The following is a 144,179-nucleotide window of genomic DNA, read 5'->3' as shown; positions in this document are numbered from 1 at the left end:
AAAAAAACACTAATAAGTATTAAATATCAAAAATAACCAATATTAGAAAATGCTGTTTGACCATATGCCAATAATTGTTTACACCCTGGTTCCAGCAATGGCCCTTCTGGGTATATAGCCAAAGGCTATTAGATCAGTATGCTGAAGAGAAGTCTGCACTCCCATGTTCATTGCAACATTATTCACAATAGCCAACACACTGAAACATCCTGTCTGTAACAGATAAATGAATATTTAAAATGTTTTATATCCAATGGAATAAAATTCAATCTTTAAAAAGAAATAAATCCTGTTATTTGTGACAAAGTGGATGAAACTGGAGGACATTATGCTAAATGATATAAGCCAGGCATAGGCAGTGCACATGTGTAACATGAAAAAGGCCAACTCGTGGAAGCAGAGAATAGAATGGTGGTCTCCAGAGCATAGAGGTGGAAGGTATGGGGAATTTCTAATTTCTGTTAGAATGAATGAGTCCCAGAGATATATGTATGTCATAATTATTAGAGTTAATGTATATTTAGAAATTTCTGAGAGTGGATGATAAATGTCCTGACAACAACAAAAATCCAGTGAATTGATGAAATTATTAATTTAATTGAACCATTTCACAATGTACACATATATCAAAACACCATTGTATACCATGTAATAACACATTATGAAATAAATATATAATTGAGTGCACAATTTTTGTGTGTCAACTATATATTAATATAAATAAAGATATAAGAAGAACTCTTTATATCCTCACTGGAAATGGAATCATCAATTCACATTATTATAATAGCTATGAACTACTAGTAGCTAACACTTATTTGAGCACTTTCCTAATATATGTATATATGTATATATATATGTATATATATGTATATATATATATTCAATTAAATTATATATATATGATCATGTGTATGTATAAAAGTACAAATTGCTCATTCATTAAACACCTTCTGAATACCTAGTAGGCACCAGACATTGGGAAGGAAGTTAGGAATCTATAGTAATGACAACATCGATACCGCAAAGGTAACAGCAGATTTTTCTCTGGAGCCTTCTATGAGGTAGGCATGGAACAGGAATCCTCCACCTGATTTAGTTCCCATTTTATAATTAAAGAATAATGATAGATGCTATCAGTGGAAAGAAAAAAAATGCATCTCCACGCTTAAGAATATCAGTGAAAAATAAATACATGGACTATAAATAACACCCGTAGACTGTAGTGCAGTACCTTAAATTTGGGGTCAGACAGACTTGAACTCTCAAACACTGACTTTGAATTGTGATCCCTAATAGCTACCCAGCATTCACACATCACTACAAGTTAAGGGATCATAATGGAGTAAATAAGATGGTGTAATGATCCCCTACCCATCCCTGTTTATCCATACCCTATGATCAATTGGTTGATTCGTCTGTTGGTGAATTTGCAATCCAGAGGTGGCTTCTATTAGCATTACTCTAGTTTACAGTTTAGACTGATACCACGTTTAACCCTTCTGACTTAAAAATACATGAACTTAGAAAGATGAGGGAAACGATGTGCCTGAGTGTGATAGCCCCATGTATGTTCATGGTTAGTTGTTCTGAAAATGGAAAATGCATTGCAAAGAACATAGAAGCAATTTAAGTCAAAGGTAGAGAAGCCAGGTCATGTCTCCATCACAAGAGGGTGGTCTGTTTCCATTTATGCTGCTCTTGTGGTGTGTGTAGGGGGCAGGGCAGTTGAGTTTCGCCAGGCTGCCATGCAGCCATCTCTACAACCTGGTGCAGCTCAGACTCACTCCTGTGCTGGAGCCAGGCCCAGGCTCTCATCCCTACTACTCCTGACACCTCCTGACATGCCTGTCTTCACACAGCTCTTCTGGCAGATGGAGCAGCTGCAGATACTGGCACTGAGTCCATCAGAAGGTGCAGGCTGCCAAAGCACAGTTACAGGGAGGCGAGAGGCAGGGCAACCTCTGACTGGGCTCTGACATTTTCTGTACTTAGCTCTATTCCAGAGCCAGTGACCTGACAGAGCAGCGGCCCAGGTGACCATCTTCTCCTCATGTGATCTCACAATCCAGAGATGCTTTTCCTCTACTCCCAAGCCCTTAAAAAAATCCTGACGTATTTCTGAGCTTAATTTGGCAAACATTTGTGTCTGGGGCTGCGGGGTTGGGGGGGGGGAGGCCCTGGACCCAGCACTTGCAGCTCTTCACCCAGGTACCTGTCCGTGTGCTGTCTAGTCAAGCTGCAGCTCTTGAAGGTTGTTTCCCATCCCCTGGATTATTCCTCCTCCATCCTAAGAAACTCAAATAAATCATCAGCCAGGAGGAGATGGGAAGTCCATAATAAGAGAGCACAAAAGAGTGAAAGGAAGTCTTTAAGTCTCATCCAGCTTCCAGAAAAGGAGGAGGAATTGGAAGATTTGAACTGCAAGTTATACTTAGAAACTCTTGCCCTTCAGTTTCTTTCCAAATAAAATGTGATAATCTCCAAAAGACCTTTTATTGAAGTCATAATAACTTGGCTTTCTATAACTATGTCATGAATTAAGGAAAGATTAAATGTTTAATTTGCTTTTAAATCATCATTATGTTTATTAATATTAAAATTACTCTGCTAATGAATACCTTTTAGATGGTTTGCTGTGACACTGTGAACTAAGGGGGACAATGTTATTTGCTAATTACTTTAGATGACAATTCAACAGATCCTCACTTTTGTTTAAAAACAGATAAAATAAAACCAAGAAGATGTTCATGGGACTACACCAGCATTTTGGAAACCTGAAGACAGAGGTGAGTGCAACTGGCCCGTGGAACAACTCATGAGAAGTCTGTGGGTTTCATAGTAACTATCAATCCTGCTCTCTAGAAAAGCTGTGCCACCAACAGACATGGCACAAGGAACCAGAGAACGAGAAGCAAATTTTCCTGAACAGTCCTCTGGGAGGAAACCCATAGATCACTCATTGCTTTTATTTAAAAAAAGTTTTGGGGGGGGAGTAAGGGTACCAGGGATTGAACTCAGGGTCACTGAACCACAGAGCCATATCCCAGCCCTTTTTTTGTATTTTATTTAGAGACAGGATCTCACTGAGTTGCTTAGCATCTCACTTTTGCTGAGGCTGGCTTTGAACTCAGGATCCTTTTGCCTCAACCTCCTGAGCAGATGGGATTACAGGAATATGTCACCATGCCCATAATCACTCATTGCTTTCAACCTTCTCTCAAGCCATCCAATGATTAACAAATATTTTTCTGCAGCAAAGAGTTCCCAGGCGCTGCAAAGCTGGCACATCAAAGGGCCAGGGGTTCCAATCTGCTCACCATCACTACTTCCTAATCACATCACATCACTACCTACCTAATCACCAACTTGAAATGCTGGGCCCCACCAGACACCCCTGAGCATCTTCCCCTCTTGGTCTCCACACTCTGCAGTCAGCACATTTGCTTCCAAATGCTTCACCTTTCTCCAAAGCCACCAAGAAGGGAGTCCAACTGCCTTGCGACTGCCAGCCGGTCCTCTTGCTCATCTGTCCTCTACCCTCTGCCCTGTACTCTTTGTACAAAGCAGATCTGGTTGTGCTCTTCACTTGCTTGAAACTAACTCTAAATCAGAGCTCAGACACCTGCAGCCTGAGAGCATCCTGTCCCGCAGGGAGTCCCAGACCTGCACTGAGCACCCCTTGGTGAGCCTGCAGATATGCCCTTTCCTAAACTCATTCTAAGGCCAGTAAATACATATACATATAAATAAATACATATAAATAAATACATATACATAAATACATATACATATACATATAAATACATACATATAAATAAATACATATACATATAAATACATATAAATACATATAAATGTATAACAGTTTAGTGATCCTTTAATTTAACAAAAATATTCTGTTGAATGTATCTGCATTCTGTGTAGTCTGGGAAGAGATAAGGAGAGAGAGAATGGGAGAGAGATTAGTTTTGATGTGTTGTTTCATATTATGGGAGCAGACCATCCATGGCACTTGTCAGCAGGCTGGAAATTTAGGAAAAAGTAGATGCTGCAATCTCGAATCAATTCCATAAGTTAGCAGGTTGAAAACTCAGGTGAGTCTTCTATGTTTCAGCCTTGAGAATAATCCTTTCTGCTTTAGGAAGCTCAGTTCTTGCTCTTCAGGCTGTCAACTGATTAGATGAGGTCCACCTACACTATAAAGTGTGGCCTGTGTTACTCAAAGTCAATGTTAATCACAGCTAAGAAGTATTTTTCCACATCTAGACTGATGCTTAACCAAACAACTGGGGACCATAACCTTGCCAGCTGGACACATAAAAATAGACATCAAAGAGTGGTGGTCCTTAAACTCATCCACTGTGCTCACTGGTTTTGACTGGAGTTAGCCTGTGGATGTACCTGGTTGCCTTGCTCACTCTCCTGCTTATGCACTTTTGAGAGTCTCCAGGTTTATGCTGCTCTGAACCTCATTGCCACGAGCTTCAGGCACAGGCCTCCCTTGTGTGGGACTGTCCCTAGTATATGTGCTGGGAATGTGGCTGCTGGTCACAGGGCATATGAGAGGTCAGCCCAGGGATCACACCCAGCTCTCTTCCTAGAAGCAGCATCAGTTGCTACAAGTGTCCATCACATGTGAGATGCCCTTGGTCTAGTCTCCTTGGAGGTGTCCAGGCACTTTCTCAAGGTCTCTTAGCTGTTGGCAATAAAACCTTCAGAAGCTATTTCATTATGAGGTCTATATTTATTGTTATTGATAATGTTACATCCCTTTTCTGTGTTTGATAGTCATTTGTATTCCTTTGTAAAATTTCTGTTCATATATTTTGGTCATTTTTAACTAGATTAATTATATTTTTCTTACCAATTTGTAGGTTATCTTTACATATTTTTAATTTTCAAGTGTGTTAATTATATTGAAACTCTATCAGTTATATTGACAATATATTCTTAGGCGGAGGAGGAGAAGGAGGAGGAGGAGGACGTTGGGCCTGCGCAGTGAGATGTTTGTCCGTCGCCGCCGCCATCGCGGAGGAGCGCGATAAAGGGAGCCGAGCCGGGCGTGAGGGGGACCCTGCGGAGCCGCCGCGCCAGCGCAGCCCCCAGCCGAGTCCGAGTCGCCGGAGCCGGAGCCGTCGCCGCCGCCGCCGCGGCCGCCCAGGGGCCGGCCGCTCTCCAGCCCAGCCCGGGGGCCGCGCCGCCGCCGCCCCCAGCGTCGCCCCTCGCCCGCCCGCCCGCCTTAAATGTGACACCGGCGCCTGGGAGTGCGACCCGAAGCCGCCGCCGGGTAGGGGACGAGCACCACGTCGAATCTGAGCAAAGGCACGGGCAGCCGGAAGGACACCAAGATGCGGATCCGGGCCTTTCCGGTGAGTCCCTCCTCGGCGCCCGGGACCCCGGGGCCGGGGCCCCGGCCGAGAGCCGCACGCGAGGCCCGGGCTGAACTCCCCCAACAGGCCGCAGGCCCGCCTCCCCTCCCCCACGCCGCCGGCCGCGGGGCGCGAGCCTTCCCGGCCACGGGGCTGCGCGGGGCCCGGCGCGGCCGCCCTCCCGGGCCGTTCCCCGCGCCCGGCCCCCGCCGCCCCGGGCGTCGCTGCGCGGGGCCCGCGCCGCCTGGCCCTCCCTGCATCTGTGGGGTGTAGGCCCGGGCCCCCGCGCTTCTCCTGCCCCCGGCTCAAGCACTCCAGCCCTCGGGGATGGAGACCGACCGGAGTCCTGGGTGTGGGGCGTGTGTGTAGCTTTTCACGTGTGGTCTAGCTGCGGCGTGAAACGTGACCCAGCCTCGCTTCACGGCCACCAAGGGGGCTGTGCCCGCCTTCTCCCCCCTCCTCGGCAAGGGTTGTGCCACCAACCTGTCCCCGACGCAGTGACAGTGGTTCCCCGAAAAGCTCAGTGGCAATATACTCATAACATGAAGCGTCTTTATAGCATCTTTCATCCCACAAGCCTCCGAAGCACTTCACAAACTCTGGTTCAGGAACTGTCTGGCCACTCGTAGGAGGGCCGGCGGGAAGGAGGCGAGACCCAACAAATTGGACAATTAGTGTTCCGTTTCTTAGCCTTGGAAGTCTGAAAGAAGGAGTCTGGTCACCACGCAGAGCTGCTGTACTTTTCTGCTGTCACTTTTAGCGACAACAAACGTATTCTGTTTAAAAACGTTCTCTTTTGTCATTACATGGAGTCATACACTCTTTAGTGTATAGGGTCTAACTCTGGATGTCACACTTGATTCAAACAGCCAGTGGCAAGCAATTAAAATATATTGTTGTAACAGAAACTGGACGTACTTGCTCACGTCGCTGCAGTAACAGGTGTAAGTCAAGATAGACAAACTAGCAATCAAACAAGTTTTTGGAAGTAGAACTAGAGAAATATTTTCATTTTGCCTTAGATTCATAAATACATTATATCAGGTGTGAAATGGCGGGTTTGTATTCACTTTTTAAAGCATACTTTTTCTGAAGTTTAGTTGTGATGAGGAGAGTGACCCACCTTTTAATGGAATTGTCCTAATTGAGTGAGTAGCTTGGTCCTAGAGAACTGAGGATCACTTTAAATTCATAAAATTTAAAACAAAAGAATATACTTGGAATTTTGAAATTGCCTGCACATAAGTACTAGTTAGTGTCAATGTGTGGAAACTTCCGGCTTTATGTAGATAAGTAGGATATGTATTTTTACGTTATATTAAGGAGGGTTGGATGCTTGAAATACTTTCTAAATATTTGTGAGAAACTACATCAGAAACTGAGAAGTATTGACAAAAGAGCATTAATAAGTTCACTAGCACATTTTTCTTTGTAATTGGGCAAAGAACTGGGTTTATGAATTTGCGACCTAAATCGTCCAGTTGACTATCAGATCCATTTTTTTTAGCAGAAGTGAGATTATTCACAATTTTGTGAAGTCACTAGTTTTATATAACAGGTTATGTTCATTGTCTTACACAGTTCATTCAGGTTTTTTTGCTAAAATATGGAACAATTCATATTTGACCTCAACACACTTAGGTTGTTATTATTCCCATTAATCAATTCTATCATTGTTTGTGATCAATTCTTTGATAGTTTTAGGTTTGTCTGCTCTTAACCTGTTCTCTACTCCCAGTCATTTGTTTGTTCAAGAAATACTGAGGACTAGTACCAGGCACTGATCTAGGAGTTTGGGATTTGTCAGTATACCTTAAAAGACCAAGATTACTGCTTTCTGGAACTAGAGAAGCAGCAGGAGAGAATTTCATTATTCTTTTAGCTTAAGAGTAAAATATTTTATGATAGGTAAATACACCATACTGGAACTAATTTTTTTTTCCCAAGTAGCATTATGGCTGTGAGCTAGTTTAGATCCTTTCTGACTATAACTTGTTGCTCAAAGCTTTTCCAGAATTCTTAGTAAAGTCTGTAAGTAATCTGATGTTTTCATATTCAATGTTTAATACCTGCTTGCTTTTAAATGCCCAATAATTTTTCATTACTATTTCATAACATCTTTGACAAGTAGTCAAGTTGCTTCAGTCTTCATTAAGGATAGGTGTATGCCTTAGTGATAACAACATTTCACTGACTTAGCCTTTGGTAAATGTATGAGTATTTACAGACCCTCAGAATCCTTTCCTTCAAGTTATCAGCCTTGTACATTACCATAGTCTGTGTGTCTTGCTAGTCAAAAGTCATAAATGTGTAGTATTCTATAAAGAAATAGATATTATTTCTGATTGTACATATATGTATATTTAGAACTGTTGTATTTTATGTATATCATTTGGATATATAGTCATAATTTGTGGGAAACTGTAGTTTAACCAAAAATTTCAAGTGTTTATTTCAGATTGCCTTTTACAAAAATTGGTATGTAAAAAAGCATGAAAATGTGTTTCGTGATTGTTTTGTTTTTATTGAAGAATAGTGGTAAGTGAACTTAAAGAATATTATGTAAGACTACTTCAGATATAGTCCCATCTAGTAAAATCAGATTCTTTTTTAGTGTTTTGAGTGCATATTTTAAGTATGCCTTTAATCATTGTTAAGCAAGAGTTATACCACACCATAGTTTAATGCACAATTTACGTTTTTTAAGTAGAACTTTTCAAAGAGATTCTTTTTAAGATGGAAAACAATAAGGAACTTTATGTACTTATAAATTGTTGCCAGAGGAAAGTTTATTCCAATTTTTAGGCTTTCCTGCATTGCACAAAATACCATCTCATATGTCACATCTTTTTGTCAATAATGTTTTACTTGTATTTTCTTTTTTTTTTTTTTTTTTTTGGTTCACAAAGTAGCAGGGTCTTTCTTTCTTTCTTTCTTTTTTTTTTTTTTTAATTTTTAAAGAAAGGAGGCTATCCTTAATGAAACTCTTGGACACATGGGTTTGGATCAAATAATTTCTCTCTTCCTTGCGTTTACCATGTGTCTTGTGTCTGTTTTTGTTGCACTATGTGGGATTAATTGCTGTCAGGTAAACTTTTGTCCTTATCTTTGAAAAGCCATTCCTCATCATCTCTAATGTCCAGGGTTTTGTCTGTGTAAGCTTGTTAAGCATGATTGAAATTGGAGGGGAAATAATTTGTAAATGCTGTCCTCTTCTTTGCCTTTCCTGGATTTTAGCCTTCAGAGTTTAGGAGACCTATTGTAAAAGTGACCTTCTCTAATATATGATCTGATCTCTACCTGAAATAACTAGTTATTGGTTTATGAAGCATACTACATCAAGGGAAGATAGATTTTCTGGATGTAGTGTTCACTCCATAATTCTAGATGAATTCTGCCTGTGTAGCATGGATCACAAGTGATGTACAGAGGTGAAACCCACATAGTTACTCACACTAGAGAATGAGATGAGTTTTAAGATCGTTTTTGATGTACTTAAGAGCACAGAGATAAGGACAAATAGGGAGTTGATGATTTTTCCCTTTCCTTTCCTCTCCCAGATTGGGGAAACAACTTTGATCTTCATAATAGTTTTCGCTTTCTTAAGGAAGATAATTATTGCATAGAAGTACTTGAAATGTATATGTGGCAATTGAGTAGTAGCTTTGCAAATCAAAGAGTTGGAATTTAGCCATAAATTTGTTTTTCATTCTTTGTATTTTTCTTACAGAAATTATGGAGTAAGGTGTAATTTGTGAAAGTGTTGCTTACACTTAGACTGATTCTCTTTCTGTTTAGTAAGTTTTGGGATAGTCATCTGTGTTATAGGCATTAGTTCCTTTTGGGAATCAGAAGTTAGAAAAATAAAAAGCATGAAGTTGTTATCAATAAAGTGTTTATTTTGGTAACATTTCAGAGGAATTTGGAAAATGGTTAGTACTGATGTTGAATTTCAAACTATTTTAGTAGTATTGGACATAATGTGAAAATATGATCTTTTGTACAGTAATTACAATATTGATTCATACAATATAAAGTGTTATTTGTTTGCATGTCATTTATTCATTAAATGTAGTTAAGTAGGAACAACATTGTCTAGTTAGGAAGATTATATGATTAAGACTTGAAGAAGTAGTATGCCTTCTCTTTGTGTTACAAATTGGGAGACCTTGGAGGTAATATTTTGTTATTTTCATTCCAGATTGTATGGATGATCTTCAGCAGTTTTGTTAGATTTATATATCAGTTACTGGATGATTTGTAGTTTTATATAATGCAACTTTTCAAAATAATTCATGTTCATCCATTGTAAAGTCATCCAAAAAGTAAAGGTGTTACCAGAGAAAACTATGAGATAAAATATGAATTGCAGTTATTATCAGCAATGGCGAAAACTCTTGAATCATAAGTCTGTCAAAGGAAAGAATTCACTTATAAGCTAAAAAAAAAAGGGAAAAAATTTGTAATCCTAACACTTGGAAATAAATTATATTAACATTAAAAAAAATATATTCTTAAATTTCTAAACATTTTTATTTTAAGACATAATTTTTCCCCTGGATAATCAAGCATTGATTACATTATTCTTGTATCCATTATTTACAAATGTAAATGACAGTGTGTCTCTTAGTTGCTTTGGGTATATGGGAAAAATTAATCCTTGTGAAAATATTATTAACAATCACACAAAATTGAGTACTACTTAAGTCAATGAACCATAAGTCAAACTTCAGCAATATGGTAAAAACTACTTATGTTTACATTCAAAGAAAACTGCATGAACTTCCTATAACAATATGGGCATATAATTTAAAAAACTCATACTCACTTTACATTATTCTGTAGCTAGTAACATCATGAGATGCTTTGAAAAGTCAGAAATATTGTACTATTTATAAATACTCTGAATAGGAAAGGAATTAGCTGTCAATTTTCTCAAAATTGATCAATAAGGAGGAACATACTAGTTAAGCAGACAAAAATGTATGAAAACCAGGGTATTACTCATATATACAGAAGATATGAACAGTATAGATTTATTTCTAGTTGATTCAATCCTATTTACACATTTAAAATACAAAATTAAATTTCAGTCTGTCAAGAAGCTGACCACATTTAGCACCAGAAAAGGAACCTGATTTGAGCTTCTGATCATGACCTCAATATCCTGGAATAGGAAAAGGAATTTCATGGAATCTAGATGCATTTATCAACACCAATTAATAACAATTAATTCTGAAAAGTAATTCCTGAATTTCCTCCATTCACAAATGAGTCAATGGCATTAGGACCTTAACACTTGGTACTACTTGATGTTGTGACCTACTCTCCTACAGTGGTTTGTTTTCATCCCCTCCAAGGATTGTTGCAGTTGTGAACTAAATGAAGTAGGGTGGCTGAGTCTGTCTGCAGAACTTTGGTGTTGTGGTCTGCATTCTGATTTAGGTGTAGTTTGATAGTCACTGCTGGCTGAATCTGTTGCCTGAGACTTCTGCTTGCAAGTTGAACATGTAGTCGCCACTCAAGGCTGTGGTAACTGGGAAGGCTGGGTGCCAATTCACCCAGAATAGTCCTGATCTCTTTTTTTTTTTTTTTTTACTTTTTTTTTTTTTTTTTTAGAGAGTGAGAGAGAGAGGGGGACAGAGAGAGAGAGAGAGAGAGAGAGAGAGAGAATTTTAACATTTATTTATTTTTTTCTTAGTTCTCGGTGGACACAACATCTTTGTTTGTATGTGGTGCTGAGGATCGAACCCGGGCCGCACACACGCAAGGCAAGCGAGCTACCGCTTGAGCCACATCCCCAGCCCCTAGTCCTGATCTCTTTTCTGTTGTCGAGGTAAAGCTGAAGCAATAATTTGCTCAGTTCTTGAGAGAATCCCAGAACAAAAACAGAGTCTTGGAAATCCACTTCAGAAATCATGAGCTTGGAGCTCTTGGTGAGCAGGTAGGTCAACCCTTCCACACCTTGCTGGACAGTGTTGCTGCTCACGTTGAGCTTCCTGGCGGCGCCCTCGTAGACCTTGGGGATGGTCCCTGGCCTCAGGAACTCCACCCCTATCCACTCAAACTCCACTACCACTTCTGCAGGAAGGCCAGGTGCTCCTTAGGCTCTTGCGACAAGTCCAGCAGCATCTTTGCTGGGCACTCTTTTTCACCCCGCAGCACCCCGGTCGTCCTGTTTAATACATCTTTGGACATACAGATATCTTTAATGTTTTTAAAAAATATTTTTTAGTTATAGTTGGAAACAATACTTTTATTTTATTTATTTATTTTTATGTGGTGCTGAGAATCAAACCCAGCACCTTGCACATGGTAGTCAAGCACTCCACCACCAAGCTCCAGCCCCAACCCCAGATGTTTTTAATTTTATGTGCTCAAATTAATAATCTTTTCTCATGTGATCCTGTGTTTTCATGTGTTTTAAAAACTATCTGCAATATTTTCCACTAATCATTTTAAAATTTCCTTTTAAAATATTAACATGGTTAATATATCTCGAGTTGACCATGCATATGGAATGATGTAAGAATGCAAGTGTGTATTTTATTTGTGGAATGCCAATTCTCCAGTCCCATTTGTTAAGTAATTATCTCTTTTCGTACTTCTCTATGATGCCATGTCCATCGTGAATCCAAGTTGTCTATTTGGACAGTTCTGTTTCTGGGAATCTTAAGAATGTGTTGATAAACTTGTGTTTTTATTCTGTTGATAAATGATTCTTGCTACATCGGTTGAGAATGTTTCCTTCCACTACAGAGTAAAAAGAAAAAATATGATCATAAGACATCCACTTTTATAGAAGGGTAATAGTATTAACCTGTGTGATAGAGCTTTCCTTGGGAAGAATATATGTTGGACATATTTTTTTTAATGTGTGAGTATCAGAACACTGATTATAGAACCCACTCAACACTAAGTAGCCATGAAGCAGAGACCTGTCCCCCACCGATGGACAGCTCTCTTTCTTTCATGTCATCTACTCTGACCCTATGAAAAGTCTAACCAAGTAAAATAATTACCACTTACTCAGTATTGTAAAGAGAGTTGTGAGAGACTCTGCGTCTAATAGAAGAAAAAAATAGGCCTTAATCTTCATCATGTGGGATTAGGCCCCAACTTCCTTAATAAGACTCTTACTGTACAAGAATTAAAACCAATAATCAATAAATGGGATGGAATCAAACTAAAAAGTTTCTTTTCAGTAAAAGAAACAATCTATGAGGTGAACAGAGAGCCTACATCCTGGGAGCAAATCTTTACATCTCACATATCAGATAGTGCACTAATATCTAGGGTACATAAAGAACTCAAACAGCTAAACACTGATAAACAAATAACCCAAACAAATGGGCTAAGGACCTGAACAGACACTTTTCAGAAGAGGATATACAATCAATCAATAAATATAAGAAAAAATGCTCATCATCTCTAGCAATCAGAAAAATGCAAATCAATACCACTCTAAGATATCATCTCATTCCAGTCAGAATGGCAGCTATTAAGAAGGCAAACAACAATAAGTGTTGGTGAGGATGTGGGGAAAAAGGTACATTCATACATTGCTGGTGGGACTGCAAATTGGTGCAGCCAATATAGAAAACAGTATGGAGGTATGGAACGACCATTTGACCCAGCTATTCCTCTCCTCGGACTATATCCAAAGGACTTAAAAACAGCATACTACAGGGACACAGCCACATCAATGTTTATAGCAGCACAATTCACAATAGCTAAAGGAGGGGAAGGCAGGAATGTGGGGATAGGAAAGCTAGTAGAATGAAATAGACATGAGCCAACCTAGATGTCCTTCAGTGGATGATTGGATAAAAAAATGTGGCATATATACACAATGGAATTTTACTCAGCATTAAAAAAGAACAAAACCATGGCATTTGCATGTAAATGGATGGCACTGGAGAAGATAATGCTAAGTGAAGTTAGTCAATCCCCTCCAAAAAACAAATACTGAATGTTTTCTCTGATATAAGAAGGTTGACTCATGGTGGGGTTGGGAGGCAGAGCATGGGAGAAATAGGGTAGAGGGGTGGGAGAGAAAGGGAGGGGGCAGGGGATTAGCAAGCATGGTGAAATGTGATGTATGAAGACTTGAATTGGGTGTCCACATACTTTATATACAAACAGAAATACAAAAATTGTGGTATATATGTGTATTAAGAATTGTAATGCAAAAAAAAAATAGTGTTACCTTAGGTAGAGGTAAGTGAAAGGAGGGGAAGGCAGGGGATATGGGGATAAGAAAGATAGTAGAATGAAACACACATTATTACTTTATATATATGTGACTGTATAACCAATGTGATTCTACAATATGTACACTCAGAAAAAGAGAAATTATATCCCATCTATGTATGATATATCAAAGTATATAAGTGCATTCTACTGTCATGTATAACTAATTGAAACACATTAAAAATTTTAAAAAGAGAGAATTGTGGCTTTGACCAATAGCGTTGCTCCTGCATCTCCCAAAAGAGCAAGAGTGCATGGCTCTGGGAAAACTCCCTCTGCTGAGAAGCCTTGCTTACCTTCAGTCTGGTCCTCACAACTGACCTCTTACACTGTTACTGAGAAAGCCTAATGTGTGCATGGGAGTGGGTATGCCATGAGGAATAGAACATTCAGACATTTAGATTGTATATTGCTTCCATTCTGCATTGTCTTGCACACTACCCTAGTGTGTAATTTTGCAATGAATTTCCTCTTGCATTTTACTGAACATTTTTAAATTCTTCAAAAACTCTGTGATTCTAGAATGCTGAGTTGTTTTGTGAGCCTCTGTGTTTCCATGCAATATGGAATGTCTACTTGATAGGAGATTGCTGTTACATCAAAGTAGTTTTGTACTTAATATAATTTCTACATTTTTTAATTAATGTAATTTCTACATATTTGTAGTTAACGTAATTTCTACCAGCATCATACTATTTTAATCAGAACAACTTTATAATGACAATAGCTTAATTTATAATAATAATAATAGCTAAATAGTTAGTTGATAGACTAGACCCACTCCAGGTTCCTCTTTAGATTTCATGGTGTTTTAGGTTCAAAATACTTTTTTTTTGAGGGGGAGGATGTACTGGGGATTGAATTTAGGGGCACTCTACCATGGAGCCACATCCCCAGCCCTATTTTGTATTTTGTTTCAGAGACACGGTCTCACTGAATTGTTTAGTGCCTGCTTTTGCTGAGGCTAGCTTTGAACTCATGATCCTCCTGTCTCTGCGTTCTGAGCTGCTGGCATTACATGTTTGCACCACCACACCTGGCTACCTTAAAAATACTTTTAAAAATGGCCTAGACTAAGTCTTATATTGACAAATGTAGTATATGCCTTCATGTATTTATGTTCTTTTGAACATCACCTAATAAAATTTTATAATCTGTCTACAGAAGTCTTAAGTTTATTTTTTGATTATTTAGGCAATTTCAGTCTCTGATACTATTGCAAATAGTATATCCTGTTCAATCACAATTTCTAATCATTTGCCACTGGAATATAATACTTTATTTTTACTTTTATACCTCAAACTTTTATCAGGAACCTTGACAATTTCTATAGGTATTTCCAATAATCTTTCTGGAGATTACATTTTTTTTTCGAAATATATATAGTTTGGCCTGGGGATGTGTCTCAAGAGGTAGTGCACTTGCCTGGCATGCGGGAGGCACTGGGTTCGATCCTCAGCACCACATTAAAAAAAATAAAATAAAGATATTGGGTCCATCTAAAAAAAAATAATAAAAAATATTAAAAAAATAGTCATCATTTGAAAATAATGGAAGTTTAAGCATTCTATATTTTAGTATTCCATTCTTCTACTTTCTTTTATTCTCATTATATTTTACTCAGAGGATCTCCAATACAAATTTGATTAAACATGGTGATACCGGGTACGATTATTCTGATTTGAAAGTAAACATTTCTAGGGAGGAGAGATGCTAGCAAGAAGTCTGACTAGAAGCCCTACCATCCTTCCTCCCACAAAGACAACTCCCAAAATAAGCAATGCATTTTGGTGAGGGTAAGTGAAGAGAGCCTCAGAGCACATCTAAAGATCAGCAGAAGCCAGATAGAGCATGGGAACCTGGGATGTTCACACAGAGTATAGGACACATTTAGTGTCTGACACTCCATCAACAGCCAGGAGCAGCTCAGAACAAGGGAGCCTCCTCCCTGGGTGGACTAATGAAGCAAGAGGACCCCAGCGGCTCCCACCCAAACCTTGGACATCTTCCATACTCACTACTAGGACTCTTGTATTCTTATGCCACTCAGCTCCCCTGAGGGGACTGCCTGGAGTCCACACATCTGAGCTCCAGAAGAGAAGGAGGTGACCGTGTCCCCCACTCCTGTGGCCAGCACAGCTATTAGACCATGGCACCTGGGGACTGGAAATACTGCTGGATTGTGTCTTGCTCAGGTGACAAACAGCCATGGCACCCCACCTTCCCTGAGACTTAGGCACTGCTAAACCACCCACACTTGGTGGCCTGCCACTCCTGAGCTCAGCCCCTGTCACAGCCTACCCCATGGGGCCAGGCTGCAGTGAAGCCACACATCAGTGCTCCCAGTCTCTGGTGCACCCTGCCCCTCAGGGCCTCGCCTGGGACTGTAGGCTGCCTCCTGGAAGAGGCATCTGAGTGCCCACAGCAGTCATAACCCATGTCTGACTGAAGGTTCACATCACTTCTTGGGACCTAGCTGAGCAGCCAGACTTGCAAGGGCTGAGATGAATGTAGTGCCATGGGTTCAGAAAACAGAGCATTGGCTGAGCTGCATCCTCACCCTACAGGTCAGAAAACCCTACAACCCTGGGTAAGACCCAGGACCCTGCAATGCTGGAACTGTGTGAGCTTCCTAGACCTTCCAGCCCTAGAACTGGATCCGCCTCTGTGGGGGGCTGTTGCATTTTCCTTCCCTGATTGGTTGCAGCTCTGTCAGTCACTTCCAGGGATCTGGCCACATTCAAAGTGGCCCTACATGGCTGCCCTGATCCTGGAAGTAGCAGAATGTGTCTTCATGCTTAGGTTTGCCTTCCTATAACCCCAGGGATCAAATTACCTTACCTGTCCTTGTAACCCTGCTCCTCTTGACCTTTTTTGGATGGAATTTTCTGAAGAATGAGGATCTCCCCAGTAAAAGTCCACTCTTGGACATGCTCACTCTCACCAGCCCCTCGTGACATTCCTTGCTCTCCCATTGGGGGAGCTTGAGGCAGAGGAGCTGTCCTGGGTGCTTTATTTGGCTACCTAGGAAATTCACTCAAGCAACCTTTAGTTTGACTGCCTGGGCTGCTGGGGGTGGCAGGTCTCCCAAGATTCTGCAGTCCTGGAACTGGATAAGAATCCTAGACCCTACAATGGAGTGATGTCCCAGAACCCTGCAGTTCTGGAACTAGGTGAGTTTTCTGGACCCCCCACCATTCCTGGAATGGGCCACCCCCAAACTGCTGAGCTGCTGAGCCACTCTGCTCCCTAGAGAGGAGTCATTATATATATTTTTTTCCCTTCCCTTTGAAGTGCAGCTCTGTGGGAGTCCATCCTTGAACTGACTGAGTTTACTCCTGGCTAGTTGTGAGGTGCTCAGACACTTTTAATGTAGCAGAGCTCTCCCCACCCTCTTTGGGTTTGAGAGCTTTTCCATGTGGAGGCGTGTCTCATCACTGCTCCAAAGATCCAATCATTGCACCTGACCTTGCCACATTGCCCCCCCTTGACCTTCATTGCATGAAATTTTCCCCAGAATTTTTTGTTCCCCAATAAAAGCCCTATCCCTAGCATTCTCTCTCTCTCTCTCTCTCTCTCTCTCTCTCTCTCTCTCTCTCTCTCTCTCTCTCTCTCTCTCTCCTTTTTAGTAAAACCTCACTGCCCCCATGGGGAGCTTGAGGCTGAGGGTTCAAGGAGCCATCCCAGAGCTGGTTTAAAGGTAAAATGGTGTCTGTGTCTTTAATTTAAACTCCCTGACGATTTTCCCATATGACCAAACTGTTCACACCATCTGCACTGGCCCTGGACTAAATAGCACCACAAACTCTTCTTGCAATCATAGAATGATCTTATGTAGATCAACTAGGAGTTCCTTTGAGTTCCTTGAGACGAAAAGTGCTTAGAACAGTAACTCACCTAATAAATTCTCAGTACACTTCACCATCACCTGGTTAAGATCAACATTTCTTATTGTGTACTCTATATCCTGAGATAGTGGAACTGTGTGCCTTTGCAGTGGTCTGATGGCTTTCCAATGGCCCTGTTCCTAGCCCATGGTCCTCATCCCTGCCACCTGGTCCTTCTCCCACATCCTTGGGCAGTGGTTTGCAGACAGGTGCACACCAGCATCATTTGCAGGTCATCATCTCATTTGACCTCCTTCTTCACCTGAGGCTGCTGGCCTCTCTTACCTGGTTCCCAGGCACTGCTCATGTGATTTTGTCTCCTGGGCCCTTTTCCACATTGATAGAAGGGAGCTGAGCCATTGTGGTTGGATGGTAAACACCAGAACATATTTACAGTCCTGCAGAACTTCTAGCACCATGAAGAGTGCAGGCTCTGCAGCCAGCTGCCTGGGTGCTGGCTCAGCTCCTGCTGCAGTTCTGCCCTGGGTAAGTGCACTGCCCTAGCCCGACCTGCCTTCCTCTGTTAAGACTGACTCCTATGTGGAGATATGTTGGCATGTGGTCTTAATGATCTACTAAGGAATAGGCTTAGAATTACTTGGTATGTATTAAGCAGTCAAAACTAAAAAATTTAACTTATCTTTTCTTAATATTCCTTATTAGGAGCTCTAGATCTTTCGATAGTAAAATTAATGGAAGCTAGCTGGGTTCAAATTCTGACTGAACGACTCATTTGGAGCACATTATTAAACTAAGATCAGCCTGTTAGACTATAGGATTAATGTGGATGTGGCTCTCTGGTACCCCCAAAAAGAAGCACTAATCAAAATTTCACAACCCTGTATTTGAGATTCAATTCTGCTTGCTGCATCTCTGAAAACTAAAAGCATGTCACTTAGCTAAGCCTCAGTTTCCTCATCTGTAACACAGGAATTATAAAATGCTTACTTACCCATTAGAGGTTGCTGTGAAATTTCAACTCGGTAAAGTGTAAATACACAAAGAAAGCTCAATAAATGTTAGATCTGATTTTATTTTTAAGTTTTCAAACCAATATGATTTTTGTCCTTTGTATAAGGAAGGCTAAAAAATGGCTTTAGCATTAAAAAGGCCATTTGTTCATTTCTCCTTAGTCCTTAATGTTATGGAGAACTATAAGACAACATGCCCTAAAACGCATTTCATATCATAGTCGAGTGATGAGCCCATGTGTTGACCACTGAGTCAATAGTTAATAATCTTAAAGTATCATACTCCAAGAGGCAACAATTTCAGAGAAGCCACAATAACTTATTGTACTTGAAATTATTTACATGTAATAATGTGTGTATAAACCTGTACATAATTTTTATCAAGTGTAATATGATCATACAAAAACATTGACTCACAATATAGTTCACAGATACCAAAGAAGGCTATTTTATTTTTGTCCCTTTTACATCATATTTTAGGCAAGATGATGAAACCCAGAAAATAACAGGAATGGACTAGTTTATAAAAACTGGGTATTTTATAAGTGAAACACATTCAGTCATCTACATCTCTCAAATTGCAAACAATGTGACTTACTGTACTCTCAAAATGAACTTAAATAAATTGTTGCTCAATTGTAATGACATATACGTTTTCACTGGTTGATAGTCCATGTAGAAAAAGTAGGTAACGTGATTTGTTAGTCAAAACATTTCATACAAAAGGAGTTTTTTTGGGTGGGTACTGGAAATTGAAGTAAGGGACACTCAACCATTGAGCCGCATCCCCGGTCTTATTCTGAATTTTATTTAAAGAAATGGTTGCTAAGAGTTTTGCCATTGCTAAGGCTGGCTTTCTACTTGAAATCCACCTGTCTCAGCCTCCCAAGCTATTGGGATTACAGGCATACATTCAAAGGAATGGTTTTAACCAAACCCTCATAATGTGAAGAGAAAATGCATTGAAATTAAAAATATCTGAAGCAAGCATTTTTAAAGACCATTATAAAAAATACTAAAAAGGTTAAAAATGTCATAAAATAAAAATTTATACAGATAAAGTTAAGAGGTTAAAAACTATCAAAAGTATTAAAATCATCTAAAGTCAAATAAGACATAATTTATCTATATAATTTAAATTATAATATTATATAAATATATTACATAAATATATAATACATATATAATATAAATTAAATACAATATAATCATATAATATTCTAATTTATATTATAATATATAATACATTTATGTTATCATATATAATAAAATAAAAATATATAAATTATACATATTTTATGTATCCTAATATATAAATATATTATATATTAATGATAATATATTATATATAATTTATATAATATATTTACATAACATACTTATATATTTATATATAAATTATATATATATTAATATATAAATAGATAAATATATATTATATAAATTATATATATTATATATCAAATGTTTATGATTCATATGTATTTCATATAAATTATATATAATATATGAAATACATATATATTATAAACACATGTAATAAAATAATATATAAACTAAATATATAAATATAATTTTATTATATATAACATGTTTATTATATATCATATAATATATTTAGATTTATATTAATTTATATTATATTGAATATCATTGTAATGTAATTATATAATAATATAATTTCTATTATTAATAAGATAATAATACAATTATTATATTAGTATAATATATATTAATATAATGTATAAAACATAGGATTATATTATAATTGTATATAAACAACTTATAATATATCATATAGATATATGTAAATCTATAATATGTAGTATATAATATATAATATATAAATATATTATAATTTAAATTATATAGTTTAGTTATTTGGCTTTAGATGGTTTTAATGCTTCTGATAGTGTTTTATCCTTTAGCTTTATCTGTACAAATTTTTATTTTATGACAGTTCCAAACTTTTAGTATTTTTTTTAAATAACAAACATTTATTGGTGTCATTTATGGTAGAAAAAAGTTCCTACACCAGATTTGCATGACCCAATCATTAAATACAACATTTATGAGGTGAACACACATCCTCACCCACATTTTTATATCCAGTTTTTTAAGATAGCCAATTCCTCCTCTCTCTCTCTTCCCCAAAACATGTGAGCAACTGCTGATGGAAAGCAGTAAAGAGCCACTTGGGCTATAACATTTTCAACTCCACTTTGAGGTGAAGATTCCAAGTACATTGGAGACTTAAGTTCTCTCAGTTTTCTCCTAAGGAAAGTTCTGAGTCTAATTTACAATATTACAGCACTCGCAGATCAGTGTCTTCAACTCCTCTCTTTCTGCTGTATCCTCTTCACCAGTTGGGGGAGGGCCTACACTTTCATTGAGTTTGCTGATAATTGGCTGAACAATTTCTTCTAGTTCCTTCTTTTTAGTTTTGAAGTCTTCAATGTCAGCTTCTTGGTGGTTTCCAGCCATTCAATCTTTTCCTCTACAGCTTTTTCCATGGTCTCCTTATCTTCAGAGGAAAGTTTGCTTCCCAACTTTTCTTTATCTATAATCTGATACTTTAGAGAGTAGGGATAGCTTTCCAACTCATTCCTACTATCAATGCACTCCTTGAGTCTTTTGAGATTTCTTCTGGAGCAAAGGTCTTAGTTTGCCCACCTCCAATATCAACCTGAATGTATGGTTTAGGTTTCTCTTCAAACACTTTGAAAGTCAAGAACTTGATGTCTGGCTGCACAGAAGGGTCATTCCCAGTGCTGCCAATGAGCTGCTGGGCATCAAGAACCATGTTCTCAGGAGTGGAGGTGAGCTGCTTCTTGACTGTATCGCGGATCAGACGTTCTTCTTCAGAGGTGAAGGCCACATAAGACGGCCTGATGCGGTTGCCCTGATCCTTGGAGATGATCTCCAGTGGCCATTCTTGAACACCCCGATGCAGGAGTAAGTGGTCCCCAGGTCGATGCCGACCACGGTACCCATGTCCTTTTCTTGTCATCCTCCTCATCCATGCTGCGCAGAGCAGCAGCAGAACTGTAGCCACCAGAGAGAGCTTCATCTTGTCCTAGCTGTTGGCCACTTGCTCTCCTCAGCAGAAAGCCAGAAGTCGCAGGCAATCCAGCAACAGGCCGCAGCTGAGAGCAGAGAGGTCACAGGTCTCTTAGGCTCGAGATGCCTCAACTCTGTCTGTCTGTGTTGTCTCTGCCAATGTCTGAAACTTTTTAGTATTGAAGTGCATTTTCTTTCTACAATTGTGTTAATTACCATATGTAAAAATTAACAAGTAGAATGCTAGTAAACACAGATTGGCAAGCTTTAAGGCCATTATGTAAATATTAAAAAAGTTATATGAATTGCCAATGCTTCCATACATGCTATAATAACACAAGTGGTCAAAGATGCACTAGAACATTATGTGGGAAAAATATATATTCATACCCAATCAAGATTTTTCAGGCACTTGCATTCAGAAGCATTTTATGAATCAGCACAAGGTTTGCTCCAAAATAAAGCTCACTTTTCCCTACTGCCCCTATTTGTTGAGAACAATATTATATATTAAAGATGCATTTACATGAAACATTTTATAGAGAAAATTATTTTAAATTTAAAATTATAATACTTATTTTATGCATAACTTCAAAAACACAGAATTTAAAGACAATATCAGTGAGCACTATCATTCTATATGACTAAAACACTACCATTCTATATGACTAGCAAAGACAATACAAGGCCAAAAGGCAAAATATACACTTTGGCAATTTTATGCATAACTTCAAAAACACAGAATTTAAAGACAATACCAGTGAGCACTATCATTCTATATGACTAAAACACTACCATTCTATATGACTAGCAAAGACAATACAAGGCCAAAAGGAAAAATATAAACTTTGGCAATTTTATGCACAACTTCAAAAACACAGAATTTAAAGACAATACCAGTGAGCACTATCATTCTATATGACTAAAACACTACCATTCTATATGACTAGCAAAGACAATACAAGGCCAAAAGGAAAAATACAAACTTTGGCAATTTTATGCACAACTTCAAAAACACAGAATTTAAAGACAATACCAGTGAGCACTATCATTCTATATGACTAAAACACTACCATTCTATATGACTAGCAAAGACAATACAAGGCCAATAGGCAAAATATAAACTTTGGCAATTTTATGCATAACTTCAAAAACACAGAATTTAAAGACAATACCAGTGAGCACTATCATTCTATATGACTAAAACACTGCCATTCTATATGACTAGCAAAGACAATACAAGCCCAAAAGGCAAAATATATACTTTGGCAATCCTAAACAAAAGGGGTTCTGTTACAATATTCTTTCATAAAATAAACAAAATGCATAAAAATGAAATAAGAAAAAGAAAAACTGAATTTTGACAACTACACAAACTGTGGCATTTCAAATTCAAGGTCTTGTAACTCTTCCATTAGTTTGAGCCCAAGTCCCTGGCAGATTGGATTCATGTCAGGTAGGCCGATCTCCTCAGATTTCTCTTTATGCTCAGCAGCTGGCTTCAAAGCATAAGCTGATGTGCTGTCTGCCTCTGGCACAGATTTCTCCACATGACTCAGGGGAGTAAGAGCTGTGCTAGGAGGCACTGCTGCTGAAGGTGAAGCTGGTCTCTCCTCAGTCCCCCTGACTTTGCTGGTTGGGGTAGGTGGTTTGTAAAATGTTGTCCCAAGATGGGGCTGCAGTATTCTGGGTGCTCTTGCAGGAGCAAGACGGTGAGAATGCGAGGACAGTCTCTCTGGTGCCTCTCTTGCTAAACTGGCTGGCGTGTTGGGCTCTGTGGCACCGTTGGAATGGTCACCACTCACCTGGATGCTCATTGTCACTTTTTCCTGGAGTACACTTGGCACAATCACTGCACTCGTGCCAGTTAAGTTCTTTGGTTCACTTTGTTGTCCCTGAGTTTTTTGTGGAATCTGCTGATCAAAACCATTAATTTGGGGGCCAAAACTAGTAGGGGTATCTTTTCTATTAAGTCCTTCAAAGGTAAGATTCTGGCCAAACTTGTCTGAATTGACAGTTCCCACATTTCTGCTGTTTTTCTCATTAGGGGAGCTTGCAAGATGGAACCTATCTACAGGCAAACAGAAACATCTCATCTTGGGGCTTGGCATAGGCCTCTGTATATCATTTGTTGTCACATCAGATTTCAGACTAAGTGGTTTCGTGGTTTTACACATATTGTCCATCTTTTGTGATGATGATTCAAGTTCTTTGTGATCTGAAAAAGAAGAGATTTTTTTTTTTAACTTCATGATACTTGGTTAATTAGGAAGTGTGGTTATTTATGAATGGGCATTCTCTCAAACAACAGAGTCTTACATATTTTTTCCAACATTAGTTTCTCAGTCATCTATGCAGAGGAATTAAAAATCCATACAATATTAAAGGCACATTTTTAATTAAAGCATTACTTTTTAAAATTCATCTTAATAAAACAAATAGTCACAAAGCAAATAAAATTAAAAAAACACTTCTTGTAGCAACTTCTTTTAATATACTACCCATGAATGAATATTTTCTGTGTTAAGACTTTCCTGATTTCACCAGGCAGACAATGGTAACTCTAGAGCAGTAACACTATTCTGTACACCAACAAACGCCATGTCCTGAATCCCAAGGACTTTGCCTGTCACTTAATCTGCTTTCCAGTTACATTCTGTCCATACTGAGGGCAACACACCAGAGAGGACTTGGATGCTCTCCCAGCTGATCCACTAATACATGGTAACATCCTCTGGACAAAGGAAGGTTGAAGAGCGGTCAAAATTGCCATTGTGCTACTGGTCCTGGAGACTCCAGATTTACCTCCTTCTCTTTCTCCTCTCATCTGGTCCCAAGGCCCCTATTTTCTCACCTAGAACCATAGCATCTCTCACTCTAACTTTGCTGCATGTACCCCAGAAGCTCCTGTTGCTAGAAAGGTGCAGCCATCTGGCCATGATCCTCGACTCCCTGCTGAGAAACATCAGACAACTCTGTGTCTTGCCACTGGTCTGATGGCTTTCCAACAGCCCTGTTCATAGCCCACAGTCTCATCCCTGCCACCTGGTCCTTCTCCCGTATCCTTAGGCAGTGGTTTGCAGACAGGTGCACAGCAGCATCACTTGATGATGATCGCAGGTCATCATCTCATCTGACCTCCTTCTTCACCTGAGGCTGCTGGCCTCTCTTCCCTGGTTCCCAGGCACTGCTCATGTGATTTGCTGTCCTGGACCCTTCTTCACATTGATAGAAGGGAGCTGAGCCATTGTGGTTGGATGGCAACCACCAGAACATATTTACAGTCCTGCAGAACTTCTAGCACCACTTCTAGCTGCCTGGGTGCTGGCTCAGCTCCAGCTCCATTTCTGCCCTGGGCAAGCCTAGTGCACTAGCCCTACTTGCCTTCTTCTGTCAAGACAAACTCCTATGTGGAGATATGTTGGCAAGTGGTGTTAATGATCTTCTAAAGAAAAGGCTCAGAATTACCTGGTATGTAATGAAAATGTCAAATATTTTAAAATTATTTATTGTTATTACTATACCTACCTGGGAATCCAATTTCATTGGACAGAAAAAACAAGGTTACTTTTATAAAGAGAGAGGATGAGATTCAAACCCTGAATCAACAATAATTTAGGGACATGACCCTTGGCATTATTTACCTTCCTCAGACTGTTAGCCGTGGCTTAAAGGAGCCCAAGGTTCATAGCACAGAAGTGCTAATAAGATCAAATCATATAAATGGAATCAGTGAGTCCAGTGCTTTTCTTGGCAGAGAGGTAATGGACTGTCTTTGTTTTCAGACTTTCTCAGGCTACACTCATTGATATTTCATTAATTTTATATATCAAATTTAACATTTATGGCTATATATTGAAAAATTCAGATTTAGCTCTACTAAAGCAGTAACGAATGAAAGGTTTTCAACCCCCTTACCAGAAACCATTCACTGAAATAAAGTGATCAAAAAACAGTGAACAAAAAGACTGGAGCCAAGAAAATGGAAGACATGTGTGCTTAATGTGCTAAAGTTAGGCCACAGGTAAAGGGACATCAAAAAACTTTAGGAGTCTATTTTTTTGAGTTTCAGGAGTCCAGCTTTTTTCTGTTTTGACTTTAATTGATGACAAGGAAGTAAAGGTGAAAACAAATCTCAGAAAGAGAACAAAAATAATTTATGAATTTCAAGATATCTTTTTACAAGAAAGAAACAAAGGAAGATATTCATTTAAATCACATTCATTAAACTTTCTCAGTGGCTAGAAAAGTTAACTAATAAAACCTTGAAGTTTGAACTTACCTCAAATTAATATACCTTGTTTTTTTTTAAAGGATGAGTATTGTAGATGGACACAATATTTTATCTTTATTTATTTGTTTTATATGGTACTGAGGATCCAACTCATGGCCTCACACATGCCAAGGCAAGCGTTTTACCACTGAGCTACAAGTCCAACTCTCACCTTGGTTTTTAATCACGAGTTCTTGGCAAGGCTTGAAATATGCAAAGATATATGGTACATGACCACTCACCAATGACACATGCATCCCATTTTTCCAATGCATTTTGCTTGCATTCTGATTCCTCAAATGATGTAGCCAATTCATAATTTTTAATTTCAATATCTGTAGTGTGGATATCCTATTGATACAAGAAAAGTTGTAAACTAAAAGCGAAACACATCTCAAAAACAAACAGTTCAAAGACTATTAATTTGTTAACATATACATACACATCACATATTTAATCCAATTCTGTAATGGTCAAAACTCACTTGCTTTGTAGAAAAATATTGTGACTTTGTGGAATTTTCTGTTGATATTAGGTGTTTGGAAGGAGGGCTTTTATCCATCCAAGGTGCAACAACATCAGTACTGGATGAAACATTTTGTGGCTCTAGGGACCCATCGAAGATCATCTGTGCATTGGTAATTAGGAACTCTACTAACAGGGCCTGGTTGGCATATGCAACAAGAGAGGAGGAGATGGTACCAGGAGTGGTTGTAGGCCTGGGCCTCATCAGACAGGGTCCAAATACCACCCCTAAGTTTTTTGAGTTCATCAGGTTGTCTTCGGAATGGTCTACAACCCTGAAAAGAAGAACACATAAAGTGTATGAGATTTGCCTAATAGATGTCCTTAATGGTAGTTTACTATGACTTGAGAAGGGTGGAGAAAACTCGGGCTATAGAAGACTACAAAACATTTGTCAAGGGTCAAGGTTGGTGGGTCTAGGGAAAGAATCCTTTGTTTCATTATGATACTTACCACACACCAAACTGAGTTTCAGAGTACTATTTTAGGATAAAATGCATGTAAGTAGAAGGAACTACTGAACTCAGTAGCAGAAGGAAGAAAAACACCTCTAAAAATTGCTCCATCTTTGTATGTGGGATATATTCCCCGTTTCTTATACTGGAATCAGAAACATCACTGTCAATTTCTCTCTCACTGCCCAGTTAGTTTTCTTTTTTTTAAAAAATAATTTTTACGTAGAGATGGACACAATATTTTATTTATTTATTTTTATGCAGTGCTGAGTATCAAACCTAGTGTCTCCCATGTGCTAGGCAAGTGTTCTATCACCAGCCACACTCCCAGCTGCCCACAGCTAGTTTTCTAGCCCAAATGATTCTCTCTCCTGAACATCTCTCTGTTCTATTGCCACTATCAATGTTCTGGTTTTACTTCAAACACTCTCAGCTTGTTATTTCTATGACTATCTAAGGAAATCTGTCTCTGCCTGGTTTAGCTATCAGGATGATACTAGATTCATCTGTGGGTAAAAAAGCTGTGATATATATATGTGTATATATATATATATATATATATCTCACAGCTTTATATATATATATATGTATGTATATATATATATATATATATATATATATATATATATATATATATATATATATATATATATATATAGTGAAAGGGGTAGTTTTCCTATTTGTTTTTCAGAGGATTCATCACTGATGTATAGAAATGCATTTGATTTATGGGTATTAATTTTGTATCCTGCTACTTTGCCAAATTCATTGATTATTTTAGAAGTTTTCTGGTGGAGTTTTTTGGATTCTCCAAGTGTAAAATTATGTAGTTGGCAAAGAATGATAATTTGAGTTCTTCTTTTCCTATTTGTATTCCCTTGAATTTCTTTCATCTAATTGCTCTGGCTAGAGTGGCAAGGATTATGTTGAACAATTTTTAGATGGAATGCTTCCATTTTTCTTCATTTAGAATGATGTTAGCCTTAGGTTTAGCAGAGAGAGCTTTTACTATGTTGAGGTATATTCCTACTACCCCTAGTTTTTCTAATGTTTTGAACATGAAAAGGTACTGTATTTTGTCAAATGCTTTCTCTGCATCAATTGATGTAATCATAGGATTCTTCTCTTTAAGTTTATTGATGTGATGAATTACATTTATTGATTTCTGTATGTCGAACCCATCTTTCATCCCTGAAGTACACAACTTGATCATGGAGCATTGCTTTTTTTCATATGTTTTCGTATGTGATTTGCCAGAATTTTATTGAGAATTTTTGCATCTATGTTCATCGGGGATATGGGTCTCAAATTTTCTTTCCTTGATGTGTCTCTGGCTGGTTTGGTTATCAGGGTGATACTAGCTTCACAGAATGAGTTTGGAAGGGTTTCCTCCTTTTCTATTTCATGGAATAATTTGAAGCCCTTCAAGATATGAATAGTTTAAAAAACTGTGGTATATATACACAATGGACTATTAGCATTACAAGAGAATAAAATAATGGCATTTACAGGTAAATGGATGGGGTTCATGAATATCATGAAGTAAGCCAATCCCCCAAAATCAAAGGCCAAAATTCTCTCTGATAAATAAATGTTGATACATAATTGGGTCTCTGGGGATGGAGGAACATTGATTGGGCTCAAGAGAGGGAAGGAAGAGGAGGGGTATGGGGTACGAATGATGGTGGAATGAGACGAACATCATTACCCTAAGTTCATGTATGACGGCACATGGGGTATGACTCTACATCATGTACAGAGAAATGAAAATTTGTGCTCCATTTGTGTACAATGGATTGAAAAGCATTCTGCTGTCATTTATAACTGATTTGAACTAATAAATTTTTTAAATTTTTAATTTGATTTATTTATTTGTATGTGGGGCTGCGGTTCGAACCTAGGACCTTGCACATGCTCTACTGCTGAGCCACAGTTCCAGCCACAAAAATAAATTTAAAAAAAAATTAAAAAAGGAGATCTTAATTGCTGTCAGAAAGGTCTAGCTGGCAAATCTGAATATGTGAAATTCCTGATTCCAAGTTCTTTAGTGGGTATAGAAACAACATGGTCAACTCATCTGCCAGGTTCATAAGATTTTTTATCAAGTCTCTGGGAAGAGTAGCACAGTTCCTGCTACTGCTTGCTATATTGTAGCTTAATGAAATCAGATTTTCCAAATGCAAAATGCTTTCTTGTGTCTCCATGTCTGTTTCTCTCTGCCTCGTATGCTCTTCTGCACATTCTCTACCAAATCATCACGCAGTTCTTAAAGTTGAACTCAAGGGCATTTGCCTCTTCTGCTCTATCTCTACCCCCAAAACTTCCTCTGCATGCCTACAAGCTGTGCACAGCTACTAGAAAAAGGAGGATGGTGAACTGTGGGTTATATACAGATCTGTAACCCAAGAGGATAAGCCCACAAATAGCAGAAAACCTATGTTTCCATCCTAGTTTCACCAGCCAGAGCCTGGCACACAGGAAGCATCTGAGGGCACCATGTTTGCTGCATGAACATATATTCAATGTATCCCTCTCTCAACACATAATAAGAAGATCCTAAAAATCATTTTGAAAATCATAACACAACAATATAAATGTACTGAATACTATTGCCCTGTTCAATTAAAAATGGCTAAGATGGTATAAAAATTCTTACCTCTTAAGATGGATGATAAGGTAACGTAGAGTGTTAAAATTGGACGGTGGCAATTTTCTTAGAAGGTCCTTGGTTTTGAGAAGAATTTGGTTGATTTCCATACCCATATTTGGAGATGTGTTGTCTTCAGAGTTGTCCCTTTTGGTGTCCTGTTCTTGGTTAATATGTTGGATGATATTTGCAAGCTCCATAAATTCCTGGTACCATTGGAATAAAACCAATGGTTCTGGTAGCTAAAGAAACAAAATTATATTAAAAATACCTTTGGGCTGAGGTTGTGGCTCAGAGGTAGAGTGTTTGCCTAGCACATGCGGGGACCTGGGTTTGATCCTCAGCACCACATAAAAATTAATAAATAAAATAAAGGTATTGCATCCCGCTACAACCAAAAAATAAATATTTTGAAAAAATCTTCTGCCTGTTTTCTTTGTTAAAGTCAACTATAAGTGAGAGTTACTCAATTAATTTAGCATGTCCCTTTAGATTAACAAAATCTAAAGTCAATCTGTATTTATTGATATCTCTTTCAGTACTGAAGATTGAACCTAGGACCTCAAGCATGCTATGCAAGCACTCTAGTACTGAGCTTCATCCCTGCCCATAAAATAAAAAATATATGTTTGGCAGAGAAGTGACTTAGAAAGCAAATCAAAATCTTGACTATAAATTATATTTATGTTAATAACAAATTAATAGATAATGAGTGAAATTCTAAACTTTAAATGAAGTTTAAGCTTTAAGCTTCATTATGGGATTTTAAAACTCTTCATCTCTATCCTAAACACATTATAATCACATCTGCCCCCCAAATAGCATAATCTTCAGCTTTTTTACTGGAAGAAACATAGAATAGTGAACAAAATCTATAAAATGAATCAGAAACCCATGGATTTTATGAGTAAGGGGTAAAAATATCAAAGTGCTAAAGAGCATAGATTTTACTTGGGCAAGAATGAAGATTAGCACAAGATAATATGACCTACAAAAACATACTGTCAACATCTCATGAAACTTTAAAACAGGCTGATTTGCCATGAATAGATCAAAAAAAGAAGTTCTTACAACAAATATCCACTGCCATAATGAATTTCAATGTTTCTACTGATCTACAATAGAAAATTCAGTGAACTGTTAGCTACCTGATGTCCTATAATATCTGTGGGAAGTGAAGGTGTTGCCCTGTGATCAGTTTCTATCTTCACCTCTTGGAGCTTTAGGTCCATGAGTCAGATAAAGGCTACTCTCTAACACTATTGCAAGAATTGAGCACACTTTCCCAAATGAAAGTCTTAGACATACAAAATTCCTCAACAGAATGCAAGTTTATTGTATTGGACCCAATTCATCTCCTCTCCCTAACTGACTAAACAAGATTAAGGATGACACATTATGAGACTTCCAGTCATTCAAAGGTATCCACCTCCATTTCTCAGTTGAGGGGTCTGTAGAATGTGATTAAAGGGTTATCAATGTTTTCCTGGGCTAACTTTGTAGATCAAGCAATGTATACTTAATTTCTTTCCCTCCTGCAATTCCACTAAAATACAGTAGGGTCATAAGGACTAGGAAAATAGAGAAAACAAAAAGCAACAATTCACAAGTAGAAGAGCAGATGAATAAGTCCTGATGCAGCATTTCCAAGAGAACTGACCCTTTGTCACTCAACATGTTTTTCAGAATCCTAAAGGGACATGGAAAATCATTACCAGGTCCTCTGATCTTGGGTTAGGTTGCAGGTGGGCCAGCTGAGAAAGCTTAGCTCTCTATAGAATCCTATCTCCACTCCATGTACTAGGGCAATCTCCTTCCTAAAGCTCTGGGAATTTTTTCTCTGGGCAATGGGATACAGAGGCTCTCTGAATCGAGGCATTGCCAAACATAAGGAACAGAGAGGTAACTGTCTTCCAATGGGGATATGATTGCTATATGCACACTGAAAGCACAGATCCTACAGTCTTAGTAACCCTGGCTCCCACGGTATTGGTACTGTATCTCTAGGCAAGGAAAAAAACCTTTCCTAGGGGACTGGGGCTGTGGCTCATGGTAGTGCACTCATCTGGCATGTGTGAGGCACTAGGGTTGATCCTCAGCCCCACATAAAAATAAATAAATTAAAAGTATTGTGTCCATCTACAATTAAAAAAATGCCTTCCCAAGAAGATCACACCAGTCCCAGAACAGGGAACTAGACATGCAATTAGGCACATACCAAACAGTCCATCTAGACCACTTTATAGTAAAGTTCAAAGTTTTTAAAAAGCCTTGATGTGTTCAAGTGCTTCCAAAGTGATTTCAAGTCCAAACTCTAATATATCTAGGCACCATGAAAGACAAAAATCAAAATGGGTAGAAAAAGAACAAATTGAAGGTGTAAAATGATGCTATCGATATGCTGTCAACTAGTCAGATATGGAGAAAGAGCACTGGAAATGCAGCTGATCTAAATTGAGATGTGCACTAAATGAAAAATAGACTCCAGATTTCAAAGAAGAAGAGCTGCAATACAAATAAATAAATAAACAAAATACCTCATAATTTGAAAAACTAGATATTCAAATTGTTCAATGATATATTAAAAATCACTTCACTTCATTTTTAATTTTTATGTTGCTATAGAAAATTTAATGTTATATATGAGGGTCACATTGTATTTCTACAGAGGTTAGAGTCCAAATAGAGAAAAGAACCCTTAATGAGAAAAATCTATGAATATCCACAATAAAAGAGCATCATATAATCATTTAAAAAACGTTATCAAAAGAATAGAAAATCAGACTTCTTGAATATTAAAACATGATCTCAGAAATGGAATACTTTACTTATTCAAGAAGAAAAAGACAAGGAACTGTCTTAGAAATTTTTTGAAGAAAAAAAGAACAATAAAGAAAAGGTAAGGGAATTGGAGTACATGTATGCTTGCCAAGCAAGTGCAAGAACCTGAATTTTTAATCCCCATGAGTACAAATAACAAATTTATAAATATTTATATATGTGTTTGTGTATGTTCACACACACACATCTCCAAACAAGAGCTTCAAGTGCAAATTACAAAGACAGTTGGTGGGTGGGAGAATGGCAATAAAAATCAAGAAAAGTTCCAAGAACTAAAGTGCTCACAACTGACGGAGCTCATGGAGTGGCCAGAATACTGGATGGAAATATATCCACATCAAAATACATCATTATAAAATCTTAGAATAATGAGGGGGGTGATGACATAGTCTATACCAATGAAAAATATGAAATATAAAATATTTTTGCTCTTTGCATTTGATGGTAGGTTTAGAATAAAACTTTAACCTGTTGAAGGTAGTATTTTAACACGTCACATATGTCATGTGAAGAAAATTGGGACAGATCTACTAAATGCCTTCCGTTTTCCAGGGCTTGACACAGCATTGCCATTTTTGCCTTGTTGCCACTGACTCGATAAATTCCCTTGAAGAGAAAAGAAAAACAGAATGCAATATTTTACTTTAGTACAAAGGGCTAAATGCAGACATGTAGACAGAGTGGATGTATCTCCTTCAATTTTTATTAGTATTTAGAAAATACTAGTTGAAGTTAAATAAATTAACCTTTTCCAAATAAATGTGAATAAATTTAGTTATTACAAATGGAGAGTGCTGATTTTCTGAAAGTCTCTTTTTCATTAAAACAAATCACAAAGGCATTTATGTTTTTAGAGTTTTAAGAGTGAACAACATACCTGTAAACACAAGGCAGTCTTTTCAATTTCTAAAGTACACATTTTGATTATGAAAGGAATGCCATCTGGCTCCTTTTTGGCAACACAGGACAATTCTTCTCCAAATAAGTGCATTTTCCCCGGAAGTTTCCGATGTCCGCAAACGATGGTTAAGTTTGCCATGCATTTTTTATGGCAGACAAGAAGACACTATAAGAAAATGATATTTGAAAACTGATTGACTCACCTTAAATTTATTCACAACTAAGAAAATTACAGGCAGACTAATAACGACAAAAATAAGTTAAAAAGTACTACTTGTGGTTTGTGAATTGCATTTAACAGCAAAACAAAGTAGAAAACTATAGAAATAAACTGTGGGACTTTATTAAAAATGTATTGGCAAGCCAGGTGTGATGGCATATGCCCATGATTCCAGCTACTTGAGAGTTGAAACAGGAATTTCACAAGTTGAAGGCCAGACCAATCTAGCAAGAACCCATTTCAAAACACAATTTTAAGAAAGGGTGGATGCTCGCCTGGCATGCGTGCGGCCCGGGTTCGATCCTCAGCACCGCATACCAACAAAGATGTTGTGTCCGCCGAGAACTAAAAAATAAATATTAAAAAAAAAATAATAAAAAAATAATAAATCTTAAAAAAAAAAAAAAAGAAAGGGTGGATGGCTGGGGATATGGCTTAAGCGGTAATGCGCTCGCCTGGTGTGCGCAGGTCACTGGGTTCCATCCTCAGCACTACATAAAAATAAAATAAAAAAAAAGATATTGTGTCCATCGAAAAATGAAAAATAAATATTAAAAAAACTCTCTCTCTCTCTCTCTCTTCTTTCTGTCTCTCTAAAAATATGGCATGTGAAAGACCCTGAATTTAGTTCCCAGGTGTACAGACAACATATTTATATGTGTGTTTGTGTGTGGACACACACATCTCCAAATAAGTAAAATCATAAAAAAAAGTATATAGCAAAAGAAAAAAATTGTGATTCCAAAATGATCTTACCTCTTCGCATTTAAAACCTCGAAATATGACAATGCGTTCACAGTATATACATCTTGCAGGAAATCTCCATTTTCTGAACTTATGGGTGGTAGCTGCTTTTGCCATTAATGATTGCTGAAATGTTCCAAGGGAGCAGGGTCCTAACAACAGAAATGTTCCTATGTAAGAAGGGTAAAATGACAAAAACATATACCACATCTTATAGTACTTGGAATAATTTTTAGACTTTGAAATTATTTATATATTACAAAAAGCAATTATTTTGCATTTCTAACATAAAAAAGCATCTCATTTATTGGTCTCTTATAAAAGACACATTTTTTTTCTTTTTTAATTTACTTATGACAGTGGAATGCATTACAATTCATATTACACATATGGAGCACAATAGTTCACATCTCTGGTCATATACAAAGTATATTCATACCAATTCGTGTCTTCATACATGTATTTGGCATAATGATGATCTTCTCATTCCACCATCATTTCTAACCCCATGTTCTCTCCCTTCCCCTCCCACCCCTCTGCTCCAGAGGCCTCCCTTGTTCCCCCTCCCTACCCCACTATGAATCAGCCTCCTTATATCAGAGAGAACATTTGGCATTTGTTTCTTTGGGCTTGCCTAGCTTCACTGAGCATTATCTTCTCCAACACCATCCATTTATCTGCAAATGCCATGATTTTATTTTCTTTTATTGCCAAGTATATAGGATTTTGGAAGAACCCTGCACGTTTTTATGCAGAAATTAATAAGTTGATTCTAAAGTTTATATGGGTCATTTCCTTATCACGTAATAATAAAGACAATTAATAAAACACATACCACTTTCCACAGAAAAGACCAAAATGTGCTCCCAACCTTTATCAATGCCCTGGATTCTTTACACACATGAATTATCTTTATGTGTGTGCTCATCACCATGATGAAAGTGAATGGGAAATTATAAAGAAACAGCAAAACAAATACTCTTCAAAACTTCAAAGCAGAGCTATTGTCTGTGACTTGTTGTCCCAAATCAAGTGGTTCTGGCTTGATTTGAGACACCTGCACATTCTGGCCACCTACAGAGCTCTCTTTTAGATTCCTCAGTGACTCTGAGCACATGGCTGCACTGTCAAAGTAGTGAGATCCTGGTAGACATTAGAGATAACCAGAAATTCTGTGCAGAAAGCCTCCCCACTTCTGTGCTTATTAAAGTTACCCTTTACTTTCAAGCTCACACAAAAATATCACTTCATTCCCTCCATTGAAAATGATCATTCCTTTGTCTCTAGTTTTTGGTTATTGTATTCTGCCACTCATTAAATGGAAAGGTTCTACAGGGACTCTGTCTAGCATAAAGTGAGATCCTGCTAAATTTTCAGAGTGAATGCTGAATCAATTATGATAGAAAGGAATCAAAATCCTTCCAGAATCCCTTCTAAGAATCATCTTTGTTCACTGGTAGTACTAACCCCCTGGGACCAAGAGCAGTTGTAAATGCCCACATTCCTAGGTCAAGGGCTTTTACAGGTGGGAGGTGAAGGCGATGGTAATTTAGAGGTTGTTCTATTTTCTGGAGGGTGGAGTGGGCTGGTGTTACCCTACATTCACTGAACAGTGATTTTTCAACTCAGCCAAACTTGAATATCGTGCCAACTTGGGGGGGGGGTGAAACTTTTCTACCTGGGCCCATTGGGCTTTCTTCCAATTCAGTCTGTGAGGTTTTGTCAAAATCATGAGACCAGAGCTATAGGTATTGTCAACCTAATGAGGCTTAAGTGTCACTGTTCCTCCCTTGCACAGTTCTTACAATAAGGTAGCATTTCTAAGTAGGCATTTCTGGCAAACTGCTTAAAAAACACACTGGGGCAGGGGGAGGATCTCAATTTCAAAGACACACATGTATACATGTATAATGTGCTGTGATTTATTTACTCATCCTAAATACTCACCTTCACATCTAATTTTGAATTCTTTTTCATGAAGAGGGAGACCCCTACACCCAAACTCAATAAGGAGGTGAAGTGAACCAAAGAGGAAAAGAACAAAACTGATATAGAACAAAAAGCTGCCTGCTGTTTAGAAATGGTCTTGGAATATTCACAAAACACCTTACACTCCTCCCTTTCCCCCAAAGATCCAAAGAACTCAGTGGATGTCAAAGATCCAAATGACTCAGTGTGGAACCTTCTCCTTGGTCTCTAAGGCAGGGACAGTAGTGAAAAAGTGAAATAAACCAGCACCTGTCTGACTCAAAGAAAAGGACAGTCCTGGTCCACTTGGTTTCCACAGAAGGGGGGCGACCTTTGGAACACCAGATTTTTGTCACCCACAGGGTCTTGGGGCATCCTGGCCACATACTCACAGGGACATACTCTCCTTGTAGCAGTTGGGATCTCCCAGCTTATCAATTCCAATTTACACCCTAACTCTGTGTGCTAAGGTCATGGGTGAAAAATGGTGATTGGAAACAGAAGGGACAGTAATAAGGGAAGGACAGAGAAGAGGTAGGATAGAGATCCAACAGAGGAGGCCCTCAGAAAGAAAGGCAAGGAGGCTGTCCCTGCACCTTTAGGCCCTCCCCTCCCCAAAGTGGTCATCAACCAAGGCCTAGATGAGAAGAAGTGGGTAAAGAAAAGTAAAAAGGGAACAGCACTTGTTAGTTTCTCTACCTAGGTACTCATCAGAGTGAAATTTCAGGAAATGTCAGGACACTTACAAAAAGATCCCAGTGGGAAAGAGGATTGTGAAGACCCGAAAACCAAGAAGGAAAAGTCAAGTTAACCCGTGAGTATCCTGAGTATCACGGGTATCGCTGTGGTCCGCAGCTGCCTCAGCGCCGTCGTCCTGCTCCAACTGCTCTCTGATCACCAAGGACCACAGTGTTGCGGTTCCCATAGTGCCCGCTGCTGACGTCTACCGCTCCTGGGCGCCCATCTCAAGGTTCCATCCTCCGGGGAGACCCCGCCCCTCCCGCAGCCGCCTCCCAACCGGGACCCCCATGTGACCCTGTGGCCGCCCTGACCCTGGATGGCAATTGGTCAGCAGCCATCTCTGCAGTTCCCAGCCCAATGCAGCGCCAGAGCGATCACCTCCATCCCACACTCATCCCTGTGCTTTCTCCAGCGTCCAGGACTCAGACTCCCGCCTAATGCATGGGGAGAGAGGCCGGAGCTCGCTGCCTCCATCCCCACGCATGGCCCTTGGATGCCCTATCAAGCCACATACGCCCCTCCCTGCCATGCACTGCCAAGTCCCCCAGAGACCAGCCACTGGCCAGCGCTCCTGGGGGTGGAACCAGGGCCAGTGGCTAATGAGGGAGGTGGTGGATCACAGGCTATTAGCTGTGAAGCGCACTGATCTAGCCCCCAGAGGCAGGTGGATGCCCTAGAGCTAGTTGGTTTTTTTTTTTTTTTTTTTTTTTTTTTGCAGTCCCAATGTCTAACTCTGCAGAGGTTGAATGTACTCCTGGACATGTGGATAATCATATTGCTCATAACTCAACTCTTCAGACCTTAAGTTGAGCCATGATTGACTTTGGAGAAAATGTCCTCTCATATTAAATAGCCTTTTGTCTTGGCATCTAGGAACCAGAACTGTGCACTGGGCACTGTGAGTAGAGGCCAGGAGCAAGCAGTCAAGGCCCTGTGCTCCATGGTTCTGGCTGGGGTGGATAGCAGTGGTCAGAGAAGATCCAGAAGTACAGCTCTCAGACAGGTGAGTGTGCTGCCACCATGGGGCAGGATGGCACCCAAGGGTGATGAGGCACAGTGACCCTTAGGGATCCCTGGTGACCAGAGGGGCCCAGGCTGTGCTCTGTGCAGAAGACCCAGCATCAGGCTGCAGATACTGCTTTCCTCTCTGATGTGAAGTGACCGGATGATAGCAGGGTACATATCCATGAGATGCCCATGCACACTCAGGAGGCATAAGCGAAACTGTAAACCTATTACTGGGGACCATCCTCTCTGTGCTCTGCCTAATTGAGGGAAAACTGAGGTTCAGTGGCTCCCCTTTCTGGGGCTCCATTTCTCCAAGTAGAAAATGAGTGACTGCATCTGCTGATGGCTGAGCATTCCTCAGACACCTCTCTGCTCTGTCAGAATGACATGTCACTACAGCATCAGGCAACACAGTGCAGTGGTGAGTCTCAGACATGCTTTTTAAAGGGAAATTTTGTTTCTTAATTGTTTGCCTAAAGAATCTGTTGTACTTCCAAAAAAATAAAAATACAGAAAAACTCAATAAATGTTAAAACAAAATACCTTTCATTTATTTAGTGAATCTGAAAAAATTTTACTGTGCAATAGTCCCAGCCAGTCCTTTTTTACAAAAGCATTCCCATTACCTCAATTTTATTGACAAGAAATGAAAAAAGGAGAAAATTGTAGATGCATAAGAAAAATCCACTTTTAATAATGCCAAGTCATGTTCCTATATGATATGTAAGAATTTATAATCAGATAGTACAATCAGAGTGCCAGATATAATTTTTATAGGCCCAAATATTGCTAATTCCTATTTCAAACACTATGAATATTTTGGGGAATTATTTCCACCACCTTGAAGGACTTTTAAGCCATTAGCTCATGTAGCATTCAAGTACCTGCCAAGCATTTTACTAGTCTCTCCAAGCACTCAAAGTAAACCTCAAGATTCCTGTTGAATAAATTCCAGGTTCTGAATGATGGAAAATAGTCTTAAGTTGCTTTAAGAGAACTTTCAAGGTAAAGCTGTAGGAAGACTGACCAAGCCTTGGAGAAAGAAAACAAGAAAAAAAGGAAGAAACAAAATGTCCCCCAGATTCAGGGGGAGGGGGAATTTTAAAGTAAGTGAATACTCAGTGCATCCTGGAGCTAGGTAGTGACCAGTGTCCATTTGTCCTATAAGACCACAAAGGCTGGAGGGAATAAGTGAGCTGGGCAGAGACACAAAACTGGTGAGTAAAGGACCTGGCTTCAGCCTTCCAGGTCTTGCTCCAATGCCCCCACCCACATTCTGTCTGAGACCTGACCTGTCTTCCCTGGGGCCATGTCTACAGAGGCTGCTGCAACAAAGGCCTCAGCATTTGTAGAGCGCACTGCGAGGATTGCAATTCCGCCTTCTCTCTTTGGTCAGATACATGGCATTGGATGTTTCTGGCTGTTCCCATTATTCTGGACTAGACACTCTGAAATTAAGCCCTCCTCAATGGCAATATATCGAATATTGCTGACTGATTCAACTAAGAGAACTTGGCACATGGCAGCAGGCACTGAGAGATCAATTCTGTGACCTCTTCAGCTGCGTGGGCAAAGGGAGTCCTAAACTGACTGAATGCTGTTTTCTCAGAATCACTAGGCAATGCTGGGCTGAAGTGGACCTGGGGAGATCAGTTTGCACCCCTCAGAACCCACACCAAGCCCGGAACGGGTGAATTCAGGCTCTCCGTATGCAGTTTCTGGCTGATTGTCTGCATCTCGCTGACAAACCGTCATGACTCAGCCCTACAGATGCTCCTGTGGAATAGAGAAGCAACTCTTCGGTTCCTCCAGGAACCTTTTGAGATGATACCAACCAAGCCTTCATAGGCAGCAGGCCCAGAATTGAGACAGGACCTGGGAGAGCCTGACTGGACCCACCCTTTGTGTAAGACACCCAGCAAAGGGAACAAATGGCCTTCCTTTGCAATAGACACCACAATGGCAGAAAACTGACATCACCATAATTCGGCAGAGGGGATAGCTTCATTGAAACTGGCATCTGCAGGTGTGTGACCCCCGGGCCTTCCCTCCCCTTCTAATACCTTTCCTTAAAGCATTATGACACTGTTTATGTGTAATTTACTAAATGTGTATAGGTAAATGTTCTGTGGCATTGTATAGTGCTACCAATTCCCTAGCTACCCCCAAGTACTCCAGACCATTCTCCACTTAATATCCCTCATCAGTAGAGCAATCTTCCAAGGTTGCCAAGATATACCAACCTCTATACCATCACATTCAACCTCTGCAGAGTTAGACTTTGGGACTGCAAAAGAAACTAGGAAGGGCTGGTTCTCCTCAGCTCTCCAGGACTTTTCATCACTAGGTTGGTCCAGCAAAGGACACCAAATGCCACCAAGGCCAGTCATTCCTTTTTCTTGAAAAGGCAAACAATTGGCTCAAATTTATTGCATAACTATATTTCTTTTGCATGATCATGGCAAGATGGTCTTTCCACCCCTCAAAACACTAGGTGTATTTTGAGCTCTGTATTTAGAATGAGATGGAAGAAGTTTAATATCTGCCACGAAAGATCTCCTGTGGCTCTCCTTTCTCTTAGCCTTTTTGAGGATGCCTGATGACCAATGTTGCTTCCCACCTGCACTGAGCACATGAGCTCCTGTGTATGACAGCACAACATGGTGGGCTTCCCTTCGGTCTGCTTCCCCCTGGAAAATGCTGCACTGGCTTTGACTACATTGAGAAGGAGATTGGATTTCCCTGCTCTCTTTGAGTGGTAAAAGACATAGTTACTATCTTTGGTCTGATGTTAAATTCAACAGCAAGGGAACCCTTTTTAACATAGAGGTTGGGGTGCCTTGTCCTGGAAACACCTGCAGATGGGGTCGTGTGCGGCAACTGTCATTCAGCAGGGCCTGGGCAGGAGCTAACACAGACACATGTTGGAGTGACTCAGGGAAGGGCAACTCCCTTCCAGTTTAGAGGGCAGCACAATTAACATAAAAATTTTACTGATTTTCAAAGCCCAGTCAACACTGAATTTGGAGAGAAGTCATTAAAGTCTGACCTGACTTGGACATATGATTATATTTCCAATAAACATTGGGAACTTCCTATGTTACCAAATACATCTGTAAAATATATAAAACAAATTATCTCCCAGCAGAGCTCCAAGACTGGGGGAAAGGTGTGTGAGCGTGCTTGAGCCTCCCCTTTATAAGCCTTCCCTGACTGATAAATGGCTTCCCCAGGCCCGGGTCAGGACAGCTGGAAGGTCTCTCCAGTCACCCTTGCAGGGCCCATGCAGTGTCCTGACAAGGGTCTTCTCCCTCCCTGGCTTCTGTGGTTGGTCCCAGCTCAGTGAGAAGTGCCCACACCCCCAGGTGTGGCAGCAGGAGTGACCCCAGAGTACAGGGAGGGGCATCTACATAGAAAACCAAGTTGTGCACCTCAGAACTTGCTTGCAAGCTCCTGTGGTTTTCTTTCACCTTTTTAGTGCAACACAAATCTACCTTCTGTCTTCTTACCCAGGTGCCTCTCTTAGCACCTACAATGCCCTTCTTGCTCCCTCACATTCCCAGGTCCTCGTACCTGAGTTATGTGGGTCCTGCCACATGGAGCCCTTTGCTTAAGCCCCACCTTGACTGGTAGGAAGCTTTCTGATCACATGACCCAGCAGCATTCACCTCTGGCTTCACTTGTTTTCTGTACTCAGCCCTGCAGGTGCTGGGCCTTGGTCCTGGAGGGGTCTGTTCCCAGCCACGGCCTCTCCCAGGTAGAGGTGCTTCACTGGGTTGGAAGTCATCCTCTCGACGGGCCTCCATGCTCACAGGCAGCTTGGTTTCTAAACGTTCCTTTCATGCTTGCCTTGGATGCCTGCATTTGTTGGGACTTTTCTTTTTTTTTTTTAGTTCTCTCAATTGCTTTCCTCCCCCAGTTGGATCACACAGAGTTCCCCTGCACACATCTCCCCAAACCTGGGTTTATCTGAGTCTGGAGACCTTCTCTTCCCTGTGCCTGCCAGGCCTCTCAAGCTGCTGGTCCTTTAAAGCTTCACCTAATCCCAGTCTCCTTTCCTCCACGTCTTCTTTTCTGGGTTCCCTATTTCAAATATGAGACATGCTTCTGGCTACGAATGCTGGGAACAGGAGGCACCCATGACCTCTGTCTTTCTCCTCCAGAGTCCCCCACACGACTCTGCTGCTGCACCTCTTCTGCCCCTTCCTGGCACAGCCCTGGGTCCCCTTAAGGAAATTAGCTTCTAATAATCCCCTGCCTCAAGCCTCTCCCAATGGACTCTGCCTCGTAAACATCTGGGCACTTTATTTTCTTGTTTCTTGAAACACAAATATGACTATGTCCTATCTAGAATCAAGGTTGGCTGCTTGTTTATTTCCAAATAAATTGAAATCATGTTGCTCCATCTGGCATCCAAACCCAGAGAGCCACTTTGCCACTGAGCCTCTATTGCTGCCACTTGGATGCAGATCCACTTGCCTCAGGTCCCAGGGAGGCGGGGCTGCTGGGAGCCCTGCATCAGCCCAGCTCTGCCTCCTCCAGGTTCCTCCCAGGTGGGGCTTCCATTCAGTGGGTGCAGAGCATGGACGCTTGCTTTAGGGCCTCACATGCGGTGACATAGTGATGGCCTAATGGCCTGAAAGGCAGAGGGTTTGGTTCTAGATGAGGAACTTTTCTCATGGCAAATTTAATCTGTTTGCTTGAGAGTGAAAGAAGGCATTTACATGGAAGGAGGACTGAGTAGACTCGGAAGTCACAGATGGACCAGGTCTGATATGCAGCTGCCAAGTGGAGAAGAGAGATGGTGCCTGCTGCTCCAGTTCTCCCAGCCACTCCCACTGTCCTGGGCCCCAGGTGTCCTTGTTCAGGGTCAGCTATTGCATCCTATCACACCTCCTGCTGATTTCCCTCCTTCTCAGACTGGTCTGTGTAGTAGCTGAAACCTCTCCCCACCTTCTCTGTGCTCTCCCCCTGCCTTCCCTGTGCCTCCTGCTGATTCCTTCTGAGCCCTGGTCCCCATGTCCTCTTTGTCCTCCCTGTTAGCCATGACCTCATCTCCTAAGCCTCTAAGCATTCTGGTGATGGAAAGTCACTATGTCTGCTCATGCTGCTTCTCCAAGGGCCAGACTCAAGTCACAGGGATGTTCTGGCACAACTACAGAAATGCCAGATAGCCTGCCCACCTGGAGCGCTCTGCCTCCTGTACTCAGAATACAGATGAACACAACCACACCCACCTGTCCCCAGCATACACCTGTCAGCTGAACTTCTAACCTGAGTGCATTTCTAACAACTGCTTCAGTAGTCTGTCTGTAGGAGCCCCTGTGCATAGAATGCTTGGTGGCTTCAGTGCTGGCCCCCTGGGCCCCCCAGATCTTGCTAAGCTGCAAGGGCACTGCCTGTCCTCAGAAAGCCTCCACTCTCCTGGCTCATTCTCCTCCTTAGAAGAACTTCTGCTCGATGAGTCACAGTTGACACATTTGTCTCCAACACTGGAACATCGACTTGAAAGGAGTGTTGTCTGGTATATCTAAGGATTCTGGTTTCCTGAGTACTCAGCAGCCTGAAATCAAAAGGATGATCAATAAAAGCTGGTTGCACTACTTTTATTAATTGTAATAAATGCAGTAGCAAATGAAGTAAATGCAAATGCACTTAAAAAGATTTCCTTTCAGTCTTCTGATTAGTAAAGATGAATGCACGAATGTGATTATGAGGTGGTAATTAGAAAACTGTCTATGTCTATATATCAATGTCTATATCATCGATATATAGATATAGTATCTATATAGCTATATAATTTTATGTATCTAACATATATATGTGTAATATATAATATATATATATATATATATATGATGCAGATATATATATATGATGCAGATATTTAAAATTCAAGAAACTAGGTGGAAAAATATTCCAAAAATTAATTTTCTAGACTGATGAGCATATATTTAAAAAAATATTCTCAGCTTCAAATTATTATAAAACAATGGAAAGATTTCTTTTCTAGAATCAAACCACACTGCAGATTTAACATTTACAATAATTTGTCTTTTTAAAATTATAACAAAAGTAAAACAAAGTGGTTACACCTGAAGTCTAATTGCAAAATCGACAGTTCAATTATTTTCTTAAGAAGGTCCTCAAGGCTTGTCAGTGACTCAACCTAATTTGTTACAAGAAGAATGAATTTCAAATTTCAAAAGGCTCAGTGCAGTGGAAAAGCTCTCTATTTCACTGAAAATAAAGAAATTGGCAAGCAGTATTCATATGTATGCTTGTCAAAACCAAGTTAACTAAACAGTTAATGAAACCATCCCCTGGTGAGTGGAATGGTTGCTAGAGGCCTCCCCATGGGTAAGAGGAGATGCTGAACGGGAAGGAAGCCAGTGGATCTCCCAGAGCAATGAAATGCTACGTGTCTCAGAACCCACTTATGATGGAACAGACCATGTTCAGGTACACTCTGTTCACACAGTTTCATATATTTTATTATTGCTACTAAATTAGAATAAGATTTAAAAATGCGCTTAGTATGAAAAATAAGAAAGCTATCTTTGACAACTAAAAGAAAGTGAACATGGAGTTGGGTGAGGATGTACTTTTTCCTTCATGATGAGGGGCTTTTGAGAGGAGGGAAGAAGATATGTCTCACCTGCTCACGTCTGAAGGCTCAACACGCACAAAAGCCAGAAGTTGGATGGGGGAACTCCCAGTGTGTGCCTTTGGTCATTTATTCAGAAAGAATTTTTAAAGAACTACTAAGTGCCACAAGATAGATGTTATCAGTGTAAAGAAAAAAATACATCTCCACTCTTAAGAATATCAATGAAAAATAAATACAAGGACCATAAATAATACCTGTAGACTGTAGTGCAGTACCTTAAATTTGGGGTCAGACAGATTTGGACTCTCAAATACTGACTTTGAATTGTGATCCCTAATAGCTACCCAGCATTCACACATCACTACAAGTTAAGGGATCATAATGGAGTAAATAAGATGGTGTAATGATCCCCTGCCCATCCCTGTTTATCCATACCCTATGATCAATTGGTTGATTCCTCTGTTAGTGAATTTGCAATCCAGAGGTGGCTTCTATTAGCATTACTCTAGTTTACAGTTTAGACTGATACCACGTTTAACCCTTCTGACTTAAAAATACATGAACTTAGAACCATGACTGAAACGATGTGCCTGACTGGGATAGCCCCATGTATGTTCATGGTTAGTTGTTCTGAAAATGGAAAATGCATTGCAAAGAAAATAGAAGCAATTTAAGTCAAAGGTAGAGAAACCAGGTCATGTCTCAATCACAAGAGGGTGGTCTGTTACCATTTATGCTGCACTTGTGGTGTGTGTAGGGTGCAGGGCACCCACCTCTTACTGGGACCAAATCTCACCATAGCTCAGCTCCTTGCTTCACCTGCCTGAGTCCCAACAGCCTGAAGCTAAAGCAATGACATCAGCAGAGTTTCCTGTGATAAGGGGAGTGATCATCCTTGTGCTCTCTAGTGTGGTAACCCCTGACCACATGGGGCTACTGGGAAAATGAGGGGCTATGGTTCAAATTGGAGTAAAATATACACAATGTAGAATTTGCTATGTAAGCACTTTTAAATCTGTGACATTAAACACATTGACATTGTTGTGCCTCCATAACCAACATCCATTGCCAGAATTTCCCATCTTTAAGATATATATATATATATGTGTGTGTGTGTGTGTGTGTGTGTGTGTGTGTGGTGTGTATGTGTATATCTATATCTATATCTATATATATGTATATTTAGTAGTTGTTGGATACAATACCTTTATTTTATTTATCAATTTTTATGTGGTGCTGAGGATCAAACCCAGCACCTTGAATGTGCTAGGCTAGCACTCTACCACTGAGCTACAACCCCAGTCCCAGAATTTCCCATCTTGTAAATGTAAAACTTTGTTTGGACTAAACAATAATTCTGAGAACCTCATATAAGGAGAATCACATAATATTTGTCTTTGTGACTAGATTATTTTACTTAGTGTACTGTACTCAAGGTTCATCCACTTTGCAGAATGTACTAGAGTCAATGAAGTCCAAATAATATTCCACTGTGTATACATACATACCACATTTTGTTTATCCATTCATCCATCACTGAAAATGTGGGATTGTTTCATCTTTTGAATATGCAGATAACTGAACAGATATCTGTTTGTGTCCCAAGGAGTTTGTTTCTTAGTTCACTTACTTTTAATTACTTTAAATATAACTGGCAACATGTGTGGTGGCTACCATATTGGGCAGTGATATCAAGGGTTTGGCTGGTACACAGAGCCCTTCTGGTCACTGGAGTGACATCTCTCAGGGAGAGACAGGTAGGGATAGCTTAGGTGTTTTACGCTTGAGTCTTGTTGCTCACTAAATTGGTTGACTGTGTTTCTAGTTGTACTGAAATATTGAGAAAGAATGAAACCCACAGCCACTCTGAGAGGGGGAAAGTTGAACCTGGTGGTGTGTGGGGGGAGACAGAAAAATGCATCTTTGTTTCTACTGTCATTCCAACTATGTCCCCAGAAGCCACAGCTTCCAATCTGTCCTGTTGGTATTGAATGAAATACCTGCAACTGCTCTATGATTAGGATCAATATCCCAGCCATTATGCTTGCAAGAGAGGTAGCAAATCAATTTACGTGGATTGTCAGACTCATTATTATAAGCAGATGGCAGCCCATGCACTACAATGCAGGTCGGAAAAGACTGACATTATTTCAAATTAAAATCTGTAATGCTAATATGCATCAACAAGTGCTTGTGTAGGCTGAAGTGCATTAGTTTCCTGAATGATTTGCTGAGGTGCATGATGTTTGCACATAAGTAGGGCTAAAAGGAGGGCTTTAAACTGAGAATGGTTAACACTTATTCATACAGATTGATAGAAGCTAACATGCAATTTTCCTTACTAGTAGCTCCCTAATAGGAATTAATGGGACATTTAAAAAAGAAATTCCAAGTTCAGGGGACCCAGAAAGAAATATGCCAAAAGAAGAGAAGCAGGGGCTAGGGCTGTGGCTCAGTGGTAGTGCACTTGCCTGACATGTGTGAGGTACTGAGTTTGAGTCTCATCACCACATACAAATAAATTAAAAAAAAAGCCAACAGCTAAAAATAAATAAATAAATAAATAAATAAATAAATAAAAGAAGAGAAGCAATGTCATGCTTTTCTGCCTAACTTCATTAGATCTTTTTATTTATTTAAAATGCTGCAGCCAGTCTGCTTTCAGTCAGATGTGAATGGAAAAGACCATGAAGTGTAACTCTCAGAAGTACAGCCCTGGGTTGAAAGAAAGTTTTTCCATAAAACAATTCTGGGATTTTTGCTTCAAATTGAATAATAGTAAAGAAAAGGGTTTTTTTTTTCTTTTAAAATACAGAGATCAGACACTGTCTTGTAATTTCTCAATGAAAAGTGATATTTTATACTGTCAAAGCTTGTATTTTTTAATCATATGCACCTGAATTTTTACTCAGAAAGTGATATGTAAATTCTATTTGCAAGCCTTCAAAAAGAGAAAAGTTTAGTGATTGATTTATGGTTTGGATTTTCCAGTTATTTCCCCAAAATTTTTAAAGAATTATGATAAAGTACATGGAAATATCATGGTATATAGACTGCTCAGTTAAAGAACATTTTCCTTTTTTCTTTTTCTTTTTATTTTAAAGATGACTTAACTGGTGTAAAGCATATTTACTTGAATTCATGTATATGAAAATTAGGTATAATTCCTCGATAGATAAAAACTTATATTTTGGGGTACCAAGGTTTGAACTCAGGGGCATTCCACCACTGAGCCACATCCCCAGCCCTATTTTGTATTTTATTTAGAGACAGGATCTCACTGAGTTGCTTAGCACCTCCCTTTTGCTGAGGCTGGCTTTGAACTCCTGATCCTTCTGATTTAGCCTCCTGAGCTGCTGGGATTACAGGCATGTAGCACTGCGCCTGGCTAACCTCTATATATATATATATATATATATATATATATATATATATATATATATATATATATATATAAGAGTCTTCAAAAAATAAACATGAGATGTAATTTATTAACTGAGAAAACATGGAGATGGAGAGTTAGGGAACTAAAGTGATTTCTGCCCTGAAAAGACTGCATCTCTTCTCTTTCCACAATGACGGATCAGATCCAAAGTGTCCAAGTACTGGCAAAGTCTGTTGAGTGGTGCTTGTAAGATGGAATTTTTTCTACATCCTAATAGAAGGGCTAGTTATAAACACATTCATTACAAGGAAATAAGTTAATGTCTTATTTATACAACAATCCAAATTTCAGCTAGCCAGTTACCTAGAGCAGAGCCACAAACCCTCAAAGGAGTGATTCTGGCCTCAGAGCTACAAAAACAACTTTGATGAAGCTCAACCCTCTAATTTTTCAGGTGAGAAAATAGGAGCCGAGAAATGTCAGTATGATTGGACCACACCTTAAGTAGCTCCAGGTGGGCATTGCAAAGGCTTCTGGGGGCATCAGAAACCATCCCTGTAGTGATGGAAGCCTGGTGAGAGAGGAGAAGAGAACACAGCTACGGGATTCAGAGAACATCCTGGACAGAGCTCCAAGGTGACCCCATGATTCCCTCCTCCTGTGTGCTTACACTGTTCAGGCCTTGCCTTTGGGGTGCAATGTGGTGATCACAAAGGGGTGCCAGTTTTGCTGAATGATCATGTGCCACATCTGATGGACTTTGTGTATCACAATGATCTCAAAATCATATTTCTTACTGATGTTGTAAATACCTTAGTTTGGGTAAGCACAGTTTATTATGTTCACCTAACAATAAAATCACCTTACAGCGCATCTCTCAGAACATGCCCTACTGCTAAGGGATGACTGACTTGTATTTGGGAACAGCCCTGGGTCTGGGGTAAGGTAGCCTGGGAGCCATTGCTGACGTGGCCACTTGTGAAGTACATTGTCTGGACTGGGTTTCTGATTTCTTTTTATAAAAAATGTGGATGATAAGACCTATTTCTAAGGGTTGCTTTGATAGTAAATAAAGTGATGCATATAAAAATCTGTTGTGTACCCTGAGGTATTGTGAGATTTGCACAGTTAGGCCATTCAACATCTTCTTGACTATAAAGTTCTTTGTGCACAGTAAACATACAGTGAAAATCTTAAAAGTCCTTTGATAGAAAATACTTTCTATCAAAGGACAGAAACAAGCCACTAATTTTGATGTATATGGACTACATGAACATGAAGCCAGCATGGTCACAAGGCACATTGAAGGTCACCCCAAAAGCTTTCAGGCAGCACTAGACTTGTTTGTTTAGTTCTGCAAGGTTCAGGTTCTTTCAAGTCTTTTCACTTTTCTTACTTCGTGAAGCCCTGGGCTCACTCCCAATTGTATGTGGTTCTTATGTCGATTTGTATTTTTGCCTCTAGAAACTTGTCTGAAGGATTTCAGTGTCAGAGAAAGAAGGAGACCTGCTTACACAGCCTCAGACATGGGAACGAGGACCCAAACAAGCTCACACTGTGGATTCAAAGCTGCCAGGGCCTCAGACTCATGGGGATCTGTTGCTCCTCCTCTGGTGGCTCAGCTCCCCTCTTACGTCTCCCACCCATCTCCAAACAAGCTCAGCGGCTCAGCTCCCCAAGTGTCTTCTTCTACCTGTAGACTGTCTCTCTGAGCTCTATCTGGAATGCTCCTCAGTGAAGCTCTTGCCCTCATCTGTCATGTTAAATGAGTAGGAGTCCCTATCAGAGACTGGTCATGCTTTGAATTCCCGTATAACAAATAGCCACCCAATGTAGCTCAAAAACAATCTAAAAACTAAACTCAGTAGTATAAGGAAGCAGCCAAGTCTCAGGCAATCACACATAGCTGAGCTTCAGCCAATCACAAGCTGCCTAGCACCAGACCATGCGTGACCAGGCAAGGCAAACTCCTGGCTCTCAACAGGGGAGCCCTGTCTGTACTCAACTTCCCAGCTTGATCTGGAAATGCCCACCGTCTACAGAGCAGAGCTCTCTAGCCTTGTCCTGGTTCTGAGAAGTGCCTGCTTCAGGAATATTCAGGAATATTATTTGTTCAAACGGTTCAATTTAACTTCCACAAGTTTCCTCTTAACCTCTTAACACACCTCCCTTTCAAAGTGCCCTCTGACGTCAACAATGACCTCCACATTTCTGTGAAATCCATGGGAAATTCTTGGCCTCATGTGATCAAACCCATGAATGGCATTTATTGGATAGTGTTAAGACCACAGAGGAGGGGTCAAGCCCCTGACCCCCTCTTAGTGAGAAACTAATGTAACTCCATTTTTAAAAATAAATAAATAACAGCAGCTTCTACTTCAAGGCCTGTCCTAAGGAAGAGGGCATGACCCTTGTCCTTGGAAAAACCCAGAGAGCACTCCTAAGCACATACCTACCCTGCTGAGTTGTTTGTCTGTAAATAACAGGGGAGGTCTGTAGCACCAGGTGTCCCTGACTCAGTTAGGCTAGGTGAGGACCCATAGCAACCTCCTAGCAACCTCCAATCAGCATGAGACAAGGAAAATACCTGGAATGCCAGATGACACCCAAGTAATTTATGGTGGTTGATAACATGTTGGGAAACCATGTAGTTTTAGCACGTATACCCCTCGTGGCCTAAACCAATCAGTTCAAACAAATCCCCCTTTTGTACTAACCAATCACCCCTACCCAACTTGTTCCCACCATTGAATATGCTAATCAATGTTAAGAGTTGTTGTTTGACTTTCCCGTGGTATACAATGATTTGCTGTGTGATATTGTGATGCTTTCAGTAATTTTTCATATCTCTGGTTGTATATAAAGCAGGTTGACATCAGTTCATGTCTTCATAAATGTGCTTTGGATAATGATGTCCATCACATTCCACCATCCTTGCTAATCCCTTGCCCCTTCTCATTCCCTCCCACCCCTCTGCCCTTTCTAGAATTCATCTATTTCCAGGATGATCTTACTGCATTTTTCCAACAGATCCTAGGGTAGGTAGGGCAGGAATTGTGAGTTTTTCTGTCATTTCCATTCTAGGAGGTGTCTGAACCAGCTTGGTATTCCTCGACCCTCTCAGGAGCTGCGGGTATCTAAGGAGAGGCCCGGGCACTCTGCTTCCCTTGGAAGGCCTCACACTTCTCCATTTCTCATCGTGGTCCACCCCTCTGTCCTGTAAACCCTCACCAAAGACCCTCAGATCACCTCTTGTTTTGCATTCTCCATGCCAGCCCCAGGACAACCAGAACTTTGGAAGGTTCCATTCCAGCTCATGGGCAGATCTCTTCCTGAGAAGCTGCCTCCATCAACCTCTCTCACTCTGATATGTGTCCTCTCTGCCTCAAAGAAACAAAAGCTAACAGCAAACGATGCACACACTCACCCCTGACAGGCAGAGTTGGGGCTAGAAGATGGGTCGATTGAGAGTCCTTGGGGGCGTTTCCAGGAAGGAATCCTGGAGCACAGTCCCTGATCTGTGCCAATGGCAGATGTTGCTTTACCATGCAAGACATGGCTTGCAGCCTTCTTGCTTAGATAGTTGGATTATTATTCCATTTTTGTTTTTAGAACCAGAGTAGATATGATCAATGTAATATCAATGCTCTGATCATAAACCTCCATGTTAATATTTCCCCTTTAAATTGAGTATTTATGAGTCCTTTAAGAACCACCTGGATATTGTATCTTGAGGTCCCAAAGTCAATTAGCTATAAATTATCGAACATTCTCTTAGACCTTTTTCCTTGGTCTGGACTTGATTATTATTTCTAATGATCATAAATGCCCCTCTAACATTCCAGACATGCCCTGTTATAGTCACGCCATCAGCCAGACTTGATTCAGGGTACCGAGTCACCCATGTGTCCCCAGCCCAGTGCTGAGAGGTGTAATGACCTTCACACGTTTTATTGTACAGGAGAGAGGGTGAGGAGGATGCTGTGTGAGGGGGTGGATCTCATTGGGCATCTCTGTCTTACCTTCTGGAAACATGTGCTGGCCTCTCACCCAACTCCGTGAGCAGTGCCTGGTGATAACTCTGAAGCCAGTTCCTTATAAACATATTTAAAAGTGGTATGCAGCATGGTTCCAAAAGCAATGTGGGCTCATCCTTACCTTCAGAGGTCAGGGCAGTTGAGTTTCGCCAGGCTGCCATGCAGCCATCTCTACAACCTGGTGCGGCTCAGACTCGCTCCTGTGCTGGAGCCAGGCCCAGGCTCTCATCCTACTACTCCTGACACCTCCTTACATGCCTGTCTTCACACAGCTCTTCTGGCAGATGGAGCAGCTGCAGATACTGGCGCTGAGTCCATCAGAGGGTGCAGGCTGCGAAAGCACAGTTACAGGGAGGCGAGAGGCAGGGCAACCTCTGACTGGGCTCTGACCTTTTCTTGTACTTAGCTCTATTCCAGAGCCAGTGACCTGACAGAGCAGCGGCCCAGGTGACCATCTTCTCCTCATGTGATCTCACAATCCAGAGATGCTTTTCCTCTACTCCCAAGCCCTTAAAAAATCCTGACGTATTTCTAAGCTTAATTTGGCAAACATTTGTGTCTGGGGCTGCGGGGGGGCCCCTGGACCCAGCACTTGCAGCTTTTCACCCAGGTACCTGTCCGTGTGCTGTCTAGTCAAGCTGCAGCTCTTGAAGGTTGTTTCCCATCCCCTGGATTATTCCTCCTCCATCCTAAGAAACTCACATAAATCATCAGCCAGGAGGAGATGGGAAGTCCATAATAAGAGAGCACAAAAGAGTGAAAGGAAGTCTTTAAGCCTCACCCTGCCTCCAGAAAAGGACGGGGAATTGTAAGATTTGAAATGCAAGTTAGATTTAGAAAATTTTACCCTTCAGTTTCTTTCCAAATAAAATGTGATAATCTCCAAAAGACCTTTTATTGAAGTCATAATAACTAGGCTTTCTATAACTATGTCATGAATTAATGAAAGATTAAATGTTTAATTTGCTTTTAAATCATCATTAGGTTTATCAATATTAAAATTACTCTGCTAATGAATACCTTTTAGATGGTTTGCTGTGACACTGTGAACTAAGGGGGACAATGTTATTTGCTAATTACTTTAGATGACAATTCAATAGATCCTCACTTTTGTTTAAAAACAGATAAAATAAAACCAAGAAGATGTTTATGGGACTACACCAGCATTTTGGAAACCTGAAGACAGAGGTGAGTGCAACTGGCCCGTGGAACAACTCATGAGAAGTCTGTGGGTTTCATAGTAACTATCAATCCTGCTCTCTAGAAAAGCTGTGCCACCAACAGACATGGCACAAGGAACCAGAGAACGAGAAGCAAATTTTCCTGAACAGTCCTCTGGGAGGAAACCCATAGATCACTCATTGCTTTTATTTAAAAAAAGTTTTGGGGGGGGAGTAAGGGTACCAGGGATTGAACTCAGGGTCACTGAACCACAGAGCCATATCCCAGCCCTTTTTTTGTATTTTATTTAGAGACAGGATCTCACTGAGTTGCTTAGCATCTCACTTTTGCTGAGGCTGGCTTTGAACTCAGGATCCTTTTGCCTCAACCTCCTGAGCAGATGGGATTACAGGAATATGTCACCATGCCCATAATCACTCATTGCTTTCAACCTTCTCTCAAGCCATCCAATGATTAACAAATATTTTTCTGCAGCAAAGAGTTCCCAGGCGCTGCAAAGCTGGCACATCAAAGGGCCAGGGGTTCCAATCTGCTCACCATCACTACTTCCTAATCACATCACATCACTACCTACCTAATCACCAACTTGAAATGCTGGGCCCCACAAGACACCCCTGAGCATCTTCCCCTCTTGGTCTCCACACTCTGCAGTCAGCACATTTGCTTCCAAATGCTTCACCTTTCTCCAAAGCCACCAAGAAGGGAGTCCAACTGCCTTGCGACTGCCAGCCGGTCCTCTTGCTCATCTGTCCTCTACCCTCTGCCCTGTACTCTTTGTACAAAGCAGATCTGGTTGTGCTCTTCACTTGCTTGAAACTAACTTTAAATCAGAGCTCAGACACCTGCAGCCTGAGAGCATCCTGTCCTGTAGGGAATCCCAGACCTGCACTGAGCACCCCTTGGTGAGCCTTCAGATATGTCCTTTACTAAACTCAAGAAATGTGGATGTCGGGGGCGAGATCCAGGCACTAAGAACTTCCCAGGGGACTCCAGGGACAGCCAAGGTTCCACAGTTCTGTTCGCTGGTCAGATGACTGAAAAATGAGCACAAGTGTGGGAAAGTGTCTCTCCTCATCATGTGGCCTTTGTTTTCCTCTTCCACCCCCATCCACTGCCACCAGAAATCCATGCACATCATTGAAACATTGATTATTAATTTTCTCATGTTTCAAAAGATATCAGATGCCAAAGATTCAATTGCCCATAGCTCACATTGATAACACACTTCCATTGTCCATACTGGCCTGCTTTTATTAAGATTTTAGTTATTTCTCATAAACCTACCTTGAAAATTCAAGTGTAATAACTTTCATGGAAGTATATGCTTTCCCCTGCCTCCTTTCACCTTTAGGAGTTCTTATTCTCTCACTTTCTTTGAAGTTTTATTGAAGCTGTTAGTATTCCTAACATTATATGTGTATGTGTGTGTGTGTGTGTGTGTGTGTGTGTACACAAATACATATAAATGTATAACAGTTTAGTGATCCTTTAACAAAAATATTCTGTTGAATGTATCTGCATTCTGTGTAGTCTGGGAAGAGATAAGGAGAGAGAGAATGGGAGAGAGATTAGTTTTGATGTGTTGTTTCATATTATGGGAGCAGACCATCCATGGCACTTGTCAGCAGGCTGGAAATTTAGGAAAAAGTAGATGCTGCAATCTCGAATCAATTCCATAAGTTAGCAGGTTGAAAACTCAGGTGAGTCTTCTATGTTTCAGCCTTGAGAATAATCCTTTCTGCTTTAGGAAGCTCAGTTCTTGCTCTTCAGGCTGTCAACTGATTAGATGAGGTCCACCTACACTATAAAGTGTGGCCTGTGTTACTCAAAGTCAATGTTAATCACAGCTAAGAAGTATTTTTCCACATCTAGACTGATGCTTAACCAAACAACTGGGGACCATAACCTTGCCAGCTGGACACATAAAAATAGCCATCAAAGAGTGGTGGTCCTTAAACTCATCCACTGTGCTCACTGGTTTTGACTGGAGTTAGCCTGTGGATGTACCTGGTTGCCTTGCTCACTCTCCTGCTTATGCACTTTTGAGAGTCTCCAGGTTTATGCTGCTCTGAACCTCATTGCCAAGAGCTTCAGGCACAGGCCTCCCTTGTGTGGGACTGTCCCTAGTATATGTGCTGGGAATGTGGCTGCTGGTCACAGGGCATATGAGAGGTCAGCCCAGGGATCACACCCAGCTCTCTTCCTAGAAGCAGCATCAGTTGCTACAAGTGTCCATCACATGTGAGATGCCCTTGGTCTAGTCTCCTTGGAGGTGTCCAGGCACTTTCTCAAGGTCTCTTAGCTGTTGGCAATAAAACCTTCAGAAGCTATTTCATTATGAGGTCTATATTTATTGTTATTGATAATGTTACATCCCTTTTCTGTGTTTGATAGTCATTTGTATTCCTTTGTAAAATTTCTGGTCATATATTTTGGTCATTTTTAACTAGATTAATTATATTTTTCTTACCAATTTGCAGGTTATCTTTACATATTTTTAATTTTCAAGTGTGTTAATTATATTGAAACTCTATCAGTTATATTGACAATATATTCTTAGGCGGAGGAGGACAAGGAGGAGGAGGAGGACGTTGGGCCTGCGCAGTGAGATGTTTGTCCGTCGGCGTCGCCGCCGCCATCGCGGAGGAGCGCGATAAAGGGAGCCGAGCCGGGCGTGAGGGGGACCCTGCGGAGCCGCCGCGCCAGCGCAGCCCCCACCCGAGTCCGAGTCGCCGGAGCCGGAGCCGTCGCCGCCGCCGCCGCGGCCGCCCAGGGGCCGGCCGCTCTCCAGCGCAGCCCGGGGGCCGCGCCGCCGCCGCCCCCAGCGTCGCCCCTCGCCCGCCCGCCCGCCTTAAATGTGACACCGGCGCCTGGGAGTGCGACCCGAAGCCGCCGCCGGGTAGGGGACGAGCACCATGTCGAATCTGAGCAAAGGCACGGGCAGCCGGAAGGACACCAAGATGCGGATCCGGGCCTTTCCGGTGAGTCCCTCCTCGGCGCCCGGGACCCCGGGGCCGGGGCCCCGCCGAGAGCCGCACGCGAGGCCCGGGCTGAACTCCCCCAACAGGCCGCAGGCCCGCCTCCCCTCCCCCACGCCGCCGGCCGCGGGGCGCGAGCCTTCCCGGCCACGGGGCTGCGCGGGGCCCGGCGCGGCCGCCCTCCCGGGCCGTTCCCCGCGCCCGGCCCCCGCCGCCCCGGGCGTCGCTGCGCGGGGCCCGCGCCGCCTGGCCCTCCCTGCATCTGTGGGGTGTAGGCCCGGGCCCCCGCGCTTCTCCTGCCCCCGGCTCAAGCACTCCAGCCCTCGGGGATGGAGACCGACCGGAGTCCTGGGTGTGGGGCGTGTGTGTAGCTTTTCACGTGTGGTCTAGCTGCGGCGTGAAACATGACCCAGCCTCGCTTCACGGCCACCAAGGGGGCTGTGCCCGCCTCTCCCCCCTCCTCGGCAAGGGTTGTGCCACCAACCTGTCCCCGACGCAGTGACAGTGGTTCCCCGAAAAGCTCAGTGGCAATATACTCATAACATGAAGCGTCTTTATAGCATCTTTCATCCCACAAGCCTCCGAAGCACTTCACAAACTCTGGTTCAGGAACTGTCTGGCCACTCGTAGGAGGGCCGGCGGGAAGGAGGCGAGACCCAACAAATTGGACAATTAGTTTTCCGTTTCTTAGCCTTGGAAGTCTGAAAGAAGGAGTCTGGTCACCACGCAGAGCTGCTGTACTTTTCTGCTGTCACTTTTAGCGACAACAAACGTATTCTGTTTAAAAACTTTCTCTTTTGTCATTACATGGAGTCATACACTCTTTAGTGTATAGGGTCTAACTCTGGGTGTCACACTTGATTCAAACAGCCAGTGGCAAGCAATTAAAATATATTGTTGTAACAGAAACTGGACGTACTTGCTCACGTCGCTGCAGTAACAGGTGTAAGTCAAGATAGACAAACTAGCAATCAAACAAGTTTTTGGAAGTAGAACTAGAGAAATATTTTCATTTTGCCTTAGATTCATAAATACATTATATCAGGTGTGAAATGGCGGGTTTGTATTCACTTTTTAAAGCATACTTTTTCTGAAGTTTAGTTGTGATGAGGAGAGTGACCCACCTTTTAATGGAATTGTCCTAATTGAGTGAGTAGCTTGGTCCTAGAGAACTGAGGATCACTTTAAATTCATAAAATTTAAAACAAAAGAATATACTTGGAATTTTGAAATTGCCTGCACATAAGTACTAGTTAGTGTCAATGTGTGGAAACTTCCGGCTTTATGTAGATAAGTAGGATATGTATTTTTACGTTATATTAAGGAGGGTTGGATGCTTGAAATACTTTCTAAATATTTGTGAGAAACTACATCAGAAACTGAGAAGTATTGACAAAAGAGCATTAATAAGTTCACTAGCACATTTTTCTTTGTAATTGGGCAAAGAACTGGGTTTATGAATTTGCGACCTAAATCGTCCAGTTGACTATCAGATCCATTTTTTTTAGCAGAAGTGAGATTATTCACAATTTTGTGAAGTCACTAGTTTTATATAACAGGTTATGTTCATTGTCTTACACAGTTCATTCAGGTTTTTTTGCTAAAATATGGAACAATTCATATTTGACCTCAACACACTTAGGTTGTTATTATTCCCATTAATCAATTCTATCATTGTTTGTGATCAATTCTTTGATAGTTTTAGGTTTGTCTGCTCTTAACCTGTTCTCTACTCCCAGTCATTTGTTTGTTCAAGAAATACTGAGGACTAGTACCAGGCACTGATCTAGGAGTTTGGGATTTGTCAGTATACCTTAAAAGACCAAGATTACTGCTTTCTGGAACTAGAGAAGCAGCAGGAGAGAATTTCATTATTCTTTTAGCTTAAGAGTAAAATATTTTATGATAGGTAAATACACCATACTGGAACTAATTTTTTTTTTCCCAAGTAGCATTATGGCTGTGAGCTAGTTTAGATCCTTTCTGACTATAACTTGTTGCTCAAAGCTTTTCCAGAATTCTTAGTAAAGTCTGTAAGTAATCTGATGTTTTCATATTCAATGTTTAATACCTGCTTGCTTTTAAATGCCCAATAATTTTTCATTACTATTTCATAACATCTTTGACAAGTAGTCAAGTTGCTTCAGTCTTCATTAAGGATAGGTGTATGCCTTAGTGATAACAACATTTCACTGACTTAGCCTTTGGTAAATGTATGAGTATTTACAGACCTTCAGAATCCTTTCCTTCAAGTTATCAGCCTTGTACATTACCATAGTCTGTGTGTCTTGCTAGTCAAAAGTCATAAATGTGTAGTATTCTATAAAGAAATAGATATTATTTCTGATTGTACATATATGTATATTTAGAACTGTTGTATTTTATGTATATCATTTGGATATATAGTCATAATTTGTGGGAAACTGTAGTTTAACCAAAAATTTCAAGTGTTTATTTCAGATTGCCTTTTACAAAAATTGGTATGTAAAAAAGCATGAAAATGTGTTTCGTGATTGTTTTGTTTTTATTGAAGAATAGTGGTAAGTGAACTTAAAGAATATTATGTAAGACTACTTCAGATATAGTCCCATCTAGTAAAATCAGATTCTTTTTTAGTGTTTTGAGTGCATATTTTAAGTATGCCTTTAATCATTGTTAAGCAAGAGTTATACCACACCATAGTTTAATGCACAATTTACGTTTTTTAAGTAGAACTTTTCAAAGAGATTCTTTTTAAGATGGAAAACAATAAGGAACTTTATGTACTTATAAATTGTTGCCAGAGGAAAGTTTATTTCAATTTTTAGGCTTTCCTGCATTGCACAAAATACCATCTCATATGTCACATCTTTTTGTCAATAATGTTTTACTTGTATTTTCTTTTTTTTTTTTTTTTTTTGGTTCACAAAGTAGCAGGGTCTTTCTTTCTTTCTTTCTTTTTTTTTTTTTAATTTTTAAAGAAAGGAGGCTATCCTTAATGAAACTCTTGGACACATGGGTTTGGATCAAATAATTTCTCTCTTCCTTGCGTTTACCATGTGTCTTGTGTCTGTTTTTGTTGCACTATGTGGGATTAATTGCTGTCAGGTAAACTTTTGTCCTTATCTTTGAAAAGCCATTCCTCATCATCTCTAATGTCCAGGGTTTTGTCTGTGTAAGCTTGTTAAGCATGATTGAAATTGGAGGGGAAATAATTTGTAAATGCTGTCCTCTTCTTTGCCTTTCCTGGATTTTAGCCTTCAGAGTTTAGGAGACCTATTGGAAAAGTGACCTTCTCTAATATATGATCTGATCTCTACCTGAAATAACTAGTTATTGGTTTATGAAGCATACTACATCAAGGGAAGATAGATTTTCTGGATGTAGTGTTCACTCCATAATTCTAGATGAATTCTGCCTGTGTAGCATGGATCACAAGTGATGTACAGAGGTGAAACCCACATAGTTACTGACACTAGAGAATGAGATGAGTTTTAAGATCGTTTTTGATGTACTTAAGAGCACAGAGATAAGGACAAATAGGGAGTTGATGATTTTTCCCTTTCCTTTCCCCTCCCAGATTTTGGAAACAACTTTGATCTTCATAATAGTTTTCGCTTTCTTAAGGAAGATAATTATTGCATAGAAGTACTTGAAATGTATATGTGGCAATTGAGTAGTAGCTTTGCAAATCAAAGAGTTGGAATTTAGCCATAAATTTGTTTTTCATTCTTTGTATTTTTCTTACAGAAATTATGGAGTAAGGTGTAATTTGTGAAAGTGTTGCTTACACTTAGACTGATTCTCTTTCTGTTTAGTAAGTTTTGGGATAGTCATCTGTGTTATAGGCATTAGTTCCTTTTGGGAATCAGAAGTTAGAAAAATAAAAAGCATGAAGTTGTTATCAATAAAGTGTTTATTTTGGTAACATTTCAGAGGAATTTGGAAAATGGTTAGTACTGATGTTGAATTTCAAACTATTTTAGTAGTATTGGACATAATGTGAAAATATGATCTTTTGTACAGTAATTACAATATTGATTCATACAATATAAAGTGTTATTTGTTTGCATGTCATTTATTCATTAAATGTAGTTAAGTAGGAACAACATTGTCTAGTTAGGAAGATTATATGATTAAGACTTGAAGAAGTAGTATGCCTTCTCTTTGTGTTACAAATTGGGAGACCTTGGAGGTAATATTTTGTTATTTTCATTCCAGATTGTATGGATGATCTTCAGCAGTTTTGTTAGATTTATATATCAGTTACTGGATGATTTGTAGTTTTATATAATGCAACTTTTCAAAATAATTCATGTTCATCCATTGTAAAGTCATCCAAAAAGTAAAGGTGTTACCAGAGAAAACTATGAGATAAAATATGAATTGCAGTTATTATCAGCAATGGCGAAAACTCTTGAATCATAAGTCTGTCAAAGGAAAGACTTCACTTATAAGCTAAAAAAAAAAAGGGAAAAAAATTTGTAATCCTAACACTTGGAAATAAATTATATTAACATTAAAAAAAAATATATTCTTAAATTTCTAAACATTTTTATTTTAAGACATAATTTTTCCCCTGGATAATCAAGCATTGATTACATTATTCTTGTATCCATTATTTACAAATGTAAATGACAGTGTGTCTCTTAGTTGCTTTGGGTATATGGGAAAAATTAATCCTTGTGAAAATATTATTAACAATCACACAAAATTGAGTACTACTTAAGTCAATGAACCATAAGTCAAACTTCAGCAATATGGTAAAAACTACTTATGTTTACATTCAAAGAAAACTGCATGAACTTCCTATAACAATATGGGCATATAATTTAAAAAACTCATACTCACTTTACATTATTCTGTAGCTAGTAACATCATGAGATGCTTTGAAAAGTCAGAAATATTGTACTATTTATAAATACTCTGAATAGGAAAGGAATTAGCTGTCAATTTTCTCAAAATTGATCAATAAGGAGGAACATACTAGTTAAGCAGACAAAAATGTATGAAAACCAGGGTATTACTCATATATACAGAAGATATGAACAGTATAGATTTATTTCTAGTTGATTCAATCCTATTTACACATTTAAAATACAAAATTAAATTTCAGTCTGTCAAGAAGCTGACCACATTTAGCACCAGAAAAGGAACCTGATTTGAGCTTCTGATCATGACCTCAATATCCTGGAATAGGAAAAGGAATTTCATGGAATCTAGATGCATTTATCAACACCAATTAATAACAATTAATTCTGAAAAGTAATTCCTGAATTTCCTCCATTCACAAATGAGTCAATGGCATTAGGACCTTAACACTTGGTACTACTTGATGTTGTGACCTACTCTCCTACAGTGGTTTGTTTTCATCCCCTCCAAGGATTGTTGCAGTTGTGAACTAAATGAAGTAGGGTGGCTGAGTCTGCCTGCAGAACTTTGGTGTTGTGGTCTGCATTCTGATTTAGGTGTAGTTTGATAGTCACTGCTGGCTGAATCTGTTGCCTGAGACTTCTGCTTGCAAGTTGAACATGTAGTCGCCACTCAAGGCTGTGGTAACTGGGAAGGCTGGGTGCCAATTCACCCAGAATAGTCCTGATCTCTTTTTTTTTTTTTTTTTTTAGAGAGAGAGAGTGAGAGAGAGAGGGGGACAGAGAGAGAGAGAGAGAGAGAGAGAGAGAGAGAGAGAGAATTTTAACATTTATTTATTTTTTTCTTAGTTCTCGGTGGACACAACATCTTTGTTTGTATGTGGTGCTGAGGATCGAACCCGGGCCGCACACACGCAAGGCAAGCGAGCTACCGCTTGAGCCACATCCCCAGCCCCTAGTCCTGATCTCTTTTCTGTTGTCGAGGTAAAGCTGAAGCAATAATTTGCTCAGTTCTTGAGAGAATCCCAGAACAAAAACAGAGTCTTGGAAATCCACTTCAGAAATCATGAGCTTGGAGCTCTTGGTGAGCAGGTAGGTCAACCCTTCCACACCATGCTGGACAGTGTTGCTGCTCACGTTGAGCTTCCTGGCGGCGCCCTCGTAGACCTTGGGGATGGTCCCTGGCCTCAGGAACTCCACCCCGATCCACTCAAACTCCACTACCACTTCTGCAGGAAGGCCAGGTGCTCCTTAGGCTCTTGCGACAAGTCCAGCAGCATCTTTGCTGGGCACTCTTTTTCACCCCGCAGCACCCCGGTCGTCCTGTTTAATACATCTTTGGACATACAGATATCTTTAATGTTTTTAAAAAATATTTTTTAGTTATAGTTGGAAACAATACTTTTATTTTATTTATTTATTTTTATGTGGTGCTGAGAATCAAACCCAGCACCTTGCACATGGTAGTCAAGCACTCCACCACCAAGCTCCAGCCCCAACCCCAGATGTTTTTAATTTTATGTGCTCAAATTAATAATCTTTTCTCATGTGATCCTGTGTTTTCATGTGTTTTAAAAGCTATCTGCAATATTTTCCACTAATCATTTTAAAATTTCCTTTTAAAATATTAACATGGTTAATATATCTCGAGTTGACCATGCATATGGAATGATGTAGGAATGCAAGTGTGTATTTTATTTGTGGAATGCCAATTCTCCAGTCCCATTTGTTAAGTAATTATCTCTTTTCGTACTTCTCTATGATGCCATGTCCATCGTGAATCCAAGTTGTCTATTTGGACAGTTCTGTTTCTGGGAATCTTAAGAATGTGTTGATAAACTTGTGTTTTTATTCTGTTGATAAATGATTCTTGCTACATCGGTTGAGAATGTTTCCTTCCACTACAGAGTAAAAAGAAAAAATATGATCATAAGACATCCACTTTTATAGAAGGGTAATAGTATTAACCTGTGTGATAGAGCTTTCCTTGGGAAGAATATATGTTGGACATATTTTTTTTAATGTGGGAGTATCAGAACACTGATTATAGAACCCACTCAACACTAAGTAGCCATGAAGCAGAGACCTGTCCCCCACCGATGGACAGCTCTCTTTCTTTCATGTCATCTATTCTGACCCTATGAAAAGTCTAACCAAGTAAAATAATTACCACTTACTCAGTATTGTAAAGAGAGTTGTGAGAGACTCTGCGTCTAATAGAAGAAAAAAATAGGCCTTAATCTTCATCATGTGGGATTAGGCCCCAACTTCCTTAATAAGACTCTTACTGTACAAGAATTAAAACCAATAATCAATAAATGGGATGGAATCAAACTAAAAAGTTTCTTTTCAGTAAAAGAAACAATCTATGAGGTGAACAGAGAGCCTACATCCTGGGAGCAAATCTTTACATCTCACATATCAGATAGTGCACTAATCTCTAGGGTACATAAAGAACTCAAACAGCTAAACACTGATAAACAAATAACCCAAACAAATGGGCTAAGGACCTGAACAGACACTTTTCAGAAGAGGATATACAATCAATCAATAAATATAAGAAAAAATGCTCATCATCTCTAGCAATCAGAAAAATGCAAATCAATACCACTCTAAGATATCATCTCATTCCAGTCAGAATGGCAGCTATTATGAAGGCAAACAACAATAAGTGTTGGTGAGGATGTGGGGAAAAAGGTACATTCATACATTGCTGGTGGGACTGCAAATTGGTGCAGCCAATATAGAAAACAGTATGGAGGTATGGAACGACCATTTGACCCAGCTATTCCTCTCCTCGGACTATATCCAAAGGACTTAAAAACAGCATACTACAGGGACACAGCCACATCAATGTTTATAGCAGCACAATTCACAATAGCTAAAGGAGGGGAAGGCAGGAATGTGGGGATAGGAAAGCTAGTAGAATGAAATAGACATGAGCCAACCTAGATGTCCTTCAGTGGATGATTGGATAAAAAAATGTGGCATATATACACAATGGAATTTTACTCAGCATTAAAAAAGAACAAAACCATGGCATTTGCATGTAAATGGATGGCACTGGAGAAGATAATGCTAAGTGAAGTTAGTCAATCCCCTCCAAAAAACAAATACTGAATGTTTTCTCTGATATAAGAAGGTTGACTCATGGTGGGGTTGGGAGGCAGAGCATGGGAGAAATAGGGTAGAGGGGTGGGAGAGAAAGGGAGGGGGCAGGGGATTAGCAAGCATGGTGAAATGTGATGTATGAAGACTTGAATTGGGTGTCCACATACTTTATATACAAACAGAAATACAAAAATTGTGGTATATATGTGTATTAAGAATTGTAATGCAAAAAAAAAAATAGTGTTACCTTAGGTAGAGGTAAGTGAAAGGAGGGGAAGGCAGGGGATATGGGGATAAGAAAGATAGTAGAATGAAACACACATTATTACTTTATATATATGTGACTGTATAACCAATGTGATTCTACAATATGTACACTCAGAAAAAGAGAAATTATATCCCATCTATGTATGATATATCAAAGTATATAAGTGCATTCTACTGTCATGTATAACTAATTGAAACACATTAAAAATTTTAAAAAGAGAGAATTGTGGCTTTGACCAATAGCGTTGCTCCTGCATCTCCCAAAAGAGCAAGAGTGCATGGCTCTCGGAAAACTCCCTCTGCTGAGAAGCCTTGCTTACCTTCAGTCTGGTCCTCACAACTGACCTCTTACACTGTTACTGAGAAAGCCTAATGTGTGCATGGGAGTGGGTATGCCATGAGGAACAGAACATTCAGACATTTAGATTGTATATTGCTTCCATTCTGCATTGTCTTGCACACTACCCTAGTGTGTAATTTTGCAATGAATTTCCTCTTGCATTTTACTGAACATTTTTAAATTCTTCAAAAACTTTGTGATTCTAGAATGCTGAGTTGTTTTGTGAGCCTCTGTGTTTCCATGCAATATGGAATGTCTACTTGATAGGAGATTGCTGTTACATCAAAGTAGTTTTGTACTTAATATAATTTCTACATTTTTTAATTAATGTAATTTCTACATATTTGTAGTTAACGTAATTTCTACCAGCATCATACTATTTTAGTCAGAACAACTTTATAATGACAATAGCTTAATTTATAATAATAATAATAGCTAAATAGTTAGTTGATAGACTAGACCCACTCCAGGTTCCTCTTTAGATTTCATGGTGTTTTAGGTTCAAAATACTTTTTTTTTGAGGGGGAGGATGTACTGGGGATTGAATTTAGGGGCACTCTACCATGGAGCCACATCCCCAGCCCTATTTTGTATTTTGTTTCAGAGACACGGTCTCACTGAATTGTTTAGTGCCTGCTTTTGCTGAGGCTAGCTTTGAACTCATGATCCTCCTGTCTCTGCGTTCTGAGCTGCTGGCATTACATGTTTGCACCACCACACCTGGCTACCTTAAAAATACTTTTAAAAATGGCCTAGACTAAGTCTTATATTGACAAATGTAGTATATGCCTTCATGTATTTATGTTCTTTTGAACATCACCTAATAAAATTTTATAATCTGTCTACAGAAGTCTTAAGTTTATTTTTTGATTATTTAGGCAATTTCAGTCTCTGATACTATTGCAAATAGTATATCCTGTTCAATCACAATTTCTAATCATTTGCCACTGGAATATAATACTTTATTTTTACTTTTATACCTCAAACTTTTATCAGGAACCTTGACAATTTCTATAGGTATTTCCAATAATCTTTCTGGAGATTACATTTTTTTTTCGAAATATATATAGTTTGGCCTGGGGATGTGTCTCAAGAGGTAGTGCACTTGCCTGGCATGCGGGAGGCACTGGGTTCGATCCTCAGCACCACATTAAAAAAAAATAAAATAAAGATATTGGGTCCATCTAAAAAAAAATAATAAAAAATATTAAAAAAATAGTCATCATTTGAAAATAATGGAAGTTTAAGCATTCTATATTTTAGTATTCCATTCTTCTACTTTCTTTTATTCTCATTATATTTTACTCAGAGGATCTCCAATACAAATTTGATTAAACATGGTGATACCGGGTACGATTATTCTGATTTGAAAGTAAACATTTCTAGGGAGGAGAGATGCTAGCAAGAAGTCTGACTAGAAGCCCTACCATCCTTCCTCCCACAAAGACAACTCCCAAAATAAGCAATGCATTTTGGTGAGGGTAAGTGAAGAGAGCCTCAGAGCACATCTAAAGATCAGCAGAAGCCAGATAGAGCATGGGAACCTGGGATGTTCACACAGAGTATAGGACACACTTAGTGTCTGACACTCCATCAACAGCCAGGAGCAGCTCAGAACAAGGGAGCCTCCTCCCTGGGTGGACTAATGAAGCAAGAGGACCCCAGCGGCTCCCACCCAAACCTTGGACATCTTCCATACTCACTACTAGGACTCTTGTATTCTCATGCCACTCAGCTCCCCTGAGGGGACTGCCTGGAGTCCACACATCTGAGCTCCAGAAGAGAAGGAGGTGACCGTGTCCCCCACTCTTGTGGCCAGCACAGCTATTAGACCATGGCACCTGGGGACTGGAAATACTGCTGGATTGTGTCTTGCTCAGGTGACAAACAGCCATGGCACCCCACCTTCCCTGAGACTTAGGCACTGCTAAACCACCCACACTTGGTGGCCTGCCACTCCTGAGCTCAGCCCCTGTCACAGCCTACCCCATGGGGCCAGGCTGCAGTGAAGCCACACATCAGTGCTCCCAGTCTCTGGTGCACCCTGCCCCTCAGGGCCTCGCCTGGGACTGTAGGCTGCCTCCTGGAAGAGGCATCTGAGTGCCCACAGCAGTCATAACCCATGTCTGACTGAAGGTTCACATCACTTCTTGGGACCTAGCTGAGCAGCCAGACTTGCAAGGGCTGAGATGAATGTAGTGCCATGGGTTCAGAAAACAGAGCATTGGCTGAGCTGCATCCTCACCCTACAGGTCAGAAAACCCTACAACCCTGGGTAAGACCCAGGACCCTGCAATGCTGGAACTGTGTGAGCTTCCTAGACCTTCCAGCCCTAGAACTGGATCCGCCTCTGTGGGGGGCTGTTGCATTTTCCTTCCCTGATTGGTTGCAGCTCTGTCAGTCACTTCCAGGGATCTGGCCACATTCAAAGTGGCCCTACATGGCTGCCCTGATCCTGGAAGTAGCAGAATGTGTCTTCATGCTTAGGTTTGCCTTCCTATAACCCCAGGGATCAAATTACCTTACCTGTCCTTGTAACCCTGCTCCTCTTGACCTTTTTTGGATGGAATTTTCTGAAGAATGAGGATCTCCCCAGTAAAAGTCCACTCTTGGACATGCTCACTCTCACCAGCCCCTCGTGACATTCCTTGCTCTCCCATTGGGGGAGCTTGAGGCAGAGGAGCTGTCCTGGGTGCTTTATTTGGCTACCTAGGAAATTCACTCAAGCAACCTTTAGTTTGACTGCCTGGGCTGCTGGGGGTGGCAGGTCTCCCAAGATTCTGCAGTCCTGGAACTGGATAAGAATCCTAGACCCTACAATGGAGTGATGTCCCAGAACCCTGCAGTTCTGGAACTAGGTGAGTTTTCTGGACCCCCCACCATTCCTGGAATGGGCCACCCCCAAACTGCTGAGCTGCTGAGCCACTCTGCTCCCTAGAGAGGAGTCATTATATATATTTGTTTCCCTTCCCTTTGAAGTGCAGCTCTGTGGGAGTCCATCCTTGAACTGACTGAGTTTACTCCTGGCTAGTTGTGAGGTGCTCAGACACTTTTAATGTAGCAGAGCTCTCCCCACCCTCTTTGGGTTTGAGAGCTTTTCCATGTGGAGGCGTGTCTCATCACTGCTCCAAAGATCCAATCATTGCACCTGACCTTGCCACATTGCCCCCCCTTGACCTTCATTGCATGAAATTTTCCCCAGAATTTTTTGTTCCCCAATAAAAGCCCTATCCCTAGCATTCTCTCTCTCTCTCTCTCTCTCTCTCTCTCTCTCTCTCTCTCTCTCTCTCTCTCTCTCTCCTTTTTAGTAAAACCTCACTGCCCCCATGGGGAGCTTGAGGCTGAGGGTTCAAGGAGCCATCCCAGAGCTGGTTTAAAGGTAAAATGGTGTCTGTGTCTTTAATTTAAACTCCCTGACGATTTTCCCATATGACCAAACTGTTCACACCATCTGCACTGGCCCTGGACTAAATAGCACCACAAACTCTTCTTGCAATCATAGAATGATCTTATGTAGATCAACTAGGAGTTCCTTTGAGTTCCTTGAGACGAAAAGTGCTTAGAACAGTAACTCACCTAATAAATTCTCAGTACACTTCACCATCACCTGGTTAAGATCAACATTTCTTATTGTGTACTCTATATCCTGAGATAGTGGAACTGTGTGCCTTTGCAGTGGTCTGATGGCTTTCCAATGGCCCTGTTCCTAGCCCATGGTCCTCATCCCTGCCACCTGGTCCTTCTCCCACATCCTTGGGCAGTGGTTTGCAGACAGGTGCACACCAGCATCATTTGCAGGTCATCATCTCATTTGACCTCCTTCTTCACCTGAGGCTGCTGGCCTCTCTTACCTGGTTCCCAGGCACTGCTCATGTGATTTTGTCTCCTGGGCCCTTTTCCACATTGATAGAAGGGAGCTGAGCCATTGTGGTTGGATGGTAAACACCAGAACATATTTACAGTCCTGCAGAACTTCTAGCACCATGAAGAGTGCAGGCTCTGCAGCCAGCTGCCTGGGTGCTGGCTCAGCTCCTGCTGCAGTTCTGCCCTGGGTAAGTGCACTGCCCTAGCCCCACCTGCCTTCCTCTGTTAAGACTGACTCCTATGTGGAGATATGTTGGCATGTGGTCTTAATGATCTACTAAGGAATAGGCTTAGAATTACTTGGTATGTATTAAGCAGTCAAAACTAAAAAATTTAACTTATCTTTTCTTAATATTCCTTATTAGGAGCTCTAGATCTTTCGATAGTAAAATTAATGGAAGCTAGCTGGGTTCAAATTCTGACTGAACGACTCATTTGGAGCACATTATTAAACTAAGATCAGCCTGTTAGGCTATAGGATTAATGTGGATGTGGCTCTCTGGTACCCCAAAAAAGAAGCACTAATCAAAATTTCACAACCCTGTATTTGAGATTCAATTCTGCTTGCTGCATCTCTGAAAACTAAAAGCATGTCACTTAGCTAAGCCTCAGTTTCCTCATCTGTAACACAGGAATTATAAAATGCTTACTTACCCATTAGAGGTTGCTGTGAAATTTCAACTCGGTAAAGTGTAAATACACAAAGAAAGCTCAATAAATGTTAGATCTGATTTTATTTTTAAGTTTTCAAACCAATATGATTTTTGTCCTTTGTATAAGGAAGGCTAAAAAATGGCTTTAGCATTAAAAAGGCCATTTGTTCATTTCTCCTTAGTCCTTAATGTTATGGAGAACTATAAGACAACATGCCCTAAAACGCATTTCATATCATAGTCGAGTGATGAGCCCATGTGTTGACCACTGAGTCAATAGTTAATAATCTTAAAGTATCATACTCCAAGAGGCAACAATTTCAGAGAAGCCACAATAACTTATTGTACTTGAAATTATTTACATGTAATAATGTGTGTATAAACCTGTACATAATTTTTATCAAGTGTAATATGATCATACAAAAACATTGACTCACAATATAGTTCACAGATACCAAAGAAGGCTATTTTATTTTTGTCCCTTTTACATCATATTTTAGGCAAGATGATGAAACCCAGAAAATAACAGGAATGGACTAGTTTCTAAAAACTGGGTATTTTATAAGTGAAACACATTCAGTCATCTACATCTCTCAAATTGCAAACAATGTGACTTACTGTACTCTCAAAATGAACTTAAATAAATTGTTGCTCAATTGTAATGACATATACGTTTTCACTGGTTGATAGTCCATGTAGAAAAAGTAGGTAACGTGATTTGTTAGTCAAAACATTTCATACAAAAGGAGTTTTTTTGGGCGGGTACTGGAAATTGAAGTAAGGGACACTCAACCATTGAGCCGCATCCCCGGTCTTATTCTGAATTTTATTTAAAGAAATGGTTGCTAAGAGTTTTGCCATTGCTAAGGCTGGCTTTCTACTTGAAATCCACCTGTCTCAGCCTCCCAAGCTATTGGGATTACAGGCATACATTCAAAGGAATGGTTTTAACCAAACCCTCATAATGTGAAGAGAAAATGCATTGAAATTAAAAATATCTGAAGCAAGCATTTTTAAAGACCATTATAAAAAATACTAAAAAGGTTAAAAATGTCATAAAATAAAAATTTATACAGATAAAGTTAAGAGGTTAAAAACTATCAAAAGTATTAAAATCATCTAAAGTCAAATAAGACATAATTTATATAATTTAAATTATAATATTATATAAATATATTACATAAATATATAATACATATATAATATAAATTAAATACAATATAATCATATAAATTTCTAATTTATATTATAATATATAATACATTTATGTTATCATATATAATAAAATAAAAATATATAAATTATACATATTTTATGTATCCTAATATATAAATATATTATATATTAATGATAATATATTATATATAATTTATATAATATATTTACATAACATACTTATATATTTACATATAAATTATATATATATATTAATATATAAATAGATAAATATATATTATATAAATTATATATATTATATATCAAATGTTTATGATTCATATGTATTTCATATAAATTATATATAATATATGAAATACATATATATTATAAACACATGTAATAAAATAATATATAAACTAAATATATAAATATTATTTTATTATATATAACATGTTTATTATATATCATATAATATATTTAGATTTATATTAATTTATATTATATTGAATATCATTGTAATGTAATTATATAATAATATAATTTCTATTATTAATAAGATAATAATACAATTATTATATTAGTATAATATATATTAATATAATGTATAAAACATAGGATTATATTATAATTGTATATAAACAACTTATAATATATCATATAGATATATGTAAATCTATAATATGTAGTATATAATATATAATATATAAATATATTATAATTTAAATTATATAGTTTAGTTATTTGGCTTTAGATGGTTTTAATGCTTCTGATAGTGTTTTATCCTTTAGCTTTATCTGTACAAATTTTTATTTTATGACAGTTCCAAACTTTTAGTATTTTTTTTAAATAACAAACATTTATTGGTGTCATTTATGGTAGAAAAAAGTTCCTACACCAGATTTGCATGACCCAATCATTAAATAGAACATTTATGAGGTGAACACACATCCTCACCCACATTTTTATATCCAGTTTTTTAAGATAGCCAATTCCTCCTCTCTCTCTCTTCCCCAAAACATGTGAGCAACTGCTGATGGAAAGCAGTAAAGAGCCACTTGGGCTATAACATTTTCAACTCCACTTTGAGGTGAAGATTCCAAGTACATTGGAGACTTAAGTTCTCTCAGTTTTCTCCTAAGGAAAGTTCTGAGTCTAATTTACAATATTACAGCACTCGCAGATCAGTGTCTTCAACTCCTCTCTTTCTGCTGTATCCTCTTCACCAGTTGGGGGAGGGCCTACACTTTCATTGAGTTTGCTGATAATTGGCTGAACAATTTCTTCTAGTTCCTTCTTTTTAGTTTTGAAGTCTTCAATGTCAGCTTCTTGGTGGTTTCCAGCCATTCAATCTTTTCCTCTACAGCTTTTTCCATGGTCTCCTTATCTTCAGAGGAAAGTTTGCTTCCCAACTTTTCTTTATCTATAATCTGATACTTTAGAGAGTAGGGATAGCTTTCCAACTCATTCCTACTATCAATGCACTCCTTGAGTCTTTTGAGATTTCTTCTGGAGCAAAGGTCTTGGTTTGCCCACCTCCAATATCAACCTGAATGTATGGTTTAGGTTTCTCTTCAAACACTTTGAAAGTCAAGAACTTGATGTCTGGCTGCACAGAAGGGTCATTCCCAGTGCTGCCAATGAGCTGCTGGGCATCAAGAACCATGTTCTCAGGAGTGGAGGTGAGCTGCTTCTTGACTGTATCGCGGATCAGACGTTCTTCTTCAGAGGTGAAGGCCACATAAGACGGCCTGATGCGGTTGCCCTGATCCTTGGAGATGATCTCCAGTGGCCATTCTTGAACACCCCGATGCAGGAGTAAGTGGTCCCCAGGTCGATGCCGACCACGGTACCCATGTCCTTTTCTTGTCATCCTCCTCATCCATGCTGCGCAGAGCAGCAGCAGAACTGTAGCCACCAGAGAGAGCTTCATCTTGTCCTAGCTGTTGGCCACTTGCTCTCCTCAGCAGAAAGCCAGAAGTCGCAGGCAATCCAGCAACAGGCCGCAGCTGAGAGCAGAGAGGTCACAGGTCTCTTAGGCTCGAGATGCCTCAACTCTGTCTGTCTGTGTTGTCTCTGCCAATGTCTGAAACTTTTTAGTATTGAAGTGCATTTTCTTTCTACAATTGTGTTAATTACCATATGTAAAAATTAACAAGTAGAATGCTAGTAAACACAGATTGGCAAGCTTTAAGGCCATTATGTAAATATTAAAAAAGTTATATGAATTGCCAATGCTTCCATACATGCTATAATAACACAAGTGGTCAAAGATGCACTAGAACATTATGTGGGAAAAATATATATTCATACCCAATCAAGTTTTTCAGGCACTTGCATTCAGAAGCATTTTATGAATCAGCACAAGGTTTGCTCCAAAATAAAGCTCACTTTTCCCTACTGCCCCTATTTGTTGAGAACAATATTATATATTAAAGATGCATTTACATGAAACATTTTATAGAGAAAATTATTTTAAATTTAAAATTATAATACTTATTTTATGCATAACTTCAAAAACACAGAATTTAAAGACAATATCAGTGAGCACTATCATTCTATATGACTAAAACACTACCATTCTATATGACTAGCAAAGACAATACAAGGCCAAAAGGCAAAATATACACTTTGGCAATTTTATGCATAACTTCAAAAACACAGAATTTAAAGACAATACCAGTGAGCACTATCATTCTATATGACTAAAACACTACCATTCTATATGACTAGCAAAGACAATACAAGGCCAAAAGGAAAAATATAAACTTTGGCAATTTTATGCACAACTTCAAAAACACAGAATTTAAAGACAATACCAGTGAGCACTATCATTCTATATGACTAAAACACTACCATTCTATATGACTAGCAAAGACAATACAAGGCCAAAAGGAAAAATACAAACTTTGGCAATTTTATGCACAACTTCAAAAACACAGAATTTAAAGACAATACCAGTGAGCACTATCATTCTATATGACTAAAACACTACCATTCTATATGACTAGCAAAGACAATACAAGGCCAATAGGCAAAATATAAACTTTGGCAATTTTATGCATAACTTCAAAAACACAGAATTTAAAGACAATACCAGTGAGCACTATCATTCTATATGACTAAAACACTACCATTCTATATGACTAGCAAAGACAATACAAGCCCAAAAGGCAAAATATATACTTTGGCAATCCTAAACAAAAGGGGTTCTGTTACAATATTCTTTCATAAAATAAACAAAATGCATAAAAATGAAACAAGAAAAAGAAAAACTGAATTTTGACAACTACACAAACTGTGGCATTTCAAATTCAAGGTCTTGTAACTCTTCCATTAGTTTGAGCCCAAGTCCCTGGCAGATTGGATTCATGTCAGGTAGGCCGATCTCCTCAGATTTCTCTTTATGCTCAGCAGCTGGCTTCAAAGCATAAGCTGATGTGCTGTCTGCCTCTGGCACAGATTTCTCCACATGACTCAGGGGAGTAAGAGCTGTGCTAGGAGGCACTGCTGCTGAAGGTGAAGCTGGTCTCTCCTCAGTCCCCCTGACTTTGCTGGTCGGGGTAGGTGGTTTGTAAAATGTTGTCCCAAGATGGGGCTGCAGTATTCTGGGTGCTCTTGCAGGAGCAAGACGGTGAGAATGCGAGGACAGTCTCTCTGGTGCCTCTCTTGCTAAACTGGCTGGCGTGTTGGGCTCTGTGGCACCGTTGGAATGGTCACCACTCACCTGGATGCTCATTGTCACTTTTTCCTGGAGTACACTTGGCACAATCACTGCACTCGTGCCAGTTAAGTTCTTTGGTTCACTTTGTTGTCCCTGAGTTTTTTGTGGAATCTGCTGATCAAAACCATTAATTTGGGGGCCAAAACTAGTAGGGGTATCTTTTCTATTAAGTCCTTCAAAGGTAAGATTCTGGCCAAACTTGTCTGAATTGACAGTTCCCACATTTCTGCTGTTTTTCTCATTAGGGGAGCTTGCAAGATGGAACCTATCTACAGGCAAACAGAAACATCTCATCTTGGGGCTTGGCATAGGCCTCTGTATATCATTTGTTGTCACATCAGATTTCAGACTAAGTGGTTTCGTGGTTTTACACATATTGTCCATCTTTTGTGATGATGATTCAAGTTCTTTGTGATCTGAAAAAGAAGAGATTTTTTTTTTAACTTCATGAAGCTTGGTTAATTAGGAAGTGTGGTTATTTATGAATGGGCATTCTCTCAAACAACAGAGTCTTACATATTTTTTCCAACATTAGTTTCTCAGTCATCTATGCAGAGGAATTAAAAATCCATACAATATTAAAGGCACATTTTTAATTAAAGCATTACTTTTTAAAATTCATCTTAATAAAACAAATAGTCACAAAGCAAATAAAATTAAAAAAACACTTCTTGTAGCAACTTCTTTTAATATACTACCCATGAATGAATATTTTCTGTGTTAAGACTTTCCTGATTTCACCAGGCAGACAATGGTAACTCTAGAGCAGTAACACTATTCTGTACACCAACAAACGCCATGTCCTGAATCCCAAGGACTTTGCCTGTCACTTAATCTGCTTTCCAGTTACATTCTGTCCATACTGAGGGCAACACACCAGAGAGGACTTGGATGCTCTCCCAGCTGATCCACTAATACATGGTAACATCCTCTGGACAAAGGAAGGTTGAAGAGCGGTCAAAATTGCCATTGTGCTACTGGTCCTGGAGACTCCAGATTTACCTCCTTCTCTTTCTCCTCTCATCTGGTCCCAAGGCCCCTATTTTCTCACCTAGAACCATAGCATCTCTCACTCTAACTTTGCTGCATGTACCCCAGAAGCTCCTGTTGCTAGAAAGGTGCAGCCATCTGGCCATGATCCTCGACTCCCTGCTGAGAAACATCAGACAACTCTGTGTCTTGCCACTGGTCTGATGGCTTTCCAACAGCTCTGTTCATAGCCCACAGTCTCATCCCTGCCACCTGGTCCTTCTCCCGTATCCTTAGGCAGTGGTTTGCAGACAGGTGCACAGCAGCATCACTTGATGATGATCGCAGGTCATCATCTCATCTGACCTCCTTCTTCACCTGAGGCTGCTGGCCTCTCTTCCCTGGTTCCCAGGCACTGCTCATGTGATTTGCTGTCCTGGACCCTTCTTCACATTGATAGAAGGGAGCTGAGCCATTGTGGTTGGATGGCAACCACCAGAACATATTTACAGTCCTGCAGAACTTCTAGCACCACTTCTAGCTGCCTGGGTGCTGGCTCAGCTCCAGCTCCATTTCTGCCCTGGGCAAGCCTAGTGCACTAGCCCTACTTGCCTTCTTCTGTCAAGACAAACTCCTATGTGGAGATATGTTGGCAAGTGGTGTTAATGATCTTCTAAAGAAAAGGCTCAGAATTACCTGGTATGTAATGAAAATGTCAAATATTTTAAAATTATTTATTGTTATTACTATACCTACCTGGGAATCCAATTTCATTGGACAGAAAAAACAAGGTTACTTTTATAAAGAGAGAGGATGAGATTCAAACCCTGAATCAACAATAATTTAGGGACATGACCCTTGGCATTATTTACCTTCCTCAGACTGTTAGCCGTGGCTTAAAGGAGCCCAAGGTTCATAGCACAGAAGTGCTAATAAGATCAAATCATATAAATGGAATCAGTGAGTCCAGTGCTTTTCTTGGCAGAGAGGTAATGGACTGTCTTTGTTTTCAGACTTTCTCAGGCTACACTCATTGATATTTCATTAATTTTATATATCAAATTTAACATTTATGGCTATATATTGAAAAATTCAGATTTAGCTCTACTAAAGCAGTAACGAATGAAAGGTTTTCAACCCCCTTACCAGAAACCATTCACTGAAATAAAGTGATCAAAAAACAGTGAACAAAAAGACTGGAGCCAAGAAAATGGAAGACATGTGTGCTTAATGTGCTAAAGTTAGGCCACAGGTAAAGGGACATCAAAAAACTTTAGGAGTCTATTTTTTTGAGTTTCAGGAGTCCAGCTTTTTTCTGTTTTGACTTTAATTGATGACAAGGAAGTAAAGGTGAAAACAAATCTCAGAAAGAGAACAAAAATAATTTATGAATTTCAAGATATCTTTTTACAAGAAAGAAACAAAGGAAGATATTCATTTAAATCACATTCATTAAACTTTCTCAGTGGCTAGAAAAGTTAACTAATAAAACCTTGAAGTTTGAACTTACCTCAAATTAATATACCTTGTTTTTTTTTAAAGGATGAGTATTGTAGATGGACACAATATTTTATCTTTATTTATTTGTTTTATATGGTACTGAGGATCCAACTCATGGCCTCACACATGCCAAGGCAAGCGTTTTACCACTGAGCTACAAGTCCAACTCTCACCTTGGTTTTTAATCACGAGTTCTTGGCAAGGCTTGAAATATGCAAAGATATATGGTACATGACCACTCACCAATGACACATGCATCCCATTTTTCCAATGCATTTTGCTTGCATTCTGATTCCTCAAATGATGTAGCCAATTCATAATTTTTAATTTCAATATCTGCAGTGTGGATATCCTATTGATACAAGAAAAGTTGTAAACTAAAAGCGAAACACATCTCAAAAACAAACAGTTCAAAGACTATTAATTTGTTAACATATACATACACATCACATATTTAATCCAATTCTGTAATGGTCAAAACTCACTTGCTTTGTAGAAAAATATTGTGACTTTGTGGAATTTTCTGTTGATATTAGGTGTTTGGAAGGAGGGCTTTTATCCATCCAAGGTGCAACAACATCAGTACTGGATGAAACATTTTGTGGCTCTAGGGACCCATCGAAGATCATCTGTGCATTGGTAATTAGGAACTCTACTAACAGGGCCTGGTTGGCATATGCAACAAGAGAGGAGGAGATGGTACCAGGAGTGGTTGTAGGCCTGGGCCTCATCAGACAGGGTCCAAATACCACCCCTAAGTTTTTTGAGTTCATCAGGTTGTCTTCGGAATGGTCTACAACCCTGAAAAGAAGAACACATAAAGTGTATGAGATTTGCCTAATAGATGTCCTTAATGGTAGTTTACTATGACTTGAGAAGGGTGGAGAAAACTCGGGCTATAGAAGACTACAAAACATTTGTCAAGGGTCAAGGTTGGTGGGTCTAGGGAAAGAATCCTTTGTTTCATTATGATACTTACCACACACCAAACTGAGTTTCAGAGTACTATTTTAGGATAAAATGCATGTAAGTAGAAGGAACTACTGAACTCAGTAGCAGAAGGAAGAAAAACACCTCTAAAAATTGCTCCATCTTTGTATGTGGGATATATTCCCCGTTTCTTATACTGGAATCAGAAACATCACTGTCAATTTCTCTCTCACTGCCCAGTTAGTTTTCTTTTTTTTAAAAAATAATTTTTACGTAGAGATGGACACAATATTTTATTTATTTATTTTTATGCAGTGCTGAGTATCAAACCTAGTGTCTCCCATGTGCTAGGCAAGTGTTCTATCACCAGCCACACTCCCAGCTGCCCACAGCTAGTTTTCTAGCCCAAATGATTCTCTCTCCTGAACATCTCTCTGTTCTATTGCCACTATCAATGTTCTGGTTTTACTTCAAACACTCTCAGCTTGTTATTTCTATGACTATCTAAGGAAATCTGTCTCTGCCTGGTTTAGCTATCAGGATGATACTAGATTCATCTGTGGGTAAAAAAGCTGTGATATATATATGTGTATATATATATATATATATATATATATCTCACAGCTTTATATATATATATAGTGAAAGGGGTAGTTTTCCTATTTGTTTTTCAGAGGATTCATCACTGATGTATAGAAATGCATTTGATTTATGGGTATTAATTTTGTATCCTGCTACTTTGCCAAATTCATTGATTATTTTAGAAGTTTTCTGGTGGAGTTTTTTGGATTCTCCAAGTGTAAAATTATGTAGTTGGCAAAGAATGATAATTTGAGTTCTTCTTTTCCTATTTGTATTCCCTTGAATTTCTTTCATCTAATTGCTCTGGCTAGAGTGGCAAGGATTATGTTGAACAATTTTTAGATGGAATGCTTCCATTTTTCTTCATTTAGAATGATGTTAGCCTTAGGTTTAGCAGAGAGAGCTTTTACTATGTTGAGGTATATTCCTACTACCCCTAGTTTTTCTAATGTTTTGAACATGAAAAGGTACTGTATTTTGTCAAATGCTTTCTCTGCATCAATTGATGTAATCATAGGATTCTTCTCTTTAAGTTTATTGATGTGATGAATTACATTTATTGATTTCTGTATGTCGAACCCATCTTTCATCCCTGAAGTACACAACTTGATCATGGAGCATTGCTTTTTTTCATATGTTTTCGTATGTGATTTGCCAGAATTTTATTGAGAATTTTTGCATCTATGTTCATCGGGGATATGGGTCTCAAATTTTCTTTCCTTGATGTGTCTCTGGCTGGTTTGGTTATCAGGGTGATACTAGCTTCACAGAATGAGTTTGGAAGGGTTTCCTCCTTTTCTATTTCATGGAATAATTTGAAGCCCTTCAAGATATGAATAGTTTAAAAAACTGTGGTATATATACACAATGGACTATTAGCATTACAAGAGAATAAAATAATGGCATTTACAGGTAAATGGATGGGGTTCATGAATATCATGAAGTAAGCCAATCCCCCAAAATCAAAGGCCAAAATTCTCTCTGATAAATAAATGTTGATACATAATTGGGTCTCTGGGGATGGAGGAACATTGATTGGGCTCAAGAGAGGGAAGGAAGAGGAGGGGTATGGGGTACGAATGATGGTGGAATGAGACGAACATCATTACCCTAAGTTCATGTATGACGGCACATGTGGTATGACTCTACATCATGTACAGAGAAATGAAAATTTGTGCTCCATTTGTGTACAATGGATTGAAAAGCATTCTGCTGTCATTTATAACTGATTTGAACTAATAAATTTTTTAAATTTTTAATTTAATTTATTTATTTGTATGTGGGGCTGCGGTTTGAACCTAGGACCTTGCACATGCTCTACTGCTGAGCCACAGTTCCAGCCACAAAAATAAATTTAAAAAAAATTTAAAAAGGAGATCTTAATTGCTGTCAGAAAGGTCTAGCTGGCAAATCTGAATATGCGAAATTCCTGATTCCAAGTTCTTTAGTGGGTATAGAAACAACATGGTCAACTCATCTGCCAGGTTCGTAAGATTTTTTATCAAGTCTCTGGGAAGAGTAGCACAGTTCCTGCTACTGCTTGCTATATTGTAGCTTAATGAAATCAGATTTTCCAAATGCAAAATGCTTTCTTGTGTCTCCATGTCTGTTTCTCTCTGCCTCGTATGCTCTTCTGCACATTCTCTACCAAATCATCACGCAGTTCTTAAAGTTGAACTCAAGGGCATTTGCCTCTTCTGCTCTATCTCTACCCCCCAAACTTCCTCTGCATGCCTACAAGCTGTGCACAGCTACTAGAAAAAGGAGGATGGTGAACTGTGGGTTCTATACAGATCTGTACCCCAAGAGGATAAGCCCACAAATAGCTGAAAACCTATGTTTCCATCCTAGTTTCACCAGCCAGAGCCTGGCACACAGGAAGCATCTGAGGGCACCATGTTTGCTGCATGAACATATATTCAATGTATCCCTCTCTCAACACATAATAAGAAGATCCTAAAAATCATTTTGAAAATCATAACACAACAATATAAATGTACTGAATACTATTGCCCTGTTCAATTAAAAATGGCTAAGATGGTATAAAAATTCTTACCTCTTAAGATGGATGATAAGGTAACGTAGAGTGTTAAAATTGGACGGTGGCAATTTTCTTAGAAGGTCCTTGGTTTTGAGAAGAATTTGGTTGATTTCCATACCCATATTTGGAGATGTGTTGTCTTCAGAGTTGTCCCTTTTGGTGTCCTGTTCTTGGTTAATATGTTGGATGATATTTGCAAGCTCCATAAATTCCTGGTACCATTGGAATAAAACCAATGGTTCTGGTAGCTAAAGAAACAAAATTATATTAAAAATACCTTTGGGCTGAGGTTGTGGCTCAGAGGTAGAGTGTTTGCCTAGCACATGCGGGGACCTGGGTTTGATCCTCAGCACCACATAAAAATTAATAAATAAAATAAAGGTATTGCATCCCGCTACAACCAAAAAATAAATATTTTGAAAAAATCTTCTGCCTGTTTTCTTTGTTAAAGTCAACTATAAGTGAGAGTTACTCAATTAATTTAGCATGTCCCTTTAGATTAACAAAATCTAAAGTCAATCTGTATTTATTGATATCTCTTTCAGTACTGAAGATTGAACCTAGGACCTCAAGCATGCTATGCAAGCACTCTAGTACTGAGCTTCATCCCTGCCCATAAAATAAAAAATATATGTTTGGCAGAGAAGTGACTTAGAAAGCAAATCAAAATCTTGACTATAAATTATATTTATGTTAATAACAAATTAATAGATAATGAGTGAAATTCTAAACTTTAAATGAAGTTTAAGCTTTAAGCTTCATTATGGGATTTTAAAACTCTTCATCTCTATCCTAAACACATTATAATCACATCTGCCCCCCAAATAGCATAATCTTCAGCTTTTTTACTGGAAGAAACATAGAATAGTGAACAAAATCTATAAAATGAATCAGAAACCCATGGATTTTATGAGTAAGGGGGAAAAATATCAAAGTGTTAAAGAGCATAGATTTTACTTGGGCAAGAATGAAGATTAGCACAAGATAATATGACCTACAAAAACATACTGTCAACATCTCATGAAACTTTAAAACAGGCTGATTTGCCATGAATAGATCAAAAAAAGAAGTTCTTACAACAAATATCCACTGCCATAATGAATTTCAATGTTTCTACTGATCTACAATAGAAAATTCAGTGAACTGTTAGCTACCTGATGTCCTATAATATCTGTGGGAAGTGAAGGTGTTGCCCTGTGATCAGTTTCTATCTTCACCTCTTGGAGCTTTAGGTCCATGAGTCAGATAAAGGCTACTCTCTAACACTATTGCAAGAATTGAGCACACTTTCCCAAATGAAAGTCTTAGACATACAAAATTCCTCAACAGAATGCAAGTTTATTGTATTGGACCCAATTCATCTCCTCTCCCTAACTGACTAAACAAGATTAAGGATGACACATTATGAGACTTCCAGTCATTCAAAGGTATCCACCTCCATTTCTCAGTTGAGGGGTCTGTAGAATGTGATTAAAGGGTTATCAATGTTTTCCTGGGCTAACTTTGTAGATCAAGCAATGTATACTTAATTTCTGTCCCTCCTGCAATTCCACTAAAATACAGTAGGGTCATAAGGACTAGGAAAATAGAGAAAACAAAAAGCAACAATTCACAAGTAGAAGAGCAGATGAATAAGTCCTGATGCAGCATTTCCAAGAGAACTGACCCTTTGTCACTCAACATGTTTTTCAGAATCCTAAAGGTACATGGAAAATCATTACCAGGTCCTCTGATCTTGGGTTAGGTTGCAGGTGGGCCAGCTGAGAAAGCTTAGCTCTCTATAGAATCCTATCTCCACTCCATGTACTAGGGCAATCTCCTTCCTAAAGCTCTGGGAATTTTTTCTCTGGGCAATGGGATACAGAGGCTCTCTGAATCGAGGCATTGCCAAACATAAGGAACAGAGAGGTAACTGTCTTCCAATGGGGATATGATTGCTATATGCACACTGAAAGCACAGATCCTACAGTCTTAGTAACCCTGGCTCCCACGGTATTGGTACTGTATCTCTAGGCAAGGAAAAAAACCTTTCCTAGGGGACTGGGGCTGTGGCTCATGGTAGTGCACTCATCTGGCATGTGTGAGGCACTAGGGTTGATCCTCAGCCCCACATAAAAATAAATAAATTAAAAGTATTGTGTCCATCTACAATTAAAAAAATGCCTTCCCAAGAAGATCACACCAGTCCCAGAACAGGGAACTAGACATGCAATTAGGCACATACCAAACAGTCCATCTAGACCACTTTATAGTAAAGTTCAAAGTTTTTAAAAAGCCTTGATGTGTTCAAGTGCTTCCAAAGTGATTTCAAGTCCAAACTCTAATATATCTAGGCACCATGAAAGACAAAAATCAAAATGGGTAGAAAAAGAACAAATTGAAGGTGTAAAATGATGCTATCGATATGCTGTCAACTAGTCAGATATGGAGAAAGAGCACTGGAAATGCAGCTGATCGAAATTGAGATGTGCACTAAATGAAAAATAGACACCAGATTTCAAAGAAGAAGAGCTGCAATACAAATAAATAAATAAACAAAATACCTCATAATTTGAAAAACTAGATATTCAAATTGTTCAATGATATATTAAAAATCACTTCACTTCATTTTTAATTTTTATGTTGCTATAGAAAATTTAATGTTATATATGAGGGTCACATTGTATTTCTACAGAGGTTAGAGTCCAAATAGAGAAAAGAACCCTTAATGAGAAAAATCTATGAATATCCACAATAAAAGAGCATCATATAATCATTTAAAAAACGTTATCAAAAGAATAGAAAATCAGACTTCTTGAATATTAAAACATGATCTCAGAAATGGAATACTTTACTTATTCAAGAAGAAAAAGACAAGGAACTGTCTTAGAAATTTTTTGAAGAAAAAAAGAACAATAAAGAAAAGGTAAGGGAATTGGAGTACATGTATGCTTGCCAAGCAAGTGCAAGACCCTGAATTTTTAATCCCCATGAGTACAAATAACAAATTTATAAATATTTATATATGTGTTTGTGTATGTTCACACACACACATCTCCAAACAAGAGCTTCAAGTGCAAATTACAAAGACAGTTGGTGGGTGGGAGAATGGCAATAAAAATCAAGAAAAGTTCCAAGAACTAAAGTGCTCACAACTGACGGAGCTCATGGAGTGGCCAGAATACTGGATGGAAATATATCCACATCAAAATACATCATTATAAAATCTTCGAATAATGAGGGGGGTGATGACATAGTCTATACCAATGAAAAATATGAAATATAAAATATTTTTGCTCTTTGCATTTGATGGTAGGTTTAGAATAAAACTTTAACCTGTTGAAGGTAGTATTTTAACACGTCACATATGTCATGTGAAGAAAATTGGGACAGATCTACTAAATGCCTTCCGTTTTCCAGGGCTTGACACAGCATTGCCATTTTTGCCTTGTTGCCACTGACTCGATAAATTCCCTTGAAGAGAAAAGAAAAACAGAATGCAATATTTTACTTTAGTACAAAGGGCTAAATGCAGACATGTAGACAGAGTGGATGTATCTCCTTCAATTTTTATTAGTATTTAGAAAATACTAGTTGAAGTTAAATAAATTAACCTTTTCCAAATAAATGTGAATAAATTTAGTTATTACAAATGGAGAGTGCTGATTTTCTGAAAGTCTCTTTTTCATTAAAACAAATCACAAAGGCATTTATGTTTTTAGAGTTTTAAGAGTGAACAACATACCTGTAAACACAAGGCAGTCTTTTCAATTTCTAAAGTACACATTTTGATTATGAAAGGAATGCCATCTGGCTCCTTTTTGGCAACACAGGACAATTCTTCTCCAAATAAGTGCATTTTCCCCGGAAGTTTCCGATGTCCGCAAACGATGGTTAAGTTTGCCATGCATTTTTTATGGCAGACAAGAAGACACTATAAGAAAACGATATTTGAAAATGATTGACTCACCTTAAAATTATTCACAACTAAGAAAATTACAGGCAGACTAATAACGACAAAAATAAGTTGAAAAGTACTACTTGTGGTTTGTGAATTACATTTAACAGCAAAACAAAGTAGAGAACTATAGAAATAAACTGTGGGACTTTATTAAAAATGTATTGGCAAGCCAGGTGTGATGGCATATGCCCATGATTCCAGCTACTTGAGAGTTGAAACAGGAATTTCACAAGTTGAAGGCCAGACCAATCTAGCAAGAACCCATTTCAAAACACAATTTTAAGAAAGGGTGGATGGGCTGGGGATATGGCTCAAGCAGTAATGCACTCGCCTGATGTGCGCAGGTCACTGGGTTCCATCCTCAGCACTACTTAAAAATAAAATTAAAAAAAAGATATTGTGTCCATCGAAAAATGAAAAATAAATATTAAAAAATCTCTCTCTCTCTCTCTCTCTCTCTCTCTCTCTCTCTCTCTCTCTTTCTCTTCTTTCTGTCTCTCTAAAAATATGGCATGTGAAAGACCCTGAATTTAGTTCCCAGGTGTACAGACAACATATTTATATGTGTGTTTGTGTGTGGACACATACATCTCCAAATAAGTAAAATCATAACAAAAAAGTATATAGCAAAAGAAAAAAATTGTGATTCCAAAAAGATCTTACCTCTTCGCATTTAAAACCTCGAAATAGGACAATGCGTTCACAGTATATACATCTTGCAGGAAATCTCCATTTTCTGAACTTATGGGTGGTAGCTGCTTTTGCCATTAATGATTGCTGAAATGTTCCAAGGGAGCAGGGTCCTAACAACAGAAATGTTCCTATGTAAGAAGGGTAAAGGACAAAAACATATACCACATGATATTGTACTTGGAATAATTTTTAGACTTTGAAATTATTTATATATTACAAAAAGCTATTATTTTGCATTTCTAACATAAAAAAGCATCTCATTTATTGGTCTCTTATAAAAGACACATTTTTTTTCTTTTTTAATTTACTTATGACAGTGGAATGCATTACAATTCATATTACACATATAGAGCACAATAGTTCACATCTCTGGTCATATACAAAGTCTATTCATACCAATTCGTGTCTTCATACATGTATTTGGCATAATGATGACCTTCTCATTCCACCATCATTTCTAACCCCATGTTCTCTCCCTTCCCCTCCCACCCCTCTGCTCCAGAGGCCTCCCTTGTTCCCCCTCCCTACCCCACTATGAATCAGCCTCCTTATATCAGAGAGAACATTTGGCATTTGTTTCTTTGGGCTTGCCTAGCTTCACTGAGCATTATCTTCTCCAACACCATCCATTTATCTGCAAATGCCATGATTTTATTTTTTTTTATTGCCAAGTATATAGGATTTTGGAAGAACCCTGCACGTTTTTATGCAGAAATTAATAAGTTGATTCTAAAGTTTATATGGGTCATTTCCTTATCAGGTCATAATAAAGACAATTAATAAAACACATACCACTTTCCACAGAAAAGACCAAAATGTGCTCCCAACCTTTATCAATCCCCTGGATTCTTTACACACATGAATTATCTTTATGTGTGTGGCTCATCACCATGATGAAAGTGAATGGGAATTTAAAAAGAAACAGCAAAACAAATACTCTTCGAAACTTGAAAGTAGAGCTATTGTCTGTGACTTGTTGTCTCAAATCAAGTGGTTCTGACTTGATTTGAGACACCTGCACATTCTGGCCACCTACAGAGCTCTCTTTTGGATTCCTCAGTGGCTCTGAGCACATGGCTGCACTGTCAAAGCAGTGAGATCCTGGTAGACATTAGAGATAACCAGAAATTCTGTGCAGAAAGCCTCCCCACTTCTTTGCTTATTCAAGTTACCCTTTACTTTCAAGCTCACACAGAAATATCACTTCATTCCCTCCATTGAAAATGATCATTCTTTGTCTCTAGTTTTTGGTTATTGTATTCTGCCACTCATTAAATGGAAAGGTTCTACAGGGACTCTGTCTAGCATAAAGTGAGATCCTGCTAAATTTTCAGAGTGAATGCTGAATCAATTTTGATAGAAAGGAATCAAAATCCTTCCAGAATCCCTTCTAAGAATCATCTTTGTTCACTGGTAGTACTAACCCCCTGGGACCAAGAGCAGTTGTAAATGCCCACATTCCTAGGTCAAGGGCTTTTACAGGTGGGAGGTGAAGGCGATGATAATTGAGAGGTTGTTCTATTTTCTGGAGTGTGGAGTGGCCCTGGTGTTACCCTACATTCACTGAACAGTGATTCTTCAACTCAGCCAAACTTCAATATCCTGCCAACTTGGGGGGTGAAACTTTTCTACCTGGGCCCATTGGGCTTTCTTCCAATTCAGTCTGTAAGGTTTTGTCAAAATCATGAGACCAGAGCTATAGGTATTGTCAACCTAATGAGGCTTAAGTGTCACTGTTCTTCACTTGCACAGTTCTTCCAATAAGGTAGCATTTCTAAGTAGGCATTTCTGGCAAACTGCTTAAAGAACACACTGGGGCACGGGGAGGATCTCAATTTCAAAGACACACATGTATACATGTATAATGTGCTGTGATTTATTTACTCATCCTAAATATTCACCTTCACATCTAATTTTGAATTCTTTTTCATGAAGAGGGAGACCCCTACACCCAAACTCAATAAGGAGGTGAAGTGAACCAAAGAGGAAAAGAACAAAACTGATATAGAACAAAAAGCTGCCTGCTGTTTAGAAATGGTCTTGGAATATTCACAAAACACCTTACACTCCTCCCTTCCCCCAAAAGATCCAAAGAACTCAGTGGATGTCAAAGATCCAAATGACTCAGTGTGGAACCCTCTCCTTGGTCTCTAAGGCAGGGACAGTAGTGAAAAAGTGAAATAAACCAGCACCTGTCTGACTCAAAGAAAAGGACAGTCCTGGTCCACTTGGTTTCCACAGAAGGGGGGCGACCTTTGGAACACCAGATTTTTGTCACCCACAGGGTCTTGGGGCATCTTGGCCACATACTCACAGGGACATACTCTCCTTGTAGCAGTTGGGATCTCCCAGCTTATCAATTCCAATTTACACCCTAACTCTGTGTGCTAAGGTCATGGGTGAAAAATGGTGAATGGAAACAGAAGGGACAGTAATAAGGGAAGGACAGAGAAGAGGTAGGATAGAGATCCAACAGAGGGGGCCCTCAGAAAGAAAGGCAAGGAGGCTGTCCCTGCACCTTTAGGCCCCCCTCCCCTCCCCAAAGTAGTCATCAACCAAGGCCTAGATGAGGTGAAGTGGGTAAAGAAAAAGTAAAAAGGGAACAGTACTTGTTAGTTTCTTTACCTAGGTACTCATCAGAATGAAATTTCAGGAAATGTCAAGACACTTACAAAAAGATCCCAGTGGGAAAGAGGATTGTGAAGACCCGAAAACCAAGAAGGAAAAGTCAAGTTAACCCGTGAGTATCCAGAGTATCACGAGTATCCCTCTGGTCCGCAGCTGCCTCAGCGCCGTCGTCCTGCTCCAACTGCTCACTGATCACCAAGGACCACAGTGTTCCGGTTCCCATAGTGCCCGCTGCTGACGTCTACCGCTCCTGGGCGCCCATCTCAAGGTTCCATCCTCCCGGGAGACCCCGCCCCGCCCGCAGTCGCCTCCCCTGCGGGACCCCCACTTCACCCTATGGCCGTCCTGACCATGGATGGCAAGTGGTCAGCAGCCATCTCTGCAGTCCCCAGCCCAATGCGACCACCTCCATCCCACACTCATCCCCGCGCTTCCTCCAGCGTGCAGGACTCAGACTCCCGCATGGCGAGAGAGGGCCAGAGCTCGCTGCCTCCATCCCCACGCATGGCCCTTGGATGCCCTATCAAGCCACATACGCCCCTCCCCACCATGCACTGCCAAGTCCCCCAGAGAGCAGCCACTGGCCAGCGCTCGTGTGGGTGGAATCAGGGCCAGCGGCAGATGAGGGCGGTTGTGGATCACAGGCTACAAGCTGTACAAATACAGCTCGGGCCGAAACAGTTCAGCCTGATCCAGCCAAGACTATGTCTGTCAGCCTGGACACCCTCTGCATCCATAACCACTGTGGCAGCCCAAGTGGCCCACAGTGCCAAAGAAATAGCAGACTCTCAAGTGAGCCCAGTACAGCCCGGGGTCTGAGGATGCCATTGGGATCCATAGTTACTGTTTCGTCTCCTGGGGTACGAAGCTTGCGGAGACACTGACCTTTTTTCAGAGGCATTTAGACCACAACACAAGCCCTCTCTCACCTCCTTGCATGCACAAGGCATGCCAAGAGCGCCAGGGGGTGCGTTTGTGCCCTGTTTTCAATGGCAGCTGCTGTGGTCCCTGCTGATCCCCGCAGCCCTCAAATCTGCACATCGTGCAGCGAGGTCTCTAGCGCCTGTCTCCTTTGCTTGCCCCTCCAAAGGCTGCCTGCCGCCCTCCCGTTGGCCAGCGGCAGGTGTGATCTGCAGTCAGGTGTGTGAATGTCTTCCTGAGGGGAGCTCATGCGGGGTCTTTATAATGTTGAGATATGTTCCTGTTATCCCTAACAGGGGGGATAACAGGAACATATCTCAACATTATAAAGGGGTGCTGTCTTTTGTCAAATGCTTTTCTGTATCTATCAAGATGATCATATGATTCTTATCTGTAAGTCCATTGATGTGATGAATTACATTTATTGATTTCTGTTTGATGAAACAACCTTACATCCCTGGGATCAATCCCACTTGATCATGGTGCGCAATCTTTAGGATATGTTTTTATATTGGATTTGCCAGAATTTTATTGAAGATTTTTGCATCTATGTTCATTAGAGATATTTGTTTGAAGTTTTCTTTTTTGAAGTGTGTTTGTCCAGTTTTGGAATCAGGGTGATATTGGCCCCATAGAATGAGTTTGGAAGTGCTCTCCCCTTTTTCTATTTCCTGAAATACATTGAAGAGTGTTGGTGTTAGTTCTTCTTTAAAGATCTTGTAGAATTCAGCTGTGTAGCCATTCAGTCTTGGGATTTTCTTGATTAGTAGTGTTTCGATGGTTTCTTCTATTTCCTCACTGGATATTGGTCTGCTTAAGTTGTGTATATCTTCCTGAGTCAATCTGGGCAGATTATATGACTGAAGGAATTTTTCAATGCCTTCACTGTCTTCTATTTTATTAGAGGATAAGGTTTCAAAATAATGTCTAATATCTTCTATATTTCTGTTTGGTCTGTTGTGTTATTGCCTTTTTCATCGCGTTTGCTAGTAATTTGATTTCTCTCTCTCCTTCTCTTCATTAGCATGGCTAAGGGTGTGTCAATTTTATTTATTTTTTCAAAGAACCAAGATATTGTGTTATTGAACTCTATAGTTTCTTTATTTAACTTTTGTTTGGAAGATCTGTCTAGTGGTGAAAGAGGTGGGTTAAAGTCACCCAAGATTATTGTGCTGGGAGGTCAATTTGACTCTTGAACTTGAGAAGAGTTTGTTGGATGAACAGAGCTGCACCATTGTTTGTGGCATATATATTTATGATTGTTATGTCTTGTTGAATAGTATGTAATGTCCAACTTTATCCCTTTTGATCAGCTTTGGCTGAAGTCTACTTTATTTGATATGAGTATGGAGACCCCTGCTTGCTTCCTCACTCTATGTGAGTGGTATGATTATCCCAACCTTTCACCTTCAGTCTGTGTATGTCATTTCCTATCAAATGAGTACCCTGTAGGCATCACATTCTTGGATCTTTTTTAAAAAATCCAATCTGCTAGCCTATGTCTTTTGATTGGTGAGTTTTAGCCATTAACATTTAGGGTGACTATTGAGATATGGTTTGTATTTCCAGTCATATTTGTTTATTTTTGTTACTTAAAGTGACTTGTTTTCCTCTTTGATTAGATTTTCTTTTAGTGTACTACCTCCTTCTGCTGGTTATCGTTGTTGTTTTTCATTTCCTCTTCGTGAAATATTTTGCCAAGGATGTGCTTTAGTGTCGGTTTTCTAGCTGTAAATTCTTTTAACTTTTGTTTATCATGGAAAGTTTTATTTCATCTTCAAATCTGAAGCTTAGTTTGGCTGGATACAGATTCTTGGTTGGAACCCATTATCTTTCCAGCTTGGAATATGTTGTTCCAGGATCTTCTAGCTCTCAGGGAATGTGTTGAAAAATCTGTTGTTATCCTAATTGGTTTGCCTCTATAAGTAATCTGATTCCATTCTCTTGTGGCTTTTAAAATTCTTTCCTATTTCTGTATATTGAGCATTTTCATTATAATGTCTCTTGGTGTGGGTCTGTTGTGATTTTGCACATTCGGTGTCCTGTAGGCTTCTTGGATTTGGATTTCCATTTCATCCTTCATGTCTGGAAGTATTTCTGATATTATTTCATTGAATAGATTGCTCATTCCTTTGGTTTGGAACTCTGTGCCTTCCTCTATCCCTATGACTCTTAAATTTGGTCTTTTTATGCTATGCCATATTTCTGGGATTTTCTTCTCATGGTTTCTATTCATTTTTGCTGTGCTGTCTACATTCTTTTCAAGATGATATACTTTGTCTTTGTGGTCTGATGTCCTATCTTCTAAGTTGTATACTCTGCTGGTGATGCTCTCATTTGTGTTTTAATATATTTTAATTTTAAAATATATAAAATATACATAATATAAAATATATATGATATATATATATTTTTCTCCTCAATCCTCAATCTCCCTGTAGAGGTCATCTTTTTCTTCTTGGATTTGTTTATGTAGCTCATTGTCAAAGTGATCTTTCACTGTCTGTACTTGTTGTCTAATGGCTTCTTTGAGATTCCAAAACATCTGAATAATGTAAATCCTGAAATCTTTCCCTGTCATTTTTTCTGCTGCTTCTGATAATTCTTCTAATGATGCATTGTCTTCAATTGTTTGTGGTATTTTCTTCCCTTGTCTTTTCATGTTGCTGGTATTTCTTTCCTGCTCTGTGGGACTGGTGTGTTATTGTTTTTACCCTATAGATTTGTAGTGCTCTTGTATATCCCAGGATCCCTTCTTTGTGGGGAAGGACAATGTTGACAGTTCCTAATATCAACAATGCATCACCTACGTGTAAGTTACTGCTATTAAGACATTTATAGTTAGTCTCAATCTCTAGTATTCTTGGATTCAATTATAATTTAAAATATAATCAGTAGTTTCATAGAAGTTGTACACTTTCTTCGGGGGTGGACAGAGAACTGGAGGTCAGGTATCTGGCGTTATGTTAAGGGTGAAAGATGTGAGGGCAATGGATTAATAAAACTTTGGAAATTTGGAGGAGAACTCTAATAAAGAGGGTTAGTAGCAGGGGAATAGACAGGAGGTAATTTAGGGGAGCCAAGTATGTGGGAGGACAGTAAAATGCATCAAAACAAACACATATATGTGTTTAAAAAATTACAAGAAGTAAAAATAGTAAAAATTAGGAGGTTGAAAGAGAAAGAGTGGGAGGAAGAAAAATAAAAAGGAAGCAAGAAAGAGAAAAAATAGAGAGAGTGAAATCAAAAAAGAGGGGTGGCTTATGCAATTCATTTATATTATATTATTCTGGTGACTCAGTTCTATTTCATGCAGAGTTCTTGGTTTCACATATGTTGGGATTGTGAGGACCACAGGAGGAGGGGTAGAGGAGAAAGAAAGAGGATAAAATGGAAGAGAAGAAAACAAACAAAACAAAACAAAACAACAAAATGCTCTCCAAGTTCCCTTTTGTTCAGTTCTCTTTCAGTAGGTGGAGTTGTCTATTCCAAGCTTGGTTCTCTGCCCTCAGGGTGGTGTAGGTAACCAGTGTGAGAAGATTAAAGCTCTCCCTCTCTTGTCTGGGCTTCCCTAATCTTGGTCTCTCTGAGTTGCTCCTGGGTTTTTGCCCCATCCCCTCTCTTGCTTATCAGGTCTCAGCTGGGGGACCTCAGGCCCTCCACCTTAGGATTGCACCAGGTGGGCAGCGTCCTGGTGGCACTGGGCTCTTGTTCAACTGAGAGCTGATTTTGTGCTGATAGAGTCTATACAGAGTTATCACAGCTGGGGGAGGGCATTTGGAACCCAGGTACCTGTGCAGTCACAGATCTGGCTGGTAACCACACCCACCAAAGATGGTGAGAAAGGTGGAGACAGTCCTTTTCCCAGTCGGGGTGTCTGGTGAGGTGGGGGGAGCTGGGATGTCCTCGTGCTGTGCCTAGAATGTGGTCTGGGGACCTGCGTGGGAGCAGAGCGTCCTCAGGAGTTCTGCCACTCCACTGAGGTGCTGAGTTGGTGTCTCTGCTCCCCCCTTGAGAGTCACGCCTGTGCTCAAACTGTGGGCTTTGGAGTCTCCCCTGAACACAGAGGCTCTGAGTTCTGCTTGGTGTTCGCAGCTCTGGTGGATTGTGCGAAAATCCTCTGGATGGAGTCCTGTCACATGCACTGAGATGTTGTGTTCCCTCAAGGCAAGACCCCTTCAGAACAGGAGAAGCCACCTGATAGCTTTCTCTGATTCAGGCACAGAGCAGCCAGAAACAGGATCTCCTCTACTCTGCCACCTCGGATCCCAGTCAACCGATTTCTGACAGAGATGCCAAAGTAATTCCGTGGTCTTTCAATAAATGTTGCTGAAATAAAAGATATCCATAATGTGAGGGATGAACCTCAACCCTTATTTCAGTCAACTCTAAAATGAACAGGAACCACACACCTAAACATACAACCTAACACTATCCATCTTTGAATTCAGGGTTATGAAGGGCAGCTGCCTATTTTTATAAATAAAGGATGTTTGGGGAACACAGCCATGTTGATGTATTGTGTATAATTGCTTTTAAGGATTATTAATTATAATGGTAGTAGAGATAGAAGACTGTTCAGGTGTTGGTAATTTTTGAAACTGAGGTTGTATACACGGAGTTCAAATACTGTTTGGCCTACTTCATGCATGTTTGAAATTTCCCATAATAAAAACTTGTTTTTGTTTTTGTAGTCTACCTTCAGATCTACTCTGGGCTATCTCAAGATCATCCCCATAAGCTCCATCACTCTCCTTCTCATTTCTCTCCAGCAAGGCTCAACCAAGCCTAGAGTCCCCTGAATGTCCTGTGGAAGCCAGCCATTCATTCTAACATGCTAAGCACAAATGTATCATCATGGTGGTACTCAATGAATATTAGAGAAATATATTATAAGTAACATTATGGAAGGTTCTGTCTGCATACACCCTGAAGTTGAAACTGAACTTACCCTTCCCTAACACTTCTATAAACATGTTAATTAGCTCCTACTTCTTCCTTTCAAAGGAAGACTATGGGGCTAGAGTGTAGTTCAGTGGTAGAGTGCTTGCCTAGCATGCCTGAAGCCCTGGTTCAATATGTAACACCACAACAAATCAAATAAAAAGGAAGACTGTGACATTTGAAAACTTTCTCAGCAATACACCCTGAAACTTTCTTCAAGAAATATAAAACTCTTATCAAGGGAGGCATTATTGCCGAACATCTGCTCTACGAACAAGGTGGCTCATAGTTCCTTATCAGGTCATAATAAAGACAATTAATAAAACACATACCACTTTCCACAGAAAAGACCAAAATGTGCTCCCAACCTTTATCAATCCCCTGGATTCTTTACACAGATGAATTATCTTTATGTGTGTAGCTCATCACCATGATGAAAGTGAATGGGAAATTAAAAAGAAACAGCAAAACAAATACTCTTCAAAACTTGAAAGTAGAGCTATTGTCTGTGACTTGTTGTCTCAAATCAAGTGGTTCTGGCTTGATTTGAGACACCTGCACTTTCTGGTCACTTACAGAGCTCTCTTTTAGATTCCTCAGTGGCTCTGAGCACATGGCTGCACTGTCAAAGCAGTGAGATCCTGGTAGACATTAGAGATAACCAGAAATTCTGTGCAGAAAGCCTCCCCACTTCTTTGCTTATTCAAGTTACCCTTTACTTTCAAGCTCACACAGAAATATCACTTCATTCCCTCCATTGAAAGTAATCATTCCTTTGTCTCTAGTTTTTGGTTATTGTATTCTGCCACTCATTAAATGGAAAGGTTCTACAGGGACTCTGTCTAGCATAAAGTGAGATCCTGCTAAATTTTCAGAGTGAATGCTGAATCAATTATGATAGAAAGGAATCAAAATCCTTCCAGAATCCCTTCTAAGAATCATCTTTGTTCACTGGTAGTACTAACCCCCTGGGACCAAGAGCAGTTGTAAATGCCCAGATTCCTAGGTCAAGGGCTTTTACAGGTGGGAGGTGAAGGCGATGATAATTGAGAGGTTGTTCTATTTTCTGGAGTGTGGAGTGGGCTGGTGTTACCCTACATTCACTGAACAGTGATTCTTCAACTCAGCCAAACTTCAATATCCTGCCAACTTGGAGGGGGTGAAACTTTTCTACCTGGGCCCATTGGGCTTTCTTCCAACTCAAGTCTGAAAGGTTTTGTCAAAATCATGAGACCAGAGCTATAGGTATTGTCAACCTAATGAGGCTTAAGTGTCACTGTTCCTCACTTGCACAGTTCTTACAATAAGGTAGCATTTCTAAGTAGGCATTTCTGGCAAACTGCTTAAAGAACACACTGGGGCAGGGGGAGGATCTCAATTTCAACGACACACATGTATACATGTATAATGTGCTGTGATTTATTTACTCATCCTAAATACTCACCTTCACATCTAATTTTGAATTCTTTTTCATGAAGAGGGAGACCCCTACACCCAAACTCAATAAGGAGGTGAAGTGAACCAAAGAGGAAAAGAACAAAACTGATATAGAACAAAAAGCTGCCTGCTGTTTAGAAATGGTCTTGGAATATTCACAAAACCCCTAACACTCCTCCCTTCCCCCCAAAGATCCAAAGAACTCAGTGGATGTCAAAGATCCAAATGACTCAGTGTGGAACCCTCTCCTTGGTCTCTAGGCAGGGACAGTAGTGAAAAAGTGAAATAAACCAGCACCTGTCTGACTCAAAGAAAAGGACAGTCCTGGTCCACTTGGTTTCCACAGAAGGGGGGCGACCTTTGGAACACCAGATTTTTGTCACCCACAGGGTCTTGGGGCATCCTGGCCACATACTCACAGGGACATACTCTCCTTGTAGAAGTTGGGATCTCCCAGCTTATCAATTCCAATTTACACCCTAACTTTGTGTGCTAAGGTCATGGGTGAAAATGGTGAATGGAAACAGAAGGGGCAGTAATAAGGGAAGGACAGAGAAGAGGTAGGATAGAGATCCAACAGAGGAGGCCCTCAGAAAGAAAGGCAAGGAGGCTGTCCCTGCACCTTTAGGCCCCCCTTCCCTCCCCAAAGTACTCATCAACCAAGGCCTAGATGAGGTGAAGTGGGTAAAGAAAAGTAAAAAGGGAACAGCACGTTTTAGTTTCTCTACCTAGGTGCTCATCAGAATGAAATTTCAGGAAATGTCAAGACACTTACAAAAAGATCCCAGTGGGAAAGAGGATTGTGAAGACCCGAAAACCAAGAAGGAAAAGTCAAGTTAACCCGTGAGTATCCTGAGTATCACGGGTATCGCTCTGGTCCGCAGCTGCCGCAGCGTCCTCGTCCTGCTCCAACTGCTCACTGATCACCAAGGACCACAGTGTTGCGGTTCCCATAGTGCCCGCTGCTGACGTCTACCGCTCCTGGGCGCCCATCTCAAGGTTCCATCCCCCGGGAGACCCCGCCCCGCCCGCAGCTGCCTCCCCTGCGGGACTCCCACTTCACCCTATGGCCGTCCTGACCCTAGATGGCAACTGGTCAGCAGCCATCTCTGCAGTCCCCAGCCCAATGCAGCGCCAGAGCGACCACCTCCATCCCACACTCATCCCCCCGCTTCCTCCAGCGTCCAGGACTCAGACTCCCGCCTAATGCATGGCGAGAGAGGCCAGAGCTCGCTGCCTCCATCCCCACGCATGGCCCTTGGATGCCCTATCAAGCCACCTCCAAGACCACACTGGCCACATAAGCCCCTCTCCGCCATGCACTGCCAAGTCCCCCAGAGACCAGCCACTGGCCAGCGCTCCTGGGGGTGGAACCAGGGCCAGCGGCAGATGAGGGCGGTTGTGGATCACAGGCCATCAGCTGTCAAGCCCACTGATCCAGCCCCCAGAGGCAGGTGGATGCCCTAGAGAATAAGCCTGACAGATATTTCTTGGAGCCCCTGCTGCCAGCAGTGCTGAGGCCAGCAAAAAGAAGCAGACCATTACCAAGGAGGATGAGAGAGAGGAAAGGAGACCTTGGAGCATTGTGCCCAGGAGGCCCAGGGAGAGCACTCAACCTGCTGCCCCGAAGAAGATGACCATTGTGACTTGAATAGCACTTTCACCCAATTCGTGCTGCCAGCACTGACCCTGCAGAGTAGGGCTGCAATCTGCAGAAGCTACAGAAGTGCATGGGGGGTGGGCGGCTCTGGCCATTGGCAGATTGGATCCCTTGTCTCAGTGACAGTCTGCCAATGGCTTTTTCCTTCACCTAGTCAGGGCTGATGGTGACACAGAGGGGAGGTTATTTTAATATCCCTATGTTTTCATGGAGAGGTCAATTTCACTGAAATTAAGACAATTATCCTAGTATGGTCATTCATACAAGTCCATATTTAAGAAACAAATAATTGTGCGACCTTTGCACAATCAGGATGTTGTAGTTGTTAATAATATGTCACTGAGAAGGCATGACTGATGCAAAGTATGCTATAGGTGATGATTTTGGTAAACAGGAGAGATTTGTGTTTTCCAGAGATCCTTTTACTCTGTAGAATCTTTTCTTAGTAACATGCCTGTGTGAGGTTAGTGATTATTTGTATAAACAGTCAACAGATTAATCTGTTTTTATTTAGACTCTAGTTATCAATATATAGCCATTCTTGTGTAATTTTATGACAGAACAATTTATTTCTTGGTACTTATATTAACATGATTTCTTCTATTGATTAATCTAATGATTAATCTAGAAAATTGTTAGACATTTATGGAAATAATGGGAAAGTATTAGAATTTGTTGCACTTGAATGTTTTCTTAATTGGTGGACTCTTTTTAAGCCAACTATGAAAATTTAATAACTTACTCTATGAAGGACTGTTTTACATTTTTAAAAAGCTATCCCTCTTTGGATTAACATTTAAATTGATATCATTATAAAAATTTTTTTGGCCTTGTGGTACTCACCTGTGATCCCATCGACTTGGGAGACTTAGCTAGAGGAATGTGATTTCAAAGCCAAACTGGGCAACATAGGAAGACCCTGTCCCTCACCGAAAAAAAATTAAAATTCCTTTAGGTAAGTTTAAAGTGGAACTTCAATTCTATTCTGAATAAATAGATATCACCATACAGGACTAGTTTGTCACCTCTATTCAGGGGTCTCACTGCATTGCTTCAAAGATGTATTTTTTCCGATAATTGTCTACGAATACCTTGTTCAGTGTTCAGTGTTCATAGCTGAAGTTCTCCCTGTTGATTTATTCTAGTTAATTCATTATGCAATGTGCATAAGAAATTGGCTTTGAAATTTTTTAACTTTAAACTATTCTTTCATCTTTCCGTAAATAATATTTTTTTCTATGGTGCCTCAAGAAATTTGTATGTCCTATGCTTTTAGTTGGGAGTAAATGTCTTCCTCAAAGATTCATCTAATACTAGATGATGTTAGAAATTACCATCAAATTGCATTTGAAAATTGCTGATACTTTTAATTCTGTACAAGTTGTGTTTAATATATGACTAGTTTTAAACCAACTTTAGCATTTTCTTAAATTCCTAATGTTAGTTTGAGGCAGAGAAATTGAAAACCAAGTCTAATCTACTAGTGCACAATAGAATGTGCAGACTTGGGTTCCAACTGACTGTCCCCAGACATAGCTTCATCCCAACATGCACACAAACTTACAACAGAAAACAAATTTGCCATTAAATGAAGAATTAACATCTTTCTTATAGAGAGAACCCCAGGCTTCTAGGCAATCATGAGCTCAGAGTCCTAATGAGGCTGAAGTAGTGAAGAGAAGAAGCACCTCAGGTAAGCCATGAACATTCCCTGATGTTGAAGTCTCACTTGTGGAGTGAGGGAACTAGACTGGGAGGTACTGTCTCCTCATGGCTGGCTCATCTGCCAAAAAGAGGGACTTTTCTAAATAATTGGCAACTGTGAAAATGAAGTTGTGATAGGCTTATTATCACAAGTGTTGAAATTCAGAAATAAAATACAGTATTACAATATTTAGAGATACTATTTTTTTCTGTTAGAAGGTATTGAGTTGAGATAGTCATATTTGCCTATTATCTACTTCTGATGTTGAATCATCAAATACAATTTGTATAGCAGGAATTGATGACTGACAGCTGGGTATGCACATGTGGGTTATCTTGGTTTTGAAGCATGGAGTTTAGAAATCCACGTTTTAAGCAGATCTTTCAGGGGTCTCCTATACTCACTATTGATTTTGACGTCTGATCTCAAAGACTTGAATTATCTTGTCCAATATGTCTCCCTAAAATAATAATTTTTTAGGTGATGCACATCTGTAGTCCCAGCTATTCAAGAGGCTGTGGATGGAGAATCGAGTTCAAGGGCAGCCTGGGCAACTTAGCAAGACCCCAATATTAAAAAAAAAGTCAGGCATGGTGGGACCAGTAGTCTCAGCTTCTTGGAGCCTGAAAATGGAAGATTGTTTGAGCCCACAAGTTCAAGACTAGCCTGGGTAATATGAAGAGACCCTGACTCAAACTGAAACAATCCTCAAAACATTTTTTAGTATAAAACAAACAAACAAACAAAAACAAATGGCAGGCCAGATTTGGTCTATGTGATTTGTATCACATTTATTTAAAAGAGAGAGAGAGTCATGCATTGAATTCAGGATGTTTTGCTCAAATGTGAAAAATGAAAAACTAACAAGATTCACGGAACTCTTCAGAAATAAGCTAACAAGCTTAAGTAAATATGATCTCTGTACTATGTAACCATTTGTGCACCGTTAACAAATGAAGACAATTGTTTGAATATATGTGTACATTATATATATATATATATATAATATATATAAACATCTATATAAACATGTTACAAGTATTTTACGTTTAAATCTTAGATATAGTATGAAAAATTTCAAACTATATTGGGCTCTTTTCTTTCACAGCTACAGGAGCAGCCAGGAGGATGCTCGGGCTTCAGTAGAGGTGCCTCCAGTTTCCCTTGCTGTGGCAAAAGAAGCTTTGGTTGGATCCCAATGAAACCAATGAAATCTTCAATGCCAACTCTCATCATCAGATTTGGAAGCTGATCAAAGATAGCTGATCATCCACAAAACCAGTGACTATTCATTCTGAGGCTCCATGCCAGAAAAATTCCTTGGCTCCCCAGAGACACAGGCATGTGGGCATAGGTAAGCAGAACAGTATAGTTAATGCTCCAATGCAGGAGAAGGTCACCTGGGTGAAGAGGATGTGAATTCTGTGTAGGCTACTCAGAGATACCATGAATCTAAGATTAACCACCACATGTATCACAGCCTGTACCTGAAGGTAAAGGGCAATGTCTGCAAAAACAAGTGGATTGTCATGGAACATATTCTAAAACTGAAGGCAGATAATGCCAAGAAGAAGCTTCTGGCTGACCAGGCTGAGACCAAAGAGGAATACAAGCTCTGTGAGGAGCATTCCAGGGCAAAGAGGAGAACGTCAAGACTCTGTCCAAGGAGAAAGAGACCAAGAAATTAGGCTCCCCTCTTGTGTCTGTACATAGTTGCCTTGATGATTACATAGATACTCCTTGAAATTAAAAAAAGCTTTATCTGTTAAAAAACTATATTGTACCACAATTTTAGAAATTCACAGTTTTATAAATTATCATTTTTACAATAAAAGAAATACAGTTAGTCTGCTCTTTGAATTGTGAGGCTTGAAGAAGCCATGTTACTTGTTTTAAAACCAGAAATAGTTCATCACTCTTTAAATATGTTTGCTCTGTTTTACATACTTTATTTTTTTAATCTTCAACACTGTTCTGAACTTCTTTTACAGTTACATACAATGTTCAAATGGTCAGCATTGAATTTTATTGGAAATGTATAATTTTCTTGTTGAAGCCACTGTGCTGAAAGACTATGGACATATTTAAAAAACTAAAAACTGAAATGTAACAAAACCATATTATTCAGAAAGAACTTTGGCTGATACAGAAAATATTAGAAAATAAAGCTGTCAATTGTCATTTGGAAAATAAAAACTATGCTTAACATAGGACAACTGTTTTTTTTTTTTTAAGTCAAGCTTTTTTTCACCCATATAGTTTATGTGGTAAAATTTTTATTTTAACCATTGTAGTTAGAAATACTATTTCTCTACTTAGGCACTTAGTTCCAGACTAGAAAATGAAGTTGCTTCTGGCTAATTCTATCAGTTTGACAAGTGGAATTTGTTGAAGATGAACTAAAAATGCTGATTTTTCATTATGGGAATGAAAAATCAAAGGACCTTTAACTCATCACATTGTCTTTATAAGTTCCAAAGCACAAAATGTAGTGATGTGCATAATGAGCTCAGGAGGCTTAGAGAACATCATGGCCTGTTTGGGCCACAATATTTTCTGCACTCAGAAAGCAGTTCAAGAATTTGAAGCTGAGCAAAATCTAGACATTTACTGAATTATTTTTTTCAAGAGCACCTTGGTTCATGGGCAAGAACTGAGTTTTTCCTGACAAAATGGACAAGTGCCTTTCTTTCTTACTTACTTTTTTTTCTTTTGGTACTGGGAACTGAACCCAGGGGTGCTTTACCACAGAGCTACTTCCCCAAACCTTTTTTAAATTGCCCATGCTGGCCTTGAACTTTAGATTCTCCTACTTCACTGGGATTACAAATGTGTGTCACTGTACCTGGTGTGTGTCAATTTTTTTTTTTTTTTTTTACAAACCAAACTTGATTGGTATTTAATTAAATGGCCAAGTTTGAGTTCATAGATGCATAACCTTGTAGATCAACTAGGAGTTCATTTGAGTTTCTTGAGTGAGATGAAAAGTGCTCAGAACAGTACCCGAACTAATAAATTCTCAGTACACTTCACCATCACCTTGTTAAGATTAACGTTTCTTATTGAGTAATATATATCATGGGATAGCGAAACTGTGCACCTTGACACTTGTCTGACAGTTTTGCCACTGGCCGTGTTCACAGCCCACAATCCTCTTCCCTGCCACCTGGTCCTTCTCTCACATTTTTGGGCAGTGGTTTGCAGACCGGTGCACATCAGCATCACTTGCAGGTTCATCATCTCATCTGACTTCCTTCTCCACTTGGGGCTGCTGGCCTCTGTTCCCTGGTTCCTAGGCACTGCTCCTGTGATTTGCTGTCCTGGGCCCTTCTCCACATTGATAGAAGGGAGCTGAGCCATTGTGGTTGGATGGTAAACACCAGAACATATTTACAGTCCTGCAGAACTTCTAGCACCATGAAGTGTGCAGGCTCTGCAGCCAGCTGCCTGGGTGATGGCTCAGCTCCTGCTCCAGTTCTGCCCTGGGCCAGTTCATTGCACTAGCCCTTCCTGCCTTCATCTGTCATGGCACAGTCCTATATGGTGCTCTGTTGGCATGTGGTCTTAATAATCTACTAAGAAACAAAAACTTAAAATTACCTGATATTAATAAGCAGTCAAAATTAAATACTTTAACTTATCTTTTTCTTTAATATTCCTCATTAAGAACCTTAGATCTTGGGATAGTAAAATAAATGGAAGCTAGCTGGGTTCAAATTCTGACAGAATGACTCATTGGGAGCACAATTTGGAGCACATTATTGAACTAAGATCAGTCTGTTAGGCTATGGTATTAATACTACCTACTTCATATCACATAGTTGTTACATGAAGTAAATAAGATAAATGGAATTAAGCACTTTGCATAATGCCCAGCATGGAATAAATAGGAGTTACTAAACTTCAGTGCAGTGGTTTTTAGACCTTATGATTACTGATACCAGATTTAAGATCAAAGTTATCATATAGGGCCCTATTTTCATATATAAATTGAAATTTAGCTCTACTAGTATCTAGAACTGCAGTAGCAATAGTTTTTTAAATCACTTTTTATGAACTCTTTCAACAAAAAAAATTTAGAAAAAAGTGAACAAAATAGTTAAATTGAAAAAGTATATTCACATATGTACATAATGAGCTAAAGACAGACACAGTCAAAAAATTTTAGAAAATTCCTAATGAATTTCAGAAGTCTAGTTTTACCCCTGTTGAGCAGTTAGTCAGTAAAGAACTTTCACTGTGGTAACACACCCCTCACTTGGCTTCGTTTCATGGAAGAATTTCCAGTCTATTATTTTAGTGCTGTGCTATTATGAATTAGATGAACTAGTTTTCCTGGTTGGTTTTCTATTTGTAACATTCAATTGATAATCAACCCAGATTTGTACATAAGAATTGGGACTTTTAAAGTCATTCCAATGCTTTTTTGTATATACACAGCAGAGAGGCTATTTTCCAAATGATGCTATTTTGTCAAAATCATGAATGAGATGCTGCGATTTGACTGGCTTGGTAAGAAGGTCTTCTTTTGGTTTCAGGATTCCTCTTGTAGGTCACAATTTGCTAAGTTTTTTTTAACATAAATGGTGTTGAATTTTATTGAATATTCTTTAACACATCCACAATGCCAGTATCTTGATGTGATGCTTCCTCTTTATCAGTGTTGTCCAATAGACCTTTCTGCCATGACAGAAATGTACAGAATATGCACTGCACTGTCAATATGATAGCCACCAGCCCATGTGGTTACTGAGCTCTTGAAATAAGTGGTGGGACTGAGATACTGAAATTTGATTTTGTAAAATTTTAATTAATTTAAATAGTCATACAAGGGCTTTGGTTCCTGTATTGGATGATTAATATGTAGGTTAGCAGAAGACATTTTAATTTTAATTAAAATTAAAATTTTCTTTTCCTGATCTTTTTCCTTACCTGCCTTCCTTTCTTTGTTTTTTCCTTCCTTCCATTCCTTTTTCTTCCCTCTCTCCCTCACTTTTCCCTTTCTCTTTCTCCCTTTCTCTCCTTCCTTCCTTCCTTCCTTCCTTCCTTCCTTCCTTCCTTCCTTCCTTCCTTCCCTCCCTCCCTCCCTCCCTCCCTCCCTCCCTCCCTCCCTCCCTCTAGCACTGGAGCTCAAGCGCAGGGCCTCATCATGCAAGGAAAGTGTTCTAGCACTGAAACATCCCAGCCTTCAGGAGAGTTTTCAATTAAAGTCTCCTGAAAGAAATCTGGGTGCACACATATGATAATTACAATTTTAGGAATGGGAGGTCCATGCCTTTAATCCCAGTGGCTCAGGAGTCTGAGACAGGAGGATCATAAACTCAAAGCCAGTCTCAACAAATTAGTGAGATCCTGTCTCAAAAAATAAGGGCTCTGGCCCCCGCTGGGGCCGCCCGGTGCCGTGGGAGGCGAGGGTGCAGCCGCAGGAAGATGAGCGGAGCCGGGAGGGTGGCCCGGAGCTGCAGCTACGTCCGAGCGGCTGTTCTCTGGACGGGCGAGGGACGGCGGCCGCGGTGAGCGGGGGCCATGCGGCGGATGCTTCCGAAGATGGAGAAGTTTCTGCAGATCGCGCCTCACTCTCTAGCCATCGTCCTGGGCCCGGCCGAGGGGCCGGCTGGAGAGGGGCCCCGGGCAGCGCAGCCCGAGTCCCCGGTCGAGCCCCGGCAGCTCGCCCGACATCACATCGGCTACGAGATCTTCGCCGATTTCAAGGCCGAGAACATGCAACTCTTCTGGAACAAGAAGGTCACGGCGGCGGTGGCCGAGACCTTCTTCCTGGGCTGGATCGACGAGCAGGTCCTGCTGATCCAGGGAAAGGAGGAGCATCTGGAAGCGCTGCGAGAGGGCTGGACCCGCCGGGCGCTGCGGCCACCCTCGGGCTTCCACATCCGCTGCCTGGGTGGTGTATCACCAATCAGTATGTCTCCCATCAGTCAATCTCAGTTTATTCCACTCGGGGAAATCCTCTGCTTGGCAATATCGGCAATGAACTCGGCAAGAAAACCTGTCACCCAAGAAGCACTGATGGAACACCTGACAACTTGTTTTCCAGGTGTTCCAACCCCAAGCCAAGAAATCCTGCGGCACACGTTGAACACCATGGTACGGGAGAGGAAGATCTATCCCACTCCGGGTGGCTATTTCATTGTGACCCCACAGACTTACTTCATAACTCCTTCCCTCATAAGAACTAACAGTAAATGGTACCATTTGGACGAGAGGATACCTGACAGGTCTCAGTGTACCTCTCCACAACCTGGAACCATAACACCCTCTGCCTCAGGCTGTGTCAGGGAAAGGACATTGCCCAGAAACCACTGCGACTCTTGCCACTGCTGCCGAGAAGACATGCACAGCATGCACGCGTCCACTCTGCAGAGGAAATCTGCCAAGGACTGCAAAGACCCTTACTGCCCTCCTTCTCTGTGCCAGGTGCCACCCACTGAAAAGAGCAAAAGTACTGTAAATTTTTCTTATAAGACAGAAACTCTCTCGAAACCTAAAGATAGTGAAAAGCAGTCCAAAAAGTTCGGGCTCAAGTTATTCCGGCTAAGTTTTAAGAAAGACAAGACCAAACAGCTGGCCAATTTTTCTGCCCAGTTTCCTCCAGAGGAGTGGCCCCTGCGGGACGAAGACACGCCCACTACCATCCCTCGGGAAGTGGAGATGGAGATCATTCGGCGGATCAACCCGGACTTGACTGTGGAAAATGTCATGAGGCACACTGCACTGATGAAGAAACTTGAAGAAGAGAAAGCGCATAGGAGTAAAGCAGGATCCTCTGCCCACCACAGCGGAAGAAGTAAAAAGAGCAGGACTCATCGAAAGTCCCATGGGAAGTCTCGGTCACACAGCAAGACGCGGGTGTCCAAAGGAGACCCTTCGGACGGTTCGCATCTGGACATTCCTGGTGAAAGAGAGTATGACTTTTGTGACCCTCTGACCAGGGCGCCCAGGGAGGGCTGCTTCATCATCGAACACAAAGGCGACAACTTCATCATGCACAGTAACACGAACGTGATTGAGTCCCATTTCCCCATGACACCAGAATGGGATGTGTCCGGCGAATTGGCCAAAAGGAGAACTGAGATGCCTTTTCCTGAACCTTCCAGGGGAAGCTCGCACTCCAAAGTGCACCAAAGCCACAGCCATACCCAGGACCGAAGGTCCAGGAATGAGAGACCCAGCAAAGCCAAGGAGAGGTCCAGATCCATGGATAACTCCAAAGGCCCCCTGGGCGCTTCTTCTCTAGGCACACCCGAAGACCTGACCGAAGGCTGTAGCCAAGACGACCAGACCCCCAGCCAGTCCTACATCGATGACAGTACTTTAAGGCCCGCTCAGGCTGTTGGTCATCAAAGGGCTCTCCTTTCATCCGCAAGCTATAAAGAGGTATGTATTCCAGAAATAGTTGGTGGCAGCAAGGAGCCTTCCAGTGCTTGTAGCCTCTTGGAGCCAGGCAAACCACCCCGAGAGTTTGCCACCCTACGGGGAACTCAGCACCTGTCCAACCAAAACAGCCGCTGATGACTACTTCCAGTGCAACACTTCTAGTGAGACGGTGCTTACCGCACCGTCGCCTCTGGGGAAGAATAAGGAGGACCATGCCACTCTGACCCTGGCAGAAGGCGTGAAAAAGCTGTCTCCCTCTGATAGGCAGGCCCCGCATTCCTCCAGGGAGCCTGTCGGCCACAAGGAGGAGTCACCAAAAGGGTCAGGCGGGGGCCCTGCTGCTTCGGGTGGAGTGGCTGAAGGCCTTGCCAACGGACGCCTGGTCCAGCACCACGGTGCAGAACCCAGCAGCCTGGACAAGAGGAAAGAGATATTCAGCAAAGACACACTGTTCAAGCCTCTTCACAGCACCTTGTCTGTAAACAGCTATCACAAGTCAAGCCTGTCCCTCCTCAAATCGCACCCGAAGACCCCTACTGACACATTGCCAGGCCGATGCGAGAAACTGGAACCGTCCCTGGGGACCTCGGCAGCACAAGCCATGCCATCTTCCCAGCGTCAGCAGGAGTCTGGAGGGAACCAGGAAGCCTCTTTTGACTATTACAATGTCTCCGATGACGACGACTCTGAGGAAGGGGCAAACAAAAACGCTGAGGAGGAGAAAAATAGAGATGATGTAGGCACCATGCAGTGGCTTCTGGGGAGGGAGAAGGAAAGAGACTTGCAGAGGAAGTTTGAGAAGAACCTCACCCTCCTCACCCCAAAAGAAACCGACAGCAGCAGCAACCAGAGAGCCACCCATTCAGCCCGGCTCGACAGCATGGACAGCAGCAGCAGCACCGTGGACAGTGGATTCAACTCCCCACGGAATTGAAAAAAAAAGTTTCTGCAGCTGTAGAGATCACCAATCTGGACTGTACTCGGGAGAGCCTGGCTTCCAACACGTCAAGCATTGTTGAGAGTAACCGTCGTCAGAATCCGGCTCTGAGTCCAGCCCATGGTGTAGCTGGGTCAGCCTTCAACTTCCGCGCGAGTACAGACCCCCCGACCAGCGAAGCTGAGAAACTACAGAAACCTTCCAACTGCTTACAAGCTTCTGTGACTAGTGTGTGATAGTCCTTCTGCCTCAGATCTTCTGTCTCATTCAATACAGCAAAGTTTACGACACTGGGACTGATGTTTACATCTTTGGAAAGACAAGCATCTCAAGCACAGTTTTCGTGTTTACTTAAACTGTGCAGCTAAGTAGGCTAGGGCAAAAAAAACAAAACAAAACAAAAATCTTTATTTCAGAGTATTGCTTTTTCACATTTATGGCTCTGTAGCAACTGAATAGCAGTAGGGGTGATATGTATACTTTGGCTTCATTAATTGTATCTGAGCACACATAGGAAAGTCTAGACACTGTAAGTGGAATATGCGTTTTCAATGTCATGCAGTTGCCAATTCCATTTTTAAAATGCCACAGATGTGTGTTGCTCCCAGTCTGTGGTTCAGTGGGGCCACGGAACTGATCTTTGACACTTCCCAAACAAACCAACCAACTAACAAAAAAACCCCATGCCACCGCAAAATGTCAAATGCAAGGGTCCACCTTGAGGGAAATCAATGCCAAACTGTCCAGGAGGGACCCCCCTCCCCCCCGGCCCTTTGCGTGTAAACCATTTATGCACCTGTCATTTTTCACTGTGAGTTTCGTGGTACTGTTCTGCAGGAGTCCATGGAAGTACGTCAGAAGGGGTGGCGATGGAAATACCGGGAGTGTCTGTTTTCAGGATTTTGTTTTCGAGTGTGACAGATGCTTGTCTTGATTTTAAACCTTCCATGATCACAAACAGGAATAGAGGCCTTTGATGGTGAAGTGGATAAAGGAAGGGAATTCCCATTCTGGCTGGGGCACAGCACTAAGTGAGGGAAAAGGTGATGTGGACATTTTTAAAGCTATTCATCGAATATTGAAGGAAGATAATTTCCTCCTTGTGATACTTAATGATGATCCTATCTTACTATAATAGATAACAATAATTAGTTTGTTTAAAAGCAAAATGTTCTTTGTGATACAAATGGAGAGTATGGCCTGGGGATGTTATTCTTTCTAATGGAAGGATATAAATCTATTTTATGTAGTTTTAAATAGAATGCCTAAATTAGGCTGTGGGAGATGATTTTTAGTGGTTATAGGAAAGAGCAAATTTAGGGAGAGTTGAACTTCAGGCCTTTTATTCCTGGGAAGATATCTATAGAGAAAACTTTTAAAGTAATTTTTGATTAGAAATATACATGCCCATGTAATAAGCAACAGAATGAGCTCATTCTGCTAGTGTGGTATGATCATAATTTGTACTCCCCTAAAGTTTATCAGAATAACAATTATGCATAATGAACTATGCCAGAGTAATGTTTACAGATACTTTGTAACCAATTTCAGGAGATGTTTTTAGGCAGATGTATAGTCATTAGCCCAGCTTATTTCAAAAATGGTTTGTCAACATTTTGCTTTGGTTTACTATGTCATGTTGAACACAAAGAAGGCTCAGCAGCAAAGGATTACAAATAATTAAGCTTCAACCTTATAGGAAATAGACATTTCAAAGTTCCCAAGCTTTATTTTCTGAGAACAATGGAACATGTTATAGATCATGGAAAACTATTTGCAAAAGGGTTTCGTCTGACCCAAGTAAATGGTCTGATAAAAAGTCATATTTAGACTAGTGGCATGTGCTATTCGGAGCCAAACACCATTTTTTAAAAAATAAACCTATATGTATCATTTTTCACCTCAGATTTAAATAATTGGCATAACATTTGTGAGGCACTTCTGTTCCCATGTTAAATTTAATCACTAGCAATCAGTTTAAAGAACACAGTCATCTACATAGTCAGACTAATTTTTTAAACATGAATACTCATGCTTTATCGCTATTTGAAAGTTGCAGCGGGTCAAAGTTTAGCATAATTCTCTTTTAGTGCTTATTGTAGTGAAATTTAAGCGCATTTCCTGGTAAACTGCCACCCCATTGAAATGCTTAAGCCAGTTGACTTTTAATCCCATGCCTTATTTTCTCCAAGGCATGCCTCGAATACTCAGAAACACACTGTCTGTCTCACTGCTTAAATACGTCCAGAAGAAATGATAACATATCTAGTAGACTACATAATCTGTTTCCTTGGGGAGTTTGTATACCATACAGTTACTAAATTTTTATGTCTAAATTTCTTTTTTTCCAAAAAACCTGCTCTCAAATTTTCATCATCCTCAATTCATAAATAATATAACCATTAAAACAGTACATTGGCCTCTGATTGACCCTCTGAAAGTAGCCATTGAAATAATCAGATGCTGTGTGAGCAGGAAAAGAAATCATTACCTTTAAGAGAAGCTTTAAAATATGAACTTAATATTTCACAAGAAATAGGTTTACAGGAAACATTGTTCAAAGAAAATGTGTATACTCTTTGCCTGATGCTCCGGGGTACATGATTTTTAAAAGAAAACTTCCTTAGACCAGTAGCCATTAGCGTAGAAATGATGGACTATCAAGGTGATATATCATGTCAGCAGATGTTCCATTTAGAAATACTCTCCTGAATCGAATCTGGATTCTTGAATGGAGGAGAAGTGGTGGTGGGAAGCGCATGACATGTGTGACGTGCGACAATTGTGCATGTCCAAGATGGTCTCACCGAGATGGTGAGGCTCTCCATGCCCAAGCCCTCGGGCCCTCTCCAAGCTTTGTGTTCTTTTCCTCCAGTGATACCATAGCTTTGTGTCACACAACTGCTTATCTAGTCTTAGAGTTTATCAGCTGAAAGGTTTACAAAACTGAATCTGGTTGAATCTCTGTGAGGCGTTCAACTTTAAAGGGTCAACCCATCTGTCGGCATTTTGCACACTTATGTATTATTATGATACAGCATATTACTTTATGGTAATTTTTATTTTTACATATAACTACCTCCATGAATTTGATGAAATGGCAGCAGCGTGTTAAAGTGTATTGTTCAGAAAAGCAACATTTAAAACTTTCTTAAACATGAAAAAAAAAAAAATAAGGGCTCTGAATGTGGCTCATTGGTAAATCTCCCCAGGGTTCACTCAGCCATATCAAGGGGGGAAAAGAATTTTAGAAAAGGGAAGAAACATTTTTTAAATAATACAAGTTGCACAATTTTAGCTTCAATTTAAAATTTATATCTATGCTCAGACTTTATTTATAGGAAAATTCTGTTATTCATTCCTGGAAAACCATGGTACTTAGTTTAAAATTGGAAATGGTCTTTCTTTCTTTCTTTCTTTCTTTCTTTCTTTCTTTCTTTCTTTCTTTCTTTCTTTCTTTCTTCATTTCTTTCTTCCTTTCTTTCTTTTTCTTGGTGGCCTTTTCTTTGCATTGTGGTTTAACACTGGTTTCCAGATTATGGCTCTTTTTTTTTTTAATCTTGTCCAAGTCTAGCTTCACTGTCCTCAATTCTATATTCACAATAGTTCACTAAAATCCTATAGTTCTTCACAATTTCTTGAACAAATCCCTAGTGTTTTGTCACCATGGCTAATAGGTATATCTGCATTCTTCTCAAATTACATTATAACATTCAGTTTGTCATTTTCTAGTAAAAGCCTAGCTCTTCTGCCTTATAAGATTCTGTATTCTCAGTTGCAGGGCTTTCTGAGGGTCAGGAGCTACATGGGTTGTTAGAATGTGCTAGACCTTAGTGGAGGATTCTGGAGGAAGACTCCTGGTCTATCGTGGCTGCCTTCATTGAAGCTCTGATTACCTTAACTCCTCCTCACACCCAGCCCCAAGATAATAATTCAAAGAGAAGAAAAGGAAATGGAGGAGCACAGACATGGACACCCTGGTAATCCATAAATGTTCACTTCCAATAATTCTGAAGTTTGAGCAGAAATTCGGGTGTCTTTTAAACTTCTTCACTCCTTAGGTCTTCTAGGTCAAAAGGTCAGAGGATATCACTATGACCCTGCAACTTCTTTTGGTCATGCTCCTAGAATCCCAACATACTTTTAAAATTTTTATCTCTGTGCCAGTCTTAGGGAAAGATAGACAACCACTACCCGCCCTTCCATTAAAGAATTGTTCATATATTAGGCTGTTTCTTATTGCCAACCCTGAGGTGGGATAGATTCTTGATCCCCTCTCCAGTTTCCAGTTCTACATTAATGTTGCTGGTATGTTTTAGGATGAATCTATGTTAATTCCAGGAGGGTACTTTACCTTCTTCAGGTAGGTACAGACATTCTGAAACCTGAGCACTGTCATCAGGGCATCCCTGTGTCCCAGACATAATATCTTTGAAATTCCAAGTCCATCATGTATGGGGGAAGGGTGAGAGAAAACTTTTACAAGGACTGATATGGAGGTCTTGTTTGCAGTTGGGAGTTTCCTGCAGGTGTGGAGTCAGGGTCTCTTTGACCACAGAAATGTAGGTCTGTGCTAGTTTCTCAAAATTCCTACCTATGGTCTCTTCCTCAGCTGTTCTCAGCTGGAGGATTGAGAGGCTGCAATGGAGAGAACTCAGTCTGGGAAGTGTTGAGAAGATTGTGGAGTTGTGCTTCTGATTGGTAGGAACCACAAAACACTGGATGCATCCAATCTCCAATCAGTTGTCTGAGAGCCTGTCCCGCTTCCCCAGGTTGAGTCAATGGAAAGGAAGCTCCTGGAATTTCGAGCCCAAGTATCCAAACCGGAGAGGCTCCTTCAGAACACAGTTGAAAATAGGGCCCAGTTGGTAACTCCTGCTTTGTGGGGCTCTTTTATTGTTTCAGTGACCAGGGCACATGATGTTTTGAAGAAGGAAAGGACTAACTTGGAGCTAAAGAATCGATTGCACCTTTCACACTCACAGAGCCTGCTTCAAACACCTCACCGTCTATGATCAGATCTGTAAGTGACTCTGACCTCCTTTGACCTTCCAGAAGCATATATTCTGGTCCACTAGACAGGTCTTAGCTCCTAGATAGCTTCTAGCTAGAGTTCTATCCCTTCACCCTCGTGCCCTCTCAGCTCCCTGCCTTGCCCTTGCTCTCCTGTGTCATTGTCTTTCCTCTTTACCCCAATTTTCCCTCCTTGACGTCAGTCAAGCAAGGAGGTGGGAGAAATGCAGTTAAGTTCGTCCTTGAATGAAGAAACTTTTAAAGTCTGTAAATTAGTTGTCTACAAGGAGATCTTGAGGCCATTTGTATATTATGGACTTTCCTGAACTACTTTATAAAAAATTAAATAAGGCATAACCTTATAAATTGACTTGAGTGCACAATATTAGGTTAAGAACAGCAATTTGATTTTGACACATCAGTTTAAAAAAATGAAGGAAGATCCATATGGTCTCATTGTCATAAAAGAAAAAAAATGATAATTCAAAAAAACCACTGAACTTTAAGGGAAAAAATTTTAAAATATGTGTACCAGATATTGTATACATTTACTTAAATACTGTGCTTATAATTCCCTAGAAATACTTTGAAGAAAAACTTGATATGTAACTGATTGTTTTAAAAATCAGAAATTAAACCATTACACTTAGATGGTAAACATCAGAGGGGCTGAGCATTCTCCTAGGAATGTTCCTAAATTGTACCCTTAGAGCTTTGACCTCTATAGCATGATCAAGGATCAAGGGCCTTGATTTAACTGGCTCTTGTTTTCTACTTCCCTTTGGTTCTTCTCTGAGGATTGCTTTCTTTCCTGAGCCACTTTAGCACAATACTTAAAAGGTTGTCTCTGTACAGCCTCATCCTGTCCCTGCCAAGTTAACCCAGAAGCCTTCAGTTCCCACTGGCTCCCTCCAGTGTGCAGTCCACCCTCTTTTCTTCCTGATATCTGGTCTGTAACTCCAGGCTTGTCACGACCTGGTTGTATGCCTTTAGCTGGCCTCTTTGTCTCTGTGAGCTGATGCCCCTTATCTGTAAAAGGTGGACCTAGACTTAGATGATGTCTGAGGTCCCTGTCAATTTGACCTCTCCTTAAGAAAACTGATACACACACTTAACAGGGAACTTCCCCCAACATCTTCTCTCCAATCACCACAGGGTGTTTTTACATGTGTGTTTTTCATGCTCCATCCTTCTTTTCCCAGGATATGACAAAGGCCTTTAATTCCCTTCAGACTACATAACTTGTAGCATGAACTGGCTCATGAAAAGGAAGTGGTAGGATATGACCACACAGCATGCAGTGGGATGGTGGCTGGGACAGCAAGGATTTGGAGGTACAGGGAGACTTCTCCTCTAAGCTGGAACCTGGAATCTCCTCCAGACCCAGTGCATCCCCTTGGCTCATCCTCTTAACCATCTCCCACCCTGTTCTTACCTTCCTCATGCTTTGCCCTCTTTCCTGCCTCTGGGCACTATCATCAGATCTGACAGTTCCATCTGAACAGGGTTGTTTTGTTTGCTTGCCCATGAAATCCTTAAGGGCCCTGCTGTGTGCTCCTGTCTTGAGAGCCTTTCCTTCTAGGAGCCACACAAGAAGCAAAGCCACCACGGGTCTCTAAAGCATAAGGAAGCCTTGGCCTGCCTCCTCCCCCTATCTGAATAACCCCATCTGCTAAGGAGCATCTGGGCCCTCTTCCTTCAAAGCTGGTGCAGGTCTGAAGAGGTGATCAGAGATGTGTCCTACTAGGGTAGGCAGAAAGACAAAATTACTTCCTGACAGTGATGGAATACCCATAGCCAAATACTACCAGGTCCAGCATTAAGGAAAGAGCACCTAAGATTGCATGGTAAACTTTGTGACACTGCTTCCTAACAGCTTCTGTGGCACAACACCTGCCGCAGCATGGTTCTCACCTCAGCAGCTCTCCTCAGATGATCAGCTTGGGGACAACAGTTGCCCCCTACACATGAGTTCCCAACATGGCATTCCTTGGCAGTCCTAGAAGCACCCTAGTGAGCAGCAGGCACTGCTGGACAGTGTCAGTGGTGTTTAGCAAGCACCTTTCACAGATCCACACCTCACCAGGTAGCTCCTCTGAGCCAAGCCAGCTGGACTTTGCACTGCACCATCAGGTCTGAGCTCTTTGAGTCCATAAGGGGAAGGATATTGGTGACTTCAAAAAGGCCCTCTCATTCACAGCTTATCATAATCTGCTTCCTTTATTAACATGTTCTCCAAAATTTACTGCCCTCCTGTCCCCCATTAAGTATGCTGTCCCATTTTATTAACCTGACTTCCCTCAGAAAGAGACTGATGTCCACACCAAGCCTATGCAAAGGCATATGGCAGCCCTCTCCTTGTTTTTTAGTGGTGTGGGCAAGACACCAATTGTACTGAAGTCTGTTTTGTGTCTTCAGAGTGTTCCTAGGATGTGAGTAGGTGTGTATACATGTATGATAGAGATTTCTTTTTATGTTGCTGTAGCCATACATTGAAGGCCAACATCACTCATGGACCTGGAGGGTGAAACAGCATTAACAGTCTTTCAGTGACATTTTTTCTTTTAAAGCAAAATTGTATATAAAAAAGTTTATTTTCTTTCTTTCATTCTTTTTTCTTTTGGCTTTGTTTCCCATTTCTAGACCAGTCCCTAGAACAAGTGTTAAGAATAGAAAATAAAATAAGCCAAATGCAAAAAACCAAAGGCTGAATGTTTTCTCTGATAAGAGGATAGTGATTCATAATGGGAGGGGGAAGGGGTGTAGAGAAGAATGAAGGAACTTTGGATTGGGCAGAGGGGAGTGAGGAAAGGGGAGAGGATGTGGGAAGGACAGTGGAATGAAAAGGACATCAGCATCCTATATACATGTGTGATTACACTATTGGTGTGACTGCACCATGTTCAGCCAGAAGAAGGAGAAGTTGTGCTCCATTTGTGTACAATGTGTCAAAATGCATTCTACTGTCATGTATAGCTACTTAGAAAAAAATTTAAAAGATTATAAAAATTTAAACGAAGACTATAAACTAAAAACATCATGAAGAAACCATATTCACTAATTCTGAAGTCTAAATTTAAAAATTATAATTTTCCCTCTTTGCCATTTTGCAAAAATCTCCAATCTAAGATATGATGGAGTTATTATTAAACTTGATGTGCCTTTGCAGTTTTCACAGGGAAGGACATATTTTGCTGTTTATTCTTCAGCATTAAAACTCAGGAGTCTGCATGGCAATGAAAATATAGGTCTCTTTCCATTGTGGGTTGAGTAAAATAAAGGAGAATATTTTCTTTCATGAGTCTCCATTGTTGGTGACTCAGTGTCATTGAAGGCTTTTATAAGAACAGAGGGCACAGTGGGAAAAAAAGACAGGAATTACCCAAGCATATATGTAGCTAGGCTGTGTTAGCCAGAAACCTGTCTCAGTGCATGGTCCCCTTTACAGTGCCCATCAGGGCCAGGCAGTTTGTTGGCCTGCATCCTCAGTATAAAGAAGATGAAGGTTAAAAGAATTTGAAGATTTTCATTTCAAAGGCTGTCTGTTTCACCATCAGCTATGGGATTGTGGGTACAACTTCCCTGGCTGCAATGGCAAGGGCTTTAGTGGGAGTTGAACTCTCACCTAGGATCTGCATCTTTCTGTAAGTATCCCAGGTGATTCTGATGCAGGCACAATTTAACACATTGGTGATGTTTCTGATACACACATTGTGCATGTCACTGAGTCACAACAATGAACTTATTTATGAACCTTAATTGAAAATCGAATCATTCCATAAATTTTGAAATAAAAATTAAAAAAAAATACTTCAGAAAATTCTTGTGTCCTTTACCTTCCACAATTAAAATAAAGCTATTACTCTACAATGATGTCCTAGAAATAGTTAAGAATGAACAGAAATAATGGCAGCTAGAACAAAAACTGTAATCATTATCAATGAAACCAGGACCATTACCAGCAGCAACAAAAGACTCTTCAAGAGATGTCCCTGGGTAGAGACATGGCCACTCCTATGGGGAGATGTGAAGTCAACCTGCATTTCACCAGGTGTTTTAAGGATTTGTACGACTGCTTTTGCCTTTATAATACAGAGGAATTTGCTGGCAAAATTAGCTGAATGGTTGGAAAGTCCTCAGACCCATTATTGAATTTAAAGATAAAGCAGCCAATAGTAAAGACCTCTGGCCCTGAGGTTATTTCAGCAGTCTGCAAAGTTCTCTCTTTTATCTCTGTGCCTCAAGGGCTGGGTGCCTTCATAAAATAATCAATGATCACAGGACAACTCAAATAGTCACACTTAGCAAATCAGCTTACTACAGAAAATAGAGTGAAAGCCCCATAAAAGGGGAAGAAAAGACCCAGAAAAGAGGACAAAAAGAAAACAGAGGACAAGTACCTGTTGTATCACTTCAAATATGAATAGTATCTCCTGACCTGCTGACCTAAGACCTTCAGAATTTACAGTCATGTCCCTCAGATCTCCTCACTGCTGAGGTGAGTGACAGAGGCCCTAGGGGTGATTTTCCATTGCCGCAGTAACAAATTTCCACAAGCGACATGGCTGAGGAGAACACAAATCCATTATGTCAGAGTGGTAGGTTAGGAGTTCACAGAAGGTCCCACTGGTTTAAAATCACTGGGGAACAGGGCTGTCACCTAGTGGAGGAGGTCAGGCACATCTGGCTTCCTTGATTTTTCTGGCTCTAGAAGCCACCCACTTCTTGGCTGGTGGCTTCTTCCTTCACCTCATTCCTGATTTAATTCTTTTTGTGTGTGTGTGATAACTAGGAATAGGAGGAAATTATTCTTAATGACAAAATGCATCTATGAAGAACAAACAACTTATACAGGTACTAGTAACATGCTGAATATTCCCCATGTAACCTAGGAAACAAGGTGAGGATAGCTTCTGGAACCATGTTCACTTACTATCATGCTGGATATCTTAGTCTGTGGGAGGCCAAGCTTGTGGGTGACTGAGTTACACTCCCCAGCTGGGTGCTGAGGCGCTCAGTCACAGAAATGGGTGTGTCTTGCTACAGCCCCATGGGTGAAGCTATGCTCACCTGTCTTTGTAATATAACCCCTTGCCCTGTTTAGGATAGAATCTTCCATGGAAGTGCCTTGTGTGTGTCCCCTCCTCTTACTGTACCCTTGGGTGTGACCTACCCAGGTGTCAGTCAACCTGCTGACAGTGGACATCATGAAGACAGATTCAGCCCCCTGAAACCTGACCCCTTGCCTCATTTGAATAGCTTCTCCTCAGTAAAAGGGGTCAGCGCATGCTCTCGCTCACTCTCTTTCTGCAGACCCTTAAGGTCAGAGGAGCCTTCACAGCAACCCCTAAGAAAAAGGTATTTGTGTCTCTTGTGTGGTTATTTCATGCAGCCCAGTTAGCCCAGTTTAACTAGAGTGACCCCTGAGCCTTTTAGTCGCAAGAACAGAAACCTGGCATTAGTCCACAAAATAAGGAAAAATAAAGACAAGCCGAGAGAAATAAAGTACAGAAATGAAGATGTTAAACTACTTTTATTTACAAAAAAAAGTATGTAGAAAATCCTAAGAAATATTCCTAAAATTGTTGGTATTAATTTGTGATTTTTGCCAGGGTTATAGGATTCAAGGTTAATGAACAAACCCCCAAAAGTATCCACAAAGGAAGAGATATATCATGGAGAAGAATTGGAAGACTTTAGTGTTATCAAATAAGTTACTTTTCTCTTTACATGTGCTGAGTTTCCAGTGTTAGTTGAAAAACTTCTCCCTAATGCTGATGTTATACATCTACTATCTTGAAATTAATATTTAAGTTAATTTTCCTTTACATTTTAGCTTATATCTATTCATAAATTATTTTTGAGTCTGATGAGACAGTGGCCCAGGATCATTTCCTTCTAGATGGACACCTAATTGTGCCAGAATAGATGATTTTCTTTTAAAAGCTATCCTGTCTTCCACTGATTTGATATATCATTAGCATATTTGTTTATATGCCAATATTATCATATTTTTCAAGTTCATGAAATAGAATTGTTTTTGTCAGGTTTTTCTCACTGTGAACAAAATACCCGAAAAGAACAATTTGCAGGGAGGAAAACGCCTGTGCAACTAAATATAAATGGAATAATTTGTCATACATTCTTTGCTATCTGAGACTTCTTTTGCTCAGCATATCATTTCTGAGATTCTTTCCTGTTATTACTAGTATCAGATGTTGGTTTTTTATTGCTGAATAGTATTCCATTGTAAGGACTATAACTTGTTTTAACCATGCACTTTCTAATTGTCGTGTTGATTGCTTCCATTTGGAATTGCTCTTGAGTACTGCACTTCTGAAGTTCATGTTACAGGTCCTTTTGTAGCTTTGTATGTCTATGTCTGGTGACAGCATTAACGGGGCACATGATAAATGTATGTTCACCTAGAGCAGCCACCAAACTGTTTTTCAAAGTGATTGTAACATTTATCCCTTTCACCAACAGTGAATAGAGCTGCAATTGATTGTTCTAAATCCTTCTAACACTTGGCATGGTCATTTGAATTTTAGACATTGTGATGGATGTGAGTTGGTCTTCATTTTTGTTTTCCTATGACTCATGCTTTTGAGCATCTTTTCAGGTGCTCTTCGATGTTTACATTCTCTTCTTTGTGCAGTATGAGTTGAAATATTTGATCCCTCTTTAAGTTTCTTGTCTTACTATTCCCAAGTTAGAAACTTTTATATGCCCTTAAGTATATAAATTTTAATAATTTAATAATAGATATAAGCCTAAAATAAGATATCTGAATAATGTTAATCTATCAAGTTTATTATTATTATTATTATTATTATAAATATTATATGTGACTTGTCTTTTCATTTACTTGATGGAATCTTTCAAACAGTAGAAGCTTATGATTCCAATGTTGTTCATCATTTTTTAACCTTAATAGTTTGTCTTATTTGTATATCAAATATAAGAAATCATTGCCAATATAAATAAAACTTTTTCTTCTTAGTTTCCATCTCCAAGATTAGTGTTGCTTTATGTTTAATGTAAAAAATAGAAGGTTCCACCATGCGGCCAGCGCATTGGTTTCATTAATGAGGTTCTTGGCATAAAAGTTAACTAGCGAGATCGAAATAAAACACATAGACTCAGTTACCTTTTTCTATGACCAGGTCCGAGACAGCTCCCCTCTCTGGCTCCAACCTCGAACCACCTGTAAGGCAGCAAGGATTACTCAGGGCTAGCAGGATGGAGAGAGCGAGCACGCCAGGGAGTAGCCTTTTATTGGGGAACAAGAAATTCAGGGGAGAATTCCATCCAATGAAGGTTGAGGGGGGCCGCACTCCAAGCTCAGGGTCAGTGATTGGCCCCCTGGGTCAGTGGTCAGTCACACCCCCACACGGATGGGTTCTCTCATCAGAAGAGGTTTGGGAAAGCTCCGGCCCAGCCAGAGCACCTCAGACCCAAACCGGGAGTTGCCGAGTCACGTGTGAGAATGGCTCTCCACATATCCCCCCTTTCTTTTCTTAAAAATGAGGTGGCGGTTCACTCGTTGGAGTTTCTGTATTCTTGTTCCAAAGACTCGCCATCCTATAATTACAACACAAAAGAGAATTAACAGCAAAGAGAATAATCCAATAATGTACCAGGCTGAGTGTTTAAGAATGTTTCCAGGGTTGAATCCATTCAACTCCTTCAATATTTGGTTAGCCAAAGAAGAAGGATCTGAAAAATCAGCTCTATTATTTTGAATGTCTTGGATATGGTGATGAAGTTCCAGAATATCCAAGCTATTATTACTATTTTGCCAAATACCTAACAAATGGTTTTTAACCTTCTCCCAATCCCAGAGAGAAGCATTGTACTTGGCAGCTGTAACACACACATACTTATAATTAGCATGGCATTTAAGCCTTTCTTTAAATTTTAAGGCTGAAAGTTCATTACCTATGTCTATAACAGTCGCCTCTAAGGCGTTTAATTTAGTCTCAATCCTTTCATCAATATTTACTTGATTACGCAGAGCCTTGGAAGTATTTTGGGCTAAATTATTAAGAAATTTTGCATGCTGAATATTCTGAGACAATGTCAGAGATGCAGAGACAGTTGAGGCAATAAAGGAGACTAGCACCAAAACACCAACAATTATAACTCCAATAGCACGGTTAGGTCTTGCTAGCTGGGCATGAATTTGCTGTAAGACTTGTGAACCAGTATCAGCATACCATGGCTCTAAAATATTTGCAGGCAATAAAACGAAAGAGGGCTGATGAAGTATCTGCACTCCTATTCCTCCATTATACCTAGTAATACAATTGGTTAGGTTACATTTATTACAAGTAACAATATATCTGTCATTTATCCATTTAACTTTTACATTTCCAATAATTAAAACATAGGAGATGTAAGCCATAACACAGGCTCGTAAGCCATAGCAAGATCCCTCTTTACAGTTCTTGCCAACAAATTTTGGTAAAGGCTTGTCTGTAAAATGTAAGAATTCTGAGGCAGCAATTAAATGCCAAACATCCTTTTGAATATCACCTTCACTATAAGTCAAAATATTACTAACAAATCCTGTAGGTGTCATAGCAGAATTTCTTCATAATTGTGTCATCAATTTTTGGAGACCAGTCTAAAATATACCCACTATCTTTAGACACCTTATGTTGTACAGGAAAGGTATTTACACAATCCATCCATCTAGGAAAGGTGCCAATCTCAATTGTAGAACTATTTGGACAGTGGTGAATCCGTGAAGGTTTTGCAGAAATGACTGGCTTGTTATGGGAAAGTCCCATCTTAATTACTCATCTAGTATAAGGTTTTAAGTCCCCATAAATAGAATTATTTGTCAGTCTAGGTCTACCAATCGCTGTCTTTTCTTCGAATGATACCTTCAGACAGCCAGTATGTTTATCGTGTGGCCAACACAAAGGTAATTGGGCACTGTAGCCAGAATAATTAAATCTAGTCACATGATTGGGAGTAATATGAGTATCTGTAATTCCTCCCATCATGAATGAGTCATTAGTAAATACTGGAATGGATTCTCCAGTCCACACAGCTGGGTGTACCAGGGGTGGATCTGGGAAATATGTTCAGTAAGTGTCTACTTGATCCTCCTTTACCTGACAGCCCAGCAGGGCAATTACTGTTGCTACCATCCCGTCACTGGGTCCTGTTCTCTCCTAGGTGTTGAAGTATTCGGGAAGCCTGGGTTGTTAGCTTCTTCATGTCTTCCCATGAAATCAGCTTTTCAGATGGGTCAATCTGGTCTTTCTTCATCCTTTTCCAATATCTCCTCCTTTTGGATAGGGGCTCCTCCAGGTCGATCCTCAGATGCTTGAATCTGGGTTCTATCTTTTCCATGTCTGATAGCATGTTCAGGCACCCAAATAGGACGAAAAGCACCTTCTGGAAATATAAAAGCATGACCTCTGCCCCACATAATCACTGGATCTGGGCCTTTCCACTGACCAGTCTGTAAATCTTTCCACAAAACTCTGCCTAAAGGGCCTGTTACTGAGGGAGACATTTGCCTCTCAGCAGCAGTGTGATCTTCTGCGTCACAGTTTAAAAAATTTAAAACAAACAAAGCATGATTAAGACTATTTTGGGGAGTCATAACCCTATTTTCCCCCTTTAATTTTTGTAATTGAAGCTTAATAGATAAATGAGCTCGTTCCACAATGGCTTGACCTTGGGGGGTTATAAGGAATTCCTGTTTTATGATTAATTTTAAACTCTTGGAAAAATTGTTGAAAAGAAGAGCTTACATAAGCTGGAGCATTATCTGTTTTAATCTGCATAGGGAACCCTAAAACGGAAAAAGGTGCTAGGCAATGAGAAATTACATGTTGAGTATTTTCCTTAGTATGTGCTGTGGCAAAAATAAATCTAGAATAAGTGTCCACTATGACATGCACATAACACTGCTTACCAAATTGAGGAATATGAGTTACATCCATTTGCCATATTTGATTTGGTTTTAATCCATGGGGATTTACCCCTGATGGCAGAGATGGAGTGTGAATAACACACTTAGGGCTTTGGCTTACAATCTGACGAGCTTGTTCTCTAGTAATATTAAATTTTTTACGTAAGCTAGAAGCATTTTGATGATGTAAGGAATGGGAAGCTAGTGCACAGTCATATGAAGACATCTGTTGATAAAAAGCTACTAATTTATCAATTTTGTCATTACCTGAAACTAAAGGTCCTGGAAGATTAGTACGAGCTAGTATGTGTCCTATGAAACATGGGTATTTTTGCATTAGCACTGCCTTTTGTAAATTATGAAATAATTCAAATAACTCCTGTGATGAAGTATACCCAATAACTGAAGTTTCAATGTTTTTAGTAACTCTGACTGCATATAAGCTGTCAGAATAAATATTAATAGGCTCATTTGAAAAGTAATTTAAGGCACAAATCAGAGCTTGAAGCTCTGCTCTTTGGGCAGAAGTATAAGAAGTTTGTATTACCTCTGTGTGAACACGATTATAAAAACCTGCTTTACCTGAGTTAGAACCATCTGTGAACACCAATAAAGCTTCATCTATAGGATGTGCACATACAATCTTTGGAAAAATAAGTGATGTTAATGATGCAAATTGTATAACCTTATCATGAGGGTAATGGCTATCTATCTGGCCAGGAAAATCAGCAAAAGCTATCTGCCATGAACTAGAAGTTTCAAAAAGCCAATTAGTCTGTTGAACAGAAAATGGAATGATTATGATGTCAGGCTCAGATCCAGTTAATTGTAAAATCCTAGTTCTGCCCTTAATTACTAATTGAGCTATAGAATCATGAAAAGGAATTAATGTTTTTTGAGGGGAGTGGGATATATAAATCCACTCAATAACTCCTAATCTTTGCCATATGGCTCGTGTTGGGGTATGCTCAGATGGAAATATTAATAAATACACTATTTCTTTAGGATCAGCTCTAGTAAGCTGTGCATTTTTAATTGCATGTTCAACTCTCCTTAAAGTTGTTCTAGCTTCTAAGGTCAGCTGACGTGGAGAGGTTGGAGAGGGATTTCCTTGTAATATCTGAAATAAAGGACTTAACTCAGAAGTAGTTAGTTTTAAGGATGGCCTCAGCCAATTAATATATCCTAATAGCTTTTGAAAATCATTAAGGGTATGTAACTCCTTAAATCTTATCTGAAGATTTTGAGGACGGATTGTACGTCCTTGAATTATCTGACCTAGATATTGAAAAGGAGGCACCTTTTGAATTTTTTGAGGAGCTATGCATAAACCCATTGCTGCAAATGAAGTCTCTAACTGAGTAAAAATTTCTGAAAGTACCTCTGGATTAGCATGAGCCAATAATATATCATCCATAAAATGAATAATATACGCATCAGGAAATCTATTTCTTATGGGATCTATTGCCTGGTCTACATATTTTTGGCACAGGGTAGGACTATTACGCATTCCCTGTGGGAGTACTTTCCAGCAATATCTTCTAACAGGTTCCTTAAAATTAATTGCTGGGACACTGAAGGCAAATCTCTCACAATCTCCAGGATGTGACCTTATAGAGAAAAAACAGTCTTTTAAATCTATTACCATCAAGCTATAGTCTAAAGGGATGGCTGTGGGGGAGGGAAGACCTGGCTGTAATGATCCCATAGGTCGAATTGCATGATTTATCACCCTTAAGTCCTGTAGCAATCTCCAATTTCCTGACTTTTTCTTAATAACAAAAATAGGTGTGTTCCAAGGACTAAGCATTGGTTCAATATGACCAGCCTGAAGTTGTTCCTCAACTAACCTATGAATTATTTTAAGTATTTCCCCTGATATGGGCCACTGAGAAATCCATATAGGCTCCTCTGTGAGCCAGGTGATGTTTTTCAGCTGTCTTAGGGATCGGGGAAGTACCCAGGGCCCCTAGTAAAAATTTTGGCTTGGAGCATTTACTAATCTTTGTCATGGAGAGTGGTTTGTAAACAGATACTCTTCCTGAAGGGTCTCCTTATCATCTCCAGGAAAATACCTCTGATTAACTTCCTCAACTGACCTTATAGAGTTTGGAGTAACTAATAATAATCCCATTTTGCTAAAATATCCCTTCCCCATAGGTTAGCTGGTAAAGACTCTAACACATAAGGCTTAAATACTCCACTGTTCCCATCGGAATCTTCCCAACAGAGATAGTTGGCACTTTGAGAGGGCTGTGAAATCTGTCCTATTCCCTCTAGGTTAGCTGGTGCTACATGTAAAGGCCAGTTCCTAGGCCAGAATCTACTAGAAAAGACAGAGATATAAGCCCCTGTGTCTACAATTCCTAGGAACTTTTTATTATTAATTTTAAGTTCTAATAAAGGGCGTTCTTGTCGCACTAGCTATGACCAGTATACTCTGTCTGGCGGTTTAGAAACTGAATCTACTGGTGGGTGTCTCCCTGAATCACAAGGCAATAAAATCAATTGGGCAAATGTATCCTTTGGAGTGAGCCATAGGGCATAATTGGACCTTACGGTAACATTTAATTGTCCCTTAAAATTTGAATCTATCACACCAGGTATCACCTCAATGGCTCCCTTTAAATTATTACGTCCCCAAATTAAACCTATAGTATTATCAGGAAGCAGCCCAAAAATCCCAGTAGGGATTTGTTCTGGCCCTGTTTCAGGATTCAATTCAACTATCCTTGAAGGTCCTAAGAAAACTGTCTGCGATCTATGTTCCGGTAAAAATCACGGGCAGTCCTGGTCGGCGACAGTAACATCACACTGTGCCACCTCTCTTCGAATTCCCTGTATTGTTGTTTGGCCCGGGGTGGGGCCGTCCAGACGTTTTTTGTCCTCCCGCTAGGAGGAAATGATGGCGAGAAGGTGGGCTGATCCGCGCCGTCTTGATCCGCCACATGGGGTTGAGTCCTGCAATATCTATTATCACCAGTAGATGGAGCTCTGAACTTAAAATTGCGCATGCCACACTCCCCCGCAAAATGATTACTTTTCCCGCAAACATAACATCTCCAGCGGGGCTTTCTTACTAAGTCCTGTGGTCTTAAGGTTTCTTTTAGTGACGCAGCTAGGGCTACTGTGTGCAAATGGGTAGAGTCTATGTCAGAACATAAGCGGATAAACTTAGAAACTGTCCCTTTTTTACAGTGCGGCCTAAGAATGTCTTGACAATACTTATTTGCATTTTTAAATGCCAATTGCTTAGCAATAAACTCACTCGCCCCAGGGTCCCCGATTGACCTGTTTGCCGCCTGGTACAATCAGGCTACGAAATCTGAGTACGGTTCACTGGCACCCTGCCTGATTTTGGTAAGAACTAAATTGGATTGGTCTTTAGAGACAATCTGCCTCCAGGCACGTTTCGCACAATCAGTTATTTGTATACTACAAATTCATAATTTAACTGTCTTTCTAAATCAGTAAATTCACCTGTTCCTAAAAACATTTCTACCGGCGTTTCTAAATTCTGTCTGTTATTCTTTTCTGCCTGTTCAGTAGAAAAATCAGTCCAATAAGTATGCCAGAGCAAGAAATCTCCCCCACTCAAACAAGATCTAGCTAAGGAAATCCAATCACTAGGAGGAAGGGGCTGCGAGCAAATATTTTCTATCAGGCTCTGTACAAAAGGCGAATTCGGACCATACGTCTCACATGCACTTTTTAGTTCCTTAATGGTTTTAAATGGGATTACAGCATGAACTGTAACTCTCTGATCTTGCTCATTAACTTGCTCAAAAACTGGAAAAAGTTGAAAACCGTTAGTATCCTCCCCATCTTCCTGTGCTTTCTTAATACCTCGCTGGAACGAGGTAAGAAAGTGTCGTGACCCCCAGCCGGCAAAGGAGGACACGACTCAGGATTCTTCTTTCAGCAGTTTATTCAGGCCTTGATTAGTGTATCATCTCCTAGCACCCGCACCCCACACACCCAAGCACAGCCTGATAAAGCTCCCCGCATCCCGATCCCAAGCCACCACGTGGACCTTTCTCATAGGGTGATAAGGGATTGTGCGCCAACTCTCCATATCAGGAGTTGTTTATCACAGGCTACAGTGGAAGCCAGCGCCATCTTCTAATGGCGGCCATGGTCTATAAGTACGGCTCACCACAGTTCCCCCTTCTGTTTTATTAAACAATGCAGGCAAAAGTAGAGGTCCTATCCCACTGTGCAGAAGTGGCTGCAGTGTATGGTTCAGTCCTAAGGAGGGCCCTTCCCCAGACCTGACCCCATATCAGCCGACGCCTTTTTTCGTAGGGCGGGACGTGGACGTCAAACCCGCATGCAATAGGACATGCTTTCCTTGAGGTCCGTTGGGGGATCACTCAAGTGCAGTGCCTTGCCTCGCATCCTGCATCGTGATGACGGCGAGAAGTAGGATAACACAGGTAGCCTGGTAGTAATGACAAAAATTAAGTTGGCAACACTATCCCTAAACCCCAGAGGAAGGTATAGATTCTATAGCAGAGAAGAAATACCAGTCCTGAAACGCTTCTGCGTGCAATGGTAACAAAACCTGCAGAGTGCAAGGGCTATCCAGCACTGGGAGAGCATGAAGAAGAGGACATGCCAATCCCAGTGCAATGTTAAAATAACTTGGGGTGCAATGCCATGCCCAGAAATCACTGTTTAAGATGTGCAAGCCAGATTTGTGGAGAAATGCCATTTTCTAAGGCCGCAAGAGCCTGTACGATCATAGCCTTTTCTTGCGCATGGCGAGTTTTAAGGCGACAGAGAAGCCACAAACAAAGCACAACACCGAAGCAACACATTGCACCAAAAATGCCCACTACCACCCATTCCTTAAAAAAGGAAAAGGCAGAGGATAGCCAACTGGTGAATTGACCCAAAGTCACTGGTTCGACACGGGTGCTATTCAAAACAGCAATCTGAGTTAGTTGAGACTGGATCAGGTTGTCTGCTTCCATGGACCAGGTTCCGGATAAATACTCTCCGATGATGCGGGAGGCATTTCTGGAATCATTAAATCTGACAGAGGTTATACATAAATGTGCACGTTGATCAATACAACCCAAATGTACTAGGTCAGACAATTCCTCAACTTGAACTTGAAGTAGATCTATCCTTTGATTAGCAGCCAAAATCCCAGATAGAATGTGTTGATTAATTCTACTTTGAGATTCAAGTATGGTGGATGTTTGTTGAATAACCTGATTAATAGTGGCAGCGGTTTGTACCTGGCTGGCCATGGCTACTCCAGCCGTAACTGCTGCAGCAGCAGACACCGCCACGGCTGTCACTATAGCTGCCTTACATTCTTTAGTACATTGTTCAAAAACAAGTTGTTTAATCAAGGGCATTGCTCTATCAGGGTCACCAAAGATTTTTCCTGCGGCGTCCACCATCCTAGCAACAAAGTCTGAGAAAGGTTCTGTAGGGCCCTGCATAATTTTAGTCAGATTGCCAGAGACTTCTCCTCTATTTGGGAGTGATTTCCATGCACGGATACAAATGTTATTAATCTGTTCATATACTTCAGGGGGGTATCCTGTTTGTTGATTAGCAAAACTGCCTTGTCCCAGAAGCATATCCTTATCCCAAGCGGGGCGTCCTGCTGCATGATTTTGGGCAGCCTGCTCTACTGCACCCTCTAGCACAAATGCTCTCCAGTCCAAATATTTGCCTGGGGAAACACAAGCGCGCACCAGACTAGCCCAATCTGAGGGAGTCATGCAAAATCTAGTAAGTCCCTCCACCTGAGTAAGGGTGAAAGCAGCATCTATGCCATAAGTGTGGACGGATTCTGCCAAGGTTTTAATTATCTTAAAGTCTAAAGGCTCATGATACCTTCCCCTGTTATTGTCCTGAAACACCGGGTACGCAAGTCCCATATCTGTATTGACTGTCCTCCAAACTTGCGTATGAAAAGATCTCCCGGAACTTTGGCTCCCCCCACATACGGGGGTGGGGCAACAGGCATCAGATCTTCTTCTAGATTTTCAACCTCCTCCTCCTCAGAATACTGCTGACCAATATTAGATCCCTCCCCCTTCTTACAGTAGGCTTGCGTGCCTTGTGTCTCCTTTTTCTTCTTTTTTATTTTTATCTTATGTAGTTGCTGCAACAATGTATCAAGGTCCTCAGAACTCTCTGAGCCGCTTGTGTCCTCTGGTGTTTTGAATTCGGTCAAGTCTGGATAAAGCCTTCTCCTATTTTTCTTTTCAGGCTCTTTTGCCTTCTCACTAATCTTACTCGTAATACTCTCTGCCACTTTGCTATGTGACCCTTCAGATTTTTCCTCATGTAGTTGTTCAAGAACGGCCTGACCTTCACTCACAGCTTCCTGGCATTTACCGTCTGTTATACACCCTCTAACCAACTTCCAAAGTGGTATAACGCCATCCTCTAAAGTACCTTGCTCATAAGCGAAATCCAGATCTCTCCCTAATTTGTCCCAGCTGGGAATTGTAAGACTCCCTGAAAAAACAAACCAAGGAGCAGCTATATCAGCTTCTCTTAAAAACATCCGCAAAGTACTCTGCTACACCCCAAGTTTAAACGTAGCAGCCCATCCAGGGCCAAAAAAAAATTGGGCTTGAAGAGGTAGCACCCATAATGTTTTTCTGAGTGATAAAGAAAGTGAAAGTACAAAAGCCCCGCTCTCTCTTTATCTACAGAGGAGCATCCCGTTCTATTAGTTCCCCGCTCTCTCTTTATTTACAGAGGAGCGTCCCGCTATTTGCTTGCGGATTCCCACTTACCTGGGAACTTACCGGTGCACCACCCTGACTGCTGAAAGTTCTGGATCCTGGGTTCGAGGACGGGCCACCAATTGTCGCGACCCCTCGCCAGCAAGGGAAAAAACACGACACAGGCTTCTTCTTTCAACAGTTTGTTCAGGCCTTGATTAGTGTATCATCTGCTAGGGCCCGCACCCCACACACCCAAGCATAGCCTGATAAAGCTCCCCACATCCCAATCCCAAGCCGCCACGTGGACCTTTCTCATAGGGTGATAAGGGATTGTGCGCCAACTCTCCATATCAGGAGTTGTTTATCACAGGCTACAGTGGAAGCCGGCGCCATCTTCTAATGGCGGCCACGGTCTATAAGTACGGCTCACCACGAGAAAGGTCATTGTTAATCCAGCGTACCTGTTAAATTTTGTCCTTTTAGCAGGTAATGGCCAAATTCGAATAGCCTGGGCAGGTGGTGTTAAACGCAGCCTGTTAAAATTTCTCTGTAAGTCCTGAATTTCAACGTCTGATTCTTCTCCTTTGGACTGCGAGTCATGGTCAGACTCTGCGCTGTAGCCATTTTGAAATTGGGCTTCTAAGCCACGTGGCGGAGAAGAACTCTGTGCCCCTCTAAGAATCTCATCCGGATTTTCCTCCCCAGGAAGATCCTCTACCTCTTCTGGAGGACTTTCTAGAACTGCGGAGGTTTCTCCTCTATGATATTCCTCCCTATAATCTCCCAGCAGGCTAGCCTGATCCTGCAAGTTTAAAGTCACATTCCTAACTTTTGGTTTGGCCCCTAGCGCCTTTGTTTTTAAATGGCTCAATGGAAAGGGAATTAACTTAGCCTCAGGCAGATTTTCCATTTGAATAGACCTAATAGCTCTCTGCATGCCTTTTAATAGGTCTTCAGGGGGCCACGAACTCTGGCCCATATATTCAAAAAGACAAACTTCCAGAGCCGTCCAAGTTTTCTGAATATTTTCTATGCCTCCAGGTAATTCATTAGAAAGACAAACCTTTTGTAAATTTCTTCCTAATTTCTCCCAAGTAAATAAATTTGGTGACTCTTGTTCACAAAACCAAGGACAATATTCACCTACAATCTTTAAGAATTGTAATAACTGAGTTTTCTTTATCTGTTTTCCTTTCTGACTAATTATACTGTCTAAAATAGTTAGATACATTTCCTTATCTGTAGAAGTTGAATTTCCCATTTTAATGAATTTAATGTCTCTTTCCTTCAATATCTCCAGGTACTTTTGTGACCCAAATCGTCACCACTTCCTTTATCTTTATCTTTTTCTTTATAGCGTGCTCCCACTCAATCTAGCTAATCTAGAATGCCCCCCTTGTGGGCGCCAATTCCACCATGGTTTCATTAATGAGGTTCTTGGCATAAAAGTTAACTAGTGAGATCGAAATAAAACACATAGACTCAGTTACCTTTTTCTATGACCAGGTCCAAGATGGCTCCCCTATCTGGCTCCAACCTCGAACCACCCGTAGGGCAGAAAGGATTACTCAGGGCTAGCAGGAGAGAGAGAGCGAGCACGCCAGGGAGTAGCCTTTTATTGGGGAACAAGAAATTCAGGGGAGAATTCCATCCAATGAAGGTTGAGGGGGGCCACACTCCAAGCTCAGGGTCAGTGATTGGCACCCTGGGTCAGTGGTCAGTCACACCCCCACACAGACGGGTTCTCTCATCAGGAGAGGTTCGGGAAAGCTCCGACCCAGCCAGAGCGCCTCAGACCCAAACCGGGAGTCGCCAAGTCACGTGTGAGAATGGCTCCCCACAGAAGGTCATTTAAAGCTGGAATAATTATGAGGGAGCAGGGGACCCGCAGCACCTGGCCCATCTGTGCAGATGGTCATGGGGAGGTTGCGAGGGGAGGCTGTTGGCAGTTGGGTGCTGTGTACCCCTTTGCACCAACTGGGGAGCACCACATGAGGAGCCGGTCGGTGGTCACGGGGTGAGAGCTGGTGTCACCGCAGAAGAAGCGCCAGTCTGGAGGGCAGCCCAGTGGCTGGTAGCGCTCTCCACCAGGGCGAGGAGCAGAGACATCTCATTGGGCACAATCTCGGGGTGAGCAGGCACTGGGCCAGCAGGGTATTGGAGGGCTGGGCGGAGGGGCTGAGGTCCGATGTTGTGGGCTCCCTGCTGCTCCAGGAGCTCTGGGGGCTGCAGAGCTTGGGTGAGCTTGGGCCCTAGCCACAAAAGACCACCCAAAAGAAGAGGAAAACAGACCAGAGAACTGCAAGCAGGGGGATCCTGCAGGTTGGACAAATGCATCACAAGTGTAGGGAATGTGGGAAAGCCTTTAGTCCTAAAGCTACACTGTCCAGCTCCGGAGGATCCACGCTGGAGAAAGGACTTAGTAGTGCAATGAAGGTGGAAAAGCGTTCAGTCGAAAAGGCAACCTTATTCAGCCCAAGAGAATCCACACAGGACAATCGCCTTATAAGTGTGGTGAAATTGGAAAAGAATTTAGCCATCATTCTAACCTAAGTGTACACCAGAGAGTGCACAGGAGAGCAAGGCATCACAAGTGCAATGATTGTGGGAAGGTCTTCATACTCAAATCCACATTTGTTCATCATAAAAGTATCTATAGTGGAGAAAATCTTTATGATTGCAGTGAGTGTGGGAGATCCTTTGGCCACAAACACACTCTCAGTAAACAACAGAGAATTCATACTGAGACAAAGCCTTTTGAGTGTGTTCCTGACTAGGCCTAGGAAATGCTGCTTGGTGGGCTGGCCAAAAGGTGGAAAACAGGTGGGCTGAAGGGGGGCAGGATGGAGCAGGCCAGGACACACTAATTAACAACCTTTTGACTCCCTGTAGGAAGGGGCAATTCCTGGGACAGTTAACCCTGGCAACAGACTGGAGCCGGGGCAGGTTCTTGGTAAGAGTGGAGGAAAGTTTCTGATAAATTAACATTTCAGTCCCCCAGGAGACATCTCCAACTTCCTGGACTCACTCAAAATTGGCCTCCTTGATCTGACCTGAGGATTTGCCTGTCTATACTGACTTCCTGTCTAATTCTGGCTTCAGAACCTCAGATGTCATCAAAGATGGCTTATCCTGCTGCTGCTGCTCCTGTTGCTGTGAGTATACTTCCAGAAACCTCTGGAACATGCTTTCTGCTGGCTTACCACTAGTTCACTTTTCAGTTAGTCAACCTCTTTTATATCTACCTATGGTAATTGGAATCACTAGGAAACTTACTCGATGGAATATTAACTTAGTTTAATGATTAAATTTATTAAAAAGAAAACCATTTTGTTTTCATTCTTAGAGTTTCGTTAATATATATATTCTACCTCAGGAAATACTCTCTGCATAGTTTTATGGAACTCTGAAAACTAAGAAAACAATTCAATATCTCTCAGTGTTTCTTAGACTGTAGTGTGCAAATTAGCCACTTAAAGTTCTTGGTTTAAATGAGATGCCTATGCCCTATCACATAGATTGTGATGGGTGCGGCCCAATATATACACTTCAGATTTTGCAGGTGATTCAAACATTAGGTTTTGAGAAATTCTTTTGGAGGGCAAAATTCTATAATATTTTACCCTCCAACAGCACAAGGAGTCTATGAAATTGAAATTAATATGTTCTTCTTCCAGGACTGAGCTTTGAAGCAATTTCTACTAAAGCCTTGAGCTTCAGTGCTTAACTAAAGAGGATGTGCTAATTAGGAGGTTAGCTTTGTCAAGTTTGGAATAATTTAAATTTATATATTTTGAATTGATAGAGACTATTTAAATCACCTATAATTCTGCAAACATTTCTTTCGTTGCTGGCACTTCTTTATTTAATTTCTTCTAACAGCTGCATGAATGAATTTGGCAGGGCCCTGAGACCTTCCTTGGATCCCTCTCTAAGCTACCTGCTGCAGACCACTCATATCTACCTGTTGCCCCTCAGTGGTATCTACTTACACCCAGCCCTCTCGCTCCTCCCTAGAAAACACACCTGATGCTTCTTGGCATAATGATGTAATCCCACAGGAAACAAAGCCTCCTTCACCTCCCACCCAGGTTCTCAGCTTGTCTGTTAAAACTAGAATTACAGCACGCCCCAGGTTCTCAGCTTGTCTGTTAAAACTAGAATTACAGCAAGCCCCACAGCAGCACCTCCATTCTAAAGGCAGCAAGAAGATGCAGGCAAATCTCTCAAATTTCTTTTCAAACAACTATTCTCTTCTCTGGGACCCAGCCTGGAGCAAGGCCCAGCCTGTGAACCCACATTCAGAAGGTTTCACAAAGATCTATTTATCCTTTTGAGGGACTTATCTAAAAGTGGAGAGGGGCAGGCCTTCTCAGCTCCAAGGGCATGGGATGTGTTTCTTATGCTCAGGGAAGTAAAAAAAAAACTGTATTGAGAAGAATATGATGACATGTTGATAGATATACTCCTAAGTAGTTAGGTTTTGTGGCTCAGCAATTGCTTCCTCTCACTGTAAGTTGAAATGTATTCTTTCATTTGTGTATTTAGATTAATGTAGATTAATCTAAGTATTTAGATTAGTAGTTTCTCAAAATTCAAATTTCTTTACCATCAGCATGTGTCTGCTATGTGTATTAGATTTATATTACAGTAAAAAAAAAGAAAAAAGAAAAAACTGTCTTTAAACTTGGAATGTGTGAGGCCCTGGATGAAAGTCTTTGACAAGGTTGAAGAAATGGATTTGAAAATAGCATCATAAAATGAGGGCAGATAACTATGTCCCCTACCTCTGTCCCCTACATAGACCATTGTCCTTAAGTCCAGGATGATATCTCAATAAGTCTCCCCTGATGTTGGCAGTTTGTCTTCTAGCAAAGGCACACACTGGTTAATATTCCACTAATAAATTTTCCTTTGATTCTGGGACATATTACTTCTCTATTAATCACTGTTGTATCCATAATTGTGCCTCTAATGCATACAAAAGAAGCCAGTGAAACCTATAGAATGTGCTTGCTCTTAGAGAAAAGAGCTCCAAATCCTGCCCAGAAGGAGCAGCAGGGCCTCCTCCTAACAAGCAGCCTTCAGCTAGGGTCAGGGAACAGCACTGGACTCCAGGGACAGACAGTGGTGGCTGCTTCACTGTTGTATGCTGATTGCAAGTCCTTTGTGTCTAAACTGAGGGGTGGGATGACTGGATCAAATAGTAGTTCCATTCCACATTTTCTTAGAAATCTCTATATTGCTTTCCATAGTGGTTGCACCAATTTTCAGTCTCACCAGCAATGTGTGAGTGTATAATTTCCCCACATTCTTGCCAACATTTATTGTTGCTTGTATTCTTGATGATTGCCATTCTGACTGGAGTGAGGTGGAATCTCAGTGTAGTTTTGATTTGCATTTCTCTCATGGCTAGGATACACCAGTTATCAGTGATGAGATCTGCTTCCTCACATGTTTAAATATAACTTTAAAAAGGGTGCGGAGGCAAGAATATAAGACAGGGCTTATTTATAGAGGGGTAATGCAAACTTCTCCTGTGAAAGAGAAGGGGGCCATAGCTAGTATCCTGGTGTCCCAAAGAGCGAGAGCATTCTGTCTTCCTTTGCTTTCCTGCTCTCTTCTCCTTCTCTCTTTCCTTCCTGCATGTGTGACTAGGCTCAGGAGATTGCCCAGGTGGGATGGTCAAAAGGTGAGAAGCAGATGGGTTGGAGGGGCCAGGATGGAGTGATGTGGGCAGGAAGTGGTCCCAGGATGCATCAATTAACAATTTTTACAACTCCCTGAAGGGAGGGACAATCCCTGGGGCAGGTTACCTTAGCAATAGGTTGGAGCTTTGGCAGGTTATCTTGATAAAGGTGGAGGAAGGGCTCTGAAGACATTAAGATTTCAGTTCCTCAGAGGGGGTCTCCAACTTCCTGGACCTAAACTGGACTCCCTTCTCTAGATCGGATTCTTGCCTATCTACACTGAATGTCTGTCTTTAATTCTGACTTCAGCTAAAGATATTGAACATTTTTTTCATATATTTGTTGATTGATTGCATTTATTCTTTGAAGTGTCTGTTCAGTTTCTTTGCCCATCTATTGATTGAGTTATTGGTTTTTTTGGTGTTTTTTTTTTTTTAGTTTTTAATATATCCTGGAGATTAATGCTCTATCAGAGGTGTGTGTGATGAAGATTTTTTCCCCATTCTGTGGATTCTGTTTTCATGTCATTGTGTCTTTGCTGTGAAGAAGTTTTTTAATTTGAATCCATCCCAATTATTGATCTTGATTTTACTTGTGCACTATAGGAGTCTTGTTAAGGACATCAATTCCTAAGATGACATGTTAGAGATTTGGGCCTTATTTTTCTTCTATTAGGAACAGGGTCTCTGTCCTAGTGCCTAATTCTGTGATCCACTTTGAGTTGATTTTTGAACAAGGTGAGAGATAGGGGTGACATTTCATTTTGCTACATGTAGACTTCTACTCTCTATTTTTTTTGCATAATTTACAAAGAAAAAAAAGAGCATAGGCTATCAATGCTCTAGTGCCTTTCAGTATGCTGTAGCTAGCTAAAATGCTGCTGAGGAAGGCTTTATATGAAGAATCAAGTACAGACCTTCCATATATTTAATTCTCCAAATGAAATACAAGGTGATGGTGAAAAGTTAATTGCAAAGAGGATACTTAATGGGAGAGGTGAGAGTTGGGTGTAACACACTCCTGGAGTAACATGAGCTCCCAGTGAAACGCTTACTGATCTGACCCTCACTGGAAGCAGGGAAAGGTTGTGTACTCACTCATGGCACATTCATCCTCATATCTGTGCAGCCTGCCCCTTTGTAGCACTGCAGGCAGGTGCAGATATCCTTCCCATTCACAGTTTGGTGTCACACATCACCCCCTTGTGGCTCGGACTGCTGATGCAGGCATCATCCAGATAAGAGACCTGTCCAGAGTGGGGCAAGTGTGGAGAGAGAAAACATCTCTCACTTGGAGAAAAACTTTCTCTTTGACAGGAGAGGGGAAGCCTTATGAGGGGCTCCTCAGAATAGAACAAAAAGATTTACAGGCAACATCCCCTTCACCTGGTCCTATTGCAGGACACACTGTAGCATCAGCAAAGCAACTAGCTGCTCCAGACAAGCTCATGTTCCAACCCTGAGCCCTCAACTAGATATCTCCTCCAGGGCAGAGATGTATAGAGGCCAGAAAATTAGATTATATTAGGGAGTCAGGAACATATGTATATTCTCTGGATTGTCACATTTAGCAAATAAAATAGAAGATACACAATTAAATTTAAATGTCCAGTAAACAGAAAACATTTTCAATGTAACTATGTGTAATATATCCAAAGCATCCAAGATGTTTTATCTGGCATCCTCATTCCCTGAAGTCTCTTTTGTACTTTAAAGTGGATTATGTCCCAGATGTATCTTATCCTTATAATGTTCCAGGCTTCCTGGGAGAGAAGGTCTGTGATTCTGGTTCATGGAATTCCAGATCCATGACCATGATGTCCTCCAAATGCACTCCAGGCTAGTCCCAATACTGTGACCATGTCCAAAAGCAAACTCTTTTCTCTATTCCTCTAAACCTCTTCCAGTGTTGCTGCATTAGAAAATGTCTTTCCAGTCCACCCCCTTGTAGTTGGAAACATTGGACATGCTCTCGACTGTTTCTTCCCATTGTTCTCCATATTCATTTTAATCATAAATCTCATGAACTCTACCTCTGAGTAATCTTGTGATTCCACCTATAATGCCAATAACTTCATCTCATCTAAGTCCTGTAATCCATGACCTCCTGAGTCATTATTGCTTCACTTGTGAAGGACAGGTCTTCCAAAAATGTAAATTGGATCATGCCACACATGATTTAAAACATTTCATGGAGTTATTATTGTCCTTATCACAAAATCTAAAATCATTAATATGCATGACCAACATACCTATAAATTGTTATCTTGTGTTGACAAAATGAAGCCACACTGTTTTCTAAAGGTTTTGAAAACACTCAAATATCTGAAAATAATCATATTTTTTTTTACCCATGGCATGATTTGGAGTCTATCCGAAACATAGGAGTAACTCCACCCTGTAGCAGAAATTTCAATACTCCAAACAAACAAACAAACAAACAAAACAAAACAAAAAGAAAAATGTGGAAAAGTTTAAAGAGATTTGTTTATTTTCTATTAAGGGACATGCCCAGAACATAACACCCACATTGTTCACAGCATTCCATTTAAAAGCAGAAAAATCCTTGTGTGCACATGGCCCTGTCCTCAGATAGGAGTGACATGATGGGGGAGACACAGGGGAGAACTTGTGTTCAGTTCTGAGCACTGAAGCTTTCTAAGCATGGACACATAGAGGACAAAACAATGCAACTACACTCACTGACCTGGGGTTTATTCCAGTAGAGAACAGGCACTAGGCTTTGCCTGGGCAGAAAACATCTGCCAGACTTGAACAAAGCTGGCCATCATACTATGGCCAGTATGATGAGGAAAAGGCTGCAAAGGGTGAGCAGCAGACTCCCAAACAGAGATGTAGGATTGTATCTTCAGCTTCCACACAACTATGCAGACCCTTGCTATGATAAATGGAGTACATTTGGCATTTCCTTGGTAGAGACAATGGTCATAGATTTATTACCATTTCTATTCACATACGAACATAGAATTGTTCAACACAGCATGCTAGGAGATTAGGGCTTAATAGATATTTTCACTATTTTCTATCAGATATGTAAGGAATTTAAAGTCTTTATCTTTTTTTGAAATTCAGTGTGGCTGGTGAAGTCAATTTTGTTCTTTTTCCATTTTTTAATCTTTTTGGGGGGCACATGATTTTCTTTTTTAATCTGGAAATTTCTAGAATGTTTGATGCTCAGTGTTTTGGAATATGAGGAAAATGAATCTAGTTGGAAAGAATTTAATGTTTTCCCAAAAAGATATCCAGTTATCATGATTATTATGTAATCCATTCTTTTCCCCACTGAGTTAAAATGCCAAATTTATAATATTTTGGGTCCCCATATACATTTCAATTTCAAGCTGGAATGTTTATACCTTTGTAATGCCTTATTTAATATTCTGTCATCAATGACACACCATTTTGCTTAATTCAATATGTATTTAAAATAATCTTCTATGGCATACTCTTCCACAATACTCCTTTCCTGTGTTTTAATAAAGTATTATTTCTTATAGTTATTGCAGTTGTTTATCTAACAGTAATTCAGATTCAAAGTAGTTCCATTTGGACTTGTGTGGTTTGTACATATAACCATAAAATGTTAGCTATTTATTAATCTTCCCACAAGGAACATGACATATCATTGTATAATATTTAAGATCCCATATTAATAGCTTAAACTTTCTTCTTACAAGTCTTGCATGCTTTTTGTTGAATTTATTTTTCTTGGTTAATATTTTATGGCTTTTGTTAATGAAAACATTTTCTATTTTTTGTCACTAATTATTGATATATACTGGGTTGCTGCTCATTTATTATACTTGCCCTTATAAAATCTAATTTTTATCAGTTTTCTCATTAATACAGAATATATAATGTTTTCTAAATTTCTTTTTTTTAAATATATTTTTTAGTTGTAGTTGGACATGATACCTTTGTTTTATTCATTTTTTTAAAATGTGGTGCTGAGGATCAAACCCAGGGCCTTGCATGTGTAGGCAAGTACTCTACTGCTGAGCACAACCCTAGCCCTCTAAATTTCTTTATTGAAGTAATAAATGCTGAAATCAAAGATTTTTCTATTTGATAACAATATTTATATCATATTCTATTTTTATTATTGCATTCATTAAAGCTCAACCAAACAGTAAGTACTTGGAATTGTAAGTCATTCTTCCCATTTTTTAAAATTTAGTTTTGTTGCCTTTTAAATGTTTTGTAGTAAATGCTCTTTATCCAATTTAGGGAGTAGTTTTGTACTTTATGTTTGTGTTAATGGTCTCAATTCCCCCATTAAGACAAACATTAGCAAAATGGATCAGAAAACACCATACAGCTATGCTCTGCTTACAAGAAACTCATAGGTGAAGACACCCATAAGCTGAAGGTAAAAGAATGAAATAAATTATTCCATGTATATTTCTTTTTTCCTGAAAAGAAGCAGGAGTAGCTATTCTCATATCAGACAGGCAAACTTTTTCAAACAACAGTTAATCAGGATGAAAAAAAGAGGCCACTACATTTTGGTAAAGGGAAAATTCTAATAAGAAGTATAACAATAGTAATCATTTATGCCCCAAATTTTGATGCACTCAATTACATAAAAAAATTCTAATACATTTAATCCTAGATAGACCCCAACACAATAATACTAGGTGATTTCTACACACCCTATCATCAATATATAGGTCATCAAAACAGCAAATCAATAGATATCTCCACACTAATTAACACTTTAAATCAAATAGATCTACAGAATATTTCACTCCAAACCAACTGAGTTTACCTTTTTTTCAGAAGCACATTGAACTGCCTCCAAATTATATCACAATCTAGGCCACAATGCAAAAATATCAATACTATCAAGTACAAAAATATCAATACTACCTCATGTATTCTATAGATCATAATAGAATAAATCTAGAAATCAACAGCAAGAAAAATAATAAAAAACAGAAACACATGGAGATTGAACAATACTCTCTGCAATAAAGAATGGATGAAATAAGAAATAAGGACATGTTTATAAATGAATGAGAGCAGGAATAGAACATATCAAAGTCTCTGGGATGGTATACAAGCAATTCTGAAAGTATGACTGACTGTGTGTATTAAAAGAATAAGGAGAATCCTAACTTATTAAGCTCATTCTCTACCTCAATGCCTTAGAAAAAGAAGAACATGCTAACTCCAAAACTAGGAGAAGATAGGAAATAATTAAGATCAGAACCTAAATCAATGAAATTGAGACTAAGAACACAATACACAACATCAGTGCAATGTACAGTGCGTGCTTTGAAAAGATAAATAATATCGACAAACTTTTAGACAAACTAACTGAAAGTATGAGAAGAACTATTCAAAAACATCAGAGGTGAAAAGGCAATATCACTGCATACCCTTCTGAAGTGCCGAGAATTATCAGAACTTATTTTAAAAAACATACTCAATGAAATGGAAAATCTGCAAGACATTAAAAAATTCTATACATCCATGACCTGATCAAATTGAATCAGGAAGATTTAGAAAATCTGAACAGACCAATTTCAAGTAATGAAATTGAAATAGCAATTAAAAATCACCCATAAAAGATAAAACCAGAACCAGATGGGTTATTATCTGAGTATTACCTGACCTTTAGAAGAAATAACACCAGTATTTCTCAAATTATTTCGTGAAACTGAAATGTAAGGGAAACTCCCAAATGTAGTCTGTGAAGCCTGTATAATGCTGATATTAAAGCCAGACAAAGAAGCATCAAAGAAAGATAATTACAGAACAATAACACCCATGAATAGATGCAAAAACTCTTAAAATATTAGCTAACCACATTCAAAAACACATCAAAAAGATAATAGCCATGATCAAGTTGGTTTCTTTCCAGGGATGCAAGATTGGCTCAACATAAGCAAAGCAAGAAATGTATTGCACTACTTAAACAGAATTAAAGACAAGAATCACATGATCATCCTAATAGGAACAGAAAAGGCCTTGGATAAAATCCAACATCTATTCATGTAAACACTGGAGAAGCTAGGGATTAAAGAAATTTTCCAACTTAACATCCTAAAGGTCATTCATGACAACCCAATCCAACAGCATACTGAATAAAAGAAAACTAAAAACATTACCTCTAAAATCAGGAACAAGACAAGACTGGGCAAAGGAAATCAAAGGGATACCAATAGGAAAAGAAGTCAAATTATTTCTGCTTGCTGATGACATGATGCTATATCTAGAAGACTCCCTCCCCCTCTGAAACAAAATGAACCCCACCAGAAGACTTCTAGTTGAACAAAGTAGCAAGTTACAAAACAAACACCCAGAAATCAACAGCTTTCCTATAGACTCCAACCAGCTGTGGAAGAAATCAGGAAAATGACTGCATACACAATAACATAAAAAGTAATTTTATATTGCAAAATGCCCAATAAACTCAGAACTGCTATACATGCCCATAAGGAATTACTTATAACATTGAGGAAAATACCTCATGACTTTGGGTCTTCATTTTTCATTAAAATATGGGAATTGGACTATATGCTTTTGTTATGGTCTAAATTAATCAATACAAGTAATAACTTATAGATTATAGAGTAGATTATATAATTAAAAATTATATATTAGAATGAGAAGTATCCTTAGGATTATAAGATAAGTGTTATACAATTAGTGATGTTAATTTACCTTAGTCTGCCCTCATTATAAGATAGAAGAAATAACAGTAAGACAGAAGTGGTAATAGTACAATAATATAATCACATAACTGGAAGACATAAGATTTAAGGTTGTTAGCAATAAGATATAGACAATGCATGTTCATATGTGTATGCCCATAGGTTTTATATAGTTACAGAGAGTTCCAGTCAAATATAGGTTAAGTTACAGATAGGTATAGGCCAGTAAATAAGAGTTAAATATAAAAAAAATAGTTATAGACAAGTATAAGTAAGTATAGCCATAGTGACTCCATCTTTATGGTTCCCATGTGAAACTGTTATATAGCTGCTTAAGAAGTATTAAAAAATGTTTTTCTGTGCTTCATATACCTGAAAATGTCCTGGACCCATGATGTACACCCACAACTGTGCTCAAACCCAGGATGTGGTGGTCTGATTCTGCTCTGCTAAGTTCTTTTATCAGCCCTTGAATCCTGCTTGCTTGCAACTCGCAGATTCCATAGGAGGTGGTTTTCTTCCTTAAATGTTGGAACCACAGACAGCCTGGCACACTTCTATCAGAAGGCCGCTTGGGCCCTGGCAGAAGCATCCTTGGCCAGGAAAGTATAGGTAAAATAAAATTATTTGATTTGATTCAAATTCAGACTTAGGGTGTTTTCTGAGCAGTCGCCCCATCACAGTTTATCTAGCTCCTGCTAAGTTCAGATTCTTTGGGGTTTGTCTGTGCCTTCTGATTTTCAGTCATCTGGCTTTTAAAATTTCATCCTGTGCCTCTTGGGCTCCTGTAGCATGTCCTCACTAGCTCAGCTGTTCCACTGTGAATAATTGTGAATAACTGGAGATTGTTTACCCTGGGTTCAAGGAGGGCTGTCTCCAGCACTAAAGGCACAGGAGGCCTTTCCCATTTGCTGGCCTCTCTGGGTTGCTATGAGGCTGGATTAAATATCTGCAACCATTTTAGTGACTGGGATTATCTGATAATTTGCCAATACCAGTTCTTTCTTGGAGAAAATTTTTCACCAGAAGGCATAGCATGCGATTTAATTACTTTCTTTCTCATTTTTCTTTTCATTTCACTTTGGATTTTGATGGTTTTAAATTTTCTCCCTTATGACTCCTCTCTTTCTCCCCTCCTTCCTTCTCCCTTTGCCCCTGATGTTATTTTCTATTGCACATGGACCCACTTGTTTCTTGTCTGTTAGGTCTTGCCATATCACCCTCAAAATAACTAGATGCAAATATGGTTTCCCTGATTGCCAAATTTCTTGTTTAATTTTGTTTTGCATTTAAAAAAAACTTTTATAATGAAATTACTTTATTCAATTTAATTTTCATAGAATAACATACATACACCTTGTATGTTAAACTTAAAGGTTTTACATGTCTATACATCTGTGTGACAATGACATGGATCCAAATAGAGACCATTTCCTTTTTCTTGGAACAATCTCTCCTTCCTCTTCCCAGCTGCTATATTTTCTTCACTATGATATTTAAGAATTCACAGGTGAGGGGCACAGTGGCATCCATGCTAAACTCCTGTGGAACCTGCCCTCTGCTGGCTGGAGGTTACCAGGTTTCTGTTCTTGCCACTAAAAGGCTTAGGGGTCACTCCAGGTAAACTGGGCTAATTGGGCTGCACAAAATAATCACACAAGAACCACAAATACCTTTTTCTTTGGGGTCACTGTGATGGCTCCTCTGACCTTAAGGGTCCACGAGAAGAGAGAGAGAGAGCAAGAGCACGCGCTGACCCCTTTTATTGAGGAGAAGCTATTCAAATGAGGCAAGGGGTCAGGTTTCAGGGGGCTGAGTCTTATCTTCATGATGTCCACTGTCAGCAGGTTGACTGACACCTGGGTAGGCCACACTCAAGGGCACACAGTAAGAGAAGGGGACACACACAAGGCACTTCCATGGAAGATTCTACCCTAAACAGGACAAGGGTTATATTACAAAGAAACAGGTGAGCATAGCTCCACCCATGGGGACATGCCTAGGTACAAAGACACAAGTCACTGGAACCCTAGAAGAGTGGGGAACTCTGGCAGCATGGGTGCCTGATGCCACATCACCCAGCAGGGGATTAACTCAAGTCACTTGCTAGGTTGGTCTCCCACAGGAGGTAATGAGGAGTGATGCTTCTATGGACTTCCCTTCTCTGAAGGATACTGAAGGGGGTGAGGACAGGCAGTGGCACTTAACCATTTATACACAGTGGGGGTGATTACCTGGAGAGGCAAGGACATGTGATGGTGATTAATCATGGTGGGATCTTTAGGAATGAAATAAGTGAGAAGCCCACTAAGAAATTGATTTATGTAATCATCAGACAAACTCCAGTTCTGAGACAAAGATGTGCTTGAGTCACCACAGGGGGAATTTGACCTCTCATCCAGTTCATAGGCCTGGAGCTCCTTGTCTGAAGGGAGATTGGATTCCTTTGAGGAATAATGAGCCCTGCATTACTGTCACAGGTAGATGCTGTAAATCTTCCTCCAGGCCCTCCCTGTAGGGACTCAAAGCCTTTGGCTGTGGTAAGGGAAAGAGAGTTTCTTAAGCTCACCACCTTGTGTCTTGTTAACAAGTCTGGATGGCGCCTGGTAAAATGCCAGAGGGAGTGGTTTGTGAAGTAACGCCAGCGAGCCATGAAGTGTGGAGATTCCTCATTGGTTGACTGCTGTATGGAGTTTATGTTAATTAAGATAAGCTGTGTGGAATGAATAAATACCCCTCTGGTCCTACAATAACCGGCTCCCACTCCTGCTGTATCAATCTACGCAAGTTCCTCGTCACCACCCCCCACCCCCCCCACATATAAAAACAAATATTATGATATTTTTAAAGTAAAGGAGACTAAAGATGTCAAATGTTGTTAGGGTAATGTGAAACATGAGCTATATGACCGTTCCTAAATACCAAATAACATATACACAAACTTGGAGAAAAATCTCTATATACAACCCACTACAAATGGTAAATACAGCCTAAATGATATGGAAGAGGTCAGAATATAAATAGAAAAATAACATGTTTATATCCTTAACCACAAAAGTGGCCACAGTACTAAAAGATTATAATATTGATATTAAGAAATACACGAGTCCATAGTGATAAACAAAAACATTTAATTTTTTAGGTTATCATTAACTATGGAAGAAATTTGAAGTTCAGAGAGAAGTCCATTTTTTTTAATAACACAAGACCAGCCAAGGAAATAACATAGGAAGAAGTGAATTTAAATTTTTTTAGTGTTCAAAAAGAAATATAATAATTTACACAGGTAGAGATCTTGAGCAAAGGTAATTTTTTTAGAGAAAGATATTGCCAAACAGAATATTTGTATGTTGTCCAAGTACCAGTCTTCAAATTGTTTTACAATGACAGAGAAAACAATGTATCCACTCCACAGACTGACCCTGTGGGTACCTCTATTACCAAATGACCAGCTCTAGCCTCAAGAGATGGACACACAGGACACTCTGCCTGTGGGTTGGATATGGTGGGTGAACAGCTTTATCTGCACAGTGTTCTCAGCTAAAAGTTCAGACTGTATTTCATTCTAAGGAGACTGTCGTAGAATGGCAGAATGTAGGTCAGGAAGCAAAACAACTGATTTGTCTTCAATAAACTAGGCAAAATCACCAAAAACTGACAACAAAAACATGAAGAGGTCTTTGATTTCAAAAGTTTGTGTTTGTGTGTGTACCCATATACATATATTTACATATGTGCATATATATTTTATATATAATTATATTTATATATTTATGTATTTATAAATTATATATAAATTTTTATATAAAAAGAGGAGGAGGAGAAGAGCACACTCTTACATATTTATTTATATATATATACA

The 144,179-nt window shown here is 40.0% G+C and overlaps 2 protein-coding genes, 1 long non-coding RNA gene and 4 pseudogenes across 4 annotated transcripts; 3 read left to right on the top strand and 4 right to left on the bottom strand.

Annotated features, from left to right (window-relative positions):
• Nucleotides 1-10,099: 10,099 nt before the first annotated feature.
• Nucleotides 10,100-11,745, bottom strand: LOC144249215 (COMM domain-containing protein 2-like; annotated as a pseudogene).
• An 11,165-nt stretch (nt 11,746-22,910) lies between these two features.
• On the bottom strand, nt 22,911-37,041 carry LOC144249402 (rho GTPase-activating protein 29-like). The gene is made up of 8 exons (XM_077791626.1): nt 36,951-37,041; nt 34,161-34,318; nt 33,162-33,350; nt 32,753-32,890; nt 29,453-29,685; nt 26,301-26,616; nt 26,059-26,167; nt 22,911-23,761 (listed from the first exon to the last, which is right to left on the bottom strand). Exons 1-8 carry the CDS (start codon nt 37,039-37,041, stop codon nt 22,911-22,913), a joined length of 2,085 nt encoding a protein of 694 aa, XP_077647752.1.
• Nucleotides 37,042-55,865: 18,824 nt separating this feature from the next.
• On the top strand, nt 55,866-132,047 carry LOC144249178 (uncharacterized). 2 transcript variants are annotated; one of them, XR_013342177.1, is made up of 4 exons: nt 55,866-56,060; nt 111,206-111,323; nt 130,942-131,103; nt 131,966-132,047. It is a non-coding gene; the product is annotated as an uncharacterized LOC144249178 (long non-coding RNA). The 2 variants fall into 2 exon arrangements; XR_013342176.1 differs by lacking the exons at nt 111,206-111,323; nt 130,942-131,103; nt 131,966-132,047 and adding exons at nt 87,330-87,416; nt 92,321-92,818.
• LOC144249177 (COMM domain-containing protein 2-like) lies at nt 60,787-62,497 on the bottom strand (annotated as a pseudogene).
• Nucleotides 73,587-86,318, bottom strand: LOC144249143 (rho GTPase-activating protein 29-like). Its single transcript, XM_077791333.1, has 8 exons — nt 86,309-86,318; nt 84,647-84,804; nt 83,768-83,956; nt 83,359-83,496; nt 80,059-80,291; nt 76,976-77,291; nt 76,734-76,842; nt 73,587-74,437 (listed from the first exon to the last, which is right to left on the bottom strand). The coding sequence occupies exons 1-8, from the start codon at nt 86,316-86,318 to the stop codon at nt 73,587-73,589; spliced, it is 2,004 nt and encodes a 667-aa protein (XP_077647459.1).
• LOC144249142 (large ribosomal subunit protein eL19 pseudogene) lies at nt 95,813-100,777 on the top strand (annotated as a pseudogene).
• Nucleotides 103,519-106,663, top strand: LOC144249200 (storkhead-box protein 2-like; annotated as a pseudogene).
• Nucleotides 132,048-144,179: the final 12,132 nt, after the last annotated feature.

This window comes from Urocitellus parryii, chromosome 11 (assembly GCF_045843805.1).
Source record: "Urocitellus parryii isolate mUroPar1 chromosome 11, mUroPar1.hap1, whole genome shotgun sequence".
Taxonomy (NCBI): domain Eukaryota; kingdom Metazoa; phylum Chordata; class Mammalia; order Rodentia; family Sciuridae; genus Urocitellus; species Urocitellus parryii.
Note: the sequence above shows the minus strand (reverse complement) of the source record. Positions and strands in the feature narration are given on the sequence as shown.

Excerpts from the sequence above, each read along its gene's own strand:
- LOC144249402 (XM_077791626.1), bottom strand. The coding sequence starts at position 37,041 with ATGGGAACCGCAACACTGTGGTCCTTGGTGATCAGAGAGCAGTTGGAG. Across the intron at positions 29,686-32,752 it reads TAAAATACTACCTTCAACAG|CTACCAGAACCATTGGTTTT; the intron begins GTTAAAGTTTTA and ends TTGTTTCTTTAG. Across the intron at positions 26,168-26,300 it reads AATATTTTTCTACAAAGCAA|GATATCCACACTACAGATAT; the intron begins GTGAGTTTTGAC and ends TTGTATCAATAG.
- LOC144249143 (XM_077791333.1), bottom strand. Across the intron at positions 83,497-83,767 it reads AGACTGCCTTGTGTTTACAG|GGAATTTATCGAGTCAGTGG; the intron begins GTATGTTGTTCA and ends TTTCTCTTCAAG. Across the intron at positions 77,292-80,058 it reads CTTATCATCCATCTTAAGAG|GGTTGTAGACCATTCCGAAG; the intron begins GTAAGAATTTTT and ends TCTTCTTTTCAG.